At 51.8% G+C, this 138,860-nt stretch overlaps 6 protein-coding genes across 20 annotated transcripts; 3 read left to right on the forward strand and 3 right to left on the reverse strand.

Annotated features, from left to right (window-relative positions):
* Positions 1–6,413: 6,413 nt before the first annotated feature.
* On the forward strand, positions 6,414–27,032 carry Ciz1 (CDKN1A interacting zinc finger protein 1). 9 transcript variants are annotated; one of them, XM_077108803.1, is made up of 18 exons: positions 7,053–7,290; positions 7,915–8,041; positions 8,275–8,390; positions 9,650–9,721; positions 12,068–12,291; positions 14,398–14,491; positions 14,670–14,778; positions 15,359–15,891; positions 16,089–16,210; positions 16,855–17,049; positions 17,889–18,013; positions 20,122–20,209; positions 20,697–20,810; positions 20,994–21,146; positions 22,605–22,674; positions 22,886–23,007; positions 23,352–23,516; positions 25,983–27,032. In XM_077108803.1, exons 2-18 carry the CDS (start codon positions 7,920–7,922, stop codon positions 26,037–26,039), a joined length of 2,481 nt encoding a protein of 826 aa, XP_076964918.1. In that variant the 5' UTR covers positions 7,053–7,290; positions 7,915–7,919; the 3' UTR covers positions 26,040–27,032. The 9 variants fall into 9 exon arrangements, with proteins under 9 accessions (XP_076701511.1, XP_076701507.1, XP_076701510.1 ...); XM_077108804.1 differs by having other exon boundaries at positions 7,055–7,290; positions 25,871–27,032; XM_077108805.1 differs by lacking the exon at positions 25,983–27,032 and adding an exon at positions 25,281–25,810 and having other exon boundaries at positions 7,055–7,290.
* Positions 24,656–27,941, reverse strand: Bbln (bublin coiled coil protein). The gene is made up of 2 exons (XM_076845399.1): positions 27,749–27,941; positions 24,656–25,086 (listed from the first exon to the last, which is right to left on the reverse strand). The coding sequence occupies exons 1-2, from the start codon at positions 27,825–27,827 to the stop codon at positions 24,914–24,916; spliced, it is 252 nt and encodes an 83-aa protein (XP_076701514.1). The 5' UTR covers positions 27,828–27,941; the 3' UTR covers positions 24,656–24,913.
* Positions 27,942–30,853: 2,912 nt separating this feature from the next.
* Lcn2 (lipocalin 2) lies at positions 30,854–34,467 on the reverse strand. The gene is made up of 6 exons (XM_076843095.1): positions 34,301–34,467; positions 33,638–33,774; positions 32,448–32,527; positions 32,132–32,251; positions 31,806–31,907; positions 30,854–31,183 (listed from the first exon to the last, which is right to left on the reverse strand). Exons 1-6 carry the CDS (start codon positions 34,436–34,438, stop codon positions 31,164–31,166), a joined length of 597 nt encoding a protein of 198 aa, XP_076699210.1. The 5' UTR covers positions 34,439–34,467; the 3' UTR covers positions 30,854–31,163.
* Positions 34,468–50,190: 15,723 nt separating this feature from the next.
* Ptges2 (prostaglandin E synthase 2) lies at positions 50,191–55,052 on the forward strand. Its single transcript, XM_076843096.2, has 7 exons — positions 50,191–50,495; positions 51,391–51,588; positions 51,917–51,975; positions 52,232–52,381; positions 52,556–52,756; positions 53,531–53,648; positions 54,446–55,052. Exons 1-7 carry the CDS (start codon positions 50,205–50,207, stop codon positions 54,572–54,574), a joined length of 1,146 nt encoding a protein of 381 aa, XP_076699211.1. The 5' UTR covers positions 50,191–50,204; the 3' UTR covers positions 54,575–55,052.
* A 6,820-nt stretch (positions 55,053–61,872) lies between these two features.
* On the reverse strand, positions 61,873–96,150 carry Slc25a25 (solute carrier family 25 member 25). 7 transcript variants are annotated; one of them, XM_076845406.2, is made up of 12 exons: positions 78,209–78,250; positions 77,643–77,817; positions 68,997–69,123; positions 68,826–68,913; positions 68,220–68,255; positions 67,894–68,005; positions 66,616–66,774; positions 65,095–65,247; positions 64,699–64,806; positions 64,442–64,609; positions 63,878–64,028; positions 61,873–63,790 (listed from the first exon to the last, which is right to left on the reverse strand). In XM_076845406.2, exons 2-12 carry the CDS (start codon positions 77,739–77,741, stop codon positions 63,606–63,608), a joined length of 1,386 nt encoding a protein of 461 aa, XP_076701521.2. In that variant the 5' UTR covers positions 77,742–77,817; positions 78,209–78,250; the 3' UTR covers positions 61,873–63,605. The 7 variants fall into 7 exon arrangements, with proteins under 7 accessions (XP_076701521.2, XP_076701515.2, XP_076701517.2 ...); XM_076845400.2 differs by lacking the exons at positions 77,643–77,817; positions 78,209–78,250 and adding an exon at positions 95,849–96,150; XM_076845402.2 differs by lacking the exon at positions 78,209–78,250 and having other exon boundaries at positions 77,643–77,905.
* Positions 96,151–97,137: 987 nt separating this feature from the next.
* Naif1 (nuclear apoptosis inducing factor 1) lies at positions 97,138–101,758 on the forward strand. Its single transcript, XM_076843097.2, has 2 exons — positions 97,138–97,843; positions 99,544–101,758. The coding sequence occupies exons 1-2, from the start codon at positions 97,333–97,335 to the stop codon at positions 100,014–100,016; spliced, it is 984 nt and encodes a 327-aa protein (XP_076699212.1). The 5' UTR covers positions 97,138–97,332; the 3' UTR covers positions 100,017–101,758.
* Positions 101,759–138,860: the final 37,102 nt, after the last annotated feature.

The raw sequence follows: 138,860 nt of genomic DNA on the forward strand, positions 1-138,860 counted from the left end.
GAGGCTAGAAAGGGAGGCAGCATACTTTGATGTTTGGAGGTCATTTCCCTGTGAGGGACCAGAGCAGTGACCCAGGAGTTGGAGACTGTTCAGTTTTCATGCACGGAGTATGTATTATGGAACCAGGCACTGCGCTAGACCCCAGAGATATAGCTGCGAGCAAAATGACATGTTGCTTACTAAAATGTAGCTTACAGGCTAATGCAAGAAAGAGGGATGAAACACGAGTCAGCCAATAGACACAAGCTTGCCGTATGGTGACGAGCAAGGAAGCAGGTCTGCAGGCCAGGAAGCAGGGTCAGGGCAGGGTTTGTTTTGCTGTGGAGAGTGGACACAGAACAGGTTGGTCAAGAGCAGACTTGAAGCAAGTAAGGGACTGCCCCATGTAGAGGACGAATTTTCCAGGCAGGCAGGGGGAGTCAGTAGACCCTACCCCTCGGAGCCCCAGGGAGTGGGTTAGGAGTCTAGCCCAGCCTTAGACAGGCTGTCTGACCCAGGTCCTTCCACATCTCTGAGCCTTAGTTGTGTAATCTGGTTAATGGGCATGGTGCTAGAGCAGAATGCCCATGTAGGGCAGGGCCTAGGCCAGGTAATCAGGAGGCTCTTATTAGTCCCCAACTGTGAGAACCTGGATGAGGACAACTTTCCAGCCAACTGGAACATCAATTCCATATGCCTCACACCTGCATCCTGAGCGGCTGCTCTAAGCTGGCCTATTATTATGCTCTGAGGACCAGAGAGGGCAGTGATGGGAGCTGGGACGAACAGCACATTCAATCGGGCTACATTCACAGGTGTCTGCCTAGAGGGATACTGTCACCACTGGGCTTTTATTGGTTTTATCTTTTTCCCTAATTATAATAGCTAGTCTTTTTATAAAAATCAGGCTTTATACAAATATTTGAAGGCCTCAGGTTATCCTTGCACCAAGAGATCACGGATAGCTATAACTTAGGTTTATCCTCTAGATCCTGCCCCCCATATGTATTTGTTTTGTTCTATTTTGTTTTCACAGATGGGATCATACTAAATACTTTAGGATTCTGTGTCACTGATAATCACGCCAGCAGACTGGGCCTCGTGGGGGAAATTCAGTCTCAGGCCTCAGCAGAAACCTGTTGCATCATGACCTCTATTTAAAAAGAACCAAGGACTCCAGGAAATTTCTGTGCACATCAAAGTTGGAGAAGTTCTTATATATACTGTGTGCAACTTTCCTTTTAGAAGCAATGTCTTAGACATTTTCCAAATCTGCCACATTCCTTGTTCAGGGCTGCATAATTTTTTTTACTATTTGGTAGTGCCTTGATTGTTCCCTGGTCTACTAAAAATTGCTGGGTTGGACTTGAACAATGAATGAATGGGCAGTGTGTGGCTGCACACGTCTACAATTACAGCTACTCAGAGACTAAAAAGGATCAACCTTGGAAACTTACCAAGACTCTGTCTCAAAAAAGAAAAAGAAAAGGACTGGTGGTGTAGCTCAGTGATAGAGTACAGAGTACTTACCTAGCATGTGTGAGGCCTAAACCTGGGTTCCATCTCCAGTACCACCAAAAAAAAAAAAAAAAAGTGGGGCTGGGGTTGTGGCTCAGAGGTAGAGCGCTCACCTAGCATGTGTGAGGCCCTGGGTTTGACCCTCAGCATCACATAAAAAAAAAATAAAATAAAATATATAGTGTCCACCTATAACTAAAATATTTTAAAAAGTGGGGGGAATACATCAAATACCACTTGGAGGTGTGAAGGAGGGAAAATGTGGTGGGCAGGGAAACAGCATGAAGTCTGAAGTCAGAAAGGGCACACACCTGAAGCCTACCTGGCCTCGTTTTCTGCACTGGGCTTAGCAGGGGCTAAGGGAGAGCTGTTACAGATGGGTGTCCCAGGCTCAGGGCAGCTGGGTCCCCCGGGGGCCGATGAATTGAATGAGAGTCTTAGAAATGGCTCTGACCCTCTGCTTTGAGTACCCGGGAGGCAGAATTCTCTCTCTCCAAAGTTTTGACCAACTGTGCTAAACCCATTGCATTCACTGGGCGTCTCCTTCCAGCCAGGTCACTGGGCCGAGGGAGGCGCCAGCTGTCTCCCACCCTTCATTAGCTCATTTTGACTGAGCTACAGAAAGGTAACGGAGGATGTGGCAAAGGTCACAAAGTCAAGAAGTGACTTTGAGTCAAGTTGTGGACGGAAGTGGGTGACTCAGCTTCCACACTGATATTCTCCGCCACGCCCTTCACATATTTTTTAATGCACATAAAACTATACACTAACCCCTCTGGTAGCATTTCTGTTGTGCACGTCGCAGGTGCTCAAAAACACTGGGCTGAGCGGGGTGGCTCACAGCTGTAATCCCAGGGCTTGGGAGGCTGAGGCAGGAGGATTGAGAGTTCAAAGCCAGCCTCAGCAACTTAGCAAGGCCCTAAGCAACTCAGCAAGACCCTGTCTCTAAATAAAATACAAAATAGGGTTGGGGATGTGGCTCGGTGGTCGAGTGCCCCTGAGTTCAATTCCGGTACCAAACAAACAACAATCACAAAAAACCACTAGTTGATTTGAACAGTGGCCTCATACAATTCCTGTTTCAAGCCACTATATTTATTTTATTTTATTTTTTTAAAGAGAGAGTGAGAGAATTTTTTAATATTTATTTTTTAGTTATCGGCGAACAGAACATCTTTGTTTGTATGTGGTGCTGAGAATCGAACCCACCTGGGCCGCACGCATGCCAGGCGAGTGCGCTACCACTTGAGCCACATCCCCAGCCCTCAAACCACTATATTTAGTCACTAAGTTGCTCAGAGGCTGGCCTTTGGAGTTGCCCATTCTATTCGTCATGTATTCTCCAACAGGTCTGGATCAGTGGCCAGGCTTCATGCAAGACACAGGGCATGAAGAGGTTAACAAGATGCAGGGCTCATCCTGTCCTGTGGAAAAGGGGGTTCATCCCGCCTTTACCACTTTCTGACCTGATGTCCTCCTGTCACTTACTTTACCTCCCCGGGCTCAGTTTCCTCATCTCTGAAAGGGGGATGGATAATAATAGAGCCAACTTGTAGGAGTCTGGGAGGATTTAGTGATGGCATAACAATTTAGGGAAGCACTGGAACAGTGAATAGTGAGCGCTGCGATCAGTGTGATCGCAATCCCATCAACATTGCGCTGTCCAAAGAGAGACTTCTTCAGTCTGCCAAAGGAAGCGGAGGGTGCTGCTGGATGTGGTGACCAGGTGTGGGGAGGCAGGACCTATTATCCACACATTGGTCCTCTTCAGAAGAGATGGCCCTAAGGGCAGCAGGGGGCCTGCCCCAGGCCACTCCAGAAGATAGGGGCAGCAACAAGGTAATCCCACCTCTGTCCTCTGTCTCATACCCCATTTATTTATTTATTTTTAAATGATGTGCATTTCCACTCTTTTTTTTTTTTTTTGAGAGAGAGAGAGAATTTTTTAATATTTATTTTTTTTTACTTATTGGCGGACATAACATCTTTGTTTGTATGTGGTGCTGAGGATCGAACGCAGGCCGCAGGCATGCCAGGCGAGTGTGCTACCACTTGAGCCACATCCCCAGCCCCATCATACCCCATTTATTGATAGGAAGAGGCACAGGTGGGCGGCAGCCACTGGGGAGGCCTCGTGATAAGCATATGGCCTTCCATTTCCCCTGCCTCTTGCCTGATTTGGAGTGACTCAGCGTCCAATTGGTATTCTCCATCATGCCCTCCATCATTCCCAGAAGCACAGCCTGTTCCTGGGAATTCTGAGCTAGGGAGTCTGGTTGTGGGGTTCAATTTACTGCCCATTTGGGCTGCCACCATGAACACCAACTCAAGGGCAGAGGGAGGCAATTGCATCCTGGATTCGTGCATCCACTCATTCATTTACTTGTCTAATTGACTTCACCAGGCAACCCTGTGGTATACCCGGCCATTCTAGATCCCAAGGATATGGGGACATGCAGAAGCGGCTTCCTGCCATCAAGGAGTACATGACATCACTGAAGACAGAAATAACGTGGGATTACGTTACCAGATTACAAAATAAAGATGCCATAATCGATAGCCACTTAGAAAGCTTACTGGGAAAATAGTAACAATTGCCACTGTAGGAATCATACAGGTGGGGCTGGGGCTGTAGCTCATTGGTAGAGTGCCCGCCTCGTATGAGGTACTGGGTTCGATCCTCAGCACCACAGCAAAAATAAAATATTGTGTCCAATTACAACTGAAAAATATTTTTTAAAAAATCATACAGGTGTGTGTGTCGGGGAAGCTGGGGATATAGCTCAATTGGTAGAGTGCTTGCCTCTCATGCACAAGGGCCTGGGTTCAATCCCCAGCACCACAAACACACACACACACACACACACACACCACAGGTGTTAGGCAAAGAAACTTCCAAAACTATAGCACAATGCAAAGCTTCAATATTTGGAGACTCTTACTTCGTTTTAAAACTGAATAAGGATGTCATTTGTTTAACTGAAACACCTTTAATACAAAATCAGTCAAAATTCAGATTGGATTTCTGGTGTTGGAAGAAGTTTGACCAAATTCTATAATCTACATGAAAATTACAAAGAAAAATATATGCAATTGGGAGTCAGCAAGAATTTGTTTTGTTTATGGTGCTGGGGATTGAACCCAGGGCTTAAGTATGCTGGGCAAACGCTCTACTACAGAGTTGCACCCAGCCCAAGTATTTTTTTCTTTAAAGAATAATAATATCAGAAGCTTACACTGTCAGGCACTACGATGTATTCCAAAGCCATAATCATCATGGTATTTTCTTGGCAGATTGGGGAGCAGAGTAAGTCTGAATACAGATCCATGTGAATTTAAGAATTTGCTTTGTGATAGAGAATACTCAAGTCAGTTGTTCCCATGACCTTGGACTTCATTTGGGGTGGTCAGAGATGAACCTCTCTTCTCCCTCCAAAGATATTCTTCCAGGGGCTTGCCAGCAAGAGGCTGACTAAAAGCAATTAGTTCCAGTGTGCCCAGAGTGCTCCCTTCCCCTATCTTATATGGTCCTCAGGAGGCAGCATGAGATCAAATACACTAAAAAAGTAAAATAAAGTCCACTCTAACCCTAGGATTAAGTTATCCAAACCTACCATTGCAAATTAGAAAAAGGGAGAGAAAGTGAAACTCCCTTGAGCCCACTAAGCACATATATTTATTTTTTCCAAAACTGAGATCATAAAGTGTATGCAGTTTTGTAACCTGCTGAGTTCATGTCATATCATATATTGTGTTTAAATATATTTAAGCCTTTGAAAATGTAATTTATGATGGCTGTGTGCTGTTCCTTAAGAGGTGGACACCATGATTGGTTTAATTGTTCCCCTAAGGTTGATTCTTTTCTAGACGGCTATTATAAATAATGTTCTTATGAACAACCTGCTGTTTTTATTTCTGATCATTTTCTTGGGCTGGATTCCTACACGTGGATTTACCTGGTCAAAGGGAAGAACTGTGTTCTGAAGTCTTAATAGAAGATATGCAAATTGCTTTCGGGAAAAAATGAACCAACTCAGGAAGCTAGCCCTGGTTTCCTACCTTCACCACCAGCAGCAGTATTTTTAGTTGTTTTACTTTGGCAATTTGCTAGTCTCTCTGTGTGCCAGAACTAGTGCTAACGATTATGTAAGGTTAACTTCACACTCTCCTGGGAGGGGGCACGGTTACAGAGGATGAAACCGTTTGAGAAGACTCTCGCCTGGCCTCAAGGCGGGGAGCCCAGATTCAACCCCGGACTTCTCCAAGGCAGTCACCTAATCGAGGTGTCAACGTCCTTCCGCCTGGTTGGCAGCCTAGGCTGCCCGGGCTCTCAACTTTCGCTCCTTGCCACCGCCTGTGCCCATGTGGCAACAAAATGCGATTTTTTTTTTTCAGTTGCAGATGGACACAATATATTTATTTTCTTTACTTATTTATTTTTTGGGGTGCTGCAAATCGAACCCAGTGCCGCACGCAGGCGAGGCAAGCGCTCAACCACTGAGCTATAACCTCAGTCCACAAAATGTGTTTTCTAATCCAGGGATTTGATGCTGTCATTTGCGGCCGTCACTCCCTTTCCTGCAGTTCCCTATCCTCAGGGATGATGCCCACCTCCTCATCCTGACGTTCAAAGTCTCCACCTTCCTGGATGCATTTCTTCCCATCAGCGCCGAAATCCCCGCGCTGGGTCCGGTGCCTTAAGTCCGAGTTCCTCTGGGCTGGCTCGGTCGAGTTAGAGACCTCAGCAGCCCACTCCCCCGCCCCGGGCTGCAGTAGAGCCGGTCCGGAGCCTTGAGGCAGCGCCTGTCACCTGACTGCGGTGATTTGTTGACGCTACCAGACAGCTATCACCTGCCTCAGGGCTGCGGTCCCTAGCGCCACCGTGCGCCCCGTCCTCACACAGTCTGCGCTGAACGCAAAATGAGCGATTTGCCCAGGTGTGTAGACAGCTCTGAGCGGCAGAAAAGGGGGAAGGAATTGCCACTTAGAAACCAAGGATAGTGGGCAGAGCGGTCATTAGGGGGCCTTTGGGGGTGGGGACCGTTTTAGGGGCAGGATGAGCGGGCAGGGCCGTCCTTTATAACTGGACTCGGCTTTCCTCACCTCTCTGGCCAAGTCTTACAAGAAAAATACTTTCAAGCCAGCCCCGCCTCGCCTCGTTTTAGGGCAAACTCCCACGGGGCTGTGCGACCTTGGCCGCTCTCTCGCCCGCCCGGTAGCCGAATGTGCACCAGCCGGCTGTCGCCCGCTCCCACCCAGGCCCTTGAGGGCTCAGGATCACGGGATGGCGGCAGCCTCGGAGAGGTCGGTTAGGGACGAGTCCATCTGAAAGTCCCTGGCGATGTCCTTGCCGGAGGACAGACCCCTCTGGGCACCAGAAGGACCTGAGTCTCAGAGCCACCCCTTCCCAATGCAGAAGACGCGGAACGGAGGGTCTGCGTTGCCTGGGGCCCCCTGGCCCTCGGGAGCCGCGCCGCAGCTGCCCCGGCTCGGCCCGGGGTGAGCGGACGCCGCGCCCGCAGCGTGACAGGCGCGCGGGGCGGTTCTGGCGGCACCGGCTGCAGCGGAACCTCCGGTCCTGCAGAGGGCGCTGCCCCGGCCCGCCAGGGCACTGGCCTTCCGAACGTCCAGGCCCCCGCGGTGTTGCGGGGAGTCCCGGAACCCGCGAGCCGGAGCCACCGGGCTCGAGTGTGACTGGCGCGCGGCCGGCGCTTCCCGTGTCGGCGACGCGACTGCTGAGCGCTTGGGGGAGGCTGCGCAGTGGCCGCCGCGGAAACCGCGCGGGGAGCCGAGGTGGGGGGCGGGGACGCGGAGGGCTGCAGCGACAGTGGCTACTTGCTCGGAGGCTGCAGGCTTCGCGGGCGGACGGGGGCTCGGGATGCGGGGCAGTGCTGGCTGTGTCTGCCGAGGGAGGGGGCGGCGGCATCGGAGGGGCGCAGGGGCTGGGGATGTGGAGGGAGGAAAATGAAAGGTTGGGGGAGGGTGATGATGTTATTGACACAACACAGGCACAAAGGGAGAGGGTGGCGGTCTCAAAGGGGGTGTGAGTGGGGAGTAGCTGGCATCGGGAAGTGATGGATGCAGAGATCGACTGGAGGTGGGGGCGGGGATGTTGGAAGCTTGGAAACGTCAGAGTAGGATAGTTGGAGGGGCGAGGTTGGGGGTTTGGAGGAGGGACCGTTGGCAGGATTGGAAGGAAATTGGCAAGGAAAGTGGCTGAATCCTGAGCCTGGCAGGACTGGGGGCGGATTGGAAGGAAAGGGGTACAAATGTGGCTTTCCCCTGGCAGGGCTGGGAGTGAAGCTGTGCAGCTCAGCGCTGGTGTTTGCGACTGTGGGTTGGTGTGTATGGCCTTGGAGGCGAGGGGAGGGCTGACCCATGGTGGGGACCCGGCCTTACTCCGCTTCCCTCCCGTAGCCACCATGTTCAACCAGCAGCAGCAGCAGTTCCAGCAGCAGCAGCTGCAGCAGCAGCAATTGCTGCAGCTCCAGCAGCTGCTGCAGCAGCCCCCACCACAGGCCCCCTTGCCCATGGCTGTCAGCAGGTGAGTTTCCCACTTGGGGGATGGAGGCCTCAGCTCTCACCCATGTCTTGCAGTACCTCCATTCAGTCCTTTGTCCCAGGGGCATTCTTGTTTTGAGTCCTAGAGCTCATCACCTCCCACCCCCAAGGGGATCCTCCATCTGTGTGGGAGGGTGGGCTCAGGAGATGGGGGTCTCAAGGAGGAAGGTGGTTCTAACTTTCCCAATCATCCTCTGACACTCCCTCCAAACACAGGGGCCTTCCCCAGCAGCAGCCCCAGCAGCAGCTTCTGAGTCTCCAGGGCACCCACTCGGCCTCCTTCCTCAATGGCTCCATGCTCCAGAGAGCTTTGCTTTTGCAGCAGTTACAAGGTATGACTCAGGCCCCTTTGCATCCTGTGTGGACACTGGCTCCCCAGCAAGCCAAGCACTCAGTCTCACCAAATCACAGTAATCCTGAGAGTGCCCTGACTCACAGTTAAGGACACCCAGGCTCCAGGAGTTGAAAGACTCTAAGCTGCTCAGCTGAATGCAGGTCCATCTGCAGACAGACTGAGGAGTGCCCTGGGCCATGACGCTGGCTCTCTGGGCAGTGCTCCATATACCTCACTGACATTCAGATTAGATGCCATCTGGCCAATGAGGAAGCTGAGAAAGGAAGTCCCTTGCCCTAGGTCACACAGCACACCAGCAGTGGCCCAGCTAGACCTCCTAAGCAGTGGGCCTTGAGCATTAAGGCTGTGCCCTTGCCTCAGTGTCCCCATATGGAAAACAGTGTCAGCTCTTCCTTCCAGGCTGCTGCTCCTGATACTACTGATGACCCCAAGGGAAGGTACACCAACAATCCTAATGAAAACACTGAGGCCCAGAAAGGGATTATGTGCCCAAGATGATCCTGCACAACAGGCAGGAGCTGACTAGATGGTCACCTCTCTTCAGCTTTGCCAGGGCCTCATGAGTGTGGATAGTCCTGGAAGTTGACGCCGACTTCCACATGACAGCTGTATAGATGAGAACGGAAACCAGACACAAGGACCCCCAGTGTGTATACATAGACATTCTCTCTCTCTCTCTCTCTCTCTCTCTCTTTCTCACACACACACACACACACACACACACACATTTTTTTTTTTTTTTTTCAGTACTGTATTGAACCCAGGCCCTTGCAGGTGCTGGGCAAGAATTCTACCACTAAACTATGTACCTAACTCTATTTCCCCCTTTTACTTTTGCATATTAAAAGTCACACTTTTCAAAGAGAAAAATAACATGTAAAAAAAAAGGGTGGGGAGGTGGGAAAACCGAAACTTGTGGAATTGTGTAGGACTATTGTGATTGACATAAGTGAGAGGCTGGGTGTTATTTCTTTTTTACTGAATAGAACAGCATGATCTTTAACCATATAATTTGACATTCTCTGCCAAAGCTGTTTTAACAGCTGTATAATATTTCATCGAAGGGACGTGCCCTTGCTTACCTAAGTCTTCTCAGCTGTTCTTTTTTTTATTTTAATAGAAATGTGATGTTTGAGACTTTTTTCTTTGAATAGATTCCCAAAAGTAGAATGACTGAGTTGAGGGGATGGATGTTTTATGGCTTTTGATAAATATTGCCAACTTGCTTTCCTAAAGGACTGGACCAGTTTGCAATGCCATCAGCCACGTATGACAGTGCCGGTCTCACCATGCCCACGGCAACATTGGGTATTATCTGCTTTTTTATATATATAATATATAATATATAAATGTATACATATACGTATAATTTACTAAGTTGGTTGGCAAAACAAAAGAGCTGTGTCATTAATGTTTTAATGTACATTTCCTGGAGTGCTATTACAGTTGAATATTTTTATATTTATTTGTTAAACATTTGTATTTTTTTATTTTTATTTTTTTGTGGTTGTAGATGGACAGCATGCCTCTATTTTATTTATCTTTGTATGTGGCGCTGAGGATCGAACCCAGTGCCTCACATGTGTTAGGCAAGTGCTTTGCCACTGAGCCCCAGCTCCAGCCCCAATTTCTTTTGTGACTTGTCCATGTCCTTTCTATCTTTCTTTAAAGGTATTCCATCTTTTGTCCTGTTGGTTTTTAAGCATTGGTTTGCCGGGTTTCTGTTCTCGAGACTAAAAGGCTCAGGGTCACTCTAGTTAAACTGGGCTAACTGGGCTGCACGAAATAACCACACAAGAGACACAAATACCTTTATCTTTGGGGTTGCTGTGATGGCTCCTCTGACTTTAAGGGTCCGAAGACAGAGAGAGAGCAAGAGCACACACTGACCCCTTTTATTGAGGAGAAGCTATTCAAATGAGGCAAGGGGTCAGGTTTCAGGGGGCTGAGTCTATCTTCAGGATGTCCACTGTCAGCAGGTGACTGACATCTAGGAAGGCCCCACCCAAGGGCACAGTAAGAGGAGGGGACACACACAAGGCACTTCCATGGAAGATTCTATCCTAAACAGGGCAAGGGGTTATATTACAAAGGAACAGGTGAGCATAGCTTCACCCATGGGGCTGTAGCAAGACACACCCATTTCTGTGACTGAGTGCCTCAGCACCCAGCTGGGGAGTGTAACTCAGTCACCCGTAAGGTTGGCCTCCCACATTGGTTGGCTCTCTGCATATATGTATGTATGTGTTTGCATTAAGTTATATCAATTGAACACTTACAATATACCATGCACACTTATATTTATTGAATTCTATTGAATTTTCATAAAACATTGTGAGGCAATTGCTATTTTATAGGTAAAGGAACTGAGGCTTAAAGCAGGGGATAGATTTGTTTAAGGACACAGACCTCATACTCTGTGGTCTGGATTTGAACCCAGCTCTTACGGGAAAACTGACCCAGGCTTTAACCCCTGTGTTTCCTGTCTGAGCATTGGGACAGAGTTCCAACTCTCTTTCATGCCTCAAACATTTCCCAGGCTCTGTGCCTTCACTGAGGTGCTGAGCTGAGTCAGATAAGGGTCAGCAGGAAGCAGGCAAGGAAATCATGCGGCTGCCCTGGATCCGGGGCTGTGGGAACACAGAGGATCTGGGAAGGCCTTTGGGACTTCTGAAGGGAGGGCTGCAGGGTGTGTGGAGTTGATGGAGTCTCTACAGAGGGAATAGCATGTGCCCGGCCCAGAGGCAGGATATCTGAAGGACTGCACAGGGACAAGTGACTGGAATGTCATAGGGACATATGGGGAGAATAGCAAGAAAGGAGTTTGGGCGGGGCTGGACCTTACCCAGGGCTTCATTCCTGACCAGCAGGGAACTGTAGGAGGATTTGTGCGGGGAGAAGCTGAGATTTAGGCCAGGGATGAAGCAGCTTGGATGCGGCAGTGATGGGGAGGAGAAGCAGATTGGGGAGGTGTGGATAGAGATGATGGGACCTGCTGGTGGCTGGCCTGGGTAGGACAGGAGAAAGAGGGATCAGGGGACCCCCAGGATCAGGAGAATCCTGGCCCGACCAGCAGGTGCACCGCAGGGCCCCTCATAGAGATCGTGCAAGTTGTTCCTCCCTTTAATGTTGGGGAAGATCATAATGCCTGCCCTGATGCCTGACAGGTCAGGTGACAGACACGGTGATGGACCATGCTTGGCCCAGTGCCTGGCTCTGGTGGGCCTTTGATGGAAGGCAGCTAGTGGGGCAGAGGGGCCTCATTATTCAGGGACCAGACTCTTGCCGGTTCGCCCTGTGGGCCCTGTGGGCCCTGTGCTGGGTCTCCCATACCTGAGGGGTGCCCTAAAGCATGCCTGAGAATGAGCAGGATTGGTGGGGTGCTCAAGCCACTGACCCTGACCCAGAGGCATGGGGGTGGGGAGGGCAACCTCAACCCCCAGCAGAGAAAGAAACCTGCCCTAAAGCCTCCTTTGCCACAGTGTCTGAGGTAGGATGAGCCTTCTGCTCTACTCCTCCCTCTGGCTGCCCTGGGGCAGGAAGGGTCTCCTGAGAATTCTCTGATATTCCCAGAATGCTTTGGGAGCTGACCCATGACCCTCACCTCTACCACCCAATCATGATGTGAGCCCTCTTTTCTCTTCCTGCCTGCAGGCAACCTCCGGGGCTATAGCATGGCCACCCCGACCTTGACAGCCCCTAGCCTGACACCACCCCAGCTGGCACCCCCAAATCTGCAGCAGTTCTTCCCCCAGGCCACCCGCCAGTCCCTGCTGGGCCCCCCTCCTGTTGGGGTCCCCATTAATCCCTCCCAGCTCAACCTCTCAGGGCGGATGCCCCAGAAACAGAGCCGGGCCCCCTCTTTCACCAATCGCAAGGTGAGTGGTGGCTGGGATGGGGGTTGGGAGGGCTTGCCCAGGCCTTCAGGTGGGCCACATTCCTCTTTGTGCCTGAGGGTCTTCATCTGTGAACTGGGGAGGGGGTCACACTCGCCTAGTGATTCCCGGATTTCAAATCAAATAGTCCTGTGTCTCTGATGTGATTTTCTTTTTCTTTTTGGTTCTGGGGATTGAACTCAGGGACGCTTAACCACTGAGACACATCCCCAGCCCTTTTTTTGAATTTTGTTTAGAGATAGGGTCTCGTTAAGTTGCTTAGGGTTTTGCTGAGTTGCTGAGGCTGGCTTTGAACTCTGAATCCTCCTGCCTCAGCCTCCTGAGTCCCTGGGATTACAGCGTGTGCCACCATGCTTGGTCCCAATGTTTTATATATATATATATAAACACAATACCTTTATTTTATTTATTTATTTATATGTGGTGTTGAGGATCAAACCCAGTGCCTCACACGTGCTAGGCAAGCCTCACCAATATGATTTTACCAGTATTATACCAGCATTATATTCACTTATTTACTTAACATTTCTCTTTAAGCAACATTGCCTAGTGGAAATAAAATATGATATTTAATATATTATATATGTGTTTTAAAGTCTTCTGGTAACCACATTAAAAAGATCAAAAACAAGAGAAATTAATTTTACTGATATATTTTATTTATCTCAGCATATGAAAAATGTTATCATTTCAACCTGTGATTAATGTAAAAAGTGAATTGGGAATAGGTTCATTGGCGCACACCTGTAATCCCAGTGGCTCAGGAGGCTGAGGCAGGAGGAGCACAAGTTCAAAGCCAGCCTCAGCAATTTATCAAGGCCCTAAGTAACTCAAAGATACCCTGTCTCTAAATAAAATACAAAATAGGGCTGGGGATGTGGCTCAGTGGTTGAGTGCCCTGAGTTAAAAAAAAAAAAAAAAAAAAGAGTGAGGCCTGGGAATGTAAGTCAGTTACTTGGTAAAGATCTTGCATGGCACATGCAGAGTCCTGGGTTCCAACCTCAGGATCAAGAAAATACCCAAAACTCCAAACTGCACTCAGGAGCAGTGTGTGGGCAAGGAACCACCAGGGAGCTCAGGAACAGGATGCTTTGGGAGGAGATTCCTTGTGCAAGTCTCAGCCTTTGTGTGTTTATCAGGGAAAAGATGAATAAGAACCTTTAGATTGTGCTACCCCAGGTGCGTTTACCTTTCTTTTTCCTCTTGGTACTTGGTACTGGGGATTGAAGCCAGGGCCTCAGGCACACTATGCAAGTGCTTTACCACTGAGCTGTAGCGCCAGCTTCTCTTTTTCTTCTATGTATGGCAATTAATTTAGACCGTTTAAAATTTTGTAGGCAGTTCCCCCTTAAAATAAAAGTAGCATTTATTCATTTGGCTTTTTGCAGTGCTGGGGATGGAGTCCAAGGCCTGGCACATGCTAGGTCCACACTCTACCTCTGAACCACTTGTGAGAAAACTATGGTTCAGAGCTGGGGTGGGCGAGACAGGCCCAGGATCAGGCCCTTGAGCCCCAGATGGGGAGCTTGTTGTGCGGGGTAAGAGCTGGGTAGTTTCTGAGGGGCCCAGAATAGGTAGTTTTGGGGATGCAATGATGTGGGGTTCAGTTGTGTTTCCTGCTCAGCCTTGTATAGTGGACTTAGCAGGAGGAATGTAGAGGCTGCAGCAGGTTCTGGGAGCCTTTCCCAGGTGCCCAGGAACCAACTGGGCCTTGGTGAGTAGTGCACATGTGGCCTCTGGCCTGACCCTCTTGCAGGTCTCGGGGGCTGGTGGAGAGACTTAATGCAAATGATGCTCCAACCAGTTAAGACTGGAAAATGCCTCAGAAGGGAAGCTGAAGGCCTGGTGGCCTGAACGAGGGGTCTGGACCTAGTCTGGAGTCAGGAAGATTTTCTCTAAGAAATGCCTCTGAGGCTCGGGCAAAGGTGTGGGGCAGGAAGAGGCCCAGGACTTGACCAGAGACAGGGCCAGCGTGGACACACAGAGAGGGCCAAGGGAGAGTGGAGACACTGAGGCCAGCGGGTCCTGTGGGGCTGCTCTTGGACAGCTGGGTGGTAGGTGTCAGAAATGGTTTCTAAAAGGAAGCAGGATTCCTCTTCTCAGACGATGCCTGAGGAAGACAGGTCAGACCCCCCAGAGGGGTCTGAGGAAGCCAGAGAGTTCCAACTGGACACAGCTGAAGGTGAGGGAGGGAGGCTGCTGGCCCTTCAGAGGGGACATGGGTTGGGGCAGTGGGAGCAGGGTCAGCGTAAGGGAGGCAGATGTGGGAGGCAGGGATTCTTGGAGGGGAGAGCCCGGGCCCACCTGGAACTCACTCGCATTCTGCCTGATCTCTCTCTCCTTGCCCGCCTCTGTTTCAGACCAGGGGCTGTGCCCCTGCCCAGAGGCCATCACTAGCGAAAAACACGCTCGAGCACCTGAGCCTAAGCCCTGTGAGGCCTCGGAGCCACCAGCCAAGAGGACCAAGAGGTAACTGATGTCGGCAGCGCCCCAGGCCCAGGTGCCCTGCGCTCATTCCTGCAAAGATAGTGGGTGCTCCCTTCAGTGGAGTTGGAGCAAGGAGGGGCTTTGACCTGTGGTTTGGAGGGAGGTGAGACTTATTTCTGCTCCTCCCTGGGGAGGCTTCAGGTCAGACCCTGGTGTTTCACCGAGGCTGAGCCACCTGGAAGCCTGAGTGGTGGCAGGTTGGAGAGGTGAACATGCGCCCCTGGGACCTTAGAGAGTAGGTGTTTACAAGGCCGTTTAGATGCTTGTGAGCAAGCTGTGGGAGAGAACAGTCTTCTCCAATTTATTTTGGGGAAACTGAGGTCTAGGGCTGGGGATGTGGCTCAGTGGTAGGGTGCTTGCCTAGCATGCATGAGGCCCCGGTTCAATCCCCAGCACCACAAAAAGAAAAAACAAAAGAAGGAAACTGAGGCCCAGATAAGCCAAGGAGCTGACCAAAGCCCTCACTTTTAAGTGGAAGAGCTAAAGTTGGAATTGGGTCTTGGCCTTACTGGGGACCTCTGCAACCTCTTGAAAGACATGACTTTGATCTTTTGATCCAAAGCTCAGAGGAGCCCACAGAGAGCGGGCCTCCAGGGCAGCCACGGACCCGGATGACAGCACTGAAGCAGACGCAAACCCCAGGGCTGCTGCCTGAGCCACTGGAGGCCCGAGGGAAGCCACGATTCCAGCCTCAAGTACAGCCACAGACTCAGCCACAGATGCCACCAGCGGACACCCAGGTGCAGCCAAAACTGCACAAACAAGCACAAACTCAGACCTGCCCCGAGCACTTAGGGCTGGAGCAGAATCAGGGGAACCCACTGGCCAGTTCACAGCCCCCAGAGCAGGTGCAGCCGCAGCGGCAGAAGCAGGCCCAGACACAGACGCAGCCACAGTGCCACACACAGGCACAGGCCCTGAAGCAGGCGTCAGAGCAGCCGCAGGAGCAGCCTTCCACTCAGGTGCCAGCGCAGAGCCAGGGTCAGCCGCAGGCCCAGCCACCGGGGTATGTGCCAGCGCCCGAGCCATCACCAGCTCCGGCTCATGCCACGGTGCTGGAGGCACCGGCGCCCGACGCAGTGGAGGCTGGGGGAGGTGAGTGAGGTGGCTCCTAGCCCTTCTGGTGCCGGCACGGCTCTGCCCAGGCCCTTCTTTTTTCCGTGGCACTGTCCAGCCGCCACGGGTGCTGCCAGAGCCTGACGGCTGGGCCTGGAACCCAGGATTTCAAGGTCCTGGCTGTGGGCAGAGAAGGCAGAGGGACCCTGAAGAAAGGTGCACACCTGTCATTTCAGGCACAGAGGTGGCCTCTCCGGAGCCAGTGGGTACCCAGGTCAGCGTGGAAGCAAGCCAGGAGGAGCCAGCCAGCGGCCTGGATGTGGGAGAATGTGAAAAAAGAGCCAGGGAGATGCTGGGGGTGGGTAGAGTGGAAATGTGGCAGCACGAGAGCCCCAGAGGGCAATGGTGGAATGGCACCCCTGCCCAGGCCACCTCAGGGGCTCTGTGCATGTCCCCCATGTGCAGGGATGGCAGCCCTGCCGCTGCGCGGGCAGAGCAGATGGGGGGTGGGGGGGTGATGGGTTTGTCTGCATGAACACCCCACCCCACCCCCACCCCCACCCCCACTGTCAGTTGCCTGCACAGCCTCTGCTCCAAAGGCCTCTAGGTGCTTTTGGTGACAAGAGTCCCTTCCAATGAGCCCATCCCCAAACTAGAGCCCTCAGTCTTCTCTCATAGGGGACATTGTCACCCACGTGGGAGCTTCCCTGTGGGGCTTGGCTCACAGCTCACAGTGGAACTGCGGTCAGGCCCCTTCCCTTTTCGGGTCTCAGTTTCCCCACCCGTCCTGCACGAAGTGGTGTGGGTGGGCTTTGGAGTTGGGCAGGCCTGGGCTCAAATCCTGGCCACAGGACTTCCTAACTTTGAGCTCCCGTCCTCACCTGCCAGCCCAGAGTCCCACTGTCTGAGACTCTAGGGACGATGCTCATAGGCATTTAGCCCTGGGGCCGGCTTCCCCTAGGCACCCAGATAGTGGAAGCTCTGCTCCTGCTCCTGCTGTAGATGTGGGGTGCCGGGGGCTCCCTGAAGGTCACCATCCTACAGAGCAGCAACAGCCGGGCATTTAGCACCGTGTCCCTCACGCCTGTGTCCCGTCCCGGTGACTGCACCTCTGCCAGCCCTGCGGCCCCCGTGCCCTCCAGGCAGGCTCTCCAGTTCTTCTGCTACATCTGCAAGGCCAGCTGCACCAGCCAGCAGGTGCTCAGAGCCGGGCCGGTGGGAAGGGCGGTGGGCAGGAAGGGTGGGGGTCTCCAGGCCTGCACAAACTGCCCTTTCCACCGCTGCTGCAGGGTGGGCACTCGGCTCACCAGCCCTGCCCCAGGCAGCTGGGCCTCCATTGGTCCGCATTTGCTGACCAGCCAGGAGGGTGGGATTGTAGTCAGGTAGACCGGGTTCCAATCAGCCCTGCACAGCTGGGAGGGCCTCAGCATGCAAGCTCCACTCCTGCTCCTGGTTCCTCTGGCAGCAGACAAGGAAACATATAGGGCTCACCTTGCTGGGGCTTCTGGGGATTCAGTGACTTGTCATTGAAGTCCTGAACCCTGGGCAAGTGAGTGTGGCATTAATAATAGCAGCCTTGGTTGCACATCATGGCATGCACCTGTTGTCCCAGCAACTCGGGAGGCCGAGGCCGGAAAACCAGGAGTTCAAGGCCTTTCTGGGCACAGTAGACCCCGTATCAAAAACATATAAACATAAAAAATAGTAGGCTTATACCTATGTTGCTGCTACTATTGCTGTTGTCACTTCTTACTCAGTGCCTTCCCAGAGCAGAGAAAGGACACCTGTGTTAATCAGAGAGCTCTCCGTCTTTGAGACCCTTTCTAGCAGGGTCTGGCTTGTGTGTATACTTGTTCTCTGCTCAGTTAAGTGTCCCTACTCTGGCCCGCAAGGCTGTTTTGTAAACATTGTAAAAGAAATGACCTCACTGGGATTGCAGGCTGGCCTTGAAGTCAGGCTGGAGTCGTCCCCTTTGGCCTGCCCTTGCCCTTCTGGGGCCCACCCCCATGCCCATGCCTGGCTCCTTCATGCTACAGGAATTCCAGGAACACCTCTCGGAGGCTCAGCACCAGCAGCGGCTTGGGGAGATCCAGCACATGAGCCAAGCCTGTCTCCTGTCCCTGCTGCCCATGCCCCGGGACGTCCTGGAGAGAGAAGAGGAGTGAGTGGGAGAAGGCCTACCTCCTTCCAAGAGCCTATCTGTGTTTACCTCTTAAAAAGTAAAAAGTAGAATCATCTTGCACGAGGTAGTGCTAGGGGGTGGACAGTCTCACAGACCCAGCCCTAAATCTGTCCTCTGCAAAATCTGCCTTTGGGTTAAGCATTGTCCTTCCCCAGAGGCTCCTTTAACTCAATGACCTTGGACCTTAGTTTTCCCCATCTGAAAAAATGGCCCAATGAGGGTTGGGTTCAGGAATTCTTGACAATCTCTTAAGGTTTCATCCAGCCAGGAACAGTGGGACCAACCATGTAGAAGGGAGGTGAGTTGTGGCACAGAGCCCTGCCCCCCTGGCCTGTGTGACCTTAACTGTGGGGACCCAGTGGTAAGGATGAGGTCATCTTGTGGCCTGACATGAGGGTTTCCTGTGTCCCCCTCTCATCATGAGGGGACCATGGCTGGTCAGAAATGTCCCCGCTCCTGGCTCTGGGACTAGTGCTTGGGGTGAGAAGGGCTGGTGGAAGCTGCAGGAGCTGTCAGGACCCAGCAGCCATCACAGACCTGCAGGGGCTGGCAGGTGTCATCAGAGAAGCAGGACTTTTGACTTGGGCCACTGCGGGACATGGGCTCTGTCTACGGGACAGCTGCCTCTCAGCTCAAGGTCTCCTAGTTTTTCAGGAGAATCTAGAAATCCAGATGGCGTGTGACACCACCCCATTTCAAAACGTTAATTGCTCATTCAGAATTCAAACAAACCCGAGAGGCCCCAAGGGACCCTTTTACAGGCCAGACAGTGACCTTCAGTCAGAGGTCAGGGGTTCTGTGGTGAGAGTGTACCCAGGATGCAGCTCGAACCTCCCCAGGCTGGAATGAGGGACAAGAAGGGCTCTTGATTGGCCCCTGCTTTCATTCCTCATGTGACCAGAAGCTAGGTGGCTGTCCCTCCACGGGCAGCTCATGTCTCTGTTAGCGGGTTCTCCCTGAGAAGGACTTTCTTCCGTGGTTTTATCTGTAGGTGAATAATGACAAGCATAGGAGAAGGGAGCTCACAGAGGTGTTTTTTGCAGTTAATGTAATGTCAAAAGAATGGAACTGGGAACCACCAAACATCCAAGCTGGGGCTGGGCTAGACCAGCGGTGGCCTCCCACTAATAGGAAGGCCTGCGTGTCAGATTAAAATTGCATATGCAGGACAGGCTACGGAAGGAGGATCTAGGGGACACTATTTTATAGAGAAGCTCCGTTTCCTGTAGGCGCCAGACTACCCACTGCCCCAGCTTCTGTGCACAGTGACCTGGCAAAAGGCAGCACCTGTATCCGCAGGAGCTGAGCCGTCTCCCTGTTTTCTTTTTTCTCTTGGTACCAGGGATTGAACCAGGGGGCCTCCCACTGAGGCCCAGCCCCAGCCCCTTTTATTTTTGGGACAGGATCTCACCAAGTTTCCCAGGCTGGCCTCACACTTGTGATCTTCCTGCCTCGGCCTCCCAAATTGCTGGGATTACAGGCGGGACCATCGCACCTGGCTTCAGTTCACATTTTGAAAATACAAGAACACACACACAGAGACACGCGCACACATGCACACATGCACACACGCACACATAAGAAGATAAAAATCTCCCATAATCCCATCGCCCAGAGATAAACATTGTCTCTTGGCCTGCCTCCTTCCATGATCCTGTCTGTGTTGACCTCTGAAAAAGTAGAAAGTAGAATCATCCTGCACGAGGTAGTGAACAGTTTTTGTGCCTCTAAACAGCCCTCTGCCTCACAGTCTGACCATGACTTCATCAGTGGATGTTGGGCTAGGTTCTTACATCCCCCAGAACTGATGTAAATTTGCTTATTTTGTAGAGCCCTTAACTTCACTAACTTGGAACACTTGTGGGTTTTTTTTTTTTTTCTTTTTTTGGTGGTGCGAGCCATTGACCCTAGGGCCTAGCCCTGCCCTCCCCACTCTTCCCTTGGGTTTGAAGCAGGGCTAAGGACACCCTGCCACTGAGCCACACCCCAGCCCCCGAGTTGCATCACATCCATGGAGCGCTTGGGAGAGCTGGTGTCTTTCCCACCAGAACATAGTGTCACACTGTGCTTGTTTGGATTGTCACCAGAGAGCCTCCACCGAGACGCTGGTGCAACACCTGCCAGGTCTACTACACGGGGGACCTGATCCAGCACCGCAGGACGCAGGACCACAAGGTAGAAGGGCTGCATGCCTCGAAGGCACCGCCTCTCCTCTGAGCGAGGCTGGGGAGGGGAGCCAGGATGCCAGCAGAGAGTTAGTCTGTCTGTCTCCATGTGTCTGTCCGTCAGCGTGGCTTCTGACAAGCCGACCATGCTTCCTCTTTGGGCTCCAGGTTCCCTATCTGTCCAGTGTGGGCGTGGCACCAGCTTACCCTGCCATTCCTCCATGGGCATAGGGGTCCTCTGGTGGCTCCCTTGTGTCCTGTCTCTGTCCTCCTCCATTGCCACCTGCCATCCCATCTCAGTTCTCATCACACAGGGGAGAGATGTGGTTTTGTGTGTTCCAGGGCAGGGGCAGAGCCTCACTGGCTTTTTATAGATGTGGTGGGCCTTACTTTTATAGATGATAGGTGAAGCCTTACTGGGTACTGCCTGGTCACTACTCAGGGGCTTGCACGTGGGGACACTGCCTACCCCACATGGCTTGCTCTTCTTTCCCCAGATCGCCAAACAGTCTTTGCGACCCTTTTGCACAATTTGCAACCGCTACTTTAAGACTCCCCGCAAGTTTGTAGAGCATGTGAAGTCCCAGGGGCACAAGGACAAGGCCAAGGAGGTAATCACACCCATCCCAGAGGACATGGGCCCAGAGAGGTACAGAGCCTTGGCCAAGGCCACACAGCAGGTTGAGGTTTATCCCAGCCTAATCCATAGCAGTCCCAGAGGGATTCCCTGAGGGGTGTGTGGCATTGTGGCTGCCCAGAACTGACCTGAGCCCCTCACCTACTCCCCTGGGCAGCTGAAGACGCTCGAGAAGGAGATAGCTGGCCAAGATGAGGACCACTTCATCACGGTGGATGCCGTGGGTTGTTTTGAGGGTGATGAAGAAGAGGAGGATGAGGATGAAGAAGAAGAAGAAGAGATTGAGGTTGAGGAGGAATTCTGCAAGCAGGTGCTTAGGGTGGGCTGTGGGAGTCAGTTAGGGGGTCCTCGCTCCAACCCTGGGGGCCTGGTAGTGGGCTGGCATTTGTAGAAACTAATGAATGTCAAGTTGTTTTTTTGTATGTGTGGCGGGGAAGATATTGGGCTTAAACCCAGGAGCACTTTACCACTGACCTACATTCCCAACCCTTTTTGAGACAGGGTCTCACTAAGTTGCCCAGGCTGGCCTTGAACTTGGGATCGTCCTGCCTCAGCCTCCCAAGTCTCTGGAATCATAGGCTTGTGCCACCATACTGGCCACAATTTATTAATAATAGGGTATTATTATTCGTATCTGTCCATATGCATCATGCTAACTGCTGAGTGGTAGGTGCAGAGTGCAGGGCTCTGGGAGGCTGGTTGAGATTCTGGCCTGTGTGGAGGAAGGGAAAGGGTGGGACAGAGTCAGGAAAGGCAGAGGCAGCAGCTAGGTAGTGTGCAGGACTCAGTGTAAGGCGACAGTGATGACGTTAGCAGCTGACATTTCTCGAGCACTTCCTGTTTGCCGCGCTGGGCAGGCACCATGCTCCGTCCTGGCATTTCATCTGATTGGATGACATGAAGCGGGTCTCTGCAGCCCGAGCCTTTGCTGGCCCAGTTCTGCTGCCTCCCAGGAGAATCAGATTCCTTGCAGAATCTTGCAAAGAATCGGATTCGTCCCAGTTTAACAGATGTTTCCGGTCCCCTGTTCTGGGCTGGGCTCTGGTGCTGGCCACAGGGACAGGTGAGGACCACGGCCTGGTCCTTGCCTGGTTGCCCCCCTTACAGTCCAGGGTGATCCCCGGAAAGGCTCAGCAGAGGGGTTGGTTGTCACTCCTGCCACTGGTGAGTGGGCGGGCGCTGCAGACACAGGGGCCCATGGGGCCAGAGACAATGGCCTCTTATGAGAGGGGCTCAGGTCCAGTAGGTGAGATGCGGGTCCTTGAACCCCATCTGAAACCCACCTCAGGACTGAGGTCACTGTGGATTTGGACAGGAACTCAGGAAACTGGCGGGGCTCACAGGTGAGTTTGGACTCTGACTTGAGCTCCCGGGGTTCACCACCCCACCCCTCCACAAACCAGCAAGTGAGTTATGTCTCCAGGGCCTCAGTGTCCTCTAACGTGAAATGGGTGCAACCATAGAGGGCTGTCATGGGGTTGCAGTGAGGTGACGCGTTGTGTTGAGCAGACTTGGTGTAGATTACGCCACAGCAGAAGCAGGGGGGCTGCCTGGAGGAGGGGACCGATTGAGTGGAGGCTAGAAAACACAAACCAGAAGGGCCTCTGGGAGCAAGAGGAGCACATCAAGGCTCAGCAGATGCCACCCACAACAGCCTGGAAGTCCAGGGGATGTTGCATTTGAGGACATGGGTGGGCTCCAGGCTACTGACCTGTCTGGGAGGGGTCTCAGGGAGTCAAATTCAAGGTACATGCTTGCATGTCTCCAGGTGAGGTCCAGAGATATATCCATAGAGGAGTGGAAGGGCTCGGAGACCTACAGCCCCAACACTGCATACGGTAAGAGCCCGGCCCTGGGCCTGCACGCGGGGCTGCTGGGGCTTGGCCTCCCCAGATGCCAGCCTAGATGCTCTGGCCAGACAGCCTATGCCCCACTTTTTCTTAGCTCTTCTACTTCTGCCTAGAAGGTGGGGAGCAAATGGGCCCCTAGGGAGGGCAGACACCTGGCTGGTTCCAGGGACGTGTGTGGACCCTGCTGTCTGTCCCTCAGGCGTGGACTTCCTGGTGCCTGTGATGGGCTACGTGTGCCGCATCTGCCACAAGTTCTACCACAGCAACTCGGGCGCACAGCTCTCCCACTGCAAGTCCTTGGCCCACTTTGAGAACCTGCAGGTGAGCTGAACATCCTCCCACCCTGCCCTGCCCAGGGCCCCAGCCTCTGACCAAGCCTATGGGGATGGTCAGTGGCCACCTCTCTTATGCTTAGCCTCAGCCCCAGGCACACCCCCACAACTAGGAGGAAATCCAAGCTGGTATGGGGCTGGGCTCTTTCTATTATGGGGGCTGCTGAGGGCCAGGCTATTAACTTCAGAGCCCTGGCCCAGAGAGGCTGACAGTATTACATGGGGTCACACAGCAGTGATGCTGTCTTGCCTGGGGCTGGGGAAGGAATTGCTGGCTGGGAGCACTCCAGATAGGCAGGGAGCCCTGACTTCTCTGGCATCCTCTGTATCCAGAAATACAAGGCAGCCAAGAACCCCAGCCCCACCTCCCGGCCCGTGAGCCGTCGGTGCGCCATCAATGCCCGGAATGCTTTGACTGCACTGTTCACCTCCCATGGCGGTAGCGGCCGCCCACCCAGCCAGCCCAGAACCCAGGACGTGGCCAAAACCACCAGCAAGGTGACAGCTCAACCCCCCAACCCTCCACCCCCTCCCCGGCGCTCAACTCGCCTCAAAACCTGAGCCTAGACCCTTTCTGGGTCCCTATCTACTAATGCTTTCTAGGAGTGTATATGCATAACTTTGACGTGGTTGGTGTTTTTACTCAAAATCCAATAAAAGAAGGTCATTTTGGTGATGCAGTTCCCACCAGCACTTCTGACTGGTGAACAGGGGAAGGGGGCATCCCGGCTAGGCCGTTAACCAGGGCCCAGCCTCTCTGGGGACCATGTCGGGGCAGAACGGGGAGACCAATGACAGGCTCCCTGAAAACCAGGGACTCACGAGGCACTTGACCTCTCTAAGCCTGTTTCCCTCTTAATAATGTTATCAGGGTTAGGAAAGTGGTTTCTAAACTTCACTGTCACACTAGAAGGTGGTCATGTGGCTACTTCCAAATTATAGATGAAGAAACTGAGGCCTAGCAAGGTCAAGTGACTTGACAAAGGTCACAGAGCTGGCAAGTGGCCAGGATTTGACCCAGGTGTGAGCTTGATGCCCATGCTGGCCTCTCTAGCTGGACCTCATGGAAGCTGAGGTGCAGGTGTGGGGGTCCTTGCCCCTCAGGCACTGCGGCTCTGAGTTCCTGGTTCCTCAGCAGGGCTGCGGCCTCCAGCCAGGCAGCGCTAGGAGGACCATCAGGAGGGGACCCACACCACACTGGCTCCTGAGTTCTGCTGTCTTCTCTCTTAAGAAAACCCTTAGAGACAAGCAACCAGTCCAGCCTGCTAGTGGCCGGCTGGGGAGACTCAGGCCAGGAGCAGGACAATGCCAAGGTCACGCAGCCTGTCTTGGTCCCAGCTGTCTTGTTAAAGGCCCAGTACACTGGGAGGCTGAGTGCATGCCACAGGGCCATAGGCATGTCCAGCACTACTGGACCACTGGGCCACCACTGCATGTCAGCCAGGCTGGGAAGCAGCTGCTGGCCAGGGAGGGACACACCAAGTAGGGAGGAGGCCCCAACCTCACTGCACCCTCCAGTCCAAGATGGCCACAAACCCCACCCCTGGCAGATGCGCCCAGACGCCTTGACCACCCCACTCCACTCCAGTGGCCACTGGAGTCCTCATCCCAGCACACAGAGAAGAGGGGCACAGAGGTATGGGGGACCCGTTTAATGTGGACCCTCGATCCTGGGAGGAGTGGAGGACTCAGGAGCTGGGCAGGCAGGCAAGTGGTGGGGTTGCAGGTCCCCACTTGGCCCCAGGAAGGATGCTGGGCAGTGGGGGCTGGCCCAGTGACAGACCCACCAGGAGACCCAAAGGCCAGACCTTGAGAAGGTGTCTAAGCCAGGTGGTGAGTGCTCAGCTGGTCTGGCCCAGAGAGGCAGGGCTGGGGCCTGGCGGGGTGCGGGCAGTCTAGAGGCTGGCATCACCAGGGGTCTCCCCGAGCTGCTGCTGGAACTCAAGGCGCGTCTGCCGGTTGGACTCCAGCAGCTCCTGAAGGCGGGCATGGAGGTGGTCATTCTTCTCCTCCAGGTGGTCTAGACAGGAGTTGATCTGGTCCAACATGGAGTTGATGGCCGCATACTCTGGGAAGAAGGGGGAAAACAGCCAAGTTCCTTTGTTTCCTCAGGACTCACACCCCACTGTCCCCCAGCTGACTCCAAAAGGGCTTGGGGCAAGTCCCTACTTCTGAGCCTCAGTGTCACTATCTGGAAATGGGTAGACAGCCCAAAAGGGGCTTTGAAGAGATAAAACCTTAGTGCACCAATTTTCTTTCTAGGGTTAGGGTGGTCGCAGGGCAGTCAGCCAGTGTCCTGCCTGGGAGCTCCTGCCCGGTACCAAGCATCCTTTGCCCTTCCTTCATCAGCTGCCTAGAGGCCTGAGCCCACATTCCTGATTACAGCAATCAACACCTCTGTCCCAGGCAGGCCCTATTCTCTAGCCCTTCCCTGTCTCCCTCTGCCTTCAGGACAAAACACCCAGTGGACTCTCCCAGGCTCTGGAATGGGACCTGGCCCCTGCTCCTCTCTCTAGCCCCATCTCCCAAGTCTTCTCCTATCCTCTCACCTCAGGCCCTTTGAATGTGCTGTGCTTCTGTCTGGGGTGTGTGGGTTCCTCCTGTCTTCCTTTCCTCTTCTCCCTGATGAGTCCCACTCACCCTTGAAGACTCAGTATGGATGACACCACAGGGACTCTTCCCAGTGTCCCAGACCAGATCAGTCCTCTGTCCTGATCCCCCAGCCTCCTCTGCTCACTTCCTTGACCTCCTCTCAGGACTGACTGCTGTGATTATTTTGTGTGGTGGGTATCACCCACTCAAATAAAGCTCCTTGAGAGTGACTGGTCTTGTGTTTGCTGTTGTCTTCCCAGTGCCCTCACTGACAAAGTAGGCGTTCGTTGAATGAATGAATGAGTGAGTGGAAGAAGTTCTGACCCCACCTCTGCCTTTGCTCAACTGTCTCTGTCACCTACAATTCTTCAGCCACAACAATCCTTCAAGGACCAGCTCAAAATGCAGCCTCCCAGATGTCTTCCCTAGTCTCCACTAGAACCTGGCACTCACTCCTCTACTGCCACTCTTGACCGGCCTCTCTCCAGCGCAGTGTCCCTGAGGACCCAAGGTCTGGGCCTGTGCCCACTGCGGGACCCAGTTCTGAGCCAGCCCATGACTCAGATGCACTCAGCTGCCAGTCTGGGACCAGAGGAGAAGTGGCTGGTGGTGATGGAAAAGGCCAGGGCCCAGGAGTGTCTGGACTGGGGGTGCAAAGGTGCCTGCATTCTGGGGAATGGGCACTCCTCAAGAGACAAGAGTCCTGGGAATCTGCTGATCTTAAAGTCCATTCCACTCATGGTACAGATGGGGAAACTGAAGCCTCAGAAGAAAGGAACCAGCCAAGGGTCGTACAGCTGGTTGGTGACCACTGAAGCTCTGACTTGGGGATCAGGGCCCTTGGGTCTGAATTCCAGCTCTCTGCAGTCACTACAGTTCCCTTCTAGGAAAGGGGCTAAGAAACAAGTTTTCAAATGTATCAAGAGCTCAGCCACAAGAGTGCTTGCATAGCATGCATGAGGTCCTGGGTCTGACGCCCCCTGCAGAGCACAAGAAAAAAGAAAAGCTCAGATAGGGTCTGGCCACAGGCAGTCATTACCATAAATATTCTGCACTGTGTCAGAGACAAACTGGAAAAAGGAATGGGGGAGGTGGGTGTCTCCACACCACTCCAGGCCAGCTATCTGTATCGAGGGTACTTAGCAGTCTTCCAGGACTTGGTTCTCCCCACGGTCCTGTTAAACTGCCAATATTCACTTAAATGTAATCTCTGGGAGGCCCTTCCTGATGCCCCCAACAGGGCTACCAGCAGTAACCACACTGTTTGGTCAACAGTGCAAGCCTAGTAGCCCACTGCTTATCCCCTAAGTGAATGGCCTTGTACCTTTGTTAAAAGAAGACCCTAGGTAATTAAAATGTTCTAAGCTATTGTGATGAATGCACAACTATGTGAATATACTAAAATCCTGAAACTGTATAGTATGTGAATTATAGCTCAATAAAGCTGTAACAAAACAAAAAAAGCATACTCCATCCTTATGCCACATTTACAAAATCCTGTTAATATACCAATCCTTACTACACTAAAGAAAACGACCATAATAACCACTTACTGAATGAATACCTGCCTTCTGGAAAGCGCTAAGCATTTTCCATTCAATTTTTCCTTTACTCCTGACCCATCTCAATGCAGGCGACACTGAATCATTATTCCTACATTATAGAGGGGGAAACAGCCCCGGACTGATGAATCTCGGCCCTCCCACAGTGCTCTGTACACAACAGGATGCTCTGGAGGCAGGTTACCCCAGCAAAGCCAGATGGCTGGGGGTCCTGACTCAGCAAAGCCCCAATGAGTCGCTCCGGTAGAGCCAAGCCCGCCAAACTCGGCCCCGCCCGCGGGGGCGAAGGAAGTGGCTGGAGCAAATTCCAAATGGGCGAGCCCCTCAAGTTGCCTCCGTTTCCCCATCTGTAAAACGGGGCTGGTTGCCCACGGCTCCCCAATGCTGCGGTTCCCAGGGATCCGTTCACCGGTGCTCGCCCTGCACCTCCGAGCCGGCGCCTACAGTTCGGGATTCACCCAGGGCCGGGTGGGGCGGGCTCTTCTGACCCTTCAAAGCCTCATCCCCGACCCGTGCCCGCTCCCAGGAGGGCACCCCTGGAAAAGCAAAGGCCGTCCCTGCAGCCCCCTGGATCACCTGCTTCCCCGAAGCCATCCTCCTCGCCTTCCGCGCCCGCCTCCACCGGCATGCCCAGGTCCCCGTTGGGGCCGGACATTGAGGGCTTGGGCGCCGCTGGGGCCGCGCGAGGAAGGAACGCGGCGGCGGTCCGCCTCTAGCGGGCGTCGGGCGGAAAGTAGGAGCAGCTGGTAGAACGCGGGACCGGAAGGGTGGAACGCCGCTGCGGTTGGCGGCCGGGCCCCGCCCCCGGGGCGGAGCCACGCGGCCCGAACTCCGCCCCGCCCCGCCCCGCCCCTCAGGCAGATTCCGCCCCTCGACCCAGGCCCCGCCGGCGCCCCGCCTCACAGTCGAGCTCCGCCCACTGCCCGCTGGGCGGGACCTGCTGCCCACGGGGAAGTCCCAGTGGCGGAGGTCCGGGCTCGCGGTGAGGGCCAGCGAGCCCGAGCGAGCCCCGTAGAGGGGCGGGGCAGTGTGAGACCCCCCTGCTGCGCCCCATCCTGCCGCTTCCGCCCTCAGACACCGAGTTTCCGAGGCCTCCTGTGGCTTCGGGAAATTCCTGTTCGCAATCCCCCAGAGTCACGGAAGGCCCACCTCCTGCCCCTCACCCAGTCCCTGCGGAAACCCACACCCCTGTTCTGTCCTGGGCCTCCCGGTCTTCGGCGTTTCTCTTAAGGCTCTCAATAATTACATCTTGTGCGTCGAAACCAGTATGGGCTCCAGCTCTGGACCAGAGGTAGACACAGTCCCGTTTCAAGAAGAGTCGCATAACTGGGGCAGTGGCGGGGAGGAGTGGGAGATTCCTCCACATTGTGGCCCCCAGGACTTGTCATGTTCGTAAGGAAAAGGTTTGCTGCCCACCTCCTGCAGAAAGTCATCGGGCCAGCAAGTGTCGCTCCTGCATTGGACCCAGAGATGTGTCCTGGCCAAGAGTCCAACTGAGCTGCAAGCCCATGTCCCAAGGGAGATGGGCTCACTTCTACTCCTGCAGCTGTAGTGGTCAGGAGGACCTATGGCTACTGCAGCCTGGTCCTGGTCTCATGCTGGATGTCCCAGATGGTGACATTGGGTGGAAAACTCTCCTATCCCTGAAGCCACCTTCACCATTTCACCTGAGGTAAGGGGAGGTGTAGTGGATGCTGCTATATGGGTCACCACTAACTTGTACTTAGCTGTCCTGCCTTCTTCTCCTGGAAACCAGGCTGAGTGGCAGTGGGGTCCACAGAATCAGTACCCAGAGAAGTTCAGAGGTCTCTCATTCCGATCAGTTGGTCCTCCTTGATGAAGAGGAAGACCAGAGACAGGGATTTGTCTCTCTCTCTTTGAAGAAAAAGGAAGGAGCCCTAGCCAAGGATTGCACCGGGGCAGCTCTGGCTGTAAAGAGCAGGGAAGTGGATTCTTCTGAGGGCAGGAGGGAACAGCCCTGCTCACACTCTGCTTTTAGCCCAGTGAAACTAAGACAAACCTTGTCCTCAGAACTAAACCAGAAGGCACAAAGTCAAAAGTTTGTGGCAATTTGTTACAGTGCCTCCAATGACCCAGGAGGGGCCTGAGAGTGTATCCTGAAAGGCCCAGCAGGAGCAGGGGACAATGGGCAGTTACCTCACTTGGGCCAAGGTAAGGAACTGGATCTGCTGTCCAAACTGGAGCCCAGAGGTTAGGTGTGCTGCATGCAGATTCAGTTTCCTCGGCCAGCTAGAGAGCTTCGGCCAGTAGCCCCCCAAGTACCCTTCTCTGCCAGAAGTCATTCTAGACTTGGGCACAGTTCTCATCCCTCATTAGAAGCCCAGCCTGCACCAACCTGGTCTGTTTAAGGAGTCTGGCCCAGACTTGTGACACAATCTGTGGACCTGTCCTGCTTCCTGGGGAGCCAAGGCTGGGCTGATAATCACTCCATAGCTCCCCACCCCCAGCCAGGACAAGGTTTGTCTTGGTTTCACTGTGTGTCTGTGGGTGGGCAGCCTGGCTTCCTTCTGAATCCCACCCACTCAGGCCTTTGACCATGCATGGGGAGAAGAGAGGCAGGAAGGGTATGTTCCTGTATGTGATGCGGACATGGAGAGGCTACTACGTCTGTGACTAGTGAGGAGACAGGGGCTTGTCAGGCCTGGCTCAGGCCCAGCTATATGATGGGTGCCAGATTGGGGCCTTAAGCCTACTCCTAGGAGGCAGGATCCCTGGCAGCTTATCCCCTCTTTGCCTCTACTCACCCTCCTGAAGCTTCAGAATGTCCCCTCAGGTGGCTGGAAGTCATAGGGTGTGTGGGGGTGAGGGGCAGCCCTCTAAACTGGGTCAGCATGAACACAGTCCCCACCTATGAGTCTGGCAGGGGGCCAGGGTTATACCCTTACTCACCCTCTGCCTAGAATTGCTCTCAAACTAGGTGGGGATGCACCCATCCCTTCTTCTGAGCACCCCTGTCCTGGCTGCAGCCTCCCAGCATCCACAGGGGCCTGGTAAGTCCGGGTAGATGCATCTTACAACCACTCCAGGCCCCTCCAGCTCCCTGGCCCTGTTGCGGCCAGTGCTGTGAGGCCTGTTACAATGATTTAGTATGGACATGAGGTGTGATGCCATCAGTGCTTCTGTTGGCTCAGGCAGCCCTTATGAGCAAGGGCTTGTGAAGGCTGTGCTTCTCTGTAGGTGACGAGGCATGCCCAATCAAAGTAGGTGTAAGCACAGTTTTTGGGGGGTGGGTACCAAGGATTGAACCCAAGGTGCTTAACCACTGGGCCGCATCACCAGCCCTTTTTTTTGTATTTTATTTAGAGACAAGGTCTCACCAAGTTGCTTAGGGTCTTGAAAGTTGCCGAAGCTGGCTTTGAACTTGTAATCTTCCAATCTTCCAATCTTCCAACCTCAGCCTTCCAAGCCACTGGGATTACAGGCATGTACCACTGTGCCTGGCTAAGCACGATTTTGTTCTATGGAAGAGGACTCAGGGCAGTTGGCAGGGATGATAATGGCGGGAGGGAGAGGCATGAGTCCTAAAGTCTTCCCTTTATGTGGTCTCTCTGTAACCTTAACTTCAGGTTGCCTTCTGGGGACTCCATCCCTGAATTCATGCTGGTGTGAGGCCACACTTTGCCCTCCCTCCCATCAGGGTTCAGGGAGTACAGACTCAGGGACTGGTGACATGGGTTTATTTAGCAGACAAGGAGGGCTTTATCAGAGGTTTTCAGGGCAGTACTGTACCATGAGAAGGGTCTCCCAGCTCTGAACTTGGCATTGTGGCTGGTGGGGGCAGTCAGGTAACACAGCAGAGATTACAGAAAGGACAGGGGTTGGAAAGCAGGAGGCACTTGAGAGAGGACATCAAAGTGAAGATAGCTGTGTTTCCAGGAACAGCGAGAGGAGCAAAGGTAGGCCTGAGACCTCCTGCCTTCTGCACCCCGGCCTCCTGTAGACGCCCCCAGCAGACATCCTCACGGCCGGTTCAGTTGTCAATGCACTGATCTGTGGGGGAGAAAGTCCATGTTTGTGTGTGCACGTGTGATATATCTCTGACTGCCAAGGACCCCTGCACTGCCCCTGGGCCACCTCAGGCCCACCCTGGCCCAGCTGCAGAAGATCTGGTGATTCCTTTCAGGGTTGGGGCAGTAGGAGGACCCAAGATGGGGCTAAGGGTGTAAGAGAAAGGCCTGGGGTGGGCTGCCCCTAGGGACTGGGCCTCATGACTGCTCAGGCCTCCTGTTCACCTGCTGAACCTGGCAGCCCCTTAGCCCATGGCCCTGAGTGGCCTGGCTGGAAGAGGCCACTTGAAATACAGGACATCTCTTAAGTCCCTCCCTGGGGGGAGGGGGAGATGGCCCAAGATAGCAAGGCCCGGGGTATGCAGAGGAGGTGGCCCAGGACAAGGAGTGTGGGGAGGAGGTGGCTCAGGAAAGTGATCTGAGGAAACATGGGCCTGGGCCTGAAATTCTCCTCTGGGAAGTCCCCACTAAACTGACAGGGAGGAGTGCTTGGGGCTGGGACTCCACAGACCCCAGGAAGGGGTTGGATCTTCCTGAACCTAAAGTGGCTCCCAGGTACTAGAAAGTCCCCATGTCCCCTTCCCTTCACCCTAGCTGGCTGTTACCTATGCGGACAGGGAAGATGATGTGGTCATCAGTGAGGCCCAGAGATTTGGCAAGGCGGATGAACCTCTCCTTCAGTTTAGAGGTCAGCTCCTTGGTTCTCCCTGTGACCAAGATGGCCAGTGAGTGGCCAACAGGAAGACACTCCGTAAATATTGTTGAGTTAATGAACAAGACCCAAATCCTTTTCCATGGAGGGTGTGCAGAAAGACCTCCTCCCTGAGGGGTGTTGGAGCTGGAGAAGACTTTGGGGTCTAAGGGAATGGGATCCCCTGTCCCAGGGCGTGACCAGGATCTGGGTCCCAGAGGGGATTGGGTGAGGACCCACCGTAGAGGGTAATCTTGAAGTATTCCCTGTTTTCAGAAACTTTCTTGAAGTACACCATGGCAAACTGGTTGTAGTTGGTGGCTGCCACCTGCACAATGTAACTCTGTATTTTGGGATAACCTGTAGGTGTAGACAGCAAAGGATGGACCCTACCCTGGCCAGGAGGAGGGGGCTATCCCCTTTCTCCTCAACTGCTCATGGGCTTTTCCCCATAGGGGAGCACCCATGTGGAGGGTCAGGGAGGACCTTCCAGGAGGACACTGCACCCTGGAACCCCAACCCCAAGGCCCACTCTCAGGACCCACTCAGGACTCACTGCTAATGTTTCCCAGGGTGAACCGGCCAGGTGGGGAAGTTGGGACAAAAGTTCTGATCCAGTGGTCACAGCCCTGGTCCCTGTGGGAGTGAGATGGGGGTTCAGCATGGAGATGATGCAGCTTGGATCTCCCAGTCTAACTGAGGAGGGACCAGGGATGCAGCAGAATTCTGATGTCTCAGGTCAAGTTCAGCCATGACAACCCATCTTCCACTATGGCAGGAGACCCCACCCTGCCCAGCTCAGATGGACCTGGGCCTTACACTCGGAGCCTATATGTCCCTGCCTGGTGTGCTGCAAGGAGCCACTTGACCCTGCTCAGACATTCCTTCAGCAGCCCCTGTCCCTCCTCCAGCTGAGGAGGGACATAGTCTCCACACAGTCCCCTGCCCCAGGTACTTACCCCCTGCTCTATGCCAGCACTCCCCTAGCTCTTGGGCCAAACCTGCCCCATTCCCTGAGTTCCACCCTGCCCTCTGGAACCCCAGAGCTGAGCTCCCCAAACCAGCCTTTCTTCTGCTCCTTGTTCCTCAGATGCTCCAGCTCCAATCCCCCGTCACCACAGTCAGAAATCCCAAGCTGATGGTGCGCCCTGCTCCCTGTTCCAAGCTCCAACCTCCCACCTTGACTGCACCCTCACTGCTCTCCCCACTTCTCTGGAGCACCCCACTATTTTTTCCTTGCTGCAGCTGAGCTCTGATTCTGGCCCTTGCGGGAGTCCCAGGCAATCCCCGGGTGTCTCAGGCAGTCCCAGGCACAAGGTGAGGTGCCCCAGAAACTAGCTGAGAGTGCTCCCCTCCCCTTGGCTGCTCACCAGCCCCCTGCTGGGGTGGCCATGCAGGTGGCTTGTGGTTCCTGAGGTGCAGTTCTGACTCAGGGCCCACACATCTCCATCTGAGGCAGCGTGGGTCCTTGACAGTCACCTCCCTAGAGGCCCTGGACGGAGGCCCTGGTGGGGTCCCAGCTGAGTTCAGGTCCCTCCTCCCACTTTGGAACACTACTTTCTCTGTCTTGTTTCCACTGATGGTGTGTGTCTCTCCCTCCTGCCCTCCATGCGTGTCTGTCCTGAGCGGCGAGGGCGACGGAGGGGGAGAGGCAGTGTGAGAGCCATGAAGAGCCCTTCAGCCCCACTTGGCCCTTGGCTGTGACATCAGTCCGCCTCTCAGCCCCCTGGGAGGTCATAGCCTCACCTGAGCAGAGTAGAGGTGACATTGTAGCTGTGGTCCTCCTTCAGGTCGTAGGTGGTGCTGTACATCTTAAACTGGCCCTGTTCTTCTCTCTGAACTGCATTTCCCGCCAGGCCTACCACATACCATTTCCCCTGGAACTGCAAGGAGTTGATGATGGGCAGATCAGGGATGGCCTGGGAGCCACCCCTCGCTCTCTGTCCCTTCCGGCACCTCTGGGCAGCCCATCTAGGAACCAAGAGTCCCCCTGACTGGGCAGCAAGGCCCTGGGCTGGGTCTACCCTGAGAAGCCCACAGGAGCTCGGGGCCTCCAGGACCCAGAGGGATCCCTGAGAGAGGAATTAGCCCTGAGTTGGCAGGGACAGGGTGGCTCTGGACAAGAGAGTCTCAGTTTCCCTATCTGTGCAGAGGGACGCATGTCCCCACCTTGCATGGACAGTGGGAATTATGGGAGACTAGATGTGAACCTGGAAAGATCTGTCTAGTCAACCCTGGGTGGGGAGGAGATGGGTGGACTGACATGGCTCCTCCGGGAACCCCAGGTGCAGGGCATGCTGCAGCCCCTCCTGCCCACCCCACCCAGCACTGCCCTGGATGCTTCAGCTCTCCTCCCTCTGTGCCTGCTGCCTTGGGCCCTCCCTGCGGCTGCTCCTCCAGGCTCCTTACCTGGGCATCCTGAAAGCCCTGCTGCAGGGGGACCCTGCTGAGACGTGGGGCTGGGATCAGGTTTGGAGCAGAATCCTGGGCCTGGGTCTGCAGGGCTCCCAGCAGGGTGAGGCCCAGATACAGGAGAACTAGGGGCATGATTTCAGGGCAGCCGAACCTAGCAGGTGTTGAAGGAAGAAGCAGAGAGAACAAGGAACCCAGCCTGGGGGAACTATTTATGGGCCACTGGCTGCTGCTCCCCACAGGGTGGGGTAACATTGCCTTTGCCAAATCCAGGAAGAGTGAGGTAATTGCCAGAAACTCCTGTGGAAATGCTTGGCAAGGTTCCTGCCCCTTCCTCCCTCTGGTCAGGATTATGCAAATGGGGGGAAGGAAGGCCAGCAGGGAAGGGGGACAGGAGGGACATTCCCAGGAGGCCACAGTCTGGCAGGGACAAGGGTTCCCTCTGGGCATTCTTTGTGCACTGTCCCTTTATGTGATTGGCCCTGTCTGAGGTCAGAGCTCAGATCTGGACAAGCTGTCATCTCTGACCCCCAGGAGCCTCAGCCCACCTAGTGTCGAGGGAGGGCTGTGGGTGGCGCTGCCCTCTCCCTGCACCCGCTGGAAGGGAGAAGGTCCCTTTCCATAGCCCCGTGATGCTTTCTGCTCCTTGTGAGGGTCAGGGGAGTGCAGGGCAGTGGGACACAGGCACTTTAGACAGAGAAGGATGAGGCTCCTGCTGAGCCCACTGAGCCCAGACCCTGGCCCCTCGCAGGAGCCCTGGCCCGACCCTGGTATGGAATGAGATGCCTGAGAGACTGGCCTAAAAATGCTCCTGGCCCAGGAGTGCTCCCACCTTGAGACCCCTCCACCACATTCCCTTCCCCATTTTTCAGGAGGGGACAGAACAGCAGCCCACCCCTCAGGGGCTGGGCTGCTTGTGTGAGCCTAGTGGGTAGGGATGCCAGGCTCAGCATGTGGGCACAGATGAGGCTGCTGAGGCTTCAGTCCCCGTTCCCATTGGGGCCCTGATAAGAGGACCATGGGGAGCTGGTGGGAGCCCCAGGCAAGGTGGACTGGTGGGTGGCCATGAAAGTGAGCTCTATTCTGCTCCCTTGGGACACAGGGAGTACAAATATTTGGCCTTGTCCATTTGTCTGTCTCTGGGCCATGGAACCCAGTGGCCCAGGCCTGAGGTCCCAGAACCATCCCTGACCCACGTTTTGTCCCAGCGGGAAGTTGTTTCCCCACAGGGAGGCTGGCCAGCATCCTTGAGGGGCAGTGATGGGTTCCAGGCCCTGTGCAGTGTCCCCCTGAGAGGACTCACCATTTGGGCTGTGACTGTCCTGGAGGCCTGACCCTGAGGGTTCACTGGCCCTCCGTGGGACTTAAAGGGCCCTTATTGGCTCTAACCTACCTGCTACTTGGGACCCCCAGTCTGGGCTCTGAATCAGCAGATCAAGAGAGGGGCTTTGGGGGGTCCTGAACTGGTGGGAAGGGTGCTGCCTCGGCATCCCGGGTGCCAGAGACCCCAGCTGGACTCACTGCCTCCGGCCCTGCCCTTGCTCACTGGTCCTGATGGTGAAAGAGCAGGAAGTGAAGGTGAGCAAAGCTGAGGGGACGACGAGGCCACTAGAGCCTGTCCCCACCTCCCACCCCATCTCCAGCCCAGGGCTCCACCCCTGCCATTCCCATGACCGTGGCTGGTGTTCTCAAGGGCTGGATGCACACAGTGGAAGAAGCGCCTGCCCAGCACGCACGGGGCCTGGGCTCCCTCCCCAGCACTCAAGGCGTCCTCAAGAGTCTTCTGTGACCATCAGATGCGGAGGAGACAGGGCGGGGGCGGCAGAGTCCCCCAAAATTTTAAGTAAGCAAGAGGCAGTGTCCTGAATCACAGAGGAGTTGCTGGGTAGAATATTCTAGACCCTGAAAGTCAGGGGGCTGAGTGATCAGTGCTCCCAGGTGGGGTGGTGTACAGAGTTTGAGAGGAGATGGCCCGGCTCAGGGACCCCAGGCAGCTTTGAAGCTGGGCCCCTCAAGGAGCAAGGAAATCTCTGCCCGCCTCACCTGCCAGGCTCCTTCCCAGCAGAGGGAGTGGCTCTGCCTATTCTGGGAGCCAGAACAGACCACATGGGGACTCCGGTGTCCCTGCTGAGGTAGTCTCTGGGTTTCTGACAAACCCTGCTGGGTCAGCTCCTCTCCCTGTGCTGCCTCAGGCCTGTCTGGTCCCCTGGCCTGGTCTCTGTATCTTGGTCCTCATCTCGTGTTGGACTTTGTCTTTGCTGACACCTGGGGATGGCCATCTCATCCTTCCTCCCCGACTGCCTCCCGCCATCTGTCCTGGTCCTCTCTGGAGGTCGGGGATGGAGTGAAGAGGCCGGTTGAGGGATTTGAGCTTCAGACGTGCGGGTCCAAGCCAGGCCTCAAGGGTGTCCCAAGACACGTGCCTGATGCTGGGCTGACTGGAGCTGGAGCAGGGACAAGCTGGGGTGCTGGCAGCATCCTGCCAGGTGGGAAGGCTCCCAAAGTCTGGGTGGGACCCTCGTCCGAGTCCAGCAGGGCTGTGGGAAGGGGTCAGATTAACAGGCACATCCCCTCACGCTGGCTCTGAGGCTCGGCACTGGGGGATGGAGTGAGGCCCACAGTGTAGACCTCCTGTTCAGGTTAGGACTGACTCCAAGGCTCCAGGGTGGACGGAATACTGGAGACTCCAGGTACCACCCATTCCCTTCCCACTGGACCCCATTCCCCTGGCCAAGGAGGGGACTCAAGGGCTCACATGGCTCAGAGCTGGGGGCAGTTACTGGGCCCTGTGGCTTTGGGAGTGGTCTGTGCTACGTGGGTGGCATGGTGCCCACAGAGTGCCAGGCCCTGGTCCATCTCCCTTCGGCCCCACTGCTGGTTTCCACTGTGACCCCTGAGCCGCTCCCGCAGGGCCACCCCCACCATCTCCCCCCAGTCTCTCCAGGAAACACAGACATCCCTGGTGGGCCCTCAACTAGCCATACAAAAGCTTTGGGGCCAAGACCCTTCTGGGAAAGGCCAACCCTGGGCCTCCCAAGTCCTGCTCTGGGCCTGCTTAGAAACAGCAGGAGCTTGAACACTGTCCACACCTGAGTTTTCTATGGCCAGAAGCCAGAACTCTGGTTGTTCCCAGGGCCCCACCCAGGTCTAATCCACCTCTGAAGGCAGTGAGATGCTTCCTGGTGCTTCTTGCATCTCAGGAATCCAGTCTGACCCCCTGGTCTGGTTTCTGGGAGCTCATGGACAGTGTTCAGCCCTGGAAGTGACTGGGGCAGAGGTAGATCCTCTGACCTGTCTGAAGGGCAGTACAGGACGAAGCAGGCTTCCCAGAGGCAGGGCCATGCCTGAGGAGCCTCTAGGCAAGAGGCCCTAGGAGGCCCAGTCATGGCCCCGGGAACTCCTGGTGTCCATGGAGGGGCCCTCTTTGGTCACTGCAGGTCCAGTGACACCCTGCTCCCAGACAGCCCAGGATGGGCATGACTGTTCCATGTGAGGTGCTTGCCCCCCCAGGGACCTGGCTGCAGTCTTCCATTTCCAGAAGTGGCTTTCTAGTCCCCTGCTCATCTCTCACCCCTGGGCTCACCAGGGGGCCTCTAGGACCTCAGGGTTCCTGCCCCTTCCACCCGATGGGGACCCCACCTATGGGGACTCTGAATGGTAGCCCCTCCTAAACCTTCAATATGCACACTGGACGTTCCCCCTCCAGGGAGGCCCTGGAGCCCATTGGACAGGGCAGCAAGCCCTGCTGCTGGAGAGCTGGACCTCCTCCGCTGGTGCTGGTCCTCAGGTACTTGGCCCAGGCTGCCCCCTAGAGGGGTGTTCCTGCCTTTTGCTCTACAGTCTGGATGTCTGTGCAGGTAAAAGGGCCCACAGGAACCAGGGGCACAGAGGACTGGAGGCCACAGCTCCGAGCAAGATCAGCAGAGGGCCTTCCATTCTGCGGGGATGGTAGGTGGCTGCTGGGCTTTCCTGCAGCTGGTCAGGGGACCTCTACCTGGCATGGCCCTGGTACTGGACAAGACATCTGTTCCTCTCAACTCTGCCCCTCTCCTGCCTGAAGCCCTGCCAGGTAGCCCAAGAAAGGGGCTCATTTCTTGCCAGCTGCCTGTGCTGGGAGATGAGCTGGGATCAAAGGAGCTGGCTCAGCACCAAACTAAGAAAACGGTGAAAAAATCAAGCAACACACGACATGAGTTTCTCCGATTGAGGGTGGGACTGCCCTGCGACCTTAAGGTCAGCTTCCACACTGGACAGCACTGGGAAGAGAGCGTGAACTCAGAATCTCTTTATTTTTATAGTGGGGACACACAAAGGAGCATTGATGGAATGTTCTTCACCAAATAAGGCAGGAGATAAGGTTTCCAAGGTGGAGTCTCGCTCGGTGATGTCTTGTGGTCAGCAGATTGGTTGCCATCTTGGCAAGTCACACCCATCTCAGGTGCTGTGCGGGATCACAGGTGGAGTGAGAGGAAAGGCACACTTACGTGGCACAGCCCAATCAGGGAGCAACGCCAGACCTGTCGCCTCATTTCACTCCAGTGCGCATAGCTCTCACACACAGCCCACAGATGGCTCGCGACACGTCCATCACAGCCACTCCTGGATAGCCCTCTGACTTGCTGCTCTCTGGGCCCTTGGCTGGGCCTCTGCTGGGCACCATGCAAGGTGGCTTGGGTGAGAGTACAGGGCTGGTTCTCCCCTGTGCCCTGGGAGCTCATGCCAGGCCAGGAGAATGCCCATCCCAGGGAACAAGGTCATAGATGCCAGAGGGTTGGGAGACCAGGTATCCAAGATGTTGTCCCTGGCTGCAGAATCTTGGCACTTGGGCTTCTGCCTGGAGTCCCCTTAGGTACCCCAAGGGGATGGCAACCCTTCTGCCCGCTCCTTATCCCAGAGGTGGAGAAAGGTCGGAAGTCCCAGCTCAGGCTGTTCCTTGGCCCCAAGGTTCTCTTTCAGACGGGGGCAATGTCGGTGGCTGAGCCTCCACTCTGGGGCAGGGGGGGAAAGTAAGGCTGTGCTGGGCAGTGAGGACCAGGGTGGGTTCCACAGGGACACCTGTCCACCTAAGGACGAGAAGCCCACCTGGGCCGATGGGGTGAGGGCAGGGAGGGTGGGGAGCATGCGGTGTGGGGTGCCAAACTGTTGGGTGCGGCCGTCCCTCTGTAGCCTGATTCTCAGAAGGTTGGGTCAGAGGTCTGGAAGGAAAGGTGCATCTCTAGGGACAGGACTTGGTGGCCCAGACCTTGGGCTGGAGGGAAGACCACCCCCTGCTCCCTTCCCATGACTCTCAGTTACCTCTCAGGAATGGGACCCCCTGTCTTTGATGGCAGGTAGGCTACAGGTCACAGGACACAGGCCTGGGGGCCTCCCTCTGAGTCCAGAGTCCTTCAGGCCTTGGTTGGATACTGGCTTCCCCCAGGGTCACTGCAGCCCCAAGTGCCTCTCCCAAGGAGCTCAGTGTGGGTCTGCCAGGACTGGAGAGGCTTGTGGCTCCCTGGTTTCTATTTACATCCCTGGGTCTCCCTCCTGTCCTGAGCCACCTCCTCCTGACCCTGCTGGGTTACCTGTTCCACGACACCTCCTCCTATGATGCTGAGTTTTCTAGATTCAGGCAACTTCGCTCGCTTCCTGCAGCCCCTGTCTTGGCCCACCTCTTCCACACCTCCATAGGTCCCCTGACTTTGGCTTTCCCTCAAGAACACGCTTTCCTAACTCTGAATTTCCTAATGTCGCCATCTTCTGCAATCTGGATAGGCCGAGAATTTCCCAAATTATCAAATTACTACAACATATTTCCACATACTTGTTGGCTTAGAACCACACACTCAGCTGGGTCTGGTGGTGCATGTCTGAGTAGCTATAATCCTGGCTACTTGGGAGGCTGAGGCAGGAGGATGGCAAGTTCAAGGCCAGCCCGGCAACTTCATGAGACCCTGTCTCAAAATTTAAAAAAAGGAAAAAAAATTTTTAAAAAAGGGCTGGGGATGTGGCTCAGGAGTGGAGTGCTTGCCTCACACGTGTCAGGCCCCGCGTTCAATCCCAAGCACTGCAAACAAAGCAAAGCCCACGCTTGTTGGCTTGAAACCACACATTCCAAAGGCCAGCAGTCGGAAGTCAGATCACTGAGTTGGAATCAAGGTGTTGGCAGAGCCTGGCTCTGGCTTCCTGGAGGCTCCATGGGTTGTGCCAGCCTCCTCCAGCCTCTGGCCTTGTGCCCACGCCCCCCAATCTCTGCTCCCTCTTCACAGGGCGACTCCTCTGGGTCTCATCTCTCTCTGCCTGTCTCAGGAAGGACACTTGAGAGGACATTTAGGTCCAGCTGGATAATCCAGCATAATCTGGATCTCAAATCCTTAACTTATTTAAAAGGCAGAAAGATAAGAGGGAAAGAAGGAAAGAAAGATAAGAGAGAAGGGAGAAAGGGGCCAGGCCCATGGTAGTGTAGGAGACTGTCTTCTAGCATTGAAATGTCAGTGAGCGTGAGAATCACTGTACAGAAGACACTCCACATGGCTCTATGGACCAGGAATGAGGACGCTGTCATTCTTTAGGAATGGAACTGTTTCTGGACAGAGAGAAAACAATAGCTTGTTTTGATAACTTTTGAAGAGAATAATGCACATATTCAACTTATTCACCTTAAAAACATCAGGCATTAAGATATTAACCATTTAGGGCTGGGGTTGTGGCTCAGTAGTAGAGCATTCGAGGCCCTAGGTTCAATCCTCAGCACCACATTAAAAAAAAAAAAAATGTATTGTGTCCATCTACAACTAAAAAATAAATGTATTTTTTAAAAAAGATATTAACCATTTTGAAATTTAAGAAATAATAATAATAAAGAAGGTTCTTAATTACATCTGTAAAGACATTCCCCACCCCCCACCCCCCTGCAAATAGTCACAAATACAGGTTCCAGAAGTAAGGATGAGGCCCTGGGTTCCATCCCCAGCACCACAAAAAGTTTGAAAATATATTTTTTTAAATTGCAGTTTGCAGGAGTTAAGACATGGAGATCTTGTGTGGGTGCTGGCAGTGGTATTCAGCTGCCATAGTGCCCTTGACCCACACTGATCTCTTTCCCCCACACTCCAGGCCCTCCTGGCCTGGACCACACCCTCCTAGGCCTGTGGTGGAAGCTCTCAGGTTCAGCTCACAGGGGAAGGAGGTGGCCTGGCCTTGTGGGGCGCTGCCCCGGCTGCTCAGAGAGCCCCTCCCTTGGCAGAGGAGCTTCAGGGTCAGTGTGCCCTCCTGGTGGCCAGCAGGTGCTGGAGGTGGGCAACCCTCCTCCTCCCGCTGCTGCCTCCTCCTCTTCCTGCTCCCCTCAGCCCCCTTCCTGTGCAGTTCAGAGGCTGCACGAGCTCCAGAATGCACCCCAAGCCCCACTCCACACACAGCATGCTGCCTCCACTTGAGCCCCCAAAGGGTCTTGCCTGCTATTCCAGGGCTTTGGGGGTCTTTCCTGTCCTGACCACAGCTGCTCCCCAAACTTCTGCCCAGCCAGGGCCATTTTGAAGATCCCCTGGAGAGGGGCTCCCTTGGAGCTGTGGCGGGGTTCAGACTATCCCAGGAGAAGACCAAAGGCAAGAGAAGGACTGAAGGTGGGAGGAGGCGGCTGCCTGGGGGTGGGGGGGTGGGGCGCTGCTCAGGGCAGGGGGCGCAGCCCACCTTCCTGTGGCCTGAACAGCAGTCTGCACCTTGAAGGGGCTGCCTCCCAGGCAACCCCAGACAACCCGACCCAGCCAAAACAGACCTCCACGCCCCGCTGGGCTCATGTCCACAGGGACCTTTGTAGACTTCAACGCGTGTTTAGAATAAGAAAGGCTGTGGCCCAGCCTATAATCCCAGAGATTTGGAGGCTGAGGCAGAAGGATCCCAAGTTCAAAGCCAGCCTCTGCAACTTAGGTGTCTCTAAGTAAAGTACAAAAAAGGTCTGGGGACGTGGGTTCAATCCCTAGAACCAAAAAAAAAAAAAAAAAAAAAGTGAATGACTGAATATGGGCAAAAGGTCCCAGTATGAATTTAGAAAAGGGAAAGTGGGTGCAGCTGAGTGGAGGAGCATGGGCTTAGCATGTACAAGACCCTGGGTTTTATCCCAGCACCAAAAATAAACAATACATTCATTTTAGTAAAATAAACTTTTTAAAAAGTCTGTTTAATCAATATGACATTAAGATATTCTACATTAATTTTACATTGAATATTTTACATAGGCAGTGCATCTGAATTTTCAGAAAGCATAATTTACTTGTGGGGGACCGTGCTAGGGATCTAACCCAGGGCCTCCTGTATGCTAACCAAGCGCTGTACCACTGAGCCATATCCTGAGTCCTTTACACTTTATTTTGAGACAGAGTCTCTCTAAGGACCTAAGCTGGCCTCAGAGATGTGATCCTCCTGCCTCAGCCTCCCAAGTCACTGGTTTTCTAGTTTTTACATAACGCCCTTTTTCTGTTCCAAGATCCCATCCAGTATGCTATATCAGATTTAGTCATTGTATTAGGCAGATTGTTTTACTGTTGTAGGGACAAACAAGGCAAGACACTGAAGAGAGCAAGAAACCATTTTATTTGGCTGCAGCCAGGGTCAGAGGGCACAGCTTTTGCTGTAATCAATCAATCCCCTGAACCCTGAGTTCAGGGAGTTGCAGAGTTTTATACCCAGCATATAAGGGGAGGGGCTCAGAAGTTCACAGTCTGCAGAAGTTCACATTTTTTTAAGCAGCTTTTTCTTTCACTGTTTTGGGCAACAAGGACAACACCTGAGAAGGGGGGAGCTTCTTCTCTCCTTTCTTTCTTCCCCCTGCCAGCTGTGACCATGGAGCCCAACTGTAACTTATCTTTTTTTTTAATATTTATTTTTTAGTTTTTGGTGGACACAACATCTTTATTTATTTATTTACTTTTAGAGAGACAGAGAGAGACACACACACACACACACACAGAGAGAGAGAGAGAGAGAGAGAGAGAGAATTTCAACATTTATTTTTTAGTTCTCGGCAGACACAACATCTTTGTTTGTATGTGGTGCTGAGGATCGAAACCCGGGCCGCATGCATGCCAGGCGAGCGCGCTACTGCTTGAGCCACATCCCCAGCCCATGACTTATCTTAAAAATGTAGACATCTCTGTGAAGCCCAGCTCAAGGCCAGAGGCCTTGTTTACACATTTCTACAAACTACTGCACTGTGAAAAACTAGTAAGGGGGTGTCCAGCACCTGGAGTTCTGGTATCTTCCTGGCCAGTGGCCAAGTAAAACAGGGCAACTTGAAAACAGGAAGTTTATCTACATTGAACTCTTTGCAGAGAGTCTCTTGCTGACAGTCCTAAAATCAGCCATGGTGGAGATTTCTGAAGAGGCCCAGTTAAAATTGTCCTTTGGAGAAAGAGGGTGCCACTACATTACTACAATTAAATACCAGAGGGAGGTTACTTTATAAAGAAAACAAGTTTATTTTGGCTCATGGTTCTGGAGGAACAAGGTTGAGGGGTCACATTTGGTGGTGGCCTTCCTGCTGGCAGAATCCCAAAATCGTGTGTCACATGGCAAGAGACAGGGAGCACTATCGGCTTGCCTCGCATGCACAAGGCCCTGGGTTCGATCCCCAGCAACAAAAAATAAAATAAAAAAAATAAATAAAAATAAACCACTATTGGGGTGGCCAGCACCCCCAGGAGGTTCCTGCTCAGGAGGTGTGAGCTGCCTGGGAAATAAAAAGTCTGAAATAATCAGAAATAAAGACAGAGTCAGAAATTAGATAGGAAAAGGGGAGCACCTGATGGGTCTTCCAGTCCCGATGGGAGCTGGAACTGAACAGCTGAAGACGGCCCCAATTCTTTATTGAAGGAGAGTCCGTAAAAGGCAGGGAGAAGGCTTCAGCGGGAAGAGTCTTGGTTTGCGCTTGCCCCTGGGTGCAGCAGGGGTCTTGCAGCAAACAGGTGGATTGGCATTTTGGCAAGCCACACCCATCTCCGAGAGGCTGGTGGCTCCAGCGGGGTCACCCATCTCTGGTGCTGTGCTGAACTTGTGGGGCTGGGCGGGACGTCGCGTGAACCCAGGCGATCTCAAACCAGCAGGGTCGCGCCAGCAGGCTTTCCTGCCTAATGGTCCACATCGCTTTAGCTCATGCATAGCTCGCAGATGGCCGCTGGCAGCCACCCTGATGACCTCAAATCCTAATTGCCGCTCAAAGCCCCCCTCTAAATATCATAGTCAGATTAAGTTTCCACCTTCTGCTATCTCAGGATGGGGATTTGACTTCAGCTCAAGAGCATCTGAGGGACATAAACCGCAGCAGTACTCTGTCTCTTCAGGGTTCTGGGCTATGAGGCTCCTCAGACTTTCTCGGTTTTGATCTTGACAATGTGAGATCTGTCTTGGTGGTGGAGTGTTTGTTCTCACAGTTAGACTGGGGTTAGAGGCTGTAGGGAGGAAGGTCAGAAAAACAAAAAGCCATTTTTGCATCATATGGTATCAAGGGTAGTACCAATAAGGTGTCCTCATGGTTAATGTTGAATTGGTCAAGGTCAAGGTTTTTGCCAGGTTTCTCTCCTGGGAAGTTATTTTTTTCCCCTTCCATACTGTGCTCTTCAGAAGGAACACAGCCCACAGCTAAAGAGTGGGGTGGGGGGTGGTTTGCTCCACCACCTCAGGGGCACAGTATTACATAAATTATTTGGAATTCTTCTGCAGATTTGTCTCTCCTCCCTTATGTATTTCCCATATCAGGGATTGGACCTTGGGGTGCTTTATACCACTGGCCTTCTAGTTTGAGACAGCTTCACTAAGGTGCCAAGGCTGGCCTCAAACTTGTGATCCTCCTGTTTCAGCCTCCTGAGTACCTGGACAGACATGTACATACCACTGTGCCAGACTCAATCATTTATTTATGTATTTTTATGTATTTATTTATTTATTGTAGTGCTGGGGATTGAACTCTGGGCCTTACGCATGCAAGGCAAGCGCTCTACCAACTGAGCGATATCCCCAGCCCTCCATCATTTATTCATATCAATATTAACTCACGTCCTGCCCACGTCCCACGCAGGCGGTAGGGTCAGAGTTCCTCTGCGTGGAGTGAACTGGCTGCGAAATAAAGCTAAGAAAGGGGGGCTGGGGATGTGGCTCAAGCGGTAGCGCGCTCGCCTGGCATGCGATGCGTGCTGCCCGGTTTCGATCCTCAGAACCATACACAAAGAAAGATGTTGTGTCTGCCGAAAACTAAAAAAAAAAAAAAAAAAGCTAAGAAAGGAAGGTGGGGGAAATCCACACTACACAGAAAGTACCTTTGAACAGTGAGGGCCACGGGCTCTACCACCCTTAGGGGTCCAGGTTCCACATTGGAGAGAGAGAGAGAGAGGCCGTGTTCGGTTTATTTATACAAGGGAATTTCAAAGGTGTTCTTCAGAATGTTTTTCACCAATAAGGCAGGAGCTGGGCTGTCCAAACCCAGAGGGTTACGCCCAGTTCCAGAGCTAGGAGAGCTGTGTGATAGATAGAGATGTCATGCCCTGGCAGTCTACCCTCGGGAATGCCGGGATTGTTCCCAAGGGGAGACCTAAGTCCCCCATAGCTCAGCACAGAGTAAAAGACCACTCAAGTAGCTTCATGGGTGGCACACCACATGCATGGATGTTTATTTATTCTATGGATTATGATCCAATTCAACCTCATTTCTACTTTGTATTTTCTATTTATTTTGTTGCTCAAATTGTCCCAACTTTGGCCATTGGGAGCTCCTGAGTGCTTTTGGTATACCCTTTAAGTGCAGTTTTTGAGCAACTTGGTAAGATTAGATATAAATAAATGCCACAATGATGGGGTTTTAACTCAGTAGCAAAGCACTTGCCTACCAGGCAAGAGGCCCTGGGTTCTCCCCCAGTATGGCCAAAAAAAAAAAAAAAAAAAAGCCACAAAACTACTACCAAATCCAGACAGTGAAACAGTGAGTATCTTCATCACCTCACGAAGATCTCCCAAGGATCTCCTCTTGCCCCTTTTATAATCCACCCTTCCTGCTCTCCTCCATGACTTTCCCACCCCAGGCAACTCTGGCCACAGACTAGTTCGCATCCCCTGTTCGGATGGTGTCTGCAGGGAGGACTCTTCACTGTCTGCCTCTTTCACTCAGCATAATTCTTTTTTTTTTTTTGGCGGGGGGGCGTTCTGGGATTGAACCCAGGGGGACTTGACCACTAAGCCACATTCCCCAGCCCTATTTTGTGTTTTATTTAGTGACAGGGTCTCACTGAGTTACTTAGTACCTTGCAGTTGCTGAGGCTGGCTTTGAACTTGCAATCCTCCTGCCTCAGCCTCCCTAGCTGCTGGGATTACAGGTGTGCATGGCATGATTCTTGTGCACCTCATCCCTTCTGTAGGTCCTGGGTCAGATGAGGGCAGTGGGACACTCAGAGTCCCCCTGAAGTGTTGGGGAGGGGCAGATGGCAGAGTGAGCACTGGGGAGTCGTGGAGTGGGCAGGAGCTGGCAGGACTCCTGGGGTCCCCATTGGCCACCATGGCAGGAACAGAAGGCAAGAAAGGAGCCAGGTGGGAAGGATGGCAGGTTGGTAGTTGTGGCAGCACTGAAGTGAGGGATCCTGGGGGACAACCAGTCTATCCCAGAGGGAGTTGTAAACACAGGCCTGGAGTTAGGATAAGGCTGAGCTGAGGACACAGGTTAGGTCCTTCAGAACAGAGATGGTGACAGAAACCCGAGGAGAGAGGTGTGGCCAAGGATGTGTGCACTGACCTCCAAGGGGCTAGGACTAAACCCTGAAGAACCCAATTTTCTTGCAGAAGAGGAGAGGACAGAGGTGACTAGAAAGCATGTCCAGAGAGGCTAAAGGAAAACCAGTAGCGGTGGGGTCACAGAGATACAGAGGGGCTTGTGACTGTACTGCTGGCACCCAGGAAGGTGGCCACCCAGGAAGGTGGTTACAGAAGTTCAGCCCAAAATGGGGCTCATGGGCTGGCAAGGTCTGGGTTCTGCCTACACAGAAGCTCCACTGTCTCCTGTGTGCAAGAACCTGTGGGCCTAGCTACCTATTCCCAGGGATCCCTGCAGCAACAGAGAAGAACACACCTGTCTTAGTCTGTTCCTGCTGCTATTAACAAAAATTCCACAAACCAGGGGCAGTGGTGCACGCCAGGAATCCCAGTAACTCAGGGAGGCTGAGGCAGGAGGATCGTGAGTTCAAAGCCAGCCTCAACAACTTAGACCCTAAGAAACTAAGTGAGCCTTGACTCTACATAAAATAGAAAAAGGGCTGGAGCTGTGGCTCAGTGGTTAAGTACCTCTGGGTTTATACCTGATACTGATACAAAAAAAAAAAAAAAAAAGCCACAGACTGGGTTATTTAAAAATGATATAAATTTATTGCCCACACTTCTGGAAGCTGGAAAGTCCAAGATCAAGACACCAGCAGGGGGGCTGGGGATGTGGCTCAAGCGGTAGCGCGCTCGCCTGGCATGCGTGCAGCCCGGGTTCGATCCTCAGCACCACATACAGACAAAGATGTTGTGTCCGCCGAAAACTAAAAAATAAATATTAAAATTCTCTCTCTCTCTCTCTCTCTCTCTCCCTCTCTCACTCTCTCTTTAAAAAAAAAAAAGACACCAGCAGGGTCTGGCCAGTTCCCCATGGTTGGCACTGTGCAGGTGTCCTCGCCATAACGGAAGGAGTGGAAGGCAAGAAAGGTCTGACTAGTTCCCTGAAGCCCCTTCATGAGTACTAATTCCATTCATGAGAGGTGGTTTAATTACCTCCTCAAATTCTCACCTCTTAACACTGTCACACTGGGTATTAAGTTCCTGCTTATAGATTTTGGGGGACACATACATTCAATCCGTAGCAATAGTCAGACAGCATTCTGCCCCTTCATCTGGCCTTCAGGGGAGGATGAGGGCGAGACTCAGATCAGGAAACAGTCAAGGAGGAGAAAAGCCAGGGAAGGAGCAGAGAGAAAGGGTCGGGTAGGAGCAGGGCTGGTGTAGAGGATTGGGTTGGGTGCAATCAGGGACAGGCTGGGGCTGAGAGATAGTTAGGGATGGCGCCTCAGGCCCAGACTGAACTCCCCTTTCCCTTATTTAGCCCCGAGATTCACTCAGACTTGAGTCTAGGTCTTCATCCTGCTCAGCTACAGCTTGTTCCTCTGCCCTGAGGCCCCGTGGACATTAAGCAGATGGCCCAGTGCTGGAATGAATTGAGAGGCACCACAGGGACCAAGGGCAGTGAGGCAGAACCAGCACTGTACAGCAAGCCAAGAGCTGTCTTGGTCAAGAGGACAAAAAGAGAAGAAATTTGCCCTGGCAGACGAACTGGGCATTGGGTTTCCTTCCTAGATTTAGTAAAGGATAAAGCATCCTATCCTAGGGTGGAGCAGCTGCTGGGTGGGCAAAAAATCGGGGTGTCTCAGGCCTCAGTCTCATATCAATCTCACCAGCCTCTCCCCATTCATTTTCCCCCCACTTAATTTGAACACATCTCAATGCAGAAGATATCTTTCATTATTCCTGCATTGCAAGTGGGAAAACTCAAGTTGGAAAAGGCAAAGAGAGGTGATGGTTGATGGTTCTCCTGCTCCCCAGCAGTGCTGTGGCTGCAACAGGCTGTAAACAGGTCACACCAACAAAGCCAGGTGGCTAGGGGCACGGATCAGTGCCTCCAGCTAAGCCAAGCCAGTCAAGCTCCATTAGGTCCATCTCAAAGTCTTGATCTCCCTAGGGGCTAAAGGAAGTAGCTGGAACAAATCTCAAATGGGCGATATCCCTGAATCCGCCTGTTTCCCATTTGTAAAAGGTGCTCCAGTGTTGCGGTTCCCAGAGACCAGTTGGCCCAGCACCTCGGACACGGTGCCTACAACTCAGTATCCAAGGGAGTACTGGGAGGATTCTTCGAGCTCTTCCAGGTCCCTGTCCTGGCTCCAATTCTTTCTGGGAAAGCAAAGCAGCCCCTGAGTCACCTGCTTCTCCTAAGCCACTGTCCTCGCCTTGGGCTTCCATCTCCACCCGCATGCCCAGACTCCATGGGGGCCCGACATTGCGGCCTCAGGTCTCAAGGTAGAGGCAGTGGCAGAACCCTAGGCAGGGAGGGTGGAAGGCGGAGACGGAGCGGGGCGGAGCCCGAGCACGCCCCGCCCCTCCGGATCTCCGCCCGTCTCCGCCAGCCACGCCCCTCCGGGCCACCAGGTGGGGCCTTCCCAGGGCTGCCCTCCGAGAAGCCTAGGCGGTGGAGGCTCTGGCGCTCAGCCTGGGTGAGCGAGCCCGGCGGAGAGGCGCGGCAACCCAGACTCCTGCTCTGCCCCATCCTGCCCGGGGGCCTCCGGGTCGGCCAGCCGGCGCTGCGCGTGGGCTGCCTGAGACACGTGGTTTCCTAGGCCCCGCTTTGGGTCTGGAAAAGTTTATGGTTCGGGTTACCGCAGAGGTGTACTCGGGAGGGCAGAAAGAGCCCGAATCGCCGCCACCTCGGGTCGGGCCCCCACCGCGGCCACTGCAGCCGGGGCCCTTTCCTTGACGGTCGTCAGGATTCAATCTCTTTCGAATGGGTGCACACTGCAGAAGAGACTAACCACGTATCGCAGGCTGTCGCCCCGCTCGGAAGCCACGCAGCACGCTGAGTGGCCGAGCCGCGGCTGGCACGCAGGTACGCGCCGATCACCGCCGACACCTGTTGCAGACGCACCCTCGGAAGCCAGGGCCTTGAGTCGCTTCCAGACACCCCCGGGTGTACTTCTGCGGCTCTGGTTGGCCCACACGGCTAATCCGAATAGGGCTGCCGGTCCCAGCTCGGCGTCACCGTCACCCTAGGCAACCCGCCGGGCTTCCGGAACCCGGCCCTTTAAGGAGAGCCCGAGCCTGCGCGTCTTGGTTTCGCGCGCCCGCCCGTGGCCTCGGAGGAACGAACATGGCCCAGGCGGCGCGGGCGGCTGGGGCGGCTCGGGCGCTGTGGCCCGGTCGGTTCGCGTTGGCAGAGAGGCTGGGCGGCCGCCCTTGGCCACCATTCCTCGCGCAGAGCCGGGCGGGCTTCGCGGGGGCTGCGGGTGGCCCGGGGACCCCTGCCGCCGCAGCCCGCAAGGGGAGCCCGCGGCTACTGGGGGCGGCGGCGCTAGCCCTGGGGGGCGCCCTGGGGCTGTACCACACCGCACGGTGGCACCTGCGCGCCCAGGACCTCCGCGCCGAGCGCTCAGCCGCCCAGGTAAGGCCTGGCTGGGCTGTGGATGGAGATTCTGGGATCAGCGACGAAACTAGACTCCTGGGAACCAGTGGGGTCGGGAGTCGCCGCCTCCGCCTGCTTGTGACCTTGGGCTAGCGACTCGGCCTTAGGTGTCAACCGGCAGCCTCCTCATCTGTAAAATGGGGACGCGACTGCTGCTTACTAACCCAGAACTGTGTGTATTTCTCATGAAATCGTTGTGTCTGAAGCAGCAGCACTTTCATGGAACTAGTGACCCTTTGACTCCAGGCCCTGAAATGAAGGTGTCCCTCCAGCCGTTTGGTGACTCAGCCACCCTTGAGAGCTTGTAGGCTGCACCACTACAGCCCCCTCCTCATGCGGATGCCCCTTTCCTGACCCGGGGTGGGGAGTGGATTAGGCGTGGCGCCCTGCCCACCTGTGTCCAGCCCGGGTTTCCCCTGTGAACCCAGCCCTGAGGGAGGTGGTCCTGGCGGCACTGGTCAGCCCTCCCCCTTGCAGAATTGAGATGGACCAACTGAGTTGTGCTGGCCTGGGTACCAAATAGCTCTGTCCCCTCACCCAGAGGTCCCTGGGGTTGGTGCACTGCCGCTGGAGAAAGGCACAGCCTGGGACTGTCCTTTGGGACTGGAGGGAGACGATCAGTGTCTGCACAGTGTTGGGCAGAGACACTGGAGGGTTCTTCTAAGCAGACCTTCCACAGGTGCTGGCCCTGCCTGAGGCCTGCCAGCGGCCTACACCTGGGCCATCCGCTTCGGCAGCCCCTTCCCTGCCTGCCACCCTGTTCTCCCCATATTCTCAGGGTCAACTCAAAAGACTCCCTGGGAAAGGTGTCTGCCCAGATGGGGCCTGGGCAGGGGTGCCAGGCCTCAGAAGCCCTTCCTCTGCTCCCCCCCAGCTCTCCTTGTCCAGCCGCCTGCAGCTGACCCTGTACCAGTACAAGACATGTCCCTTCTGCAGCAAAGTCCGCGCCTTCCTGGACTTCCACGCCCTGCCTTACGAGGTGGTGGAGGTGAACCCTGTGCGCCGGACTGAGATCAAATTCTCCTCATACAGGAAGGTGCCCATCTTGGTGGCCCAGGATGGAGACAGCTTGGTGAGCCTCAGGGACTCCCCACCTTGCTCTGTCTTGGGTTGACTCTGGCCCTGTGGTGCATGGCTGGGCCCAGACACAGGGGTCCCCGGCTCCTGCCCCCACCATTAGCCACACTTGGTTGCCCTGAGGCAGAATGAGGGCCTGAGGGAAGGGAGGGCCAAGCTCAGGGGGCATTGGTTTTGGGGAACAGTCCTTGAGGATGGATAAACAGGGTTCAGGTCCCACACAACCAGTTCACTCACAGCCCTGGTGTCAGTGTTTTTAGGAGCCAGTGGGTCCTACCGGTGCCAGCCAGAACCTTTGATCCAAACCTCCTCTTCTCTTTCAGCAACAACTGAACGATTCCTCTGTCATTATCAGTGCCCTCAAAACCTACTTGGTGTCTGGGTAAGGAGTCCCTGGGAAGCCCAGGTAGGCGGGGGTGGGCTGCTGCTGAGATTTCCAGAATGGGCCAGTGTTGTCCTCCCCCGAGACCTCTGTCAGGGACGTGCTCCTGGTGTCTAACCCAAATCCTTTTTGCTTCAAGAGGGTGAAGAGCCTTTATGGGTCAGTCCTGGCTCCAGCTGGGCTGGGTGAGGCTGGGTTGGTGGGCCAGGGGACAGGAGAAGGAAGGAGCTGGTGAGAATGTGGCTCTCTCTCACAGGCAGCCCCTGGAAGAGGTCATCACCTATTACCCACCCATGAAGTCTATGAATGACCAGGGCAAGGAGGTGACCGAGTTCTGCAACAAGTACTGGCTCATGCTGGACGAGAAGGAGGCCCAGCGCATGTATGGTGGCAAGGAGGCGAGGACGTGAGTGGGACCGGGGCCCCCTAGGGTAGTGGCGAGGACACACCGACTGTGTGGGAGAGCGCAGGAGGCCACCACCCCTGGAGTGTGGGCAGGTTGTGGGGAGCCTTGTGCTCCTGCACTCCAGGCCCTGGCTTGGGAAGTCCACTCGCCCTGATGTCCTTCCTGGGCCTGCAGGGAGGAGATGAAGTGGCGGCAGTGGGCGGATGACTGGCTGGTGCACCTCATCTCGCCCAACGTGTACCGCACGCCCGCCGAGGCCCTGGCCTCCTTCGACTACATCGTCCGTGAGGGCAAGTTCGGGGCCTTGGAGGGCGCCATGGCCAAGTACGCGGGCGCAGCCGCCATGTACCTCATCAGCAAGCGCCTCAAGAGCAGGTGATGGCGTGTGCATGTGCCCCGAGGCATGACCCTCTGTGTGCTGGTCCCGTTAACCCCTGGGGAGGGTGGCGGGAGATGGGACCCAGAGGAGGCGAGGCAAGGCAGGACAGAGGCCCAGAGGAGGCCAGGCGGGATGGAGCCTAGAGGAGGCAAGGCGGGACAGAGGCCCAGAGGAGGCAAGGTGGGATGGAGGCCCAGAGGAGGCAAGGCGGGATGGAGCCTAGAGGAGTCAAGGTGGGATGGAGGCCCAGAGGAGGCAAGGCGGGATGGAGCCTAGAGGAGGCAAGGTGGGACAGAGGCCCAGAGGAGGTCAGGCAGGACAAAGGCCCAGAGGAGGCCAGGCGGGATGGAGCCTAGAGGAGGCAAGGCGGGACAGAGGCCCAGAGGAGGCAAGGTGGGATGGAGGCCCAGAGGAGGCAAGGTGGGATGGAGGCCCAGAGGAGGCAAGGCGGGACAGAGGCCCAGAGGAGGCAAGGTGGGATGGAGGCCCAGAGGAGGCAAGGCGGGACGGGGGCCACTGGAGGCAAGGCGGGACGGGTCCAGCACGCCTGATCCCCTTGGGGACTGAAGCCATGGGGACTGCCTCATGCCTTCCTTCGCTCCTGTGCTGGGGTGAGTCGCTGCCCCTTACCCCATCTGGGACATCTCTGTAGGTGCCTCCTGTCATGTGGGGGCTGCCCTGCTCACCCAGCCTTCCCACTCCCCAGAGGAGGCCCTGCTTCCACCTGGGCCAGGGAGCGTCCTCCTGATGGGACCCCCTGCTCCTGCCAGGCACCACCTCCGGGATGACGTGCGGGAGGACCTCTATGAGGCGGCCGACAAGTGGGTGGCAGCAGTCGGCGGCGACCGGCCCTTCATGGGGGGCCAGACGCCCAACCTTGCTGACCTGGTAGGTATAGTGCTGGTGGGCAGTGCCCAGATGAGGCCTTGGGGTGGGGGACTGGAAGGAAAGCCCAGGCCAGGGCTGTGACCACCCAGAGGCAGCTGCGTGCCCCCGCTCAGGGGCAGAGACCCAGCTCAGAGTAGCCTAAGGGAAAAGCCGACTACAAGGAACTGTCCTGTTCCCATAACTGACAAGTCCAGGGGAGGGGTGGGTTTTAGGCCTGGCTGGATCCAGGGGCCCAAGGGCAGCATCAGGGCCGAGACTGTCCCCGTCATCGTCTCAATCCTGCCTTCCCTGGGGTTGGTCAGCCTTGGGCAGGTCTGGGTGGGACTCCAGGCTTCCACCCGGCAAAGTCTTACTGCCTGGCTTCAGTGGCAGCTCTGAAGCAGTCCTGCAAGGCTGGGCTGGCCCCGTGGTGGAGCCGCGCCTGGCACGCAAGGCCCAGGGTCGAGCCCAGCCACCAAAACAAGGAAGAGCAAAGCAGGTCAACAGCCAGAGTGGCCTGGGCCTTAGAGTGGAGTCCTGGGATCTCCTCCCCAAATCTCAGGCCCTGAGAGCCGGGAGGACATTTTCCCCAGGGAGACTGGAGGTGGACTCCTGCCTAGAAGGAGCAGGCGACAGCCATCCTGTGCATCTCATTCAAGCCCCATGCGCAAAGTTGACCCTTCAGTGGGTCATGAGGTCTGAGTGGGGATGTGACAGGCCCCGGGCACACAGCTGGCAGAGGAGCAGACAGGTCTGGGTGCTCCCTGGGGCCGCTATGCCCATCTGGCCCGGCCTCAGGACCGTTGTCCCCACCCCAGGCAGTGTATGGCGTGCTGCGGGTGATGGAGGGTCTGGAGGCCTTCGACGACCTGATGCGGCACACGCACATCCAGCCCTGGTACCTGCGGGTGGAGAAGGCCATTGCCGAGGCCCCCCCAGTGCACTGAGAGGCCCCGCCCGGCAAAGGGTAGCAGCAGAGGAGGCCAGCTGCTGGGAACCGGGGCCTGGCCGGGCCCTGCGAAGCTGTGTGTGCTGGGAGTGGCGGGGGTGTCTACCCGTGTCCACCTCCCCAGCCTCGGACTCCTGAATGCCCGTAGGGCCTGGGTACTGGGCAGGGCCCGGGCTGGATCTCCCCATGACACCCGAGGGTCACAGGCTGTGGAGAGCCCACCCCTCCTCCTCCCTCCTGCTCCCACCAGGCCCAGGTCCAGTCCTCCATCCTGGACCTCTTGCCTCAGCCTTCTGGTGAGTTTTTTGGTGGCTGTCCTGGGGCCACACCCTGAGGGTGGGGTCAGCCTGGCTCCCACTGTGGATGCAGGCGTAGGCCAGTCCAGAAGAGTCCCCTCCCCAGGCCCCAGGTTCCTCCGTTCCCAGGTGCTGCCTGGGACTGTTGGCACATTTGCAATAAAAAAAAGTTTGCTGCTCCCCTGTGTAGTTGTGTCCTGAGGTCCGTGTGGCCAGAGCCAGGGCCAAGCCACAGCAGTAACTGCCGTTGGTCTAGTGTCTGCAGTCGGTGGGAGCAAGGTGGCTCACTGCCATGGAGTGAGTGACCCCAGCCTCCGGTTCCTCATCTGTGAAATGGGTGCAGTAGCCCTGCTCACCGGAGAGTTGTGGGCGTTCAGTTGACAAGATATAGTGGGGCACACAGCAGGAGGCCAGCTCAGAGCAGGGTCCAGGTCCAGGTGACTGGGTGGTTCAAACGTGGTCCTCAGAGACGCACTTTAGAGGTGACCCCACTGGCCGTCACCTGTAGGCTGGGGTGGGGTCTGTAGCCAGTGTCTTCCAGAACAAGGGTGGGATTGTGGAGGGTCCCACCCTGAGCAGAGCACCCGGTGGGGTTCCTGCTCCCCAGGTGCCATTGAGAGGCGTGGCCTGCGGAGGGGCCTCCAGAGTGCGGCCAGTGAGCTGAACTCTGGGCCCTCTGATGAGGGTGGACTCGGCAGTCCCCAGACCCTCTTGGGAAAGTCTTAAGATTTTACTTTATTAGTATTTTTAGAACAAAAATAGCATGTTCCTCATAATCACTGAAATCACAGGAGGTGGCGGTGTGCCTAGCGCTCTGCCAGGCGGGAGCCGCCCTGGAGCCTGGCCCTGTTTCCCCGGCGGGCTGCTGCGGGCATCCTGGGTCTCCTTGTCAGCACGTGTCACTGTCTTGCCCTTCAGGGCCACCCAGTACTCCCTTTTGGGACACACCACAGGCCACTCACCCTGCCCCTGTGCCTGCCCCTGCCCCTGCCCCTGCCCCCTCTGGGGCGTTGAGTGCCAGGCCCCCAGGCTGCGGGAGGAGGGAGAGGCGCCAGCCCAGAGCCAGGCCAGCCTGGCTACGCCTCCCTCTGCGTCCCCCCCTCGTCCCCCACCTCTCACTTCCCTTCTCTTCAGACAGGCTATTTTTGCCCCTTTCAGATCCTGTCCAGGGTTGTCCCCTGGTACATCTCTGGCACCAGGAGGCTGATTGGCCTCTGTCAGTCCCAAACTCTCCCAAAGGGGGCGTCTGGTGTGTCCCGCTTGTGATAAGCTGTGCACCTAGTGTCCACGACACCGACACCGTGGCCACGGGAGTGTCCCTGCTGTGCGCCCTGTTCTCGCTTCTCTTCACCAAGCCCTGGCTGCCAGACAGTGCCTCTGTCCATCTCCAAGACTTGGAAATCACATTTTCTCTCATCTTCCCGTTGCATGGAAAGCAGCCCGGTTGGGTTAGTGGGTGGCCATGGGGGGGGGGCATGCTGGGAGGCAGTGGCTCCTGGGGGTTTTTCTACCACCACCACCACCACCCCCCCGCTCTGGGTGGGGAGGTGCTGGCATCTGTGGTGTTCCAACTGTGCTAGTCAGATCTGATCCCTGGTTCCCTGTGACTAGCATTAGAGAATGGCTGGTCAGCCCACGGCCACCACAGGGCACCAACAGGGCCCAGCATCTTCCCGCAGTAACACCCGACACACACCAGCTTGGTAGTTTTCTTGGAGTGTTTCCTGTAGCCACCAGAGGGCGCTAGAGTCTGCAGCACCCTGCAGGAAACAGGACCAGGGCTGCCCCTGGTCCATTCCCTGGGCAACCTTCATTGGTCAGGGACTCTATTTGCCCAGGCTCTGAAGATGAGCAAGTAGGAAAAAAACGCATCTCCAAGATAAAAGTCCTCAAGTCAGGAACTCTTACTCCACATTTTACATGCTCAGGTCATGTCTCTTGTCTTTTTTGGGGGCGTACTGAGGATTGAACTCAGGGACACTTGACCCACTGAGCCACATCCCCAGCCCTATTTTGTATTTTATTTGGAGGCAGAGTCTGAGTTGCTTAGCACTTCGCCATTGCTCAGGCTGGCTTTGAACTCGCGATCCTCCTGCCTCAGCTTCCCAGGCCGCTGGTATCACAGGCATGCGCCACTGCGCCTGGCACATGTCCTTTAGTGGCATAGGCCTGAGTTGGGACCCTGCCACTGCTAGCTGACTTTGGACAAGCTCCTTCCCTCCTGTGAAATGCATGAGTAAACCTCCTTGGTGTTGGTGAGGTCAGAGTTGGGGGGTGTTTGGAAGATGACACATGAGGGCATTCATGGGTGGGTGGGTGCACTTCTGCCTCAGAAGAACACATTTCCCACTGTATTTCTGGCTGGATTCCAGAGCTCAGGGTCAAGAGCAGCAGGAAGTGAGAACAGCATGATCCCTTCTCCCTGGGAGCCAGGGAATCCCTGGGGACGCAAACCCATGAGAATTCTGGTTTGCTTGTTTTCATTTGGTTATGCAAATAATGTTTACTGTAAAGAAATAGAAATGGTTGATAAAAAGTTGATGCAAAATATTCACAGTCCACCTAGCCACTTTTGACATTTTGGGATATACAATTTTCTAGATTATTATTATTTTTTTTTGCGGGGGCGGGGTACTGGGGATTGAACTCGGGGGCACTTGACCACTAAACCACATCCCTAGCCCTATTTTGTATTTTATTAGAGACAGGGTCTCACTGAGTTGCTTAGTGCCTCACTAAATTGCTGAGGCTGGCTTGGCTGGCTTTGAACTCTCGATCCTCCTGTCTCTGCCTTCTGAGTCGCTGGGATTACAGGTGTGCGCCACCGTGCCGGCTAGATTATTCTATGTCGCTCACATATCCTGCACACAAACACACACCTACTGTATATTAAGTATATACATGCAGCAGTCAATGAGGCCTATTTTGTGGCAACCCACTGTTTCAAATGCTTTCCAGGTGTTACTTCATTTAATCCTAAAAGATCCCTGAGATTGGGTCAAACATGCCCATTTTACATATAAGGAAACTGAGGCACCAGAGGATGAAGTGATTTGCTTTGTGTGGTACAGTTAATTAAGGGGCAGAGGCAGCAGGGGGACCCAGATCTGCTGGCATCAGTTTCTGTGATCTTTTTTTTTCCTGGTGCTGGGGATGGAACCCAGGGTCTTGCTCACACTGGGCCAGCGCTGTCCCGCTGAGCCACACCTAGCCCTGTGCTGAAGTCTCTAGATTACAAACATATTCCAGGAGGTGGCTGTCCCCACCAATTCTAATGGCAGTATAGTTTTGCAGCTGTTTCTTACTGCATTTAACCAGTCCAACAGGAAGGATGCTGACAGTGAGGTGTGTGAGGGGGGACAGTGTGGCCCGAATACATCCACACCCTACTCCCTGCGTCATACTTTCTGCAGGGAAAAGGGTTTGTAATGTGATTAAAATGCCTTCAGAGATGGGGAGCTTATCCAGATGGGCCCTGAATATAATCCCAAGTGTCCCCAGACAAGGGAGGGGTGGGGGGACTTGATGCAGAAGAGATGGGGTGGCAGAAGCACAGCAGCTGGAGGGGCAGGAACAGGTCAAAAGGAACACAGAAAACTCCAGAAGCAGGAAGGGGCAGGGAACTGGACCTCCACGCCCAGCTCCAGAGCCTCCAGAAGAAACCCATCCTGTGACCCTTGTATTTCAGTCAGTGAAACTCACGTGACTTCTCGGGCTTTTTCCAGAACTGTGAGGGACTACACCTGTCCCTGGGTTTGTAGCAGCTGCCACCGTGAGACACTAACACAAATGCTCTAAGCCAGGTGGAGTCAAGAGAATGGGCCAGTGAGGATGAGGGTTAAGGCTGGGTCAGCTCCCTCTCCCCCTTGGCTGTTCAGAGATGATGGCCCCTCGGGGCCAAGGGCTGCCTGATGCGTGATAGCACATGACCAAGAGCACTCCCTCCTTGGCCTCTGCTCTCCTGGCCAGCCTAGATCAAGAAGCCAAGAGCAGGTGGCGGTGGTTAACCTGGGGCCCTCGTCTCTGGCCTCAGTTTACTCCTGCTCTACCTGCAGTGGCCCCCCACCTAGCTCCTGCCACTCTGGGCTAGTTGGTGCTTGGGGGCAGGGGCCAAGGTCCACTCTGGGCAGCTGGGTCCCAACCCCAGCTCCTCCTCTTCCCACCCTTCCCCTACATTCCAACCCGCTCAGACCAGTGAGGTCTGGATTGTGGGCAGCCAGCAGCCAGCTTCCCTGGAGAGCAGGGCTGGGGCCACACGCTGGTCTGAAGCTCAGCTTAACTTTGATCCTTCCTATGAAGCTGGACAGCCCTTCCCCCTCAGAGCTGTAAGGAAGGTTCTGTGCCCATCTTGCTAATGAGCAAACTGAGGTTTACCATGGAAAGCTAGCCTAGAGGCTCAGCAGAGAACAGCAGAGAATGTGGCCCACAGAGACCCTCAGGCCCAGGAGGAGGGAACAGCTAAGAGCCCAAGCAATGAAAGGGACAGGAGAGGCCAAATCCTAAGTAAGGTGGGTGTGAAGGCCTTGTGAAGGTGACAGGAGCTCAGACAGGACAAAGGGACAGAGGATATGAGCTTGCCGCAGGGAGGCTGGCCTGAGCAGGCTACGTGCAGCAACCACCTGTAGTGTCCCCAGAGTTGGCCTCAGTGCTGAGGAGTCCTGGCCTCTAGCGCAGGGGGTTGAGGATGGATGAATGGGGACAGGTGAGAGGCTGGATAGCAGTTTGCCAAGACCTGAGAGCTGGGGCATGACGAAGGCCTATCACCTTGGTATCAGGCACAGGAAGTCAATGCTGGCCACTGCAGCCATGCCCTCCAGCCTCCCAGGCCAGTCTCTCCTTCATGGGTCTGTCTTACATTCCCTCTTCTTGAAGGCCACTGATCACTAGATTTAGGGGCCCTCCTAATCCAGAATGAACTCACCCTAAACTGACTGTATCTGCAGTGATCCTGTTTCCAAGTAAGGCTATCTTCTGAGGTTCTGGGGGAGACACAAATTTTAGGGGGACACTATTCATCCATGCCCAGGGCCAGTCCCTGAGCTGTGGCTCCCCTCCCCTAGCAGTCCTGCCTGGCCTCTGATGTCCAGGGCCATCAGCACGCCATGGACAGTCACTTAATGAACGCCTCATGGAGCCACCTGCTGAAGACAAGCACATTTCGGAGTAGCCCAAGAGAGGTTTTGAGGGGCCTGAAACTTGAAGCACTTTGGAGTCCTTGTGTAAGGCCAGCCTCAGTAACTCAGACTGTCACCAAATAAAATAAAAAGGGCCAGATGGAGTCAGTGACAGAGCATCCCGAGCACATGAGAGGCTCGGGTTCAACCCCAGTTTTGCAGAAAGAAAGTGAACGCTGATTTGAGAAAGGCCATTTTCCCAGCACACCAGGGCCTTGGGGACTGCCCAGGCCACCTCTGTGCAGGTAAGCCCACCTTTGGTCAGGGTGGGCAGATGCCGGAGACCCTGGAAGCCACAAAGGGTACTTTTATATACAGGTGAGAAGGGAGACACTTCTCCCCTCACACCACGACCTCTCCCTCCAAGGCAGCCACCACCCTGGAGACGACCCAGGGGCGCTCAGGGCCTAGCACTCTTGCTCGGGGGTCTGGATTCTCGGTGCTGTAAGGTTCATCCTGTTATCGCCTGTAGTTTCTGCAATTCATTCCCATGTACTGCCCAGTGGCGTCCCTCAATGGACGCAGACAGAGGTCTTGGTTCTCTCCTCCTGCTGTCAGCCAGACACAGGGTTTTGGGGAAAAGAGGGTACTACTTAGGGGAAAGCTGGGTCACAAGAAAAATGTTTGACTTTACTGGAAACGAAGTTCCCTCCAACGCTTCACACTTGACCTTGCCATCAGCGGAGGCTCTATTGCTGCAGACTCTCCATCAACTTGGGTGCTGCGGACTAGTTAGTTAGTTACTCTACCTGCACGGATGCTTCCCCCTTGGTTTTGCTGACAACGAATGGCACTAAGTCCCTTCCCGTCTCTTTGGCCAGTCACCTTCCTTTGTGAAGTGCCCATTTTTATCTGGGCCATATTTTCCAGTTCGAGTTACAGATGCTCAGTTGGATGAGAAACTGCAGAGTCTCTCCCAGCTGGTGGCTTGTCTCCTCATGGAGGGTTGAGTGACAGGAACCAGGACTAGGTTGTACAAGGTCCCTCTAGCGCAGCTTGGATTGCAGAGTGGAGGGAAGCCTGGGAGACAAGTTTAGGAACTTTGGCAATGGCCCAGGTAAGAAATGACATTGCCTCTGACCACGAGCAGCGGTGGACACTGTGAGGTCAGACTCCAGATATATTTGAAGGTATCACTGATAGGATTTGCTGATTGATGGGACTGAAGTCACTGGAGGAAGGGAGTGTGCTTGCTGAGATGAAGACAGGCAGGTTTGGAAGAAGAGCTGGGAAGGAGCCTGCCCTGGACACGAGACGCTCGAGATGACCGTCAGCTGAGGCTGAGTTCATAGCTGGATGGGTGAACCTGGAGCTGGCTCATGTATAAAACGGGGATCACCTGAGCACAGCTATTGAAAGTCATCTCCAGCAAGATGAGTGACAGCGACCAGATGGTTAAGGAGAGGCCTGAGGCTGCTCGGCCCTCCAGGCCCTCCAGCAGCTGAAAGCTGGAAAGAGGGCCGAGCCACCCGGGAGGCTGGTGGTGTCTGGAGGCCACACTTAGATGGCACTCCAAGCAGGAGGGAGTGACACCATCTGAGACGGCTAAGCAGGAGAGCACTGAGGAAGGAGCCCCAGGAGAGGTAACCGAGCACAGGTGCCTCCTCAGAACACCCCAAATCAAAAACCACATTAAAAGGGAGTTTCCATGGAGCCAAGAGGGCAAGCAGCCCAGGCCCTGGGTGGGAAATGAAAGGATTCAGTTTCTAACATGTGACCCTCCCTGTAGTGACAGGAACCAGACTGAGTTCTCAGAGGGTCACTGGCTTGGATCAGCATGAAAGGTCGAGGGAGGCAAGGAAGTCAAGAAAACCCTGGCTCCGTCAGCAGCTTTGAAACAACTTTATTAGAAGGCTGTTTTGAATGACAACTTCCAATTCTTTAATCTGCTTTTTGACAAATTCCAGTTTTAACTATATATTTATATATGACAATTTTTGCATTGATCTTTGCATCCTATTTAAACTGTCCTCATCAGGCCATTCTGGGGAATGGAGGTGCAAATGTCAAGTGGCCAGCTGACCAGCATTACCAAGCAAGGGCAGCTGTGGGCTGCGAGGGAGGGGCCCACTTCCAGGCTGGGGTGTGAAAATGGCCACCCTGTCCTCCAGCCCTACCCTTGTCACAAGCTCACGATGAGTGGCATGTCACTACCCTGTCATTCAAAAAGGATGAAATAAAGAACTCCCTGTCCGGGCAAGGTTGGGACTGTCACCCACCCATGGCCGGGATTTTTCCCCTTGCCCCTCCCCCTCCAGGTCTCAGGCCTCCTGGGGACAAGCTGCCGACCGGCTAAGGGGTGCATTCTCCATAGTCGGGGCTTCTCCCCTCGTCTTCCTGTCTCAGTCCTGAGAGGAACTTCTTTGGACAGACCAGACAGGACGCTGGTGTGGGCCCAGGAAGGGTCACTCCCGAGGCCCTTCCCTCTTCTCCCCCATCCCCACCAGGTGGAGATGGAAAGGTACAATCAACCAGGAACATAAATATGAATAAAAAATGAACTTGAAAATGATGAGCTATTAATTAAACAAATCTATAAAAATAGGACATAACTCTGTTCAAATAAATACAAAATAAATAGGCTCCAAGCAGTGTGCTGTGTCACATCAGTGGAATGTGAGCTGGTCCCACCTCACCCCCGCTGGGATGGACACGAATCCCTGGGGGGTCAGCAGACCTCGTGCAGTCCAGCCACCCACTCCCCATCTTCCTTGGGGAGCAAGGAACAGGGCACTGCCCAACCTGCCTCTCCAAGACCCTCCCCAGCAGCACAGGACCAGGGCCTTCTGCCCATCCCTCAGCAGGGCGGATACAGGGCAGAAACTCTGCTCTTGGCAATAAAACATGACCGGGCACTGCCCTTATGCCACAGAGTGGGGACGAGGAGTTCGGTTTTGGTGCCAGTCCTGACAGTCTGGGCCAGCTCAGAGCACAAGACCCAGACACAGAAGCCAGGGGACTGCAGGTCCAGCACGAGCTCCCCGTCACGCTGCAGACCAGGCAGCGCGTGCACCCAGGCGCCCTCTGTGAGAGCTCAGAAACCCAAGCAGGACCCCCACCTTCCCGGGCCATGCCCTGTGCTGACACAGCAGGTCGGAGGTGGGTCTGAGAGGCAGGCAGTCACCTCTCATGGCTGGGAGTGGGCTGGTGGCCCTACTCCTACCGCAGCGAATCAGGGGGAGGGATGCAAAACAGGCACAGGAACACTCAGTGGGCCAGCGGCAGGGCCGGGCTGTGGGGACGAGATGGAAGAGCAAAGCTATCCCCAAGCTCGCTATGTGGCAGGCGCTGCAGGAAATGTCTTGTGCCTAGGCGCATAGGCACGGGTCCTGCTGACCCCTGGACCCTGAGGAAACCCAGGGACCCTCCCTGGAACGGTCACGAGGGTCTGCAGGTCAGCAGGACAAGCCGAGGCCTGCCAGCCTCCCCGCCCCTCCCTGCGCGCTGCCAGGTTTCACAGCTTGGCTTAAGTCAGCTTAGTGTTGTCGGCACATTCACAGAATGAGATGGCTGGACACCCTGGCTGCAGCCAGGGTCAGCAAGTCCACCTGCCCTCGGGTCACCGTGACTGCACACCCAGAGTGATCTTAAGGTTCTCATACACCACGTAGCTGATGCTCACGGCTGGAATCACCTTCATGAAGTTGGGGGCTAGTCCCCGATATAGCCCAAAGGCCCCTTCGGTCCTCAGGATCTGTCTGAAAAGGCTGCTCATGGTCACCTCGGGAGCGCCCTCGATGGAGGCTGCAGAGAGATGCCAACAGTCAGCTGTCTTCTGTTGGCCCTCCCAACCTGCCTGGGAGACGGGGACTGGTCTGGGACTGGGCTTACCTTGTGCCTGCATCCGAGTCCTGACCAGAGCCAGTGGGTAGCTGGCCAGCTGGCCACAGGTGCTGGATATGGTGCCGCAGGCCAGGAGCACGAACACACCGGGGTCTGCGCTGTTCACCGCGTAGCGCTGCAGCCAGGCGTTCTTGAGCGTCTGTGGAGGGAGGAACGGGTTGAGCCCGGAGACAGCTGGCGTGTAGTCGACCGTGGGGCAGTCACTGGACCCACGCTGAGATGTTCCTATCATGCAGGATCCACAAGGCTGTGTGGCCTGGGCCTGGCCAAGTTCCTGGCCAGCCTGACCCTTCTTTCACTATGGATTCTGGCTGGGACAAAGCAGGGATGAGGCGGAGGGAGACCCTTCCCCACACAGCCCCCGCTGCAGTGTCCTCAGCCTGTGAGTCGCTGAGGCACAGCCGCTGGCACGGTGACAGGAGTAAAGAGGTGAGACTGCCTCCTGTCCTAACTGCCCTGGGGTCCACCAGGGAGACAGCAGGGAAGGGCATGTCGGAGGCAGGGGTGGAACCTTTTGCCTGCTCCTGGGACGGGAGCCCTCTAGGGCCTCACCTCATAGACGGCTAGGTCGATGCCGGCATAGGGGATGATCCCCAGCATGTTGGGGACGTAGCCTTTGTAGAAGGCAGCCACCCCCTCTCTGGCCAGGATCCTCCTGGCGCAGTCCAGCATGCCCGAGTACTGGCCTGTCTTCCTCAGGGCCATCCGGGTCTTTAGAACCTGCAACAGGAGTGGTGGGGCATGAGCACGACCCTCCTGTCCCCACACCATGTGCACTACGACACGCCCCCGTCCAGGCGTCCTCTTACCTCCATAGGGTAGATGCTGCTCTGGGCAATGGCCCCGGCCAAGGAACCCGCCACAAGCCTCTCATGGATTCTTAGCGTTTCCTGGTCGCTACCAACAAGACGCTTGATCTAGAATAGGGAGAAAACAAACCAATGTACCCAGAGGGCACAGCTCCTGCTGCTCCCCCAGCCCTTCCGCACAGAGCTGTTCAGATGTGCCTGAGACTGGTGGCCCTGACCCATTTTAAGCTCACCAGAAATGGAAGAAACCGGCCCAAAGTGAACTGGCAGCAGAGCCAGACCCAGATCTCCTGCCACCCCTTGCTGTGCCCTGGGTACAATGACTGGCTCCAGATTCAGGGATCATAGACTAGGGAACCTAGTCCCTATGCAGATGCTCGCCGACCGGGCCCTTACCTGCTCGTAGGCCATGAATTTGATGGCCGACTCAGGGGCAATTTTGAGGACATTGATGCCATTGCCCCGCCAGAGTGACTTGGCCCCTCCCTCTCGAATCATCTGCGTGAATCCACCCACGATGCACATGTTGTTGCTGCGGGAGGCGTGCACCTGAGGGGGACAAGTGGTGAGTGGGACTGGGTGGAGCACGGGCTGCCTGTCTACCAGGGAGAGCCTCTTCCCTACTGGGAATCTGAAGAGCAGCTTGGTACCATGAGATTCAAGTGTGACTAATTCTGGTTTAGACTCAGCTAAAGTTTACACCCTCACAAGGACTATTTTTTCTCTTTTTGTGCAGTACTGACGATGGCACCAGAGCTGGTGCGTGCCAGGCAAGAGCTCTACCACTGAGCCTTGGTCTGCCCACGAGGAATACTTTTTAAAAATTAAAAACAAACAACAAAACCCCATCGAGCTTTTGTTCATGGAAAATGTTCAAACATATATATCTCAAAGTAGAGAAAATTCCACGACGCGCCTCCATCGAGCACGCTCAGCTCACACTAGGCCCCTCTATTCCCCTCTCAGTGACACCAGGTCCTCTAATCCCCTCTCAGTCACACCGACCCCTCCATTCCCCTCAGTCACAGGGGGCCCCTCTACTCTCCCTGCTCACCCGGGGGCTGGCTCCAGATTCAGGGATCATAGACTAGGTCCCTCCCACGCACCACGCCCTCTCACCCAAGGGCTGCTCTAATCTCTAGACATTCCTGGAAATTCTGTTAAACCAGTGAGGCGATTGTTCAAGCCCTGTATTTTCACTGAGGTCCTGGAAGGTGAAGTGCACATCAAGGGCACAGGGCTGGGAGGGAGGGGGTTGGAATGTGAGCCCAGGGCTAGCACTTCTTTTCCTGGACCACTGTCTCCAGGGTTCTGGAGGTCGAGGGAGATCTCAGTTAGCCTTAACGCTCATAGGGGGACCAGGGGGGCCAAGGGGCGGGGAGGGTGCCCTTTCTGAGAGGGCTCCAGGCATGAAAAGTGGCAGATGCAAGCCAGTGGACAGAGGGTGTTCAGCTGCTGTTCAGAGAGACATCAAAGTCCACCAGAGTGTCCCCATTTCACAATTCTTCCCTTGACATCAGTGAGCTTATCTCTGCCCTGTGGACGTGGAGCTGCACACCCAGCCAAGGTAAGGTGCTGCTTCCAACTGGCACCTGGGTCAGGTGAGGATCTTCCTGCCCCCCGCCCCCCCATGGATGAGCTGAAGGGAATCAGCTTCTGCCACACCAGGTGTCACTAGCCTCATTGGTCCACTTAAGCTGCTGTAAGGTGATGCCTGGCTTAAGGGCCTGAGATAAAATTAGATCGGCTATACACGAAATGTCACCTAGGCCGGGATCTGCTGGGACTTGGTCTAAGAAGTAATTCCAATCTGACTTACTACTGAGCCACAGCAGGGATCCAGCCAGGGGAAGGAGAAACTAACCGACCAATAAACCCCAGGGTGAAGAATCAGGTGTGGGCCACTGTCCTGCTCACCTGCATGAGCACCTTCAGTCTGTCCAGCGGGGCCGTGCAGGTTCTGGAAACGGCCCCTGCCCCACCTCCTGCCACCAGGTGTCTCCACCACATCCCTGTCTGCCTCTCCTCCACAGTGAACTCGTCAGGTACCGTCAGATTCTCACCCACATCAAAGATCTGTGAGAAAGACCAGCAGAGTTCACCAGCTTGGCTCAAGACACAGTCATCGCCCACCATCCCAAGTGGCCATGGCGCAGGGGACCACGTGAACCATGAGAACGTGGCAAATCTGGGTAGGAGGCACACTGGGGCTCTTCCCTGTCACTCTGTGAACCTGGCAAAGGTCTCAGCTTGCCCATGGCTCCCAGGTAGACAACTTAGGCGAGCACAGCTGGATGGGACCAATTACACAACCTTTGGACAGCACTTCTCACCCGCTAAAAGGGACTTCTGTGGGGATCCCAGGCTGACAGGGCTGAAAGAACCCTGAACCCTGATGTGTAACTGGATCACGCTGGCAGAACATTGTGTAAGGCCTCAGCAAACAGGCTACTCCGGGTAGCACTTGGGCTGGTTTGAGCCAGTCCTGCCCTGACCCAGGCTGTAGCCCGAGATCGGAGCTGCGCTGAAGCTGAACTCGCTGAAGCTGAACTCGGGAGCCGGACTCACTTTCATCCAGCAAGCCCTGGCCTGGCCCATGGTCCAGGGTGGACAGGACCTCCAGGCAGGACTGGCTGGAGGGACAAAGCAAGTGGTAAAGGGTCCGGTCTTGGGCAGGGGGGTCAGCACAGATCCACATCTACTTGGAACCACACTGACGGGTACAGAGCCATGTGCCAGTTACTGTGGGGACATGCTCATTTTGCTACAGAGAAGCCACACCAAAGAATAGGGAAGCAGGGTGCACGCAAGAGCGGTCTGTGTCCTCCACAGCGTCACCTCTCCCCCCCCACCCCACCCCCAGGATGATCACGTGGCTTTGGGAGAGGAAGGAGAATCAAGAAAGGAATGTCTGAAATGTACCTTGATGCCACAGGTGGCATTTGGGGACAGAGGGGACTCCCAGCTAAGGTAACTGTACCTGGGGGACAACTGGGTTGTTTGGGTTGCTGGTGTGAGAAACCAGGAGGGGGCGGGTATGGCTGGCTCTACTGGGCTGGCAGTGGAGGGGACATTACCGCTGCTGAAGAGGGGGCATGGGGGAGCCCGCTCTAGCCCTGGGAATGAAAGACAGCTGGTGCTGGGTAGAGGACCTGTGGGGTCAGCAGAGGAAGTGCCCTGGTGGGAGGGCCTCACCGTGGAGTGCTTCCAGTACAGGATGATCTCGGGAATGTTCTCCACGGGGTGCAGCAGGTGGTAGTCCCTCCACTCGTTCCAGTCGATGGTCATTGTGCCGTTCTTGTCCATGCTGCGAGACAGAAGCCACCCCTGTGTGATCACGCCCCATCTGCCAGCGCATATCCACCTCCAGGCATGCTGAGGCAGGAGCAGAGGGCTCCTCATGCCCTTGAGAAAGGGCTGAGGAGCTCCACGGCCCACCGAGCCTGGCCCACAGCACCCCGCACCCATCAGGCACGGAAGCTAAGGAAGGAGGTGGTCACGGGGGCAACATGGATACTTACTAGGTGACAGGGCCCCAGAAATGGCCCGCGCGTATTCTGATAGACAGACAAAGGAAGAAGCAGAGGAGAGAGGAGAAACACACATAAGTGCTCTGAGCAGGCGTCAGTGCGGCAAGCACACACCCACAGCGCGACGGCCAGCACGACGCAGCACGAGCCCCCCAGCGACAGGCCCCAGGAGTACGAGGAACGAGGGCTGCTCCTGTGGCCCAGCTTTCAGCCCCAGGAGTTGGGAAAGACAGCCAGGAGAAGCGAGGTCCTGGGCTATGTCCTCTGGCTTCCCAGAGTCTCTGCCCGCCAGGAAGCTCTTTCGGAGCAGCCTGAAGAGAAGTCTCCCCAGGTCAAGGCCACTCAAGCCCCATCTCCTCCAGCCCGGGCAGAGAACATGTTCAAGGGACGCCTTTCACAACTTGAAATTTCCCCCAACTAGTCTTTGCGCTTCATGGGTCATGATGAATGGGGGAAATTCCAGGTGATCCGTGATTCTCAAAGGGGAGCTAGCCTGGGCGGGCCACTCAGCCATCCTCTGCAACCGCGAGCCAAGCTCTCTGGACAGTGCACAGCCCTGCGGCTGCCTAAGCCAACCAGAGGCTGCCGGGCACTCACCTCTTGAGAATCTTTTCTGCCTGCTGCTCAGAGATCTTGACTCCCAGGTCCCTCAGGGACTGCATGATCTCCTGTGCATCGATTCGTCCTGTAATGACAAGGGTCATGGGCACAGGCTGGCCAGGTGGTGGGGTCAGGGCTGGCCAGCTGGGATTTGCAAGTAAAGCTCACCATCATTTTTTTTGTCCAAACTTTTGAACACCAGCCTCAGTTTCTTCTCATGGTCTTGGAGGTAATGGACGAACTCTTCAAAGTCCAGCTGCCCATCCAGGTCTTTGTCACCAGCTTGCACAATTTTCTAGAAGACAAAAGTAAGATTTTTTATTTTAGCTCATGCTCCAGCCTTTCCTTGGCTCATGGGGCCCTTCCCCAGGAAGTGATTCCACTCATCTAAACCAACGTCACCCCAGAGACCCAAGATGCCTTTGTCTACCTCCATAGCCACCATAGCAATTTACTCATCCGTCGGAGCCACCACTTAGATCCTAGGGGCTCATCTTGTTTGCCTGACAAGCAAAGAGCCCCCAGGAGGAATCCTTCAGATAGAGGCCAACGGGCCAGCCTGGGGTCTGTTCCTCCCAAGAATTCTTGAGACAAGCCTGTCACACAGCCTGGGTCAGCTGCTTGGCTCCCCTACAGCTTGGCCCCTAGTACCAGGCCTCAGCCCTGAGTTCCCTGCCAACAGGTGGCTGGCTCTGGAATCCAAATTCCCTAAGGAACTCTGAGGCTTTGCTCTTTTTACCTGCCCCTCCCTCTCCACCAGTGGCATTGGCTCAAGAACAATTTGGTGGCCAGGGTGAAGGTACGGAGCAATGCCCGCTCGGCGGAAACACTGCCAGGGACACTCTGGAGGTGGCGGAAGACACAGGAACCAAGCAAGGGTGACTATTCTTGGGCATGGGCTCTTGATGGCACTGCCAGTCCCTGGTTTCAGATGACATAACCAACCCCAGCTCTCCTAACCAGGCGCTGAAAACCAGACTAGCTCTAATAATTGTTTAGTGGCCTGAGAGGCCTTTAAGAGACCCTGTTCCTTGGCTGTGAGGTTCCAAGACTCTGCACCTGTCTCTGTGCTGGATGTTCAGCAACTGGAATTTCTCCACAAAAAAAGCAATCCTTTCCTGGAGCTTCCCGCTGCCACTAAATTGCTAAATGCTACTGAAGCCTCTCTAACAGCTCTCGGAGGCAGGGTCTATCATTCCCCCATGTTACAGAGCAGGACTTCAGAGAGGCAAAGCATTTACTTGAAGTCACACAGCCAGGGACATGATGGGCAGATTCAAGCTGGGCCTGTTGGGCTTCTGAGCCACCTCCCTACAGGTTAATGTCAAGAAGGTAGAAGCAAACTTGAGTCACTCCAACTCAGCAACACCCAGAATGTAAACTAATAATCTCCTGAGAACAGTTATGTCTCCCTGTGTCCCTGATTCTCCCAAAGAGAAATTCATTCATTCTCCATAAATCAACACAGGTCTCAAGTCTTTTGAGTCTGCTGGGGTCTAGGAATCGGTGGACTACTGGTTAGCCTGTGCTCTCACAGAGTGCCATCATGGTCTCCCTCTCAGATGTCCTGAGCCCCTGATGGGTGTGAGGCCTGGGCACACACCCTGTGACCTGACGTGATCGCTAGAGCAGTGCATGCAGCACAGCTGGAAAGCGGGGCAGCCGTAGGTGGGTATTTCCTCTGCCATCTGGGGTTACGTTGGCTCCTGCTGACTTTGGGTTCTCACACAAGAGTGACAGAAACTCTGCATGGGGCTCCAGTTTCCAGCAGGATTGGGCCTATAACCTACGTGCCATCTAAGGAGGAGCAGAACAGAACCTGGTCCCCAAGCTGCCTGCTACCAGAATGACCCAGCACTTCATTGGGCTGGGTGGCCTGGGATACAGAAAACTCAAAACTGTGCTCATTGTAGCCAATTTAAAAACATTCTCAAAGAGCTTGCTTCTGCCTCAAAACACTGGCCTACCTTGTCTCCTTCCTAGGACATGCACCCCCCCAGCCACCAGAAGCACTGAGGGACAGCATGAGATCCGATAAAGCCCAGGAGTCAAGCGACCCCCTAGACCCTGTAGCTTAGACTCAGGCTCTCTCAGCTGCTGCCCTGCTCCTCCGGGACATCGGAGGTTCTAAAAGGCACGAAAGCTCCCTACCCACCCCTCTGTACCCAGGGCACAGTGCTGCCAGCTCCAGCCTCATAGGGGCACGGTCAGCTCTTCTCTGTGGCAAAGTCCCCAAGTTATGAGCCTCCAAAGAGAAGCCTCTAGGCTCTTCCCTCACGTCCTTCCTGGCCTCCACCCCAGTCCAGAGAAGCAGCCCACAGCAGCTGGCCAGTGCCAGCTTCTCCCCAGCTCTGTACCTCTCAGGAAGCTCCAGTTTAGCCAAAGGGACTCTACCCCAAGATTCCCACAAGGGCCTCCCTAGAATTCCAGACTTCCTTGGAAGTCAAGAGAAAACCAGCCACTCCAGCCACAGCCACAAGACATCACACCTCCCACATTTCAGACATTCTTTCTCGAAGGCAGGGCGGGTGCAGTTCAGCCCACCTGTCCACTCTGGTGTCAAGGTCACTCTCCCACTCACTCAACAAAGGCCACCACCACACAGACCTGCTTCCACTGGCGGTAGGTGGAGAACTCCTGAGAAGGAATAAAGACGCTGAGTTTGAAGATGGACTTCAGCTCAGCAGGAAGCCCCTTGGACTCAAAGTACTGGAACTCAGTCTGGGCCTCCCCGATGAGTGGCACATACAGGCACAGGCAGAGCATGCTGGCAGACGGTGCTCAGCTGCCCCTGGAGCAAGTGCTGGCAGCGTCCAGAATGGGGAATGCTGCATCCCGGGAAACTCACACACAAGATATGCCGGTGCTCGGCTGCCATTGGCTGCTCAAGCCCTGCCCTTTTACTTAATTGAAAAAAATCCACCCACTCCAAGTCTAGCCAGCAGCCAATGAGCACAGGCCCGTGACAGTGGCATCAGGTTGCTTAAGGCAGAGGAGCAAAGATCAGGACTGACGTCACTGTTTCCTGTATTAACTCCTGGAAAGGAGGACCCTCCCCAAACAAACCTTCACCCCCTGGCTGCAAATCCTTCCCAAGAACAAATAGGCTACAGTCGGTCTTCGTGCAAGGTCCCCAAATGCGTCACTCTATGCAACATGTCCCTTCCCCTAGTAAATCATTCCCATCAAAAATCAGTGCAGATAGAGACAGAATCAATACCTGCAGGGGCCACTGTAGCTACAGGATAGGAGATTGACAGCCAGGTCCCCCCGCCACACTGGACACAGACCCTCCTTGAGCCCGCTCATACCACAGGGCAGGGGTGGGGCTGCCTGACTGGCCAAGCCCTGGCCTTGGGTTCTGGCTGACTTCTGCTCAGAGTGCCACCAGCCCTACACAGCCCACGGTACCCAGAGCCTGAACACTTTTTGGCCATCTGCAACATAAGCACTTAGGAACCAACCCGTGAGCCTACAGGCTTTTCCAGGGGTGCCAGAAGCACCAAGGAGCTGACATGATGGGACCAGGAAAGGAGAACACTGCAGAGTCCAAAGGTCCTGCTGAGTGACTTCCCAGGCATATCATATCCAAGGTACTACGGGATGCACAGTCTCCAATGCTCATGTCCACTCAGAACTCCAGCAAGCTTGGTATGGTGGTAGCTTTCAGGCCCAGAACTTTGCTATTCAATATGCAGACCTTCTAAAACTCAGTTCCTCAGTGGTATGTCCATACTACAAGTGCTGGATCACCAATGTGTGGTCACAGAGCATTTCCATTATCAAAGAAACTTACACCAGGCTACCCAGATTTAGAAAGACGCTTTCAGAAAGAGAAACATCTCAGGTCCTGGAAAGACCTGGTATAGAGGATGATCTCCCAGGCCAGCCTACCCTCTCCACTCTGTTCTCTCCCCGCAGATCCATGCTGCAGAGGAAGAGACCATGTCACCAGGATGAGAAGGAGACTGGCCCCACCCTCGTTCCTTCTACAGTGTACCACTTACTAATATAGACTGCATCTTCGCACGCCTGGAATGGATGAAAATGGATAGCTATCATTTGATGATCAGCAAAACTAAAAGGATTTCCCAACTCACTGCGAAACTTTGTTAAGAACCTGGAAGAAGGGCTGGGGACATGGCTCAGTGCAGAGCACCTGCCTAGCATGTGGCAGGCCCTGGGTTCCAACTCCAGCAACACCAAAACCAAAAGAACCTCTGGAGAGGATTCTGGAATAAGATGCTGATCTTCTGCAGAACCCTGTGAAGCAGATTATAACAAAGAAAAGGACATCCTCCTAAGACGGGGCCTGACGACTGGCCTATAAAAGCAGGCCACAGACTGCACCGGGACCAATCTGATTATCCAGACAGATTCCTGCACAACCTGCACTAATGCCATGACACTCAGGTGGCCCTTCAGCTGCTCAGGGCAGAATGTTCTGCTCTGGAGCTATTTGAACACACCTCTTATCTCTTCAGTTGGAGTCCTTGGAGGCAGAAGGCTACTGGTCTCTCTCCCAGCACTGCCTGTGCCTGGATCCCAGGAGGGGCTTCATTGGCGGCTCCTGAAGGGAGGGAGCATGGTCTGAGGCCCCAGGAAACACACACAGAACCACTCACCTCACAGACCTGTTTTTCTGGGCATCTGCAAATAGAGCTGTCAGGGCATTTTTTTCCAACTGAACAACACCAGGTATTATTTATTTCAAAGGAAGCTCACATTTATAAATAAATAAAATTGGATCTTAATATGCTAGTCTTCCTTTGTTAAATTATTTATGGTCACATCTGAGTGAAGATAAGTTACACAGACCTATTGAAGTATCTCATTTTAGTGAAGACTATGTATTCCAATATAAAAGAAAAATGACTAGGGCTGGGGTTGTGGCTCAGAGGTAGAGCACTCGCCTAACATGTGTGAGACACCACATAAAAAAAAAAGAGAAATTATTAGGGCTGGGAATATGGCGTAGTGGTAGAATGCTTGCCTAGCATGCACAAGGTACAGGGTGCTACCAAGAAAAAAAAAAAAAAAGAAAGAAAAGAAAATATTGACTCAATTGACTGAATAACTAAGTTAAACTAGATATATTTGTTTCCTAATAAAGTTTATTTTTCAAATAATTTTAGTAAGCAGAACTGTGCCATTGGGGTTTATGATGTACAAAATGAATCTGAGAAGAGATCTGAAAACTATACTAAATAAAAGAAGAGCCTGTGATTTATATTGTAAGGCAATTATTAAAGTAAATCAAATTAGAACAACTGTTTTCTAGAAAAGAAGGAAAGATGGTGCCACGGACACACCTGTAATCCCAGGGACTTGGGAGGCTTGGGCAGGAGAATCCCAAATTTGAAGCCAGCACACGCAACATGGTAAGACTCTGTCTCAATAAAAAGGCAGGCGGGAAATGGAGGCTGGAGATGTAACTGAATGGTAAAGCACCCCCGGGGTTCAATCCTCAGTACCCCCCCAAAAAAAGAATCTCCTTTATAACAAAGTTTGTTACTCTTCACAAACTTATAGTTTAACAGTTTCAGGGGACCAGGAAAGTTTCTAAAATGTTCTGCATGTACCCCTCAATATGTCATTTTACAAGGCTAACATCAATTCTATTCCAATAGGAGTTTTCATTTTGCTATGCTGGGCTTGCACCCAGGGCCTCAAGTATGTGAGGCAAGGGCTCTACCCTGAGCCCTGCCCCCATCCTGGCTTATTTACTTAAATTCCATCCTACTGAATTTCACAGGTAATTCAGAATTCCATCTGCACACAAAAGCTGGGGATTCTTCCCAAATGAGCCAATGTCTAACTGCCCAGTGTCCAAGGCAATAGCTCTACCACCGGATTTGCAAACTGTGAAGCCCAGAGGGGTTCTGAGGCCATCCCCTTAGTCTCTGGGGTTGAGCAAACAGGCCTGGAAAGATGACCTGATTTGTTCAAGCCTGTTGGTGGCAGGGCTGAGGCTGGCAGACAGGGCCAGGCTCCTGTTACAACATCCACTTAAAGCACCCAAAACCGATACTGCCAAAAGAAGATTTCAGAGTTCAATTACCAGATACTGGGAGCTCAGGTAAGCAACACCTCTACTGGAAGGTAGCAGGTATATGGAAAAGGTAGAACCTGAGCAAGTCTAGCCTTAGCTAGAAACAAGGAGAAACATCTGTCTCAACTCTGAATGTATGTGAGAGCAGTACAATGAGCAAGCTGGACGCATGTTAGAGCAGTACAAAGAAGCAGGAACGACAGGCTGAGTCCCCTCCTTCCACTGCACCTGGCTCATGGCGGCTAAGAGCGCTGCACTGCAGATAATTCTTCTCTGCTCCCTTATTCTAATTTTGTGACCCAGATCTATTTGTTTCCTCCCATAAGATGTCCATTCTTATGCCTAGGATTTTGAGGCAATGACAGCAATGCTAGGTCCCTTATAATTTGGTGGCACCTGAATTCATTTAATCTATTAAAGGAGCAGTTCCTCTTAGAACATCATTTTACCCTCGGATCTGTCAAGGCTACCTAACCAGCTTTCTTTGTCCTACCACTCAATTATGTGGCAAAACACACACACACACACACACACACACAAAAAAAAAAAAAAAAAAAAACCCAAGCCGGTACTTCTTGTAAGAGCCAGAATACAATGAGTAAGAATAGGGCAGGCACAGGGGCTCTGGGAGTGTAGCACATTAGGTCAGAAAGAACCTGCCTTCTCTGAAATGACTCAGACCAATCCAGAAATATTAGTATGTGAAGGAGCCTTACTAGCATCTGGTGGCTCGAGCCCCACCCACCTGCAGGGGATCTTGAATCTCATTGGCTGCTATGGGGGCAGTGTCATTTGATGTTCAGGTTGCCATGACAGCCCAATATAGCTGGTTTCCAATGAAACTGCCTACACTTGGCAATTACACACAATGAACAAAATTCTCTGAGCTTCACAAGACAGCCCCTCAGGATCTGCAAGCTCGAATGCCATGCGGGCACCTCCCACTCCAGACTACAGCAGATTAACTGTAAGACAAGGATAATGGGGAAAACTAGAACGGTTCCTAAAATAAAAGCTGGTAGGAACCTGACTCACAAACAGAATTATTTACATGGGGGAAGTGAGAGCAAAACGAAGTAGTGCTACTGGACACTGAGGAGCCTGAGAACCAAACAGAACTTCTTTATAAGGTTTCCGGAACATTCTCGGGGCCTCTTCCTGAGGAGCCCCCAGGGCCTGCCTGGGAAGGGGCCCAGCAGGTCACTTGGTGATCGCGTCTTCTATGCACACGTTCTGCATAACTGTTCCTGCTATTCAATTTACCTGCTTTCAAAGATTCTACATTACCCAGATGTGTTTCTTCTCTTGCTTCAAACGAAACCAGCAGCTCCAGCTCCCTCTTGGAGCTCCCCTGACACCCAGCCAATTTATGTCCCTTTTGGGGAACAGAGTCATAGAAGGTGTGGGTCCAGGAACTAGGCTGTTCAGCACACAAAGTCCTACCTGAGGCAACCCTTGCGGGAGAGCTGGCAAGGGGTGCCTGCAGGAGGCTGGGAATGCAGCCGTTTATTAAAGTCAAAAACCAGATGATTAATTGAAGTCAGCTGGCTAATCCAGGCCATAAGCCAAGCAGAGGCACAGATAAAAGTTCCTCATAAAGACGCCATTTCCAATGTTGTCTAGATTGAGTGAGAGGTAGCAAATGACACCTCAGTAACACATGAAGCCTGCACATCTCAGGCACGACTGACTCTGGGAGACCCTTGACCACTGCAGAAATCCCACCTAGGTCTAGGGGTTCTCCTCATTGCCAGTGCACACACCACTGCAGGAGTCCCTCCCCAGTAAATAAATCAATAAAGCATCTATTTCTTGAATGTAGCAATTCAATTCAACAAATCTCTAGGCTATCTACAATGCACCAAACACAATGTCAGAATCTCCTTCCCTTCTCCAATTGAGGAAGAAGATTAAAAATAACCAAAGCTCAGGAGGTAAACAAGGTCACTCTAACCAAACACCAATCTCTACTCCAATCCTGGGAACTCAGTCTCATTAAGCACTGCTTTCTTAAGGGACAACAAGGAGTACAGGACAAAGTTCAAGACAGACTTGGGGTTCAATTCTCATTCCTTAATGGTTTAACCCTGGGTGAACTAGTTAACCTTCCCATGCCTCAGTGTCCTCATCTAGAAAATGGAAGTGCTATCATTCACTTGGCTTTTTGTGAGGACCTGGCACTCAGTGACCCTGGGTGTCTGAGCATCCAGAAAGAGACACTAGGCTCTGCATCTCTTGACTCTAGACTCTCCTGGACCCAACCTCCTCCCTTCACTCTTCCTCCTGAATCCAAAAGTAAAATGGGTCCCACCAAAGCAAGGAGAGTGTGACCTTCCAGATGCCCATGAGACTTGTCTCCAGCTCTAGGCCACGGGTCGCACTTTTAAGGTACACTCTCTGGCCCTTTTAACTTGTTCTCTTTGCCCTGTTCAGACAAGCATGGGCAACACACTTCAGTCTGTCCCTTACTTTCAAATGACTTTCTGAAGCCAAACTGATGAACCCTAAGGTGAATCTGTTGAATCAATCTGCCCTCCCTCCACGCCATGCGGGTGGTCATCAAGGGGCAGGAAAGTTTTTATAGGCAGAGAGTTTGGACTGAGGGTGAGGGATTCTTTACTGCCTAATACATCTTTTTGACCCCCAATACCAAAATGACTTTTTTTAAAAAAAGTTTTCTCTTCCCCCCGCAAATTTTTTCCTCCAGGAAAATGATCCCAGACAAGCCCCTAAACTAAGAGGTCTTCTCCAGGGTGGGTTACCTTAGGAAACTGCTCTGCAGGTCCAACCACCAGCAAAATGGTGGGTCTCTTTTCGGTGGCCTCAGCCCTTCCATCTTGTTTCCCAAAAAAGCTTGACATCTGGTTGCCCGGAGCAGGAGCCTGGGTGCCTCTGACTTGATGATCCGTGCCCTCTCTGGAGTCCTGGCACCCAGCCCTAGGGAAAAAGCTAGACAGAAACTGCCACAGCATCTGCAGCATCCTGGCTTCCTCCAAACACCACTGATGGTGACCGTCCACTTGGAGGGATGTGACCACAATACCAAGGGTCTCTGGCTACACAGCTGCTTGGAGGCCTAGCCTAGGGAGTTCTCAGGCGGGAAGCTCTGCATGCAGGGGCTGTTTCCTGCTATTTCAAATTCACTAGCACTGCTGTCGTGCCTGGCCTGAGAAGTAGCTCACTCTAAAGGGAGCCTCCTAGGCTGCTGGCAATAAGGACAGCAGCTGGGCTTCTTCAATAAAACTCACTTCTACAGGTGGCCAGTGATCAAAGGTTTAGCTTAAAAAAAAAAGGAGGGGGGTAAGGATAAAGCAATATCCAAACAGACCTCTCCTGGGGGCAAAAGCAACTTGGAGCTCGCAGTCATTCAGCCGCCGGCGCTCTCCCCCAGCCCCGCCGCCCATCCAGTCTGCAACCTCACTGCAGCAGGGCCCGGCCAATCACCTCTGCCGACACTACCAAGTTCATTATCCCACCAGCACCAGCCCTCCAATCACAGGCGGCGGATTTCCTGCCTGCAGCCCGGCAAGTCCGCAGGGAGGTGCAGACGCAAGCTCCAGAAGAGGTTCATCTTACAGAATCCACCGGAGCCGGCTCAGCCGCTGCGGTAACTTCCCAGTCTGCTGCCACCGCACCGCAGGATGGCTTCACCAAGTTGAACGTGATCAGGAGTCCTTGGCAACACTTCCTAGGACAACCAGCAACACTCCAGTTCCACTCTCCAGCTTTCTCAACCCATGCATGCCTCGATCCACACTATACCACGGCTACTTCTCCCGTCAGCCTCTAGTCCACAGCGCAGAGGCAGGGACCCGGTCACAGATTAAATCTAAACACCAAAATGGGTAAATCATCACAAGTAAGGGAATTCATCTTTGGTCATTTCTTAGTTTACCAGTGGACAAGTGAAGTGCATCTCTCGTAGAGGTGACCCCTTGATATGGGGTTCACAACCATTATTCTAAAGACAAGTGTGAAAAAAGTTCAATAAACTATGTTGGGAACAGTCCAGGGGCACATCATCCTCCTGTGAGGGTGCCCCTGAGTACAAGCCTCTGAAGAGCAATGTAGTGCCAGCTGCCAACACTCCAAAAGCCTCAACTCCAGCAACCCCACTTGCAGGAATTTATCCTGTAGGGATATCTGGGAAATCATATAAATACAGTGAGGTGTTTCTTTCTTTCTTTCTTTTTTTTTTTTTAAGTAACCTTGTTTATAATAGCACATATTTGAAAACAGCTTTTCTTTTGGTGGTATTGAGGATTGATTGGATCCAGGGGCGCTCTACCTCTGAGCCACATCCTCAGCCCTTTTTATTTTGAGACAGGTTCTTGCTAAGATGCCCAGACTGGCCTTGAACTTGCCATCATCCTCCTACCTCAGCTGGGAATACAGGTGTGCGCCACCACACCCAGCACAACTTGGTTTTAAAAAGGGGAATGGTACATAAATCATGGTGCACCCATACAGAGAAGTGCTGCACAGCTGCTAAAAAGAGTACCATGATTCTTACAATATGGGCACCATTAAGGGATTCTATGAAAATAACAGATAGGGCTCCTCAATGCTTGCTTTGAAAATGCTGGAGTCTGTATCAGATCCTGTCAATAAACAGAACAAACTTAGATAGGAAGCAGTTTTTTATGCTGACGGAATGTGCAATCTTTGGATCCAAACATGATTGTGACAGTGTGACCTCATTTAGGTTACTCTAGCCCTCTGTGCCCAGCTACTCTTATTTATACACAAAATGGGGAGAGTGACAGAACAGTTTTGTTATTTCACAGAGCTGATTAAAGACTAGACTAGCTAATACACAAAGCTCTCAGAGTACACAGAACACTCAGTAACTCAGTTTATTGCTGAAATGAAGGACACAGTGCTGCTTTGGGTTCTCACCCACAAACATTAAGAAAAATCCCTTCTTTAGTAGGTTAGTGGCTTCTAACTGAATGGACTTCTCCATAACACGGAACTGGCTTCCAGCCAGCAGGGAGTACTAGGGACATTCACCTTTGTGCCCATAACAAGAAGCCCAGACAAAACAAGAAACAATGTCTTCAGGCCACTGGACCACATGCAAGGAAGGACAGTGCTTCCTGAGAAATGCTCATGTTAAGGCCAGTCCCAGCTTCCTGCCTGGAGTTTCCGGGCTACTGAGCAGACGGGAAGCCCAGGACAGTTAGAGTTCACGGGATAGGGAACTGAAGAGGACACAGCTGCACAGAGAGGGCTCTGGGGAGCAGCCCAGTGTCCTCCTGGGGTCACACTTGTATGAGGAAGCCGCCATTCAGATCACAGGGCTAAAGTCACTTCTGTTCCCACCAGCCAGACTAGAAAACCTCGCAATATAGGAAGGTGCAGGAAGGCCACTCACAGGATTCTGCTTCTGCAGTGGACCAAAACCAGCTGGGCTACTCCTCCATGCTCGGACTGAGCCCCGGGGCCCCTACCACTCAGCCACATCCCCAGCCCATTTTACTTTTTATTTTGAGACAGAGTCTCGCTAACTTGCCCAGGCTGGCCTCAAACTTGAAATCCTCCCGCTTCAGCCTCCCAAGCCCCTATTCTTGTCCCACAAATCAAAACAAGCCCTGAAAGAGTCAAATTGTTTCCAAATAACTGCACCTAGAATAAAGCTCAAGAACATTTAGAGGAATACAAAAATGTCCAGTACTAAACAAAGTAAAGTCCAGTAAAAAATGAATAGGAATGCAAAGAAGCAGGAAAGTGTGACCCTTAACAAGAGTAGAAATCAATCCACTGAAGCTGGCCCAGAAATGACAGGTATGGTAGGATTAGTGTAGACGTCACAGTTAATATAGTTGGGATGAGGGCTGTAGCTCATGGCAGAACACGGGTGAGACACTCGGTTCAATCCGCAGCACCACTTAAAAATAAATACAACTAAAAGTTAATGTAATTGTAATTCATTATGTCCAAGAAGCTAAAAAGAGGGCTGTGGTAATGTCTGTGGTAATGTTTGCCTGACATATGTGAGGTCCTAGGTTTGATCCCAACACCTTGATAGATAGATAGAAGCAGCAGCTAAAGAGAAATGTTCAAGTATGTCAAACAGGCTCCATAGATCTGAAGACTCTGGAGGAAAGCCACAGTGTCTGATGGTTTTAACAGTAATGAACTTGAGGACAGCAACAGAAACTTTCCAATGAAACAGGAAAAAAAAAAAAAAAACGTGGGGACAGCAAAGAGACTAACTAACACACCTGGAACTGGAGTCCTGGGAGGAGGGACTGAGGAAATATTTTAAAAAGCCAACCCCCACCCCCAGCAAATTTACTGAAAACCACAAATACATGCTTGACAAACCCCAACCACAACAAATATTAAAATAAACCAATCAGGCGAATTACATGTAAATTTCTAAAAGCCAACAATAAAGAGGGAATCTTTAAAACAACCAGAGCGGGGAAAAGATCTGTTATATACAGAGGAACAAAGCTAAGAAAACAGGGGCCTTCCTCAGACAGACAGCCCAGAAGTCCACACTCTGAAGACTTTTCACACATACAAAAACTGAAGGATGGGCTGGGGATGTGGCTCAAGCGGTAGCGCGCTCGCCTGGCATGCGTGCAGCCTGGGTTCGATCCTCAGCACCACATACAAACAAAGATGTTGTGTCCGCCGAGAACTAAAAAATAAATACTAAAAAATTCTCTCTTAAAAAAAAAAAAAAAAACTGAAGGAGCCGGTCACGGTGGCACAAACCTGTGATCCCTTTGGCTCGGGAGGTTGAGGCAGAAGATCTTGAGTTCAAAGCCAGCCTCAGCAACAGCAAAGTATTAAGCACCTCAGTGAGACCCTGTCTCTAAATAAAATACAAAATAAGGCTGGGGATGTGGCTCAGTGGTCCAGTTCCTTGAGTTCAATTCCCGGTAGAGCAAACAAAACAACACAACAAATAAAACAAACCAAGGGGGAGGGGGGAGCAGGGGAAGAACACCAGAAATGGTAACCATGTGGGTGAATAAAGAGGCCTTTAGATGTGTAGGAAACCACAGGACAAGTGGGGCGCAGAGGTGCACGCCTGTTACCCCAGCAACTCAGGAGCCTGGGGCAAGAAGATCAAAAGTTCAAGGCTGGGGATGGAGATATAGCTCAGTTAGAAGAGTGCTTACCTTGCATGAATGCTCAAGGCCCTGGGTTCAATCCTAGCACTATCAAAAAAAAGTTCAAGGCCAGCCTAGGCAACTTAGACACCCTATCTCAAAATTTTAAAAGGGGAACTTGGTAGCTCAGAAGTACAGCACTGCTTGCCTAGCCCGCTCAAGGCCCTGGGTTCAGTCTCCATCACTGGCATGCGCGCACACGCACGCGCACACACGCACATCCACAACCACAGCAAAGGCTGAGAGGAGGGAAGGGCAAGTGTGGTCATCCCTCAGCATCCCGGGGAGGGTTCCTGGATGCCAATGTCCACAGACACCCAAGTCTCATAACAGCAGGACATTTGCCACATCCTCTCATGTACTTTATTTATTTGGGCACTAGGGATTGAATCTAGGGGTGTTTTACCACTCACTGCACTACACCCTCAGTCCTTTTTTATTTTTAAAGACAAGATCTTACTATGTTGCCAAGGCTGGCCTCAAACTTGTGAGTTAGACTCCTAAATCTCTGAGATTACAGGTATGCGACACCATGCCCAGTCTCTGTAAACCTTCAGTCAACTCTAGATTGCTTATGATGTCTAACAGGATGTAAGCGCATTACACAGTTGTTACACTGTGTTGTCTACAAAATAAGGACATAGGAGAAACTCTGTACATGTACAGTACAGACACTTCCCCCCCAAATGTTTCCGATCCACAGTTGGTTGAATCCACGAATGCAGAACCCTCGGGTAGAGAGGGCTGACTATGCACCATTCAAGATGCTGAAACCATGTTCAGTGGTGTCACACCCACTGGGTAGGCTGTGGTAAACCAATGGTGTGTACTAAATCTCTAAAGCAACCATCAGAGAGAGAGAGGCAGTGACAAGGCCAGCTAATAAGTCAACAGAAGAGATGAAGTGCATAAACAATGCTCAGGTGACCAACAGACAGAGAAAGGAGAAAGGGAATGAAGACCAATGCGCACACAGAAAATAGTGCGGAGACTGGCTCAAGGTATAGAGGATTTTATTGATTTACTTTGAGACAGGGGTCTCACTACATTGAACAAGCACGTCTCAGACTCCTGCCTCAGCCTCCAGAGTGCTGGACTACCTGTGTGCTCACCACACCCAGCCTGAAGTAAATTTTAACAGCCCTCAGTACCCGCTGTTAATAACTGGTAGAATAAGTGGATAGAAAACCAGTAGAGACACAGAAGTCTGGAATAACCTTAGCAACCAACTTGACCTGACAGCATTAACACAACAGCAGTTACACCTCTTCTCAAGTGCACTCTAAACATATTCTGGCCCATAAAACCAGTCTCAATAAATTTTGTTTCTGTTTATTTTATATTTTGTATACTAGGGACTGAACTCAGGAACTACATACTCAGCCCTTTTTATTTTGAGACTCCGTCTGGCCAAGTAGCTGAGGCCAGTCTGAGTTGTTGGGATTATAGGCGTTGAGTCTTAATAAATTTAAAAGAATTCAACTTCTACAAATTATGCTCTTGGATCACAGTGGAATTAAATTAGAAATCAGTGAGGGCTGGGGATGTGGCTCAAGCGGTAGCACGCTCGCCTGGCCCGATCCTCAGCACCACATACAAACAAAGATGTTATGTCCGCCGAAATCTAAAAAAAGAAATAAAATATTAAAATTCTAAAAAAAAAAAGAAGCCTTTAAAAAAAAAAAAAAGAAATCAGTGACAGAATGACATCTGGAAAATACCTAAATATTTGGAAACTAAACACAATTCTAAATAACTCATATGTCAAAGAAGAAATCAAGAGAAATTAGGAAGTATTTTGAATGGTATGAAAGCACAACATACTGAAATTTGTCAAATGCAGCCAAAGAAGTCCTTATAAGGAAGAGCTACATTAGAAAAGAGAGAGATAGTGACCTCAGCTTCCACTTTTTTTTTTTCCTTGCAGTGCTAGGAATGGAACCCAGGGCCTCTGCCACTGACCTACATCCCCAGTCCCCTCAGTTTCTACTCTAAGCCAGAAAAGAACAAATTAATCCCAAAGTAAACAGAAGAAAGAAAATACATGAGATAAGCGACAACACCATGCTTTATTTATCCTAAAATCTTCCTTGACCAGCAATAGATAGACAGTGATAAATGGAAATATGTTCAACTGCATATTTTGCCAATGTTTATGGTTAAGACACTTCAGCCAGGCCCAGTGACACAGGCCTATGCTCCCAGCTACCAGGGAGGCTGAGGCAGGAGGATCGCAAGTTTGAGGTCAGCCTAGGCAACTTACTGAGACTCTCTTTCAAAATTTAAAAGAGGGCTGGGGATATCTCAGTATAGAGTGCTCCTGGATCCCAGTACTGCAAAAACAAAACACGTTTTCTTGTGTTTTTTATTTCCCCAGGGGTTAATGTAGTATATTTCTTGCACCTAAACCAGCTGTATCTAGAAGATCAGTTTCTTTTGGTTGCATGCCAATTACTCTAATGTTACAACTCTAATTACACTTAGCTTCTTGGGAATGAGGGACCACCCACACCCAGGGGCAGAGCTGGCAAGTGGAACCCTACCATGCCTGAACCTGGTTAAGCTGACGCTAATCACCTGCAGCAGTAATCCACTCCTCTGGGGGTCTAGAAAATACTTAATGGAGATGTGTTTCACAGGATTTATGATATTTTTCAGAAGGAAAAAAGTTCTAATGGAATAGACCTGCAGTGAGAAGTAGTCAAATGACTTTTTCCAAATCACCCAGAGCATCACACAGAAGGACAACTGCAGTCCGGAAATCCTCCCATGGGCAACTTCTACAGTAACCGCCAAGCCTCACCACCTACACCTACTACCTATCTTAGAATTATTAACGTTCAGGTAAGATATTGCCTGAGTCTAAGGGAAGACTAAAAAAAATTTTTTTTTACCATATTGGGGATGGAACCCAGGGCCTCGCACATACTAGGCAAGAGCTCTATCACTGATCTACATCCCCAGACTCTTTAATTTTTAATTTTGAGACAGGGTCTCACTTAGACCCAGGTTGGACTTTAACTTGTGATCCTCCTGCCTCAGCTTCTTGAGTGGCTGGTATTACAGGTCTGTGTCACCATGCCCATCTATGAACATTTTTAAATTGAAAAATGAAGCCAGATTTTACTTGCCAGAAAGCCAGGCTGCTTTGGCTGATTTGATACTGAGGACTGGCTCTGCCAAAGAGGTCACAGGAAGGTCCCGTTGAATCATTTGAATGAGTCAAACCTGCAGCTCTACGGTTTCGATCAAACCCCAAACCCAAACCAACAAACACAAATGTTTAAGGCACATGTACAAAATGTGTAAGGAGATAAACTGTTTTACAAAGTCTTTTAGGGTGGTACAGGAGGCAAAAATATTTTTGAAGAATCTTTTTATATATTGACATATAGTCATGATTTACTATTTCTGGGGCACAACTGTAGCAGGTGTATTTTAGTCTCTGCTGAAATGAATCTACCAGTTAATGTAACCCACTAAGTTGCAAGTTTCAAGTCTGTAAATGTAATATTCAAATATGCTCTCAGGGTGGGGATTGTGGCTCAGTGGCAGAGCTGTCTCCCAGCTGCTTGCTCTGCATTGCTCCAGCACTGTAAGGTCAAGGACAGGAAAAGGGGGAACCCATCCAGCAGCTGCCCTGGGCAGATAGACAACATAGCTGTTTAGGGTATGAGGACAACAGGGAGAACTGTGTGTTAAGAATTACCTGTTTAGGGCTGGAGCTGCGGCTCAGTGACAGAGTGCTTGCCTAGCACATGTGAGGCACCAGGTTCAATCCTCAGCACCATATAACAACAAATAAAGATATTAACAACAATAACAAAAAAACTCGAAATGACATGTTTAAACCAGGCCAATGCTTCGAAACAATTCAGAAAAGAAATTTTAACTATAAAACTACTTAATTTACCTCCCTGATCCTATTTTTCCTTCTACAGGTTAGAGAGGAAGAGATTCCAACAAACAAAAGGATACACCCAAGATGTGAATGAAAACAGAAAAAAGTGAACTTTGTCTCAGTACATAGCTTCGGGGCACCACAGGCACCTTGTCCTTCTAAGGTCCCCAACGATGCCCTTTTAGGACTCCAACCTCTCTGGCCTGTGAAACATGAGGACTGAGCCGGACACACTTTGACAGTGTTCCAGCACCAGCATCCTGGACTCATCCTGTGAACTCAGCTCAAAGCCACAGGCTTCAGCCAGAGCAACAGCAGGGCTTCACATGGCTGTGGGGGCCACAGATCAATTAAGAGGGGCACAGTAGCTGTCTCTGACAGTCAGGTGTGTCACATCTACAGCTGAGGGTTTAGCAGTGGCTTCCTCTTGGTGATCTAGAGTACCCTCTGGGCTGGGTGCAGAGGGCCTGCCTTAATCCCAGGGATAAGGGAGGCAAAGGCAGGAGGATCAAAAGTCCCAGGCCCGCCTGGGCGACTCAGCAGAGACCCTGTCCCCAAAATGAAAAGGGCTGGGTTCCATCCCCAGTACCAAAAAAATAAAAATAAAATAATAAAGTACCCTGTGGGGTGGGGATGTGGCTTAGCCATAGAGCACTTGCCTGGAGTGCAGGAGGCCCTGTTCCATCCCCAGGGGCAAACAGCAAAACTGCCCTCTCCCAGATTATCTGCTTTACCCACCACTGGCATTTCAATGGCTTTGGGGTTTTCTCACACGGGTCTCATGGGGGTGTGGGGGGGATGACAGGGAGAAAGGCAAGGCCAGGGGCAATGGGAGGAGTCAGCTGCCGGTCCTTTTCCCATTGTCCCTGCAGAGCCCTGACTCACCCCCTGCTTCCTGGAAAACCAGCCAAGAATGTGAAGCTGGCAGGTCTACCTTTGTTATTCATTTATTTAAAGGAAAATGCATCTTTCTTTTAGATTTTTTTTTTAGTTGTGGTTGGACACAATACCTTTATTTTATTTATTTATTTTTATGTGGGGATGAGGATGGAACCCAGCGTCCTGCACATGCCAGGTGAGCACTCTACCTCTGGGCCACAACCCCAGCCCCAAGGAAAATGCATCTTTTTAAAAATTTTTCTTAGTTGTAGATGGACACAATATCTTTATTTTTATTTCTTTTTTTAATGTGGTGCTGAGGATGGAACCCAGGGCCTCACACATGTGAAGCAAGCACGCTCTACCACTGGGCCACAACCCAGCCCCAGGAAAATGCATTTTTATCATAACCTTTTTCAGGTTTTGTGCCAGATCTTTTATATCCCATATTTAGTGACAGGACCCCTGTCCTTGGAGTCATTGCTTCCTGAGCACCCTCAGGGGCCTTAATATGCTGAGCTGGATTTTGCATAGATATGTCTAGGTCATAAACTGAGAGAGCTGTGGCTAGGGGCAAGCACCTGTAGCTGTGGGAGGAGGAAGGCAGTGAAGCTCAGGACACTGGGCAGAGTCAGTCCTGGATTCTAGTTCTCTGCTGGCCTTAAACCAACCTAACCTCTGGGCCTCCCTCCCACTTCTGCAAAGAATGCTGGCTAGTGAGACAACATCCACTTGAGGCTCCCATTTCCCAACTTCAAAGTCAACTCCATGTTTGAGGAAAGATCCTCCATGGCTTACACAGTTACAAACAACAGGCTCTGAAGCCCTTCTCTGTTCCAGGAAAAATGTGGACCAATGACATCCATATGTGTAAACAGAGTGACTCTGCTACTTTAAGGTTTTAGAGTTTCTTTCCTGTTTTCATCTTCCCAACATCCAGGCTTCCCACAGCCCATGTCCCCCTCCAAACTACTCCAGATTGCAGATGTGAGATGTGCCCTCCTGGGCACCTTATCCTGTGATCCTCACATCACTTGTGTGCCTAGACTCTGCCCTCCCTTGCCTTCCATTCTTCACTGGGAGCAGAAGGCAGGTGATTCTAACCAATTCTGGGCATCTTATTCTCAAAGAACCACAGGGGAGAAAAGTTACCTGGAAATGAACACCAATGTATCAGACACTGCACTGGCTCTTTTTTTTTTTTATTATTTTTATGTGATGATAAGGATTGAACCCAGCACCCCGCGCATGCCAGGCAAGCGTGCTACCACTTGAGCCACTCGCTCTTTATATTTTTATTTATTTAGCAGTTTTGAGGCTTGAACCCAGGAGTGCTCTACCACTAAGATACATCCCAGCCCTTTTTATTTTTTACTTTGAGACAGGGTCTCACTAAGTCTCCCAGTCTGGCCTTGAACTTGTGATCTTCCTACCTCAGTCCAGTTGCTGGGATTACAGGTGTGCACCACTGTGCCTGGCTTCTTTATACACTTTTATTTGATCCACATAAACATCTTATAAAGTAAGTATTCATACCATCATACCACCATAATGTTTCTAATAAGAAAAGAAAGACCTTGAGGGGGTGAGTCACAGCTAGGAAACGAGTAGCCAAAGGAACATTTAAACCAAGATCACATACCATACAATCACCTATTTAAATTGCACAACTCAGCTGGGCGTGGTGGTGCATGTCTGTAATCTCAGTGACTTGAGAGGCTAAGGCAGGAGGATTGCAAATTTGAGGCCAGCCTCAGCAATTTAATGAGACTCTGCCTCAAAATAAAAATAAAAAGGGAGATATAACTTGGGGCTGGGGATGTGGCTCAAGCGGCAACATGCTCGCCTGGCATGGGCGGGGCGCTGGGTTCGATCCTCAGCACCATATAAAAAATAAAAATGTTGTGTCCATCAAAAAATGAAAAACAAATATTTTTTAAAAAGGGGGGGATATAACTCAGTGGAAAAGCACCCCTGGATTCAATCCTCAATACCAAAAAAAATAATAATAAAAAAAGGACTAGGGGTATTGCTTAATGATACCTAAGTATGTATTTTAGTCAGCTTTTTCGCTGTGACTAACAGATCAGACCAGAACAACTTTAAAGGAGGAAAAGTTTATTTGTGGGTTCACAGTTTCAGAGGTCTTAGTCCATAGAAGGCTGGCTCCATTCCTTGGGGCTTGAGGTGAGGCTGAACATCATGGCAGAGTGTGTGGCAAAGGGAAGCAGCTCACATGAAATAGGAAGCAAAGAGAAAGTCCACTTGCCAAATACAAATATATACAATTATATTCCAGTCAAATCCTACCACTTCAGTTACCACTCAGTTAATCCCTATCCGGGGATTACTCCACTGATTGGGTTAAGACTCTCACAACCCAATCATTTCTCCTTTGAACCTTCTTACATTATCTCACATGTGAGCTTTTGTAGGATACCTCACATCCAAAGCGTAATACCCTAGGTTCAACCCCCAGTGCTGAAAAAGATACAAATAAAGTATACAATTTAGTGGTTTTCAGTATCTTCACAGATATGTGCAACCATCACCATGGCAAACTTGGGAACATTATCATCACCTCAAAAATAATTCCCACAGTAAGCCAGGCACAGTGGCACACGACTATAATCCCAGCAACTCAGGAGGCTGAGTAGGAGGGGATCGCAAGTTCAAAGGCAGCCTCAGCAATTTAGAGGCCCTAAACAACTTAGCAAGACCTGGTCTCAAAAGTAAAAAATAAATAAAAAAGGGATGGGATCTTTTCCTGTGTCCAAGAGTCAAACAGATCATTAGAAGATTAAAATTGTGGATAGCTGACTTGATCTAATATAGTAATGTGTCCCACTGGTGACAGCTAAATAAAAATCAATAAATTTTTTAACCACAAAAAAAGGGGGGGTGCTGGGGATGTGGCTCAAGCGGTAGCGCACTCGCCTGGCATGCGTGCGGCCCGGGTTCGATCCTCAGCACCACACACAAATAAAAAAAAAAGATGTTGTGTCCGCTGAAAACTAAAAAATAAATATTAAAAAATTCTCTCTCTCTCCCTCTCTTAAAAAACAAAAAAAAAAAAAGGGATGGGGATGTGGCATAGTGGTAAAGCACCCCTAGGTTCAATCCCTTGTACCAAAAAAAAAAAAAAAAAAAAAAATGTCCCACAGCCCTTGCTTATCACCTTACTATCTCTCCATGTCCCTTTACAGCTGCCCCATTCTGGACTTTCACATGGATGGATCATAAAATTCAACCTCTTTTGTTGACTGGCTTCCTTTGCCCAGCCAAGTCCTCACAAAGTGTGTACTACTAAATCCCAGGGTTCATTACCTCAGCCCAGGAAGCCACAAAAGGTATGGACAGGGTGCCCGTCAAGTGTGCATGATGCCACCTGTTTTTACAGGGGATTATAGAAAAATGCAGGTTTTCAGATTCTTATAGACTCTTAGATCCCTCTTCCGTGTTGGCCCTAGCGGTACTCTCAGGACTCATGAGTAGCAGACACAGTATTTCAGATAAAGAACCAACAGTGACTCTGATAAGGCTGACCGTCCCTGAAGGATGACACAAGAGGGACGTTTTCACTTGGGGTGGAAGGCTGGATGGTGGAGAGGACTACAGGGACTAAATCAATCCCCAGCTTCTAATAAGAAGTGGTTAAAAATAAAGTCTGTGCAGACACAGTGCCATGAGACTAGTGCTACATAAAAACTGCTTTGTTCGCTGATTCCATCCCACGTATTTAGATGGATCAGAAATGAATACCAGCAAAATATGCCTGCCTCATTCCCCTGTGATTTCTGTGAGACTTGACAGTTAATGACTCTTAACATCAAAGGAATTTCTCTGGCTGAAGCTTCAGACTGAAAGGACTCTGGTATATTCTTACTATTACTTGGTTTTAGGGTCAAGGTACCTGACTCCATGTTTCCAAACATCAATTTTTTTTTTTCTCAGTGCTGGGGAGTGAGCCCAGGGGTGCTCTACCTCTCAGCTATATCCCCAGCCCTTTCTAATATATTTAATTAGGTACCAGGGACTGAACCCAGGGGTTCTTAACCTCTGAGCCACATCCCCAGCCCTTTTTTGAGACATGGCTTCACTAGGTTGCTGAGGCTGGTTTTGAACTCGCAATCCTCCTTCCTCAGCCTTCAGAGCCTCTGGAATTATAGGCCTGTACCACTGTGCCTGGCTCTAATTTTTATTTTGAGATACAGTCTCATTAAATTGCCAAGGCTGCCCTCATACCTGGGATCCTCCTGCCGCAACCTCCTAAGTAGCTGGGATTACAGGTGTGGGTCACTATGCCTGATTTCATTTTAAAAATTATCTTCTACTTGACTCTATAAATCATGACTTTGAGCCAGGAACCGATTTTGCAACAATATAACACAAACAATTTAACAAAGGAGCTCAATCCAATCTGCAAACTGCATTGTTCTCTTCTAATGGGCCATTACACTATTGGGAATGTTGCCTACCCTTTTCCATGAAAAAGGCTCTTTTCTTCTGTAGACCATCTTATCTGAGTCTGCCTATTTGGGGTAAATATCCTTACCACAAATGGCCAGACATGAAAAAATTAGAGTTCAACAGTACTGTCTGATGAAGCAACACCAGGTAGCCATTAACGATCTTCCCTTCTATTATCTCAAGGCAGAGGGCTGCCTCGTGTGCACACTTCTGAGGTCAAGGAGAGAAACAGGGAAGGGTGGGTTATCATTCTGTGATAGGGGAAGCATTGGCATTCCTGAAACTTATACTTTGGAACAGAAGCTATGGTTCTATTTTTTTTTTAATATTTATTAGTTCTCGGCAGACACAACATCTTTGTTTGTGGTGCTGAGGATCGAACCCGGGCCGCACGCATGCCAGGCGAGTGCGCTACCGCTTGAGCCACATCCCCAGCCCCAAAGCTATGGTTCTAAATAGCTTTCTTAGGCTTAGGGTGAAGTGTTTAGGCAAAAAGAAACAATTGGTAGTTAAAAGAGAGAGAAGCTGCAATCAGAAGGTTCCATTGCCTTCTCTGGTCTAATTCCCTCCTGGCCAAATGATTTTTGAGGTTCTTTCACTATCTTTTTTTGTTTTGTTTTGTGGACCTGGTGATTGAACCCAGGGGCGCTCTACCACTGAGCTACATCCCCCACAGCCTTTTTTATTTTTATTTTGAGACAGGATCAAAGATGCAGAAGCTGGCCTTGAATGTGTAATCCTCTTGCTTCAGCCTTCTGAGTCGCTGGGACTACAGGCATTTGACTGAGCCCAACATCATCATCTCTTTGAATGGCTGTTCTTTCCCTTGTCAAATAGGGTAGAATCATTTTTACTGCCTTACTGTGGGGCTTGGTCTAGATGGCGTGCATGCAAGTCTCTAGGTCAGCAACTCACCACAGCATTGTGTAGAATGTTCACCTATGTTAAACACCAGTCCCCTGTAGAGCCCCAAGCCTCAGCTAGGGAGACAACTGTTTACATGTAACACTGCTTCCTTTCTTCCTCTAATTGGTTGAGTTCTAACCTATGTTTAAAATTTGTTTTAAGACAAAGATTTTGTTTGGTCACATGAAAATGCCCAAAATAGTCAATGCTATAATTAGCCCCAGCAAAGTCTCATTTCCAAAGTCACTACTGTTGTCCTCATCCTTTTTCTTTCTTTAATAAACCCTCCCCCCATCCTTTTTTTTTTTTTTTTTGGTCCCAGGACAGGCTTCTTTCTTACATGCCCTTTACAAAGAAAATTTCCCTGGCTGGCTGCCATGAGAGTCTCCACCCCACTTCCATTTTAAGTCATTTTTCTCTGTCCCAACCTCTTCTGCAACGAAGGCAGACCAAAAACTTGCTAGTTTATTTTTAAAGAAAACTTGAGGGGCTGGGGATGTGGCTCAGTTGGTAGCATACTTGCCTAGAGTGTGTGAGGCACTGGGTTCGGTTCTCAGCACCACGTAAATGTGAAATAAAGATACTGTGTCCACCTAAAAACTAAAGAAATAAATATTTAAAAAAAAAAAAAAAAAGAAAAGAAAACTTGACCCCAGGCTGTTATAAGCTAGCAGGAGGCTTTGTGGAATCACATGGCCTGGGTTCATTCATCTATCACCCACTGATAAGCAGTCAGCCAAGACTCTTATACAAACCCTGTATCTCAGACTGGCCTCACTTGGGTCATAGGAAGCAGCTTCCAATGTGTAGTTTTTCCAACACCTGTTCCCATGGCAAAGACCCCTTTTTTGGGCTGGGGTTGTGGCTCAGTGGAAGAGCACTCGCCTAGCACATGAGAGGCCCTGGGTTCGATCCTCAGCACCACATAAAAATAAATAAATAAAATTAAGGTATTGTGCCCAACTACAACTAAAAAATAAATATTTTTTTTAAAAAAGACCCCCCCTTTTTTTTTGGTTGTCAATGAATCTTTATTTTACTCATTTATATGTTGTGCTGAGATTCGAACCCAGTGCCTCACACATGCTAGGCAAGCGCTCTACCACTGAGCTACCACCCCAGCCCAACAAAGGGCCTCCAGATTCTTTCACTCCTTCCAGTTGGGCAAAACTGTAGCAATGCCTTTTCTGTAGGCTGCTAATACTAATGACATTTTAATAGGAAGTGGCACAGGGGTACACGAGGCAGGGTGTCTTCCTGTTCCCCAGTTATTTACAAAAAGGCAGATATTTTTCCCTAATACACAAAAACATTTTCCATGGGACTACCTTGTGCTCCTTTACAGGTAATAAACTAATAAAATGCATCATTTCTAATCTCTTTCTTAAAGCTATATAACAATTTAGCTTATTCAAAAACCAAAAGAGGGGATGAGTTGTGGCTCAGTGGTAGAGCACTTGCCTAGCACATGTGAGGCCCTGGGTTCAATCCTCAGCACCACATATACATAAATAAATTAAGTAAAGGTATTGTGTCCAATACCAACTTAAAAAAAAAAAAAAAAAAGAGTTGTAGAAATCAAATCCATACTTAACCTCTCAAAAGAATTAAAAAGGCATGGTGTCACTTCCTGTAATCCTAGCTACTGGGGTTAGTGAGGGCAGAAGGATTCCAAGTTCACAGCCAGGCTCATCAATTTAGTAAGACTCTTGTCTCAAAATAAAAAATAAAAAGGCTGGGAATGTAGCTCAGTGGTAGAGAATCCCCGAGTTCAATCTTCAACACCACAAAAGAATAAAAATAAGACAGAAGTAGTATTTCATAGCATGATCAAGGCCCTGGGTTTCATCCCAGCACCAAATAAAGTTTTGTATCAGAGAACTTAGATCAAAGACTTAACTTAGAGTCAAAGATTTTGGAATCAGGATGACCCAAAGGGCTAAGTTCCCTTTGATTAATCAAAAAGGTTTTCTTTTAGACTGGGAAGAATGATCACTTTTTCCTTATTTGCCCTTAGGCAAATTCACTTCCAAAGATATGCATCAGGATCAGTATCAGATGTGCCATGAATTGCCAGAACATTGTGATTCCTGTTGAGCCACCAAGCTTGATGTAAACACTGGATACACTCCTGCAGCCAGATGTCCTCACTATGCCTGGCAGTATATGCCAAGTGAGTAGGTTCATAAGAGCAGAAAGGTTCACCTGGGCCCAGATCTCCTGGAACCTTCCCAGCTTGGCCACCCTAGTTTTTTCAGGTAATTTACTCATTTGATTTCTATGGGGAAATCTCCAGCCCACAACACTATTTTGCATAAAACTGACTTAAGGGAGAAAAAATTTAAAACTTGTCTCTTCTGAGAACTGGAAAAAATTTTTTGTCTCTTGGACTTAACCCAGGGAATCTATGTTGCAGTGTTACCCTTGGTCTTCCTAGGTTGATCCTAAGTAAATTAAATACCTTGGATGCTGATCCAAGATTATCTTGGACATGAGTTAAAAACATCTTATGTACAACCACCAGACCAACAAATTGGCTTAATTTACTGGCATTTTACCAGATTTTCTTCACATTTGACTGTAAGATTCTCTAACTGTTGTTTGTACAAACAGCCCAAACTAACTTTGAAAGAGATTACTAGATAAAATACTCATCAGTCCTACACCAGGTTGTAAATCAGGCTAAGCCACAAAAACGGAAAAATTTGGGAAGGTTTGACTACAAAGTCAAACGGAAAAACATACCATGAGACAGAAAAGAAGAAAAAGGTATTGCTCCAGGCTTTCTTATACAGAGAGGGCAGCAAGCCCAGAGATTGATCATTTCTCTGGCCCTGTCTACACGATCTCTGCCAGGGGCCCACTCCCTTCTCAGGTGAACCACATTTTCACTTTTAGCAAGCATTTGCCCCAGATTCTTTCATTCCACTCGCACTCCAACTCTGCAAGGGATCACGATCAACGTCCCCGGATTAGCAGTGAGGATGAGCTTCAACCACGAGACCTGTCAGTCTCACCACCCACATCCACACAGATCTGCCTGAAACCCCAGTTCCCATTTTTTCCAGACTCCCACATGCTTCTGAGAGGAACCAGATCAGGGCCCACGGTGGCATGGAAACAAGAGAGGAGGGCTGGGGATGTGGCTCAACTGGTAGCGCGCTGGCCTCGCCTGCTTGCGGCCCAGGTTCAATCCTCAGCACCACATACCAACAAAGATGTTGTGTCCGCCGAAAACTAAAAAATAAATATTAAAAAAATTCTCTCTCTAAAAAAAAGGAAACAAGAGGGGAAAAGGCGAGAGGGGGTGCAATGGATGGATGAACCCACTAAACGTGGTGTCAAGCTAGGCCTTGAGATCATAAGGTGACAAAGGCACACTTTGGGGAACGCCCCTGTCGGGAAGGGGCTTTTTTGCTTATCAGAAGGTCCGGAGGGTGCCCACGACAAGCCTTTCTGCCTAGCCCAAGCACGGGGCGTCCATCTGACAGTCAGGGGGGACTACCTGCCCCACCAGGGGTCCTGCCCAGTTCAAAGGGACGACCGTCCACCCAGACCACTTCCCAGTCCCAAGGGCTGCCAGAGAAGCCTGACGTTCAGACGTGTCCCCAGCAGCCAGAACTGTCACCCGGACGTCCCGGGGGCTCTCTCCTCGCCCGCGCGGACGGCGCACGCTCCTTACCCGGAGTTCGCCTTCGGTGCGGTGTAGTCCCAGGCGCCGCAACCCCACCGCCAGGTCGTTGACACACAGGCCGCCGTCGCGGTTGACGTCGAGCGTCTGGAAGAGGCTCCACAGGCGCAGCCGGTGGTCGGGGCCCCCGCAGACGGCGCCGCCACACGGATCGCCCACGGACGCCGGCGACGAAGCAGACGACGAGGCGGCGGCAGCGGCGTCCGGCGGCGGGGAGGCCACGCAGCGGCACAACACACTGCTCACCATCGGGCGCGAGGCAGGGGCGACGGGCGCCAGGCAGGAGCGGCGGGCCGACGGGGACTGCGCGGAAGCACGCCGGGTTTTCTCCTACAGCGAGCGCGGGCTTAGAGAAGCCGGCAAGCTGGCGGGAGGGGCCGCTTCCGGGAGCCACGCCCAACCGAGCGCCTCTTTGGTGGCCACGCCCCCAAACGCACTACGGACCAGTCACAGGCCCGGAGGGCCGCCAGGAGGATGTCTGAGAGGCGGAGCCTTCCCTGAGGACTGCCCGGCTGAATGGAGAGGGCGGAGCCAACCCTCGCTCTGTCTGGGGACGATTCAAACTGAGGAAGGCAGGTATTGGCTGAGACAGGCCTGAGAGAAAATCTCGCTGCGATAGGCAGAAGTCTTGTGATTGGCAGACGGAAGGTCCCGTGTCCAATTTCCATTGAGAACCGCTGGTTAGACTGCGGAATTGTAAGGATGGGAGGAGTGGTCATGTACGGAGAGATCGTAGCCTGCGGAGGGGAATAGGATTTGTGTGAGAGCAGTTGTGAACTGAAGTTACAAGCAGAGTTTTCGCTCTCGAGTGGAATTAAAAATTAATTGGCCGAGGTTCAAAGCCGAAAGCAAGGTATCCTCCGGAGGATGATTTAGTAGTGATTTAAAACTCCGGAGGAAGTTTTAGTAGTATAATTCCCTAAACCACCAATAAAATAGCTGAATTTAACAGCGTAATCGTCTTGATACTAATAATTGAACGACAGAATGGTTTTCCAATGGAAGTGAATAAAAGCTAGATGGGCGGAGTGCTCTGGACGATAAACACACCCTTAGACCAATGATTAAGCTATTTCCAGTAAGTAGGCGTGCCCTTCAACTGAATGACAGACTTAAAGAACCTAAAGATCGACGCGATATTCGAGCCGCGACCAACCAGGAAGGCGGGTTCCCCTGGAGAAGTGCTGGGGGGCGGGAAGAAGGAAAGTGGGCGGATCTCCGCATGCCCCGGCGGAAGAGGCAGATTCAGGAAGCCATTACGCAGCTGGCTGGCAGCGGCCGGGACGGTCGGTGCTGGGCCCTACGCATTTTGCGTAGCGAGGGGGGTTACCTAAGGCCTGGTGCTTGGCCTTGAGCAAGCCCGGCCTATCCCCTGAAGGGGGGGTAGGTAAGGGGCGAGGCTGAGGAAGAAGAGAAGGGAATTGGGGCACTAGAAGGTATTATAATTTCTTTAAAAAGAGGGGATAGGAGAGGCCATGGCTGTCCCAGCCAAGAAGAGAAAGATGAACTTCTCAGAGCGGGAGGTGGAAATCATCGTGGAGGAGCTGGAGCTGAAGAAGCACCTGCTGGTGAACCACTTCAACGCTGGGGTCCCCCTGGCCGCCAAGAGTGCGGCCTGGCATGGCATTCTGAGAAGGGTCAATGCCGTGGCCACCTGCCGCAGGGAGCTGCCCGAGGTCAAGAAGAAGTGGTCTGACCTCAAAACCGAGGTCCGTCGCAAGGTTGCCCAGGTCCGGGCCGCCGTGGAGGGTGGCGAGGCCCCAGGCCCCACTGAAGAAGATGGAGCTGGTGGGCCTGGGACAGGAGGTGGCGGTGCTGGCAGTGGCCCAGCTGTAGCTCCTGTACTGCTGACCCCCATGCAACAACGCATCTGCAACCTGCTGGGTGAGGCCACCATCATCAGTCTGCCCAGTTCCACAGAGATCCACCCAGTGGCCCTTGGACCCGCGGCCACTGCAGCCGCAGCTACGGTCACCCTGACACAGAGTGAGTGACCTCCCCTGCCCAGTTAGTTTGTGCATAAATGGGAAGGGCCAGCAAACACTGGGGCAGCGTGGATAAGGTTGGCTGCCAAGGGTCAGAGGTTAGGTTGGGATGTTGGAAGAACATGAAACCTTCCAAGCACTTCCCAGACAGAAGTGATTCTGTTCTCTTTGGGACTGCCATAGGTAATGTGCAGTTTGGCATTCTCACTAGTTGAATAGCTCTCTACTTTGTGTGGCCACCATTTGTGTCCATGACTTATCTCCATTTGCTGAACTGTGTGGTCTTTGAAGACAGACTGTGTATGCCCACAGGACTTATCACAGGATCTGGCATATAGCAGGCAACCAGGATCTACTTGGGGAATAAACTACCCAAAGGATGTATCCATTCTGGACAGACATTTTATTTTCAGTGTGGTAAATGTTCTTGCTGCTAACCTACTAACTCATTCATTCATCAAACATTAGCACTCAATCTATGCCAGACCCTATGTTGGGCACCAGCATTACCACTTGAAATATAGGCCACTTATTTTCTAGTAGGGAAGGTAAGACCTATATATGAATAGCTTCACTAACAGGCAGGGATACCCAAGGACTCACAAAAGGAAGATGGCTTTCTGGTGGGGTGGGAACACATTGTTGATGTTGGCAGTGAAGGATGAAGGAGATTGACCTCACATGCATGGAGGCCCATACAGCCCACCTAGAATCCCTTCAAAAGTTCTCAGCAGAACTAACTTGAGTTGGATTTTGTAGTTCAGATAAGAGATTATGCCTGTGACTATGAACTCTGCTTCTTTGTGGGCTCTGACTTGTGGCAACCAGTGATTCTCAGTTGGCCTTGGTGGACTTGAGTGTATGTGTGGGTGCCATACCCCTGCAATGTCATATTCCCCAAGTACATATCAAGGTGGGAAAAGGAGAGCAAACACTGATCTAAATCAGATGCGGTTCTAGAACAGGAAATATGTTTAGGAATCCCATGGACCAAGGCGATCAAACAGACAGGGAAACATGTACTGGGCACTTCAGCTACTACTGTCCTGTTCCCCATTCCCATCTTCTTTTCTGCTTGAGCACAAAGAACTTGGAAGTCAAGAAAACATAAAAGGAGGTAGGACCAGTGCACCTGCAAGCAGCTGCATAGAAAGTGCCCTCAAGATACCTTCTGTGTGCTGGCACGTCAGAGAGCATGTGACTCTGCCTCCTAAGATGCCTTACTAGCTAGAAACAGCCCAGGGCCCTGGTTATGAGCATGTTGTACTCCGGTTTGGGGAGACCTGGGTTTGCTTTCTGGCTCTGCTGAATGAGCTGGGTGATCTTAGGCAAATCATACCATGTTCAAGTCTTTTTGCTCATCTCTGAAAATGAAAGTGACATTGTCTATATTAGCATTCAACAAGCGAATGAGTACAAAGTGCCTGGCACATAGTAAGTACTCTAAATTTTTTGCCACTATTATTATTGGTATTTTCGCTTTTGCCAGATTTAGGGCTTCCCTTTGGCTACCAGTAGATTAAGATCCTGAACCTCTTAGATTCTGGATTAGATATGAATAACTCTAAAGCCAGGAGAGGCCTGAATTCCCTTTCATCTCCCTCCAGAGCAGGGCTTAATGGCCTCCTCCCCACCCTGTAGGGCCAGCTGCATTTCTTCCAGAAGATGACCTCCTCTGCTTTGGCTCTTTCTTCCCTGCAGTCCCCACAGAGACCACCTATCACACGCTGGAGGAGGGAGTGGTGGAGTACTGCACGGCTGAGGCTCCCCCACCCCTGCCAGCGGAGGCCCCCATGGAGATGATGGCCCAGCACACGGACACGTCAGTCAAGCCGCAGGCCCTCAAGAGTCGCATCGCCCTCAACTCTGCCAAGCTGATCCAGGAGCAGCGGGTCACCAATCTGCACGTGAAGGAGATTGCTCAGCACCTGGAGCAGCAGAACGACCTGCTGCAGATGATCCGCCGCTCCCAGGAGGTACAGGCCTGTGCCCAGGAGCGCCAGGCCCAGGCCATGGAGGGCACCCAGGCAGCCCTGAGTGTCCTCATCCAGGTCCTCCGGCCCATGATTAAAGATTTCCGCCGGTACTTGCAGAGCAACACGCCCAACCCAACCCCCACTCCTGACCCTGGACAGGTGGCCCAGAATGGACAGCCAGACACCATCATTCAGTGAGGATCAGAGTTGAGCCAGCCTTCTGCCAGGATTGGATGAAAACCTCTGGGGTCTTATAAGTGGCTTCTGTGATTGTCCTTGGGCATGTAACACGGACAGCTCCTTCTCTGATAGACATTTGAGGGTCCACGGTTTTGAGAAATGAAGGAGACGGGGAAGAGGAACTCGTCAGGCTCCTGGGACCCAAGCTCCCTTACTCCCACCACTGGAGCTGCCTCGCTCAGATCCAGAAGATTGGCTCGCTGGGGGTCACAGGTCCTGGTGATGGGATGTATGTTTTCATGAACCAGAGCTTGGGACATGACCCAGACTCAGTCTAGGGCAACTGTAAGTTCTCTCAGTGGGGGCCATAGCATAGCCATCTGGGGCTTTGTACCGAGCTGCCCCACGCAAGTGCCATACTTTTGAGTAGGATCCCTTCAGTGGTGCTGGCAGGAGGGCAATAACACCTTCCTCCTGTGGGAGGCAGCTCCATTGAGCCTGAGGAGGAAACCCTGCCTCTTTCCCCTTCCCACTGGGCCTCAGTTCTCAGGGGACTCTCCTTACTGCTGTGCCCCATCCCCCATCCCACCCCAGACACAGAACCAGCCCTGGTAGTGCCCAGGGACACCTCTGCAGTGACCCAGTATGCAGCCAGCCTGGCTCAGGAATGCTGGATGTGGCCTGAGCTGGTTGGACACACTCTGGTTTTTCAAGGCATCTCTGAGAAGCCCCTTGGTGGTTTGCCCTGAGAGCTTTTGACTCAGGTCGGCTTTGGGTGCTGTCAACTTTAGAGAAAGCAAGCTGGTGTGCTATCTGGGCACCCCACTACCCACCACGGAGGATTGGGGCTGGTCACTGGCTTTTTCAGAAGCCTTCTTCTTGTCAGTTGTATTTATTCTGTATGCTGTACGCGATCCCTCCTGGGAAGAACTCCAAGAGGGCTGCCCTGGGCCACACCCATCCTCCTTTCCTCTCTGAGGACCACATTTCAAAATTTAGTGCAGGAAAAACCACCCAGCTCAGAATCCCACCCTGGACTCTTCTCTTACCACGCTTAACACCGGTGCCTCGTGTTCTTGCGAGACTCCCTCTGACTGCCTAGTGAGTCCGAAGCCTCAACTGACCTTGAGTGTAAGAGGTGGTAGAGGTGAAGCCCATCTGACAGGTGGGACCCTTCGAATTTCTGGGCCCTGGAAGAGCAGCGCCTTGGAGGGCTGATGGAGGTGCTGTTCTTTTGGCTTTGCCAACTGAGACGTTTGTCAGGATCTTCCCAGATGGCAGCTGTCTGTTTCATTTTCAGACTCGCCATGAACTTCCCAGGCCCTCACATCTTCCCCTACCCCACCCCTGTTTTCCACCTTTGCCATTTTGCTGCTGGTGTCTGGGCCACATGTGACCAATGGTCACATCCCAAGGCTCCAGAGCTCAGCTAAACAAGTGGCCACACTGTCTTTCTAGGCATGTGTGTTTAGGATTGCTCACCCCCACTGTTGTGAGGCCTGAAGACAGCCTCTCTGTCACCTTCTCTGTGGAGGCCAGCTACAGGGAGGTGGAGCAGGTCAGCCCCAGGAGGTGACGAAAGGAAAGTTCTCCTCAGTGTGGCCAGAATGCCACAGAGACTTACTAAGGATTGGTGACTTGGTTTGGTTTTTCTCTAGGGTTGGAAATCTGAGCCAATATCGCATCTGTTCCATTTGGGTATAAGGAGGAAGCCTGGATCACTTAAACTGACTTGCTCTTTCCAGGTCGTAATTTTAAATTAAAGAAATACCGCTTTTTTATATACATATCTCTGTGTCTTTATTGGCTATATGTAGAAGAGAGCAAGGGCTGGCCAACTATGGTCCACAGGCCAAATCATGCCTACCACCTATTTTTGGAAAAAAAAAAAAATTTATTGGAACACAGGCACACCTATTCGTCTATAAATATGTGACTGTTTTGTGCTGTAATAACAGAGTTGTAATAGCAGAGTTGTAATAGCAGAGCTGTAACAGAGACATCTGGCCCACAAAACCAGAAGTATTTATTACTCTGACTCTTTACAGAAAAAGTCTGCCTATTCCTGGGTTTGGGCAGTGTTTCAAACCTAGGGGGACAGGCACTAATCCCGGGTCTCACCTCTACCATGCGGCCAGCGCAATGGTTTCATTAATGAGGTTCTTGGCATAAAAGTTAGCTAGTGAGATCGAAATAAACACACAGACTCAGTTACCTTTTTCTATGACCAGGTCCGAGACGGCTCCCCTCTCTGGTTCCCTCCTCTAACCGCCCGGCAGGGCAGCAAGGATTACTCAGGGCTAGCAGGAGAGAGAGAGCGAGCACGCCAGGGAGTAGCCTTTTATTGGGGAGCAAGAAATTCAGGGGAGAATTTCATCCAATGAAGGTTGAAGGGGAGGCCGCACTCCAAGGTCAGGGTCAGTGATTGGGCCTCCGGGGTCAGTGGTCAGTTACACCCCCACACGGACAGGTTCTCTCAACAGGAGAGGGCCGGGAAAGCTCCGACACAGCCAGAGCGCCTCAGACCCTAACTGGGAGTCACCCAGTCACGTGTGAGAATGGCTTCCGACACTCACCTAGGATGGACTCTGGCTGCTGAGCTCTTGACACTACACACTGCAAGCAGGTCGAGTGATTCTGAGGCTTCCCGAAAGCTGAGGATTGGAATGCAGATCCTGCCCCAGTGGGCGGGTTCTCAGGACTGGCTGGTGCACAGGTGAGAAGCCCTGGGAAGCAGAAAGACTCATTTAAATAAGATCGACCTTATTTATTATTGATCATTCTGGAGTGATCTCAGCCTTGCTGGACATAGTTTTCTAACCAGTGTTTAGTAATAATAAAAACCAACAATGGCTGGACCTCTACTTGTCCAGACCTTAAAAGCATATGTCATTGACTCCTTCCAGCAGCTCCAGAAAGCAGCTAACTGTGAATATGGTCCTTAATTTGCAGATGGAACACTAAGGATCAGAGAATCAAATGATGTACCCAAAGCCACAGAACTATCTGGTTCCCTAGCATGGCCCATGCTCTTAGCTGCTGTTAACTTTTAACTACCCGGGCCTTGTTGCCAGTGAGATTTGACTTCATCTGGAGATGATTTGAGCTTGACTTGGGAATTTCTGTCAAATGAGGCCCCTCTTGCTCAGCATAGCCTTTGGATTTACTCATATTTAAGGGGAAACAGAGAATGATTTAACAACATTGAACCACCATACCATGTTGGAGTTGGGAGGGAACTGTCACTTCAACTGGGGTGATTTGGGCTGGGGTATAGCTCAGTAGTAGAGCGTTTGCCAACATTTGCGGGGCCCTAGGTTCCTTCCCCAGCACCCCAAACAAAACAAAACCAAAGTGATTTATTGGGGACCTTCCTAAATCATGGAATTTTATGTGACAATCCTCTAAGCCACTAGAGTCTACTACTTCAAGCACTGAAATCTTTCACCTTTTTTTTTTTTTTTTTTTTTTTAAATAGTACTAGGGATCAAACCCAGGGAGCCCTACCAATGAGCTATATCCCCAGACCTCTTTATTTTTTATTTTGAGACAAGGTCTTTCCTAAGTTGCTGAGGCTGGCCTTGAACTTGCAACTTTCCTCCCTTACTTTCCTGGCGCTATTAGGCTACACCTTTTTTTCCCCCTAGTACTGAGGATTGAACCCAGGGTTTGGTGCATGCTAGGCAAGCACTCTGCCACTAAGCTAAATCCCCAGCCCCACCTTTTACTTTTTACACCACTTAGACAGAAGCCTTTCAAAAAGGCTTGCTTTGTAAACTGCATTTTACCCAGCTGCACTTGCTCAAATAGGGTTGGCCCAACAAGTCCTAGTGCTATGTAGAAAGTACCTGAACTGACAGGTTTGGGCTTGAGATCCAGTCCCACCACTATTCACAGTGTTTCAAACCTTTGTGGGTCATAGTTTCCTTAATCCCAAAACCAGGGATGACAAACAGTATTTGACAGGGGTGTTCTCAGGATGAGCTAGGAATGATGATTCCAGTTTAGTGAGTGCTTAAGATATAGACTCTGTCCTAAGCATTGCATGTATAAACTCCTTTCATGAGATAATGTAATCATTTAGCATGTGGCTGGGACATAGCTCATGCTCAATAAATACTGGTTGCTAACATCGTAGTTACAGTGTCTGATACTCCAAAGTGGTAACTATTGAGTCTTTTGATATCACAATGGGAGCTTTTGTGGTTTGAGCCAGATGGCAAAGATGTGATCCTGGAACTAGAGGCTGGCCAGAGCACAGGGAACAGAGTGTGGAGGGCTGGAGGCAGGTTGGTGGGGGCGGGGAGCCATGGCTAGTGCAGCGGGGAGAGGGGTTCCAGGAGGCTCTGGCTGCAGGCACCCTGAGAGAGGCAGGTGGCACAAGCTGCCTAGCGCTGAGCTGAGCTGGATTGCTGAGCCACCAATGTCCCAGCACTGCATTAGGACAACAAGCCAAAATGAAAGTAAATCAAGCCAAGTGATCACTTACTGTGAAAGTAGAAGCAAGAAGAGAAAGTGCCAGCCCTGCCCCATAATGTTCCAATTATATCCCATGGGGCCAGGGGAAGGTCAGATGTATTGCAGATGGGGAAGCCATCAACCCTCAGGAAGAAGGCTCTTATGGCTTTATGGACTTGGCGGTGTGTGTGTGTCAGAGGAGACGAGGGGTAAGAACCAGGAGTGGAAAAGCATTGAGAATAAAGCCTCAGATTCCCCCAGCTGCTCCCAGATAAAGTGTCTCCAGGATCCCCGACTCCTGCCAGGCATCTGAGGAAGGCTTCCTTTGAGGGTCCCCAGTAAAGAGGCCCCTGGGTGGAAGCACCTGGGCTGGTACTGCAGGTAGGCATCCATCATGGCTGTCTGGGGGGCCCGACTCCTTGCTGCATCCCTGGCTATACACTTAGTCTGGTGGGGAAGGAGGGAGCCTGCCAGATAAAGCCTTTATAATTGTGGTCAACCTGAATGATCTCTTGTGGGTTTTTTTTTTTTATTCTAATTAGTTATATGTGACAGCAGAATGCATTTCATTTTGTTGTACACAAATGGAGCACAACTTTTCATTTCTCTGATTGTACACAATGCAGAGTCGCACCATTTGTGCAATCATACACGTACCTAGGGTAATGATGTCTGATGTCTGTCTCATTCCACCATCTTACCTGCCCCCATGCCCCCTCCCCCCATTATGGATCAGTATCCACTTATCAGAACACTCAGCCTTTGGTTTTTTGGGATTGGCTTGCTTCACTTAGCATGATGTTCTCTAGTTCCATCCATTTATCTGCAAATGCCATAATTTTATTCTCCTTTAATGCTGAGAAATATTCCATTGTGTATATATACCACAGTTTCTTTATCCATTCATCTATTGAAGGGCATCAAGTTTGGTTCTACAGTTTAGCTATTGTGAGTTAAGCTGCTATAAACACTGATGTGGCTGTGTCACTATAATATGCTGATTTCAAGTCCTTTGGGTATAGACAGGAGTGGAACATGTGTGGGTTTGTGGCCAGGAGCTGATCTGTAATTTCAGCCTGTCCTTTACCATGGCTATGCCCTGGGGTGGGATTGTTTAATTCCCCAAGCCTTGGCCTTTGAAAATGTTTCTCTAGTAAGGCAGATGTGCGCATTAGCAAGCTGATGTTCATAGATGGCTTCACACAGTGCCTGGCACACAGTAGGTGCTTGTTTAGGTTGTCTTTTTTTGTGTGTTACAGGGTCTCATTAAATTGCCCAGCCCAGGCTGGCTTTGAATTTGCAGTCCTCCTCCTCAGCCTCCTAAATGGCTAGGATTACAGAGTTGCTGGGGTTATAGGTATGTGCCACACTGCCTAGCTTCCGGTGGTCTTTTGCTGTATAACAAACCACCCTGAAACTCAGGGGCTTACAATCATGATCATCTTTGCTCCTGATTTTGCAATTGGAGCAGGGCCCAGAGGAAACTGCTTGTCACTGTTTCTCAGTGTCATCTGAGGCGGCCCCACTGGGGTGAGGGGATCCAGCTCCAAGATGGTTCACACAAGTGTTTTGCCTGGAAATCTCCCTGAAAAGACTTCCTGATTCTCGGGAAAGTTCTAGACAATTGGTTGAGGGCCTCAGAGTGTGGCCAGGAGTCGCCTCTGGGAGGAATTGGCAGATTCACACACCACTCTTTTCTTTGGGGATGATAAAATAAACTTGGTATAGATGTTTGCAGAGGGGGAGGTGGGTCTTGAAATGACCATCCCGTGACAGAGGCCTGTTACTGAAAGTTTGTTCCTTGTCCCCAGTGCCAATCCAACTGAGGATACAGTTGTGAGAAAAAAGGGAAAAGAAGTTTTATTGCTTTGCTAGCAAAGGAGTATCACAGAGGATTCTTGTCCCAGAGGCTATGATTCTCCCATTCAAGGGGAGCAGAATGTTTTTTTTGTTCTTGTTATTGTTGTAACCACTGAGCCACAGTCCCAACCCTTTTTTATATTTTATTTTGAGACAGAGTCTCACTGAGTTGCTTAGGGTCTTGCTAAGTTGCTGAGGCTGACTGTGAACTCCCATCCTCCTGCCTCTGCCTCCCAAACCACTTGGATTACAGGCGTGCACCACCACGATTGGAGAACAGAGATAATCCAAAAGAAATCTTGTTTTCTGAGACTAGAGAGATAAGATCAGGGAGGAGAGATCAGGAAGTAGAGAAAAAATGTGTTTTAGAGCAGTAAGGACAACGTTACAGAAGGTGCTGGTTCTGTCACCCCAAGACTGTCACCTTCTCTGTCCCACCTCTTTCCCTAGCCAACTTCTGCATAGTCTCACTTCCATAGGGGGCCTTCCCAGTCCATCTGCAGCCCAGGCCAGCTCCTCCTGCCGCCAGCTCCCATGGCTCCCTACCTCTCCTTCTGCAGGGCATTGTTCATTTTCTCATTTCCTTATCAGGAGCTCTTTGGCTCTAGGGACATTGTCCACCCTGCTGCGGCCCAGCTCTGGGAATGGCACCCTCAGCCCCAAGCTGGACACGTGGGTAACATCCTTGATCCCTCCCACAGCCTCACTTCTCACATCCAACAGGTGGTAGGACCTCCAGACAGCCCTGTGCCAAGTTGCACCACCCAGACTTCGGAGGCTGAGGCAGGAGAATGGTGAGTTCAAGGCCAGCCTCCATAATTAGCGAGACCCTAAGCAACTTATTGAGACCCTGTCTAAAACTAAAAAAGAGCTGGGGATACGGCTCGATGGTATAGCACTCATGGGTTCAATCCCCAGTACCAACAGAAAGAAACAAAAAAGACCTGCCATCCCTCAACTCCCTGCTCTCCTTCCCCCCTCCAATCCCATGTTCTCTCTCACCTACTCCAGGCCTCCTCAGGGAGGTTCTTCAGAAGCCAGTCTGACCAAGCCAGGGTGGTGGTGCAGACCTCTAGTTTCAGTGACTCAGGAGGCTGAGGTGGGGAGATTGAAAGATAGAGGCCAGCCTTGGCAATGTAGAGAGACCCTGTCTCAATTTAAAAGGAGTGAAGAGAGCTGGGTGCAGCGGTGCACACCTATAACCCCAGCAGCTCCAGAGGCTGAGGCAGGAGGATGACAAATTCAAGGCCAGCCTCAGCAAAAACAAGGCCCTGACTCAGTGAGCCCCTGTCTCGAAATAAAATACAAAATAGGGCTGGTTTTGGTACTGGGGTTTGAACCCAGGGGTGCTGAGCCACCTCCCCAACCCTTTTTTATTTTTTATTTTGAGACAGGGTCTCACGAAGTTGCTGGGGGTGTGGCTCAGTGGTCGAGTCCCTGAGGTGGGGGCATGTGAGGAGGGCTGGCGATGTAGTTCAGTAGCAGAGCACCCCCAGTACCAAACTAAACCCAACCAAACCCCAACTACCAGCCTGCTCCCTGCTCCAGCCCTACAGGGACTCCAGCGCAGGGCCCTCAGTATACCTCCAGCTTTCTGATCCGCTGCTACCTCCCACCCCCTGCGCTGAGCTCCAGCCACACTGAAAGCTGGCTTCTTTCAAAGAGCCAGGCTCCCTTTCTAGCCTCTAAGGCTTTGCCCTCGGGGTTCATCGCACTCACACACCTTCCTTCCCCCGCCTTCCTCTCTCCTCTCACCCTTGGCACCCCATTTGGCCCCCTCCTCCAGGGAGCCTTCTTGAGTCACACCCGTGTTTATGGCCCAGCACTCACACCCACGCGCATGGATTGGATGTTTAATTGCAAGAGGGACTCTGGGCTGTGGCATGATGAACATTTGGGGTGACCCTTTGCTGTTGGGCTGTCCCAGAGGATGTTCGCCAGCATCCTTGGTATCTACCCGCTGGATGCCCATAGAACTCCCCACTCCAGTTGTGACAATCAGAAATGTGTCTGGTCCTTGCCAAATGGTCCCAAGTCACATCCTACCACTGTGGCTTCTGTCTCATTCTAAGTGACTGTTCAAGTGCATAGCACAGTTGATCTGAGCCCAGCCGGCATTTCCATAAGATGGCTGGTATTTCCTCCCATTTGAAAGATGAAGAGACTAAAGCCAGGCCACACCCAATGGCACATATTTGCTTTGTTTTGTTTTGGGGACTGGGATTTGAACCCAGGGGCACTGAGCCACCTCCCCAACCCTTTTTATTTTTTATTTTGAGACAGGGTCTCTCTAAGTTGCTGAAGGTCTTGCTAAGTCTCTGAGGCTGGCCTGGAACTTGCCATCTTCCTGCCTCAGGCTCAGAAGTCATTGGGATTACAGGTGTGTGCCACCACACCTGGCCTGATGGCACATATTCCTAAATGGCAGAGCTGGCAATGAAACCTCCCTTGGTGAGTCAGCAGCCTCCCACGGGAGCCAGAGCGTGAGTGTGAATCAGCCTTCCAGAGCTGCAACCTGGACCCTGGACCTGTGACAGGAGTGGCCCAGCCCCACCCGGGTGCCTTGGCCTGACCTTGAGCAGTTCCGCCTCCTGCTGTCCTGGAAGTTCCCGTCCTGAGCAGTCCCCAGGGCTGCTGAGGATTCCCTGAGATCCGTGGAGGAAGTAGGAGAGATTCCAGAGCCCTCCCCAGGCCTGACCCTGGAGGGCACAGGATGTGGAGAAGGGGAGCACAGGAAGGAGCCCCTCCAGATCCCCCTCACAGAGCCCTTCCCAGGGACTCTGCTCGTCCCAGGTCCTCTTCTGATCTGCCTGCTCCTACAGCAACTCAGATAGCATGACTTGGCTCAGAAAAGGAGACCCTGCCTCCCTTAGGAGGCCCGTGGAGGAGACTGAACCTCATTCCAGGCACCTCCAGGTCAGGGACGAGGCGGCCCTGTCTTTCCCTTTACAAAGAAGCTAGAATCCCAGTTTAAACATATTGACTACTAAGTATTTCTCCACCTCCTGCAAACCCTCCCCAGCAGGATCCAACCCCAGGAAGTCCTTGTAAGTTCACACTTAACCCTTGGGGCCCACTTTGCAGTCCCCTCTGAGGGAGAAGAAGGCAGCTGAGGAGTTTGACCGGCTGGAGGCCAGGGTGCAGGCCCTTTTCCTGGAGCACCTCACTCTCCCCCTCCTTCAAGGGCGTGGCTATCCTGGCCCTAGTGAGGACACCTCCTGACACCTTGAGGATGAGGCTGGATCGTACTTTGCTCTCGGCTGAGTCATGTGATACACTTTGGCCATGATTCTTACATGCCACCCAACTGTGGGGAATTAAGTACTAAGGGGGTCTGTCTGCTCCAGGGGACCCCACTGAGGTTGAGGCCAACGCAGGCCTCCAGTAGGGTCCTGTTAGATAGGTGCTCAGGCCCAAAGGCTCCCCATCTTTTCTCACTATTTTTGGTCTTGTTTTGTTTGTGTCAGTGCTGGGGATTGAACCCAGGGCTGCTCTACCATTGAGCTATATGCCAGCCCCTTTTTATTATTTATTTATTTATTTATTTATTAGTACTGAGGATTGAACCCTGAGATGTTTCCCCACTGAGCCACAACCCCAATCCTTTTCTTATTTATTTATTTTTTTTAGTTGAAGATGGACACAATGCCTTTATTTTATTTATTATTTTTATGTGGTGCTGAGGATCAAACCCAGTGCCTCACACGTGCTAGGCAAGTGCTCTACTACTGAGCCACAACCCTAGCCCTCATATTTTTTATTTTTGAGGCAGGATCTCATGAAATTCTGAGACTAGCCTCAAATTTGTGATCCTCCTGTCTCAGCCACAACTTCCCACACCCACTCCTTTCCGAGTTTCCTATGAAAGAAGAGCCAGGAACCCCCAAACTGCATTGCTCGCTCTCAAGATGGCCCACATTCTCCCTTGAAGGTGTATCTATCTACTGTATCTATTTTCCTAAATTAATAAAAAGTAAGAAGGGCTGGGGATGTAGCTCAGTGGTAGAGCACCCCTGAGTTCAACTCTCAGCACTAAAACAAACAGAACAAAACAAAAAACCACCCAGAAAAGCCTTTTACCGATGCTCAGTAGCCAGGATTCCTCCTGGCTTTGGCTCTCTGGCTTTGTTTTGGGAAACACCATTCCCCACTCTGTCTATGCAGGAGGACAGAGCTTATTTGTGCTTCAGAATGAGGATGTGACCTGGGGGTCCTCTGTAAGGGATAACACATCTGAACCAAGGGAAACCCAATAAGCCCTACTTCACTTGCTTTCAGCTACTTGATTTTCCCCACTTGGGTGCCAGGGATTGAACCCAGGGGTACCTAACCATTGAGCCACATCCCCAGCCCTTTTTATTTTTTATTTTGAGACAGGACCTCACTAAGTTGCTTAGAGCCTCGATAAGTTGCTGAGGCTGGCTTTGAACTCGTCATCCTTCTGCCTCAGCCTCCCAAGCCACTAGGATTACAGGGGTACTTGCTCTTATCACTGATATTCAGTATATTCCTGTTAGCTTTGCTACCAGTAAGTAACACAGCTGATATGTGGTCACCATGGTGACAACTAAGTGGTTTTCAGGAAGTTGAAGGCCGCTTTTGTCTATCTCAAACCAGCTGAAACTGAGGTAGGACTGAAAAAATAAAAAGCAGGTGGAAAGCAGATATAAAAGAAGGACAAGGAAACAAGATCCTAATTCGAAAGTTCCGCATTCTCTTTCAAGCCTGCCACTCCTGCCAGTCTCTTTCCCAGGCCTATTACTCCCAAGTTCCTGGGAAATCAGTAAGTCTACCTGTGCAGATTAAGTAAAAGATATGACATTTTAACAAACCTATAATTTAGAGGACTTTCCAGTGCTATCCACCAATCAGACAACGAAAACCACGTGAGCTTAAGGATCCAGAAACTCATCAGACCACCAGAGACTCTTTTAAAAACTATTCTTTGGGCTGGGGCTGGGGTTCAGTGGTAGAGTGCTTGCCTGGCACTTGTGAGGCATTGGGTTCAATCCTCAGCACCACATACAAATAAATAAATAAAAATAAAGGTATCGTGTCCAACTACAACTAAAATAAAAATAAAAATAATTTTAAAAGAATTGTATCTTTCCTAGAGAACTTTTCATAACCCCCTTATGGAGTTTCCTTTAAAAGAAAATCCAGGAACCCCAAAACTGCATCTCTCACTCTCAAGATGCCCACAGTCTCCCTTGAATGTGCACAGACTTTCTTAAAGCAGCCTCTTTGCCTCTGACTGGCAGGTGCTAAGCCAAGGGCCTACTCACTCATCTTGAGCCCAGTCCTCTCTGGGAACTCCTCAGACCCTTCGGAGACCCTAGCTTTCCCCTAACAAAACCCCTCTCCTTTCACTTGGGCCTGCACAGGTGTTGATGGGTGACCTTGTGACCTCAGGGAACCAAAACTCGGTGCTCAGAACAAGGCTAACTCTGCCTTTCTGAGCATGAGGGCTCGAAGTTTAACTAGGAGCACGCAGACCACCCTTCGGTCACTTTCCTGCCTCCAATCGCCTTTCCCAAGCTGGGCACGGTGGCCTCCATGCCAGTGACCTCAGCCGCTTTTGGAGACCAGTCTGGATAACATAGCAAGATCCGGATCAAAACAAAAAATAAAAATAAAAAGGGCTGGGGTGCAGCTTGGTGGTTAAGTGCCCCTGGGTTCAATCTCCAGTACAGCAAAAATAAAATTAAATAAGCAGAAGTCCATTAGGCCCGTACAGAGGCGACTTCGCTCCCAGCGCTAACAGGTCTGTTTCTCACAGTTTCTGTTTTGCTTCGCTCCCCAAATAATAAAATCAGCCTTGCCCGGAGAGAACAAAGCAAGACATCAAAGTACACCCCGGCTGTCCTGATCTGAAACAGGAACATCTGGAACGCCGATGGCCTGGGCACGACACCAAAACTGCGTTTAAGAGGAGCGCATTGGCGCGCGCCTGTAATCCTTGTGCCTCGGGAGGCTGAGGCAGGAGGATGGCAACGTAGCGAGACCCTGTCTCAAAATAAAAAATAGAAAAAAAAAAAAAAAAAAAAAATCAGAGCCGGAGACTGTTTCCAGCAGCCAAATGTTCTGGCCTTTTTCCACCCTAAGGGTCTGAGATTCAGATTCCAGGACAAAACCCTGCTGGAGTATGTGCCCAGCCTGGCTGTTTCTCAGGTGTAACTTGCGGCAGAATCCGGGATGCGGCGGTCCTCCTGCTCCCTCCTCAGGGATCAGATTGCGGTTGGAAACTAGGTTGAAGTTTAACCAGGCTCCCTGCGCTTCTGATGAAATTCTGCGCACTTTGCTCCCCTCTCCTTCTGGTCTTCCCGACCAGAATAGGAACCACGTGATTCTGCCCATCTGGGCAATTTTTTTTTTTTTTGGGGGGGGTGGTCCTGGAGATTGTACCCACCATGTGTGCTTACTACCGAGCCACACCCCAGCCCCCTTTTTTTTGAGACAGGGTCTCACAAAGTTGTTTAGGGCCTTGCTAAATTGCTGAGGCTGCCTTTGAACTTGCAATCCTCCTGCCTCAGCCTCCGGGGCTGCTGGGGTTACAGGCGTGCACCATCACGCCTGCTTTTTGGTGTGCATTGAAATGCCAAGAAAATTGTTTAAAAGGCAGATTCCTTGGCCCACACATGGAAGCAGGCATCATTGAACAGGTCTGGTTGGGCTCAGGTATCTATCTTTTTTTTTTTTTTTTTTTTTAAGAGAGAGTGAGAGGGGAGAGAGAGAGAATTTTAATGTTTATTTTTTAGTTATTGGCAGACATAACATCTTTGTATGTGGTGCTGAGGATCGAACACAGGCCGCACGCATGCCAGGCGAGTGCGCTACCGCTTGAGCCGCATCCCCAGCCCCAGGTATCTGTCTTTTTAAAAAAATAATTTTATCAAAGTATAATTGACACATAATAAACCCCCCATATTTAACAATTCGATGAGGATGTATGTACAGCTGTGAAACTGACTCTGCCCTAATCTTGGACTGCCTGGTGCCTGGCTGAATTTCAGCCCCACCCTAATCTTGTTTATCTTTGAGCACTGGATGCCCACAGACCAGAAGTTCCTGTTGGCTCTAAGGTAGCTGGCAGCCTGAACCCCAGCAACCTCTGTCTTCATTATAATCTCATCTGCATGCTAAGTGACAAACCTCCAAGACCCCTGACAATTGGCAACTGCCATGGAGATGTTGGTAAAGAATTATGAAAGGGCCAGGGGAGGTGGTAAACACCTGTAATCCCGGTGACTCTGGAGGCTGAGGCTGAAGGATGGAAAGGTCAGGGCCAGCTGGCCTCAGCAATTTGGGGAGGCCCTGTCTCAAAACAAAATTTATTAAAAAAAAAAAGGCTGGGGGTGGAGCTCAGAGGTAGAGCATTTACATAGCATTTGTGAGTCCCTGGGTTTAATCCCCACTATGGAGGGGGGGCACCAAAATGTTTGTACTAATTTACATCCTCTATCAGGAATGCTGTTTTAATTTGCAATTCCCAAACACTAATGGGAATCTTCTTTTCCTTCTCCTTTCCTTGCCTCCCAGTATTGGGGATTGAACTCAGGGGCACTTTACCACTGAGCCACATTCTCAGCCTTTTTTTTTTTTTTTCCTTTCTTTCTTGAAACAGGGTCTCACTAAGACCTTGCCTGAGGCTGGCTTCAAGTTTGTAATCCTCCAGCCTCAGCCTCCCAAACTGCTGGGATCACAGGTGTGTGCCACCACCCAGGCTTAAATTGTCTTCTTAACTGTTAGAATTCTTTTCACATCTGGACACAACTCCCCTGCAGATACATGCAGAGAGCATGGTAAATGCTCTCTCCCAGATCTCTGTGTGTGAATGCACATTGAATTTGAGGACTCTCTTCAGTGACCAATGTGCTCATTCAAACAGCCAAGAGAAGGGCTGGCCTATCAGACTGGCACAGATAAAATAGAGAACCCACTGGCATTATTGGTGACAGAGGATGGGGGTGGACTCTCCTCATGCCCTATAGAAAAAGAGGAAATGGGTACAAAGTCCTAGGAGGAATATGTGCTGGTAGTTCTTAAAAGAAAAAGGAAAACAAAAACAAAAACAACAACAACAACAAAAAAAAAACTACATGCAGTTTCCTGTGACTCAGCAAGTTCAGTTCTAGAAATTCTTTCTGAAAATAAATAAATAAACAGGAGCAGTAAGGACCAGGCGGTGGTTCAGCAGAGAGCACTTCCCTGGCACGTGCGAGGCTTGGGTTCCATCCCAACAAAAAAAGCAGTGTACTCTCTGTCCCGGGGTCTTTGGTCCTGGGGCTGTCCCCAGGGGAGGGGGCTGCAGGCATACTTGACTGACTGTCCTTTGGATCTTGGAACCAGGCTCTGATGTGGCCCAGAGTCGTTTTGCTGTCCAGCATGGGTGGGAGGCCCCTGGACTAGAGGCCGGTGGGGGCTGGAATTCGACTGTCCACAGCGGGGTGAGCACAGTGCAGGTCCCGCCTTCTGGCCAGGAGTTCAAGTCCACTCTGAGTCCACCTGGCTGTGGAGAGCGCTGAGGTACAGGCTTCAACCAGCCACCACCAGTACCCTCTGGGGACTGAGGCTGACACAGCTTCCTGGGAACTAGAAGGGACAGTCCTTTGCTCTCCATGCACCAGTGGTTTTCCTAGGACTCAGGAAGATGGGGCCTTGGCCAAGGCCTGGCCAGGCCTGCTGGGGCTGCGTGTGAGCAGGGAGCCTGGAGACCTGGGTTCTAGGTCAGACCCTGTCCTCCTGTGCCACTTAGGCCAAAATCCTTGTCCTTCCTGATCCCCCGTGTCCTCAACCAGGACGGTGCTAGAGATGATCAGAGTGACTTCTCTCTGCCCCCAGCAGGGACTGAAAGCCTGGTTGCTGGAACCAGTCAGATCTGAGTCCCACTTCTGGCTCCAACCCTTTCTGCGACTTGGCATGGTAATTATCTATTTTTATATGTGACATTTCTATCGCTCCATTGGTGAGTCCTGCACATAAGAGCAACTATATTTACCAACCCGTGGAGGATCCAGTGTACAATGAAGATACCCATGTACTTGGAGATGGTGTCTTATTTTAATTGGTAGGGTTTTCCCCCTTCTTTTCTTTTCTTTTTTTTTTTTTAGAGGGAGAGAGGGAGGGAGGGAGGGAGGGAGAGAGAGAGAGAGAGAGAGAGAGAGAGAATTTTAATATTTATTTTTTAGTTATCGGCGGACACAACATCTTGTTTGTATGTGGTGCTGAGAATCGAACCCGGGCCGCACGCATGCCAGGCGAGCGCGCCACCGCTTGAGCCACATCCCCAGCCCACCCCTTATTTTCTTAGTGGCACAAAAATGTTGCATCCTCGTTGGGTGTAGTGGCACACACCTCAGCAACTGGGGAGGCTGAGGCAGGAGGATCACAAGTTGGAGGCCAGCCTGGGTAATTTATTTACTTTATTTATTTATTTTGATATTGGGGATTGAACTGATGGGTATCTAACCACTGGGCCACATCCCCAGCCCTCTTTATTTTTAATTTTGAGACAGGTCTCGATAAATTGCTGAGGCTGGCTTTGATCTTGAGATACTCCTGCTTCAGTCTCCCAAGCTGCTGGGATTACAGGCATGGGCCACTGCACCTGGCAAGCCTCAGTGATTTAGAGAGACGCTGTCTCAAAATAATAAAAAGAGTTGGGGATGTGGCTCAGGGGTAAAGGGCCCCTGGGTTCAATCCTCAGTGCAGAAGTGAAAAATATGTGTCCTTCACAAGAGGGGGTGTTAGATCTGATTCAATACTGTAATGTACTTCCTGCCTTAATGGGCTGTGGTGTGAGTCTAGGGAGAGACCCAAGTGGGGCACAGAGCTGTGGCCTGGGCAGACAGCAGTCTCCCTCTGTGGGCACCTTCCCAGATGATCAGCAATTTCTAGGATCTAGAGCTGCAGATGTGTGACCGGTCCTGCTCAACATGTCCTGTAGGTGGTGCTAGATAACCACAGTGAGGCACAGTCCGGGCACAGCCCTTGAGAGCGCCAGGCTGGAGGGAGGTCAGGAGAGTCCCCCAGAGAGAGGCTGGGTACCCATCCATCTAGCCCAGGGGCTGCTCTGTGTGCAGAGAGAACCAGAAGTTGGGTCCCACTGACCTGGACCAGCTATGATTCTGGGCCCCGTCCACTTGGGGGCCTCGGTCTCTTGTCCAACCTGAGCCCTGGCAGTAATGACTCAGAAGGCTAAAAGGCCTCCCCCATCTTGCCCGAGGGGCAGACAGGAGCCCTGTGACGGACTTCTCCCTGCGTGACCTTGTCCCAACCCTGAGGTCACCATGTTTCTCTCACTCTATGGAAGGGGAAATGGGGGCCCAGGAGGATGAGGTGACCTTCCCTGTGCAACTGTGACTTCCTATAGCCAGGCGTGAAGGCAAAAGCATCTTGCTCCTTCCACTGTGCCCATGCGGAGGAAGCCCAGGGAGACAGGGTGGGAGATGGTTCTCCCTGAAGAAAGGGCCAGGAGAAGCTGCTTGTTAAGAGGAGGGGCAAGGGGCTGGGGCTGGGGCTCAGGGTAGAGCACTGGCCCGGCATGTGTGAGGCCCTGGGTTCAATCCTCAGCACCACATAAAAATAAACAAAATAATGGTATTTTAAAAAAAAGAAAGATGAGGGGCGACCAGATGTGTTTGACTTGTCTTCCTACTGGCACTATAGTAAGGAGTGTTTTTTTTTTTTTTAAATTAATTTTATTTATTTTTGTTTTGTTTTTGCATTGCTGGGGATTGAATGGGGATGCTCTACCACTGAGCTACAGTCCCAGCCCTTTTCATTTCTTATTTGGAGATTGCAGAGGCTGCCTTGAACTTGTGATCCTCCTGCCTCAGCCTCCAGAGTTGCTGGGATTATAGGTGTGTGCCACTGAGTCCTGTGAGATTTTTTTAAAATATTTTTTTAGTTGTTGATAGACCTTTATTTTATTTATATGTGGTGCTGAGAATTGAACCCAGTGCCTCACACATGCCAGGCAAGTATACTACCGCTGGGCCATAGCCCCAGTTCCGCCCTGTGAGATTTTTTTTTTTTTAAAGGGATTGATTTTTTAAGAAGACACAAAGCACATACAATTTAAGAACAAAATGGAATTATCAAAATTTAAGACTTGGCTGCTGGAGGTGTGGCTCAGGGGTGGAGTGTTGACCCAGCCTGCGCCAGGAGACCTGGGTTCCATTTTCAGCACTTCAAAAAAAAAAAAAAATTCAAAGTCATTGTTAAGAAGATGAACAGGCGAGTCACAGACCAGCAGGACAGCAGGACGATATTAGCTACACTCACCTCTGACAAAGGACTTTCTCCAGAATACATGACAACTTCTTCAATTCTGACAAATGGCTCCATTCAAAAGTGGACAAAAGCGCTCTGCTCTCGGCTGTCGTGAGCTGGTCTTCTTCCCTCCACCACACCCTTCCACCATGGGCTCCTGTCTCATCTCTGGCCCTGAGCAATGGAACCTGAAACTGGTGACTTGGTCTGAGAAAATGGTGTGCAGAATCCAGTCCTAGGAGAGGCGGGCTTTATAAGTTGTTGATATGGTCCCGACACATACACAGACTCAGGGGCACAGTGGGTGGAAAAGCAGAGTGGAAGAGTTGGGTGAGGAGGTGTGCGCCTGTGATCCCAGCCACTCGGGAGGCTGAGGCAGGAGAATCCCAAGTTTGAGGCTAGCTTCAGCAACTTGGCAAGATTCTATCTCAAAATAAAGCATAAAAAGGGCTGTAGGTGTAGGTCAATGGCAGAGCACCCCTGGGTCCAACTCCTAGTACAAAGAAGAAGAAGGAGAAGAGGGGGAGGGGCAGAGGCAGGTGTTGCTTGGCAACACCTGTGAGCAGAGGCCTTTTCTGGATCACTAACCAGAGGGACCATGCCCAGGGGAGGGGCACTAAGCATGTGCATCCATGCAGCACGGGGCTGCCGCATGCCTGGATCTTGAACAGTAATGCTGCCCCTCTGGACACAGGGACACTGGTCTCCGATTCCTCCCTCCCACCCTCGGTAGGAAAGTATTTGATGATGTCAAACTGATCTGGCCACCTGTGATGCGTGAGGCGAGATCAGGAGAATGTGCGAGCTCAGATACCAAATGAGAAGCGCATAAAATGGAATAAAAACAGCTGTGTGTCCCGTAGGTCTCAACTTCAATCAGGGACAGCGACGGGGCCTTTCTGGTTTCTCTAAAAGAGCTTCTGTGCGAACACTACAAGGGAAATATCAAGAAATACAGAGATAGAGAACTTTTTTTGGGTCCTGGGGGTTAAACCCAGGGGCGTTTAACCACTGAGCCACATCCCCAGCCATTTTTCATATTTTTTTTAGAGACAGGGTCTCACTGAGTTGCTGAGGCTGGCCTTGAACTTGAGATCCTCCTGCCTGAGGCTCCCAAGTTGCTGGAACTACAGGCTTGTGCCTCCATGCCTGGCAATATTTCATACACTCACTCACACACATTTTGTTTTTTGTATTTTATATCTTTGCCACCACGCCCAGCAAAGATATGTATTTTTTAAAAAAACAAAACCCCAAAGCCCAGTCCTTGCCCACCTCATCTGTCTTCTCTCCAAACACATTCAAAAGCTGCGATTTCCTGTTCAGTTCTCTGTCTGGAATACTGGCTTTCTCTGTGCCGTTTTCCACTGACCTCGCTGAAGGGCGGCACCTAGACCTGAGTGCGGATTCGGAATGGTCTGGGAACAGGCCTCTTCCCCTGGCTGCTTTGTAAACATCTTCCCTTTCCCATCCTCCACCCTTTCTAGAAAGGATTAACTAGTTCACTCATCGCTATGTGTGGAAGTCTCTAGAAAATCCTGTGAGCATTTATTCCAACTTTTTAAAAAAAATAATTTCAGTTGCAGATGGACCCGAAACCTGTGTTTTATTTATTTATCTTTATGTGGTGCTGAGGACCGAACCCAGGGCCTCACCCGTGCTAGGGGAGCGCTCTACCTGCTGAGCCACAACCCCAGCCCCTACTGCAAATATTTTGAGGACTCTCTGGAGGGTGCTGAGTGGACTTTGCTCCCATTTATTCATCTTCTCTCACTGAATGTTTTGTGCCTCTTCAGCAAAACAACAGAAATAAAAAAAAGAAATTTAATTGAAAATGGGCAAAATATTGGAGGGCTTACTTCACAAAAGAAGATATTTGAATAGCCAATGACCACATTAAAAAAAAAAAAAAAAAAAAGATGCTCAATGTCTTCAGCCATAAGGGAAGGACACCTTAAAACCACAAGGTGACTTGGATACTGGGCGCTGGGAGAATTGAAATGAAAGACAATTCCAAGTGTTGATCGCTGCAGAGAAACTAATTTACCTAGTGCCAGTAGGAAAATAAAACAGAATAACTACTTTACAAAACAACTTTGCAGTTCTTATAATAGTAAACCTACACTAGGGGCACCATGGCCCTTGTCTGTAATCCCAGCAACTGGGAAGGCTGAGGCAGGAGGATGGCAAGTTTGAGGCCAACCTCAGCAACATAGTGAGGCCTTCAGCAATTTAGCAAGACCTTGCCTTAAAAAATACAACAGGGCTGGAGATGTAGCTCAGTGGCAAAGAGCCCCAGGTTCTATCTCCCGTACAAGAAAAAAAAAAAAAAAAAGAGAGGAAATGTAAAGCTTAGCTGTCAGTAATATTTACATAAGAAAAGTCAAGAAAGGCAAATACTGCACGTTCTCATCCATTTTTAAATGGATACTAAAAATGTTGATCTCATACAAGAGGAGAATCAGGGTCAGCAGAGGCCTGCGGGGAGGCAATAGAGAGGGGAGGGGGGCGGGGAGGAAACAGGTACGAGGCAGCTGCGGCAGGATCTCGCACTTTAACTAGTCAACAGATTGTGAGGTATTTCAGAATAACTCGAGGGCGCGGTCGGGGCTCCGGTAGAGCACTTGCCTGGCACATCTCAGGCACTGGGTCTGATTCTCAGCACTGAGTATAAATGAACAAACAGAATGAAGGTCCATCAACAACTTAAAAAAACAAACAAACAAACAAACAAAAAAAAAAAACTAGAAAAGAGCCTGAAGTTTCCCAAACCCTGATGTGGTCATTACACATTGATACACGTGCTGAACTATTGTACAACGCCCCACAAATATGTGTGAACATCTGTGCCAACTACAGAAATTTTTAAAAGGCAACTGGGTGAGTGACTCATGCCTATAATCCCAGTGACTTGGTGGAAGTGGGCAGGAGCTGAGGCAGGAGGATCCCAACTTCAAGGCCAGCCCAGGAAGCAAAAGAAAAAGAAAATTTAAAATCAGAAATTATGATTCTAAATTTTCTTTTTCTTTTTCTTTTTTCTTTTTTTTGCATTAAGGATTGAACCCAGGGCACTCTACCGCTGAGCTGCACCCCCAGGTGTGATTGTTTCTTAATTTGTGACAGAGTCTTGCAAAGTCCTTGAGGGCCCTGATAAATTGCTGAGGCTGGCCTGAACTTGGAATCCTCCTGTCTCAGCCTCCCTCCTTGCTGGGATTACAGGTGTGCGTCACCATGCCCAGTTTGCAGAATGTTTTTCAAAAATCCAGGTATAAAATACTTATGTACAGACGCGTACATGGGCTGGGGCTGGGGCTCAGCGGTAGAGCACTCACCTCGAACGTGCAGGGCCCTGGGTTCGATCCTCAGCAGCACATAAAGTAGAATAAAGACTTGTGTCCACCTACAACTAAAAGATAAATATTGAAAGAAGACGTGAACAGGGCTGGGGAGTAGCTCCTGAGGCCTGGGACCTCCCAAACCAGAAGCGCACCCCCTATCTAGCCGGTCGGCGCCCCGTAGTCCCAGCCGCCTGAGAAGCTGGGCCAGAGGAGGGTTCCAACTCAGGAGAAAGAGAGAAAGAAAACCAAGTATTCAAGTCCGAAGGGAGCTAAGGATTTAACCCCAAGCCCCTCGCTTCCCTCCACGGAGGCTGGTGGAGGAGAGGTCCCACGAGGCTCTGAGGCGGGGAGGCCAGTCCTTGGTCCTGGTCCCAGCAGGTCCCAGGGCGCGCGGCGGACAGGCCAAACAATGAGTGGGGATGTGGGGAGGTGGCCGGAGGGGCCGACGCCCAGGAACCCGAGATGCCCAAGCGCAGGGGACAGGCCGCCCGAGGTGCGGGGAGCGGGGAGCGGTCGGTGCGGGCCGGAAACCGCGGCGCCACCTCCGCTGCGCCCTGAGTCACCCGTAGCGCTGCGACAGCAGGGCGCATCTTTCTATAATTGGTGCATCCCTGACAGCGTTTCCTGCAGGTGGCACGTGAGTGACGGTGACGTCGGAGACTCACCGGAGTGTGGCATTATTTTGATAAAATAAAAATTAAAGGGGAAAAAAAATGAGCTCCTTGGCAGAGCCCTGTGCCGCGAGCTCCCGGGAATCAAGCACCGTCCCCTCTCCATTCAGTCCCGTCAACCACTCTGTTCAGTTTTTGATTTGAGGAAATGGACTCAGAGAGGTTAAGTAACTTCCTGAGTGCCACCCAGCTGGTGAGCGAGAGGTCAGAACCCACTTGCGAGAGTGAAGGCTGCTTTGACTAGTTTGGAAGACCGCCATGCGCTCCCTCTGATTGCAAGAGGCTGGGGCTTGCTCAAGGTCACGTAGCCATACTAGAGCTGATTGGGTCCGCAGGGTCCTCCTGGCTTTGCCCAGGGTCCTTCCCTGGGCCTGGACTCTCCTTTCTTTACCCGCATCCCTGCACTCACCCCGAGAGCTTGGACTGCCATTCCTAAATGCAGATGGCACTCTCAGGGCCCAGGCAGAGCCCAGGGAACTGGGCGCTGGGGGCAGGGCGGGTCCTCCCTCTGCGGCCCAGTGAAGGGAAGCAGCTGGTCCCACAGGGCTCAGACCTGTCAAGGGCTGCTGCTGTACCTGCCCTGGTCAGTGGCCAGGCCCGGCTGGCCTCAGGGAGGGAGATCCCCTGCACAGTAGTGTGCTGACCCCGGATGCTGGCCAAGGTCAGAGGCCGTTCTGGGGAAAAGGGTAAGGTTGGCCATTCTGTTAGAGCTGCCTCCTCTTTTGGTAAAGAACTGTGCCCACCACCAACACTGGAAAGAACGCTTGTCACCATTTAGTGGACACCCTCTCAGCAGCCCAACCTGTGCAGTAGGGTCTATTCAGAAGCCCAGAGAGGCCAGGCCATGCATCTGCAGTCACACAGCCAGGGCCTGACTGTGGACAGCATCTCCCATGGTGCTCACAGGAGTCTGATCATAGGCATCAGATTGGGGCACCAGCCCCTTAAAGGGAAACCCACATCCTGTTTTTGGCTCTGCCTCAACGATAAGAATTTGTGATAACGGGGAATCTGGCCCTGCCTCCTCTTTCCTTCCTTTCTCCTGTGCCCCATCTCAGAGCCCTGGGCAGCCTCCAGCCTGCATGTGGCCATGACACACAACCCCGTGTGGAATCTGCGGTGTTGCCCCCCTCGGGCCTTGGTGGCTTGCTTTCCTCTGCTGTTGGAAGGGCGGAAGAATGAAGCTCGCCTCAGAGCTCTTGGGGTGACAGATGGTGTCCCACGCCTGGCCGGCACCTGGTGGGAATCTGGAAGGAGGGTCTGGGAGTCTGGGACACAGCTGTCACTCCAGCTCTGTCACTGACCAGCTGTGCAGCCTGAGCCGAGTCTTCACCCTCTCTGAGCCTCAGTTTCCTCATCTATGTGACGGGACGATGGCCCCGCCTCACCTCCATTTTCCTGAAGCAGGTCCAGCACGAAGCCCATGTCACTGTGGCTCAGGGTCATCTTTAGTCCTCAGCTTCGACCCTCTTCTCCCACTGAAAAAGTCCTTTTGGAAAACTCACACCAAGATGGCTGGTCCTGCGGGGGCTAGGAGGCACCAAGGGGCCCCGCAGCCCTGGACTCCCACCCCTCCACCTGTCACAGGGAGGTTGCATCCCTTCCTGGGGTGTGGGGAGAAGGTGCAAAGAGGCCCGGGCATTGCCTGGGGAGTTTATCCAGGAGCAAAGCCCTCCCCAGGGCAAGCCCAGGGAGTCAGCAAGGGCATCCACCACCGCTGCAGGGTTTGGGGTGGAGAAAGGGGGCTCCCGTTCCATCAGCAGGTGTTTGCGGTCGCGGGTCTCCAGCAGCCTGGTGGCCCTGGCTCCTGGTGTTGTGGCTTGGTGAGCCCCCTCCACATTCAGCAGAGCTAGTCTGGGGGCCAGTGGTCGGCCGCTGGAGGCCGCCACTTCTGAGATTAGGTCATATGAGAGGGCAGCTCCATCTGTGCTTTCTCTGGACTCCTTTGGTGGAGGCAGCTGTCACAGCCTGGGGACGTGTGGGTAGCAAGGAACGGAGGCCTGGAACAATCAGAGGAGGAACAGTCAGAGATTCCCACGGGAGGCCTGTGGCCCCAGCCCACAGCCCAGAGAAACCCAGACAAGGAATGTTTGTGATGATTAGCTGCTAAATTTTGGGGTTCTTGTTTTGTGTCAGTAAATAACTAATATAAGACTCACTGAAGACATTTTAGTATAGATGGGCCACGGAATGCCACACCAACGTTAAAAACAAGGCAGTGCTGGGTGCCGGAGCGCACACCTGTAATCTCCGGAGGCTGAGGCAGGAGGATCACAAGTTCAAAGCCAGCCTCAGCAACTTAGTGAGGCCCTACGCAACTTAGCGAAAACCTGTCTCAAAAAATAAAAAGGGCTGGGGATGCGGCTCAGAGCTTAAGTGCTCTTGGGTTCAATCCTTGGTACCAAAGAACAAAAACAAAAAAACAAAAACAAAACAACAGCAAACCAAGCAAGAAAGAAGGAAAAGAAAGGAAGTCTGGCAACCCAGGAAAGCCCGAGGTGAGTTCCCGTTTGAGCCCCAGCGCAGCTGATGGTGTGAATCGCGATCCCAGGGCCTCCTGACCTAGGAGTGGCCATTCGAGTTGGAGTCTCAAGACAGGAAAAGGCCAGTGACCCAGCTCCAGCAGCCACCAGCCAGTGTGGGACCCGCTGGGGCTCCTTGCGCAAAACAAGCAAGGACTCCCCAGCTCCCTGATTGTTTTAGAAGCCTGCGCTCCCCAGTGGGCCTCCAGGGGTCAGCTGAGCTCCTGCCCCACTGGATGGCTCTGGGCTACACTAGAGGAAAAGGTGGGTGAGCCGAGTCAGGCAGGAGGGCCTTCTGGGAGCTGAGTGCTCAGCCCGCAGCCAGGTCAGACTGGACACTGTGTTGACTCTCAGAAGCCGGCGCAGGGGGAAGATCACCAGAGCCCAGGAGTTTGAGGCCGACCTGGGTAGTAGAGAGATCCAGTCTCAGCAAAGCAAACCAGAACCAAAACTAAAACGGAAAAAGTGACACTCAGAGCTCTGAGTTTTGGACTATGATCTACTTCATGGAGACGGTGAGACCTTTAAATGGGATAGTGTATGTGACATGATTCATAGGAAACCCTCTAAAATTTGAGCTCTGTTTCCCAGATTCAATCATCCACACTCCTCAGCTCAGTGATCACATGTTCCGACAACTGTCGATCTCATATGCCAAAAGTTCTTGCATTTTTTAACTTTATCTTTCTTATTTATTTTTGAAGTTTAGAGGGATTGGAATCCAGGGTCTCGTGCATGCTAGGCAAGTGCTCTGCCACGGAGCTACAGCCTCAGCCCTAGATCTTTTTCTTATTTAATATGTAAGTTTTAGCTGGGCTTGGTGGTGTACACAAAAGGAGGCTGAGGCAAAAGGATCGCAAGTTCAAAGCCAGCCTCAACAAAAGCAAGGCGCTAAGCAACTCAGTGAAACCCTGACTCTAAATAAAATGCAAAATAGAGCTGGGATGTGGCTCAGTGGTCAAGTGCCCCTGGGTTCAATCCCTGATGCCCATAAAAATTATAAGGACTAGGTCAGTCACAGACAGGGAGAAAAATCTTTAAAAAGGACATTACTTGACATAGTATTGATACAAGAGATGCAAATAACTCCTAACACTCAATAATAACAGAACCCAATAAAGAATGGGCAGTGGATTTGAACAGACGCTTCAAAGGAGAAGCTATAGGATTTGCACAGAAAGTGTCCGTCATTGTTCATCAGAAAAGTACAAATGGAAGTCAAGATGAGGCATTCCACATGATCCCCGACAGGGTTCCGATCGAGAAGACAGACAATGCCAAGTGTCGGCAAGGATATGGGCCCTGCACACCAGCCATTCTGCTCCTGGGTTTTCACCCAAGAGCTACAGAGCAGTGTTCACAGAAAGACATGACCAAGAATATTCCTAGCAGCCTTCTTTATGTATTTTGAGTACCGGGGATTGAACTCGGGGAGACTCTGCCACTGAGCCACATCCCAGCCCTGTTTTGTATTTGTTTAGCACCTCGCCATTGCTGAGGCTGGCTTTGAACTCAGGATCCTCCTGTCTGAGCCTCCCAAGCTGCGGGGATTGCAGGCGTGCGCTGCTGTGCCAGGTTGCAGCAGCTGTATTTATGGCAGACAAAACCTGGAAATGGCCCAGCTGTCCAGCAACAGGATGGGCGAGCAAACGTGTTCAGATAATGGAACACGAGCAGCAGAATCAGGGACGGATCACAGACACCAGACACCACAAGGAGGGTGGGCTTCGAGAGGGCGCACCAAGAGGAGAGCGCGCATGCTGGTCAGTCCCTTTTCTATGAGATCTTGACACAAGAAAAAAGCCAGGATTGCCTGGGAGATCAGGCCATCTTCTAAGTGGCAGCCATGTTCTCGTAGGGGTGGGTGTTTGCATTACATACAAGCTGGCCTTAGCCCACAGATAAATAAAAGTCCACTTAAGATTGATGCATTTCTTTGTATGTAAATTTTATATCAAAAGAAAAATAACTGTAAACAAACGTGGCCGGTTGAGGGGGAAGTGTATGGCGATGCCCCTGAGCCCTGGGTACTTAACGGAGGAGGCCCTGGGCTTTGCGGGGGCTTCCCGGCGGCCATGGGCGCCCCTCTGGCAGACGGGGGAGCGAGAGGGGAGCTCAGCAGTGGAGGACTCTCAGCTCTAAGCGATGCCGGGTCCCTGCTGCCGCCTTCATCTCGCCAGAACTGGGTCCCCCTCCCCCTGACTCCTGCTCCCCATCCCAGGACCACCCACCCCTCAGGCCCGGGTGGACTCACTTCTTGTCCCCGGCCATTGCTGCTCTGAGAGGGCAGCCTTAGGAATCTTAGGGCAAGGCCCCCCTGCTGCCCCAGAGCAGAGGCCACTGGCCACCCAGAGGAAGGAAGTGCTGATGGAGCACATTCTAGAAGCCGTTGACTCTCCTCAGAGGGAGGCCCAGCCTGCCCGGTGCAGTCCGGAAAACAGTCTTCTGACCCGGCGCCCCTCCTGCCTCCGGCTTCCCAGGGGCAGGACCCGTTGCTTGGGATGGGCCTGTGGTCACAGAGGCCCAGGAACAGTTTGCCAACTGCCCTGACATCCTGGCCTGCGAGCTGGCAGCACCAGATTCTCCAAGGCTGAGGCCCGAAGGCCGCTGCTCCCTGTGGACCCACCAGGTGCTGTGTGCAGGGCTTGTCCCCAGACTCTCTAGGAGGCCCTAGGCGGAGGCTGAGACTCAGAAGGCCTCACTCACCGTGAGGCCATACAGCTCCCAGGAGGAGGGGCTGAGGCAGGAGGATCACAAGTTTGAGGCCAGCCTCAGCAACTCACAGACACACTGCCTAAAAAATTATAAGGGTTGGCAATGTAGCCCAGTGAACGCCCCTGGGTTCAACACGCACGCGCACATACACAGGCACAGGGGAACAGGGGGTGAGGGAAACAGGAAAAGGGGGGAAGGAGAGCAAGAGGGTCACAGCCTGAGGGCCTTGAATGAGGTGCCACTGGAGCACTTAGAAGGTGTGGCATTTTAAAACTGTGGTCCCTGAGTTCTCTTCTGAGAATTCAAGTTTTGAATTTTTATTTCAACAACCTCAGAAAAATTACCAGCCTCCACACTGGACCAAGGGAGGCCAGTATGCAGAGCCCGGGGCCTGCGTTTAGTGCCTCTGCTGTATCTGAGCCGAATCGAACTGTGTCAGGGTCCTCAGAGCCATGGGAAAGTACCCCCAAAGAGGGGAATTCTATTACTTATCTATTGTTGCCTCACATACCATGCCCCAAAATTTAGCAGCTTAAAACAACAAACATTTGCGTCCCAGTCGCTGTGGATCAGGAATCCAGGCGCAACCTGGGGGGGTCCTTTGGCTCAAGGTCTAGGAAACTCACAATCAAGTTATGAGCAGGGGCTGGAGGCCCGTCTCCTGGCTCAGGGGGGAAGACTGCTTCCAGGCTCGCCCGCCGGGGTGCTGGCCGAATTCTGGTCCTCAGCCCGGTGGACTGCAGGGTTTGGCTTCCTGATGGCTGGTGGCCGGGGCCTCTCTCCGTTTGTGCCACACAGACACCTTGCAACCCGGCAGGCAACTTCATCAGGGCCATAAGCAAGACAGCAAGAGGAAAGCCCAGAGTCCCCGTGTAATCTAACCTCAGAGGTGACGTCCCATCCCTTTTCTGGTCCTGGGAGTTGAACCCAGGGTGCTCTACTGCTGAGCTACATCTGCAGCCCTTTTTTACTTTTAATTTCTATTTTGAGGCAGGATCTCACTAAGTTGCCCAGGCTGGCCTTGGACTTGCCATTCTCCCATCTCAGTCCCCTGAGACGCTGGGATTAAAGGCGTCTGCAACTGTTATTAGGTCCCTTTTTTCTTTTTAAAAAAAAATTTTTTTTTTAGTTGTAGTTGGACACAACACCTTTATTTTATTTATTTTTATGTGGTGCTGAGGATCGAACTCAGTGCCTCGCACTTGCTAGGCGAGTGCTCTACTGCTGAGCCACAACCCCAGCCCCTCGGCCCCTTTTTTCTTTTTCTTTTTTTTTTTTTTTTAAGAGAGAGAGAGAGAGAGAGAGAGAGAGAGAGAGAGAGAGAGAGAGAGAGAGAGAGAATTTTAATATTTATTTTTTAGATCCCGGCGGACACAACATCTTTGTTTGTATGTGGTGCTGAGGATCGAACCCGGGCCGCATGCATGCCAGGCGAGTGCGCTACCGCTTGAGCCACATCCCCAGCCCCCCCTTTTTTCTTAATAAACTTTTTATTCTTTCTTTCAACTGTGGGCCAGGTGGCCAAGGACACGGCGTCAGGTGTGACCACCAGCTCCACCCCAGCCTTTTCCCGGATTTCACTTGTTTTTACATGAAGTTCCCTTTTCTGTTCCAAGATCCAATTGCATGACCACCTGGTGTCGTCCCACCTCCTTGCTGTCCTCTAGTCCGTGATGATTTCTCAGTCGGCCCTGCGTCATGCTGAGTTTGGAGGGTGGCTGGTCAGGTACTGTGCAGAACGGCCTCCATCTGCATTTGACTTTGGTTTTCTCGTGATTGATTTGGGCAAAGGATTTGGAGAAAGACGTGCACGGAGGAGAGTGAAACACCTCCTTGTCACACTGTATCCATAGGCACACACTTCCCAGGACACAGTGCTTGTGGCCATGGCCTTCCCCGGGGATGAAGTTACTATTTTTCATTTTGTTTTCTTTCCTTCCTTTTTTTTTTTTTTTTGTGTGTGGGGGGGTACCAGGATTGAACTCAGGGGCACTCAACCACTGAGCCACATCCCCAGCCCTATTTTGTATTTTATTTAGAGACAGGGTCTCACGGAGTTGCTTAGCGCCTTGCTTTTGCTGAGGCTGGCTTTGAACCCACGATCCTCCTGCCTCAGCCTCCCAAGCTTCTGGGATACTGTGCCCAGCTGTTTTCTTTTTAATTATTTATTTTTTTTTCTTGTGGTGCTGGGGACCCAGGCCAGGGACCCTCACATGCACTCTATTATTGAGCTATATCCCCAACCTTCTTTTCCCCTTTTCTACCCACTTTGGAAGTGAGTCACCAAGTCAAGCCCTCACTCAACTGGTAGGGACTTAAAACTCCGCTTCTTGGGAAGAGTATCCTAAATTATTTGAGCAGTTTGCTTCTTTCTTCCCATTTATTCCTTCTCTCTTGTTGGCTGATGTTGGTGTGGACCGGCATGTGTCTATTTGTGGAGCTCACCCCCAGCCCTGTGGAATGGGGCGTGACGAGGCTTGGCCAGGGGACACTAGTAAGCGCCATACGGACAGAGTCTTGATGAGGCTTGCACTTCGAGGCTTGTCCTCCTGACACACTCACTCCTGGGATCCAGTCACCGTGTTGTAAGAAGCTCTGGTTGACAGTGGGTCCTGTGGGGACAGGCCTTGAAGGAGGAGAGGCATTCTCAAATTTCCAGCCCCAGATGAACACGACCATGCGAGTGACCCTTGTCCATGCCACTTGGAGTAAAAGAAATGGCCAGTTTGGGAGTTGGCTACTCAGCAATTGACCCCTGAAACCGTTTGGTCCCTTCATGGTGGCACTACCTGTCGTCCCAGAGGCACCGAAGGCTGGGACACTAGGATGGAAATTTCAAGGCCAACCTCAGCAACTTATCAAGGCCCTCAGCTTAGCAAGAGCCTGACTCAGAATAAAAAAATAAAAAGGGCTGGAGATATAGCTCAGTGGCAAAGCACCTGTGGGTTCAATCCCCGGCTCCAGGAAAAAGAAAAAAGCAACATCGTCATAGTTTTGCAATTTATTTTTATCAGTACCTACAGATGTCACAAACACCCCTGTGTCAGTTCATCCAGGTGAGCTTGTCCTCTGAACTACTACCCAGTCTTCCATGGGGTCAGTGAAGCATGATCTACTTACCCTTTTCTTCTCTTCAGGGCTCCTGTGGATACCCCCTGGTGCAGGCATCACGGGGCGGCGGACGCTGGCATTTCTCTAAGATAAAGCCCCAGAAGCAGGTTGCTGGGTCAAGGCCATGAGCTTGGAGTTCTCAAACCTATTGCCAAATCACCCTGCAAAATGGTGGGCAAGGGGGCCTGGCCACCACCCCTTGTCCACGCCTGGTGTGGCCCACCTTGAAAAGTTAAATAGCAGTATTGGCCCGAGAGAGCGTGAGAAACGGGTACCAAGCCTGTACAGGCTGGGCAGGTTGAAGGCCAGGCTGGGGCAGATCTGGGGGCCCCAGGCACAGCCCCCTGCCCTGTGCCGGTTCCTTCCCCTTTGCCAGGCAGCTGTGCTCAGCACATCCTCCAAAGGCGCTGGCCCAGCGGACCTGGCTCCTGGACAGGCCCAAGTTCCTCCAGCCTTGACCCCTGCTCACAGTGACCCTATGCTCTGGTGGGCCCTGGCCCAGGCCTCACCCCCTGCAGGAGGGAGCCCTCCACGTTCACCTGGAGGCAAACCTCTGATCCTCTGAGCCCTGCTCCTGCCCTTGAAACCATACCAACGCCTGGCGCTCCGTGAGCTCTTCTTCGTAAATAGACAGTTATTTATTTATTTCCTCGTTTATTCCTTCAGCCCATATTGACCATCCTAACTTCTTGGCCCCACAACCTGGCAGGAGAGGCAGGACCAATCTGGTAACTATACATGGGTGGATCTATACGTCCTTCTGTACGTAGGGGCTGTGGCCTCTTAAATCCAGGACAAGTACACAGGAACTTGAGTTAGCTGGAGGGTGGGTGACCAGATGGCCACTGAGCTGGGAGCAGAGGACAGAGGGGTTACACAGCTAGAGGGGCAGGGTGAGTGCATTCCTGGTAAGTGGAATGGATGGTACAAAGGCCCTGGGGTAGAGAGGCAGGTTGTGTTCATTGCGGGGACACAGTGTGAAGGGGAAAGAGGTCTGAAAGGGGGCCTGAGAGGTCAGTAAGACAATGCCATGCAGGGCCTTGGGGTCACAGTGGAGACAGTGACCTTTAACCAAGAGCACTAGGGAGCCATTGATGGATGCGAGATGGAATGAGAAGCATCATGGGACGTTCTTAACCCAGGACATGGCACAGTGGATGTCATTGTTATTGTCATTACTGTCGTCTTCACTTTCTAGGTGTCAGGTCAGAGAATTTCCACCGATCCCTAAAGGGTCCTGAGGAGACTGGGCCAGCTGTGTTCCTCGGCTGAGGAGGAGCCATAGGTGACCTCCACATTTCAAGGAAACAGAATGCAAATCTGCACAAATCGGCAACTTGCACTCAAGGGTAGCCCAGAGAGGCAGTGCTGTACTCGACTCCAGGCCTCTCAGCCCTTCCTCGCTGCTCAGACCAAGCTCTCCTCAGCCTTCTGCCTGCCTGAAGCCCTCGCTGGAACCCTCGGTGGTTGCCTCCTGCAGTATCCCAGCCCCTGCCAGGTAAGCTGTCTCTCTTCCTGCCATGAGTCCACACCGAAGCCAACAGCACTGTTCAGTGTTCCCAGAGGACACAAGGAAGCTTGTCGCCCCATGTCTGCTGGTTCCATTCCCTCAGCCGGGATGCTGGCAGCAGAGGCACTGTGTTAATCAGCTGTGAGTTACTGTAGCAAAATACTTGAATTAGCTAATTTGATAAAGGAAAAATATTAAAATGAGAAATTATACCCCATCTGATTCAAATGTAGATATGTCAAGATCATTGAACTGTCATGGGTAACTAACTAAAACAAATTTTAAAAATGAGATATAAAAAAAGAAAAAAATATTTGGGTCATTTTGGGAGGTTCAAGTCCAAGATTGAGCCACCTCATTGGTTTGGGCCTCTGGCGAAGGTTCTGGAAGGCAGTGGCAGGAGGATGTGTCAGAGTGAGTGGTCACATATCCCTCCAGGAAGCAGGTGAGTGCATTCCTGATAGGACTCAGGTCCTACAATGCCTTCTGAGGGCATTTCCCCAATGACCCAAAGATCTCTCACAAGACCCCACCTCCTGAAGTGTCCACCACTGCCCAGTAGCACCCCCCCAGGGACCAAGCCTTTAACACAGGGGTTTGGGGGACATTCAGCAGCCAAACTGCAGCATGCTCCAATCCCTCCCCAGTTATTCCTGCAGCCCATGGTGGCACCAAGCACTCCTGCACCAGTTTCCCATCACCATGGTAACAAGTGACACAAACTCCATAGCTTAAAACAACCCCAGTGTATTATCTTTTAGTTTGGAAGCTAGAAGTCTGAAATGGGTCTTGCTGGGCTACAGTCTGTGCCAGCAGAGCTGCTTTCTTCTGGAGACGCTGGGGGAGAATCCTCTTCTTGCCTCTTCTGCATCCTAGAGTCTGCCCGCATTCCTTGGTTCATGGCCCCTATCTCTCTTTTCTTTTTTTTTTGGTGCGGGGCATTGAACCCAGGGGTGCTTAACCATTGAGCCACATACCCCAGCCCTTGGTTAATATTTCATTTCTAGACAGGCTCTCACTGAGTTGCTTAAGGTCTTAGTAAATTGCTGAGGCTCAGTTTGAACTTGCAATCCTCCTGCCTCAGCCTCCCGAGTTGCTGGGATTACAGGTGTGCGCCACTGCAACCAGCTCCTTCTTCTGTTATCAAAGCCAACAACATAGGGTTGAGTCCTCATGCTGTCGTATCTCTCTGTTCCTTCTATCTTCCCCTTTCACACTGAAAGATCTTCATGTTCACATTGGACATAGACAGATAATCCAGGATAATGTCACTGTTTTGAGGCTGGCCGATGAGCAACCTGAATTCCATCTGCTAGCTTAATTCCCCTCTGCTATGGGCTATGGCTTGACATAATTCAAATGTCCCCCAAAGGTCCATATGAAATGTTTGGTCTACAGGGTGGCACTGATGGGAGGCGGCAGAATCTTTGGGAAGTGGGGCCTCATCAGAGGTCCTTTGGTCACTGGGGATGTACTATTGAAGGGGATTCTGGGACCCCATCATGTTTGAATTTTTAATGTCCCCCGCGAAGCCCATGGGTTAGGCAACACAGGAATGTTTAGAGATGAAATGATTAGATTATGAAAGCTGAAACATCATCACTGGATTAATCCATTTGATGGATTAAGCAGCTGAATGGGCTACTGGTTGGCAACTGTGAGCAGGGGTGACGTGACTAGAAGAAGTAAGCTGCCAGGGCGCCCTTAGCTCCATCCTGCGCCCTCTCTTACCGATTCCCCGGGGAGCTGAGCAGCTTTTCTCCACCATGCCCTTCTGCCATGATTCCCTCCTCATCCTAGGCACAGAATAGCTGGGTTGGCCGACCAGGGACTGAGCCTCTGAAACCATGAACCTAACCTCAACTGTCCCTCCTCTAAGTCATTCTTGCCAGGTATTTTCAGCAACAAAAAGCTGACCAACACAGACCCTGCCGGTCCTCTCCTCTCTCTGTTCTGGTTGGAAATATGACTATTTTTACTGGGTGTGGAGGGGTGCACACCCACAATCCCAGCAACCTGGGAGGCTGAGACAAGAGGATCACAAGTTCGAGGCCAGCCTGGGCAAACTAGTGTGAACTTGTTTCAAAATAAAGAATAAAAAGGGCTGGGGCTGGGACTCAGTGATAGACTAATGCATTAAGCAACTCAGTGAGACCCTGTCTCTAAATAAAATGCAAAATAGGCCTGGGGATGTGGCTCAGTGGTCGAGTGCCCCTGAGTTCAGTCCCTGGGTACAATCCCTAGTACTGAAGGAAAAAAAAAAGATGAGAGAGAGAGAGAGAATCATTTTCCTTCTCTGTGTGTTCCTACCATGATTTGCCTCCCTTGTGAGAACTGAACTGATGCAGACTCCAAGCCTTGAACCTCCAAAACTGTGAGCTAAATAAACCTTTCTTCTCTCTCTTCTTCTTCTTTTTTTTTTTTTTTTGCTTTGCAGAAGTGAGACTTGAACCCAGGGGTGCTTTCCCACTGAGCTCTTCACTAGCCTTTTTCATTTTTTATTTTCAGACAGGATCTAAGTTGTTGAGTCTGGCCTCAAACTTGCAATCCTCATATATCAGCCTGAGTAGTAGCTGGGATTATGGGCCTGCACCACTGTGTCTGGTAAACCTTTTATCTTTATAAGCTAGTTGCTGTAGGTATTTCATTGCAGTAACACGAAGCTGACTGGTACATCATGGAAGCTGATATATGCAGACAAGACCACAGGATTAGGAGGGGACCATCTTGCGGGGAGGCCATGATTCTTCAAAGCCCACCCGCTCCTTGTCCATAGCTGGCCCTTCCTTCAGCATCCTTCTTAGACAGGTGCTTTCCAGAAGGCAACCAGGAGGAAGTGTGTCCTGTCCACGCTTCGGAAGAGGAAACAAAACACACCTTTGTGGCGTGTTTGTGAGTTCATAAAGGACTTCCACATCCTTGGGGGTTGTTCTTATTTGTTCTACTCCACATCTGAGAAAATCGTGGTTAGGAAAATCAAGTGGCTGAGTTGGGGATACAGGATGAGGACTGGACATTGCTGGGCTTACCCCAAGCCCTGATCCCAGCTCCTCCCCTTTGTTCCCAGCTCTGAAATAGCCTCACCTCCCACAACCCATCCTACCCCTTCCCAAGGCCACTCCAAGTGAGTCCTGTAGCTAATCCGCCCTTGTTTCTGGCTTCCTGCCAAAAGTCATGGGGTCACACTTGAAAGACTTCCTCAAACCCTGCAAATCATGGCTCTGGAGGTTTCTGTCTGAATTAGAAGCAGGAACTATTTCCTATGTGCTGCCAAAGGGGCTGTAATGAACGGACCCAAAGTTCCAGGGGAGATATTTGTCAATGTATTTCACAAGCCTTCAAAATGTGCCTGCCGCTTACCATCGAGGCCACAGGAAGGAAATAGCCAAGTGTGCAGAAACGTGCAGACGAGGCTGTGTAACTCAGCACTGCGCCAAGCAGCACAGTAGCACAGCCACCCAAGTGTCCATCAATAAGACCCTGATTAAGTCAAATGATGCATCCAAAGTTGTAGTATTATGTAGCCATTAAAAATGATAATGTAGGGGCTGGGGTTGTAGCTCAGAGGTAGAACGCTCGCCTAGCACGGGCGGGACCTGGGTTCAATCCTCAGCACCACATAAACACAAAATAAAGGTTATTGTGTCCACATATAACTAAAAAACAAGTATTAAAAAAATGATAATGTGGCCAGGTACGCTGGCACATGCTTGTAATCCTAAAGGCTCAGGAGACTGAGGCAGGAGGATCACAAGTTCAAAGCCAGCCTCAGCAACAGCAAGGTGCTAAACAACTCAGTGAGACCCTGTTTCTAAATAAAATGCAATATTTTATTTATTTATTTATTTATTTTATTTATTATTTACCAAGATATACCTTAAATAAACACATGAAAAGATGCTCCCCATTCCATTAGTCATCTTAGAAATCCACAATAAAGCCACAATGAGAAACCACTGCATGCCTACTAGAATCGTTGGAAAAAAAAATACTGACCATATCAACTGTGGGCAAGGACATGGCCATTAGAGCTTGTGTATACTGCTGGCAGGGAATGTAAAATTATAAAGCCACTTTAGAAAACAGTTTCATTGAATTACAGTAGATGGGGTAGAGATAGAAGATGGGAGGGGAGGGGAGGGGGGATAGTAGAGGATAGGAAAGATAGCAGAATACAACAGTCACTAGTATGGCAATATGTAAAAACGTGGATGTGTAACCGATGTGATTCTGCAATCTGTATACGGGGTAAAAATGGGAGTTCATAACCCACTTGAATCAAATGTATGAAATGATACGTCAAGAGCTTTGTAATGTTTTGAACAACCAATAAAGTCTATTTAAATTAAAAAAAAAAAACAAAAAACAAACAAACAAACAAAAAAAAAACAAAAAAAGAAAACAGTTTCATGCAAACACTGAACATGTACTTCCTATATGACCCAGCAGTTCTACTCTGCAATATTTACCCAGGAGAAATTACAATGTAGGTCCACACAGACACTTGTATGTAAATGTTTATAGCAGTTTTATGTTTATAGCAGCTCCAACCTGGAAGAACCCTGATGTCCACCAACAGGTGAGTGGGTGAACTGTGGTCTGTCCACACAATGGAATACAACTCAGTATCAGAAAGGGACAAACATCAACCAGTCGCTGTGATGATACACACCTGTAATCCCAGCTACTCAAGGAGGCATAGGAAGGAGGATCCAAGCTGGAGGCCAGCCTCAGCAATTTAGCAAGAGAATAAAATAAAATTTAGCAAAACAAAAACCACAAAGGGCTAGGGACGTGCTCAGTGGTAGAACACCCTGGGATCAATCTCCAGTTCCACACACAAAAAAAAGACCAACTGTCAATACATACAATAAGGAGCCAAATCTCAAAATATTATTCTAAGTGCAAGAAGTCATACAAAAATATATATGAATCCATTTATATAAAATTCTAGGCAATTCAAACTAATAACAAAAAGAGGATCAGGGCTTACTGTTGTGGGGACAGCGCAGGAGGGATTACCAAAGGGCACAAGGAGACTCTAGGGCTGATGGCTCTATTCTGTATTTGCTTGTGGCAATGAGTTCGAGGTACATACATGTTGAACCTTACATCCATGTGCAGTTTATTCCAGGTCGACTGTACTTTCAGAAAGTTATTTTCAGAAAAGATGCCCTATCAATACATTGCTATATTAAAAAAAAAAAAATCAAATCGGATTCCAACAGTATGTACAGTGTGATTTCCTTTCTGGAAAAAAGAAATTGTTTGTGCGTTTTCTAGGTGGTGGGATCAGAGGTGAAGTAGGTTTTTTTTTCTTTTTACTTTCCTGCATTTGCGTAATGCTTTTTTAAAAATTGCAGTCTGCATTGATATTTATAATAAATAAAGCAATTTCCATTTTGCAAGAGGAAAAACAAAACAAGGGCTCTCAGCAGAGCCTGGCCTCTGCTGACCTCATAGAGGCTCCTCTCCAGCGGCCGCCTCCCTCCAGCCGGAGACGGGAGACGACACAGACTCCAGGGCTTCCTGCGCAGGACGGCAGAGCTCTTCCCAGGAGCTGAGCGGCCCCCAGGGCAGTGACGGGAGCAGCCACGCAGATGCTTCCTGGAAGGCCCAGGGTCAGCTTCAGCTACATAGTAAATCACCCACTGGTGCCGCTGTGCTGGCCGTTGCAGGGCCACCGCGTTTCCTCTGCAGGGGCAGGGGCTGGCTTGGCCGGGAGCTGCACGCCCAGTTGGGAAGAGAGTAGGGAGCCCACTCACATTTAGCTTTAAGGGTTGTGGGTTCTATTACATGGAGAAAGCTGTGACTGGTGAAAACTGAGGGCAGGTGGTCTAACCCAGCTCCCCAGGACCAAAACAGAGACCTGGAAAACCAGCGGAACCCTCTAGAATTGTTGGCGTCAAGAACCAGCTATCTGCTTTATTCCCTGCCTCTCCAGGCGCGTAGCTACCCTGTGGTGCGCTGCTCACGTGCTGATAGGCTAGCTCTGACTCCAAATTCCCAGGGTAGAATCTGATTGGCTCATCTTGGGTCAGTCAGCCAATAGGGTGGGATCAAGCACTCTAAGATGCCTTCTAAGGAGTTCTCAGAGAAGGGCCAGCTACTGGCTGCATGGCTCCCCAAAGACTATCCAGTACCTTTGCAAATAGAAAATCTGATTGAGTGATAGAGCCCCAGAGACATGGTGGCTCCTTATGTGGCGGCTGTTCTGAATGGTCTGAGCATAGAAAGGCAGCCTGGTTCCAGCCCCCTTCCACGGAGTAGTTCCCCCAGGGTGTTCTGTGCGGTTGCAAATCCTTGGCGAACGGTCTTGCTGGGAAACCTGTCCCAGGTCAGAAAAACTCATCATCACGGTGATGGCAAACAAGTCCTCTGAGGAATCTGAACTTGGGGGTGCAGGGAAGCCAGGTTCTTGTGAGCAAGAGCAGCGGTAGAAAGATGCGCATGAAGCAGGCAGCTGGGTCAGAAAAATGTGAACAGAGCTGCAGTTGAGGAGCTTGTCATCACCATCACCAGAGCCACTGGCCCACGACTGTGACACTGACTGCTTTCAACATGCTAAGCAAGTTCCATGCAAAAGGACACTGGACAGGCAGCCCCCAGTACCTGATGCAGGTGGAACCTGGGAGCCCAGCTAACCTCTGGCCCTTAATGCCAACTGATCCAGAACCTTCTACAGACAGGCACCCGTTCCAAGCATCTTCACATATCCACTTATGTTACCCTCCTGATATCCATAATATCAGGTAGTTACTATTATTTTCATTTTACAGATGAGATATTAAGGTGCAAAGAGATCCAGTAACTTGTCCTAGTAACCTGCAGGATTCAAACCCAGGTAGCCTGGCTCCAGGGTCCTGCTTATATCCACTGGGCTGCACTATCCCCCAGGTACGTGTGTGACGCCATTCCAGGTGCTGGAATGCTGACCAAGACATGGGTCCTACCACTGGACCTCACAGCCTGGGGGGAGTTTGGCAGAAATAGCATGACCCCCGTGGGGAGCTGTTCTTGTTTTAAGTGCTGCAAGCTTGGTACTCTAAGAATGTTTAGAAAGGGACCATCCCTTCCTGGAGGGGTCAGGGAGGGCCCTGCAGAAATGACATGGCCCTAAGGTCTAAAGAATGCTAAGGAGGGACCAGGCAGTGTGGAGGTGCCCAGGTGAGAGGGCACAGCACACACAGTGCTCCTCAGTTGGGTGAGTGCTTTGCCAAAGGTCACCTGAGCAGTGGTGACGGGGCATGATAAGGACTCTGCGCTGATCCCAGGTAGCTGGCTGCTCTCTCTGTGACCCTACTCCACCTCTCCAGCAGCAATCACAGTGGAATGTCTGCAGCCTTCTTCTGGGTGGCAGCAGGACAGATCTGTGGATGTGTCCCGGAGACATTTGCCACCAA

This window comes from Callospermophilus lateralis, chromosome 2 (assembly GCF_048772815.1).
Source record: "Callospermophilus lateralis isolate mCalLat2 chromosome 2, mCalLat2.hap1, whole genome shotgun sequence".
Taxonomy (NCBI): domain Eukaryota; kingdom Metazoa; phylum Chordata; class Mammalia; order Rodentia; family Sciuridae; genus Callospermophilus; species Callospermophilus lateralis.

What these genes read in the sequence shown, in the direction of transcription:
- Ciz1 (XM_076845396.1), top strand. Translation starts at nt 7,920, where the DNA reads ATGTTCAACCAGCAGCAGCAGCAGTTCCAGCAGCAGCAGCTGCAGCAG. An exon ending in ACAAGGACAAGGCCAAGGAG is followed by an intron (nt 20,811 to 20,993) that starts GTAATCACACCC and finishes TCCCCTGGGCAG; the next exon opens with CTGAAGACGCTCGAGAAGGA. An exon ending in CCCACTTTGAGAACCTGCAG is followed by an intron (nt 23,008 to 23,351) that starts GTGAGCTGAACA and finishes CTCTGTATCCAG; the next exon opens with AAATACAAGGCAGCCAAGAA.
- Naif1 (XM_076843097.2), top strand. Translation starts at nt 97,333, where the DNA reads ATGGCTGTCCCAGCCAAGAAGAGAAAGATGAACTTCTCAGAGCGGGAG. An exon ending in TACGGTCACCCTGACACAGA is followed by an intron (nt 97,844 to 99,543) that starts GTGAGTGACCTC and finishes TCTTCCCTGCAG; the next exon opens with TCCCCACAGAGACCACCTAT.
- Lcn2 (XM_076843095.1), bottom strand. Translation starts at nt 34,438, where the DNA reads ATGCCCCTAGTTCTCCTGTATCTGGGCCTCACCCTGCTGGGAGCCCTG. An exon ending in GTCACCTCTACTCTGCTCAG is followed by an intron (nt 32,528 to 33,637) that starts GTGAGGCTATGA and finishes TCACTCCCACAG; the next exon opens with GGACCAGGGCTGTGACCACT. An exon ending in CACCCTGGGAAACATTAGCA is followed by an intron (nt 32,252 to 32,447) that starts GTGAGTCCTGAG and finishes CTACACCTACAG; the next exon opens with GTTATCCCAAAATACAGAGT.
- Bbln (XM_076845399.1), bottom strand. Translation starts at nt 27,827, where the DNA reads ATGTCCGGCCCCAACGGGGACCTGGGCATGCCGGTGGAGGCGGGCGCG. An exon ending in GGATGGCTTCGGGGAAGCAG is followed by an intron (nt 25,087 to 27,748) that starts GTGATCCAGGGG and finishes CCTTCTTCCCAG; the next exon opens with AGTATGCGGCCATCAACTCC.
- Ptges2 (XM_076843096.2), top strand. Translation starts at nt 50,205, where the DNA reads ATGGCCCAGGCGGCGCGGGCGGCTGGGGCGGCTCGGGCGCTGTGGCCC. An exon ending in AAAACCTACTTGGTGTCTGG is followed by an intron (nt 51,976 to 52,231) that starts GTAAGGAGTCCC and finishes TCTCTCTCACAG; the next exon opens with GCAGCCCCTGGAAGAGGTCA. An exon ending in GGTGGCAAGGAGGCGAGGAC is followed by an intron (nt 52,382 to 52,555) that starts GTGAGTGGGACC and finishes CTGGGCCTGCAG; the next exon opens with GGAGGAGATGAAGTGGCGGC.
- Slc25a25 (XM_076845400.2), bottom strand. Translation starts at nt 96,106, where the DNA reads ATGGTGAGCAGTGTGTTGTGCCGCTGCGTGGCCTCCCCGCCGCCGGAC. An exon ending in TTCTGGGGCCCTGTCACCTA is followed by an intron (nt 68,006 to 68,219) that starts GTAAGTATCCAT and finishes TCTGTCTCGCAG; the next exon opens with CATGGACAAGAACGGCACAA. An exon ending in TGTACTGGAAGCACTCCACG is followed by an intron (nt 66,775 to 67,893) that starts GTGAGGCCCTCC and finishes TCTTTCTCACAG; the next exon opens with ATCTTTGATGTGGGTGAGAA.